We start from the raw sequence: 106,693 nt of genomic DNA, 5'->3' as shown, positions 1-106,693 counted from the left end.
GCGGTATGGTTTTCCTATAAGAAAATACATGGATCAGGAACCCTGCTTTTAAACAAGTTATCAAGTTATAGGATACACTCTAGGACACACAAAAAAGGGGCTGTGAATAAATAAAAAGCAGTAGTGCGGGGGGCCTACATGGGTTATTTATAGGCAAGTGATAACGTAAATGGAGATTTTTTTACCATTCACTACGTGGTATGGTTCACCTTCAGGTTAACTTTTAGTATGTTACAGAATGGCAAATTCTTAGCAACTTTTCAATTGGCCTTCATTTTTTATACAAAAAATTCAAAAACCACGGAAAAAAAAGACCAATTGCAAATTGTTTCAGACTAGCACTCTCTACGTCATACTAAAAGCTAATTTAAAGGTGAACAACCCTCTTTAACTCTACCAACATCAGTGGGAGAGAATAATTAACCATATACGGGATCTGAAGTTGGACCATGGAGCGTAGTATTGATTATATTATATTTTTTGTTATGCTGTACATATAAGAATAATAAGAATAACTTGCATGACTTGTGCTGCCTGTGGTTATAGCATGAAGATCATCCAAGAAAAGAACAACATCTCCCCATAATTACAGTGCTACAAAGCAGCTTGCAATGACAAATGATATGTTTGGAAACATCTGTGTAAATGTTATGATTAAATCAGGGTTTCTAATTTGAACAGGCAGTTCTAACGATGTGATGATGCCCTTCTGTGGGTAGGACCGCCAATGGCAAAAATGCTCGTTTAGACAAAAGCAGCCGATTGGAGTTCTTAGTGAGTGAAATCTCCCCAAAGGGCTATATAGGTAGGTAGCTGAATAACTTTTCATGTACATAAGTCAAGCTGTAGTCAAATATAGGCACTAACACAAATTGCTCCAAACTACCCTCTGCATAGACTAACATGGTAATAGCCCTAACCCTGCAAGTGTGCCTGCCGTTCAGGGGACCACTGCTTGGAAATGCACCCCGTTTTCAAACAGTAATCACCTGACTCAGCGATGCACCCCCATGGGTCAGAGTGATTCCCACATTATTCTAAACTGGGGAATTTTCAAGAAGACATTTTTATTAATGAATACAACTGATTAATAAAAAAATGCTGTTATTAGTTAAACCAAATGGTCACTGTTCCAAACTGCTCCTCCCTAGAGAAAAAATGTATTTGGGGGATAGTGCACCAGTGTAGGTCTATGATATGTTTTTATGCTAAAGTCACGTGTGATGGTTTTTTAAGTGGGGTAAAGTGCAAAAAAAAGGCTGCAATCAACCATATCTTTTGCCCATTTTCTACTGTGGAAGCAAATAGCGGAGGCAAATATCCACAGGCCTCTACATGCTGTTTCTGAGCACAGAGACCTGCGCAATGCACTTTGAATAGAGTGATGCCCGCATTAGGCTGTGCTCTATTTAATAAGGGCAGGTAGTGGGAGGCACCTAGGGGTCCCCCTGCTCACTCCGTACCTCACACTTCAGTCAGAGGTGCAATGTAGGAAGCAAAAGGACAAGCAGCCCACATCAGGCTCTGCCCTTACACTTGCGCCTCTTGGTGCACTTGCGCCCCTTGGGGTCAAGAATGACCCCTATTAACGTTTCATGATTATTGACTTCAATTCTGTTGCAATGGTAATTACTTCATGTGGCTGAAATACACTGATTTTCAAGGTGGTTCCAGCAATTCTCACAAGAACGTGTCACTATGTGGCACATGGTACCTCATCATTAGTGAGGTAATGAAAATGTTTATGTAATTACGCTTACATAATGACACAATGCATCATGGGGAACTAGTGGCTCAGATAGGGCTTAACTCCACGGGAGATTTTCATCAGATTTTGTGGGTCAGATTTTATGAGCACAAGTGTTTGTAGGATCCTACAAAATCTGATCTCTATAGGCTGTAATGTAAGGTCAGATCAGATAAACTCAGATGAGGTGTTTTGTTCCTGCATCTACATCTGATATCAGTGTATTTCAAAAATAAAAAAAGTCCATCAGACACCATCAGATTTGGTCTTGTTGGATGAAGATGCAGCACGTAGCGTTTCCTTCCAACAGGCATGTTGTGTCGGATGGAAAGTCTTTCATGACGTTTACACGTCAGATTTTTCTATCAGTCCCATTATATTTTGACCCATGCGACTACATCCGACTTGTAGGATGCGTATTGTCGATCTGACACCATCCAACAAAATCCATAATCACAATGGCGTTTGAGAGTTATAAGAAAATGCCTAGCCAAAATCAGCTTGAATGTACTTGTGTTTATGCACTGGCATTAATGCAGCATAAAAATGCGACGTGTGGGCGTAATCTGGGTTTTACTGTTGGTGTATGGCTGTTTTGGATGTGGGTCTCTAGAGGGAGTTGCCGACAAAAGAGTTACATTGTATTTTAGTCTTAGCATTCCGTTACATACAGCATGTGTGCAACTACAGCGAAAGAAGACCCCAAATCTGTTGGGTGGGAGCCTAGGAGATATCAGGGGCCCAAAGTTTAGGGGGGCTCTACAATGACTTTGCTGTTGGTAACCAGTAATTTCTAGTTGTGCCACTGAGACAAACTGTAGCCTTATTACTGTTAGCCTGTACTATTAGCATTGTATTTTGAATTCCAAGTAAAGGCACTCTGATGTAGGCACTTACTCCTTAGGTTTGGGAAGCCACCATTTTCTCTCCTATTCAAAGGCATGTCAAAAGCATTACAGGATGCATTACTGGGTAAAACAAATATTTGCATTATTTTAAGCAAATGTTGTGTTACATGTCTGGATACAAATCCAATCTATGCAGGGTAGCACAGGAGTAGGTATGATTAACCCAGACAACATTTACATTTTCAGTTCCAACAGGTTATGGAAACATGTACGTATAGATCTGTGTGACTATTGCTACATTTCATACAGTCATGCTATTTACTTTGCCATAACCATCCATTATAAATAGAAATACAGCTAAAGAGATCACACAGTCCCACTAGGAATAATGGAATGCAGTGTGTCTGCCCTGGGCTTTTAGAAGTGCTTTCCAGGATGTTTCCTCTGCAGGACTATTTCTTCTTAACTGTTTGCAAACAAACTGCAAGAAGCTAATGACTATCTGGTCATCCTTCCTCTAGCCCTAGCCCACTAGCCCTAACCTAGCCCTAGCCCACTAGTCACATACAAATGCCTATATTACATAGTAATAGTGCTTAAGTGCTAGTCCAACAGCTGTAGCCCAGTGGAAGGGGAAAAATCCCCATCCTAAGCTGTCTCCAGCTTACTCAGAGACTGCAATTTGGGGCTGCCTAAATCGGGACATTTGGGGATACCACTTACACAGTATAGTATTAATCTCCATTACTGTTGTGGCACTTACAATTGCCTATTTTACATGGGTTGCTTCCCTTTGAAGGGTGAAAAAAACGCTTCCAAATATAACACAAATGCCAATTTTTCACATTTCTCGCTATGGTGCCACTGTGTCAACATACAAATCCTAGTACATGGTTTCTATAGTTCAGTTCCTTAGTTCCTAGTTACCTCCTCTTTCTAGATCTGGCAATAATGTTTGAGTATTACGCATGGAGCTATAAGACTGTGGCTCTATTTATTATAGAGGTGTAACACCACTAAAGGGACGACTATATTTGTGACACAGCACACCATAGGGCTGATTCACTAAAGTGCATTAATTTTTATCGCACGCTTTTTTGCGTTAAAATAGACGCGAAAATTAACGCGTGATTCACTACAGTATTACTGCGAGCGCTAAGTCGCACATCGCATGCGTTAATTTGCGCGCAACCGCGTGCGTTAATTTTAACGCATGCATTAATTTGCGTGCCGAAATAACATTAACACATGATTCACAAACACTTAGACGCGCTAAATATTGCATTAGTCTATGCGAATATTAACACCAGGCGGTAATTATAGAAAAATACAGTTAATGAGCTTTTGGCAACACAATATGTACTTTGCAGTGGGATTTATTCAAGTCTGTGTTGGCCCTAGAGTGATGCAGCCGCCAGTTTGCAGGGAAATGGGCATTTTCAGTACAGTAATTTTCCGCAAGTATTGGCATGTATGGCTAACATGGCGTGCGATTAGCGCATGTACCGTCAAATACCGCACGAAAATAGTCTTCGCGACTAAAATAACGCATGCAGTATCGCGCGTAAATTAACGCAAGTAGGCTTTTAGTGAATCGTGCGTTAAGTTGCAAAAAATTAGACGCGCTAAAAATTTTACCGCATGTTATAAATAGCGCACGTTTTAACGCACTTTAGTGAATCGCCCCTCATGAGTCTAGCTGTGCATGACAAGCAAGTTGAATAGTTGGTACCTGGAAAATCAGTAATGTAATTTACTCAAGTGCCTTGATTATCTCATTTGTCAAGGCCTAAAGAGTTTATACACTGCCCTATACAATTTAACATACTTTATACATATATACTCACAAACAAAATTGTTGCAGGAAATCTGTCTGTATGGCCACCTTTACATATAGGGGCACATTTACTAATCCACGAACGTCCGAAAAGTGTCCAAATGCGTTTTTTTGTAATGATCGGTATTTTGCGACTTTTTCGAGAATTTTTCGAACGCTCAGTACGAAAAAGTCGCGACAATTTGCGAAAGTCGGAATGGCTATGAAAAAGTTGCGACAATTCACGAAAGTCATAATGGCTATGAAAAAGTTGTGACAATTCACGAAATTTGTAATGGCTATGAAAAAGTCGCGACAATTCACAAAAGTCATAATGGCTATGAAAAAGTCGCGACAATTCACGAAAGTCATAATGGCTATGAAAAAGTTGTGACAATTCACGAAATTTGTAATGGCTATGAAAAAGTCGCGACAATTCGCGCAAGTCGTAACGGTTACGAAAAAGTCGTAACGGCGACTAAAAAATCGCAAAAAATATGAAAAAGTCGCAAAATGTTTGTTTTCCAATCCGAATTTTTCTCATTTGGATTTGGATTCGTGGATTAGTAAATCAGCCCCATAGTGTTGTTACTTTAATTGAGCAGCAGGGAGGTCCCCAACTAAAATAAGTCACAATTATTGTATATTTGAAATGTTTTATTTATTTTTAGTTTTTGAAGTGATATAGTATTTATCTGACTGTCTGTGCTAGCAATATTAATATCTGTTATCTATCTTATAACATTTTTCTCTCCTCAACTCCTGTATTCCTGCTGGGCCAAACCATCATCTGTCTTATTCTCTCTAAAGCAATCTCACTGCTCCCTCTGCTGGCAAGATTTCTTATTTCCTGTTATTTCTATAGTAGAAAAGTCTTGTAATGAAATCAATTTCCAACAAAATGATTTAGATGCTATAAAAATGGTAATTATGAATGTTATCGTCAGCTGGTGTTTCTTAAACTAGTAAAAGCAAAAAGAATACTGTAAAATTATGATCTGGTTCAGACACGAACAACATGGAAGGGTTTCTACCAAAAAAGCCACCTTTGTGTTTCAGTATATTCAGACACTATATGGATGAGTGACCACTGGGGGGCAGCACTTGGGACTGCCTCTAGTTTATGCACAGAAAGAGTAACCAAACTGGTTAAAACTTATTCCACTAGTCTTTAAAATCATTCAATATATTGGGGTTCAGCACTATGGATTTTTATTTGGTGCACCATTGTTTTCCTTATACACTTTCTCTTGAGGAGACCTCATGCATTCATTAATAATGTGTATGCTGATGATATTCATATATTTATCCAAATATATAAATCCAGTCAGATTGCCCACTTTCACTTATTAACCATGCATATGTGCAAAGCCTTTGTTGCACCTAACAGAGCAATATTTTTGAGGTACTGCACCCATATTCCCCCTCCATATTCCCCCACTGTGTGCCGTTAAGCAAATCCAATGGCGTTCTAAATAAAGAATCAAAATACAGCTGTCTATTAATAACATGCTCAGCTGTTAATGTTTAATACTAATAATGCTGAAAGTGTGGTACAGTTGTATTTTTGTTTGCATTCCTCAAGTATTTGTATCTGGAGTTTAGGTTTATAAATATTTTATATACAATATATAACTGTATAACTTCTAAGTGATGTCAAAGCATACACAAGCTTTTACCTTCAGATTATTTCTAATACTGACTCCCTGTTGTCACTTTTGCTGAGCAGTTAGATGCCTAATGGGTAGTAACATAACCCTTTAAAAGAGGTAACACTGGGTACAGACAACAGAGAATTCACCTGAAGAGAGAAAGCTAGCACAGCAGATACATACTATAAATTAAGGTTTCTTTGGGACCCTCTCCCCCCATTAAAAATATAGGCTTTTAAAAAATTTTGACTTGGGAGGGTGAGATTCTGGAGGCAAGATCAGAGAAAACAATTGTCCTGCACAGGGCAGCCATTAGGACTTATGGGGCCCCATACTAGGTTAGCCGAGTGCTTTTTATTTTGCAAAATCCTACCACTTTGGGATTTGACTTCTCTTCATAGAGTCTACTGTTAAGTAGGAGTAACGGTGAATTTGTAAAGAGATTTCAAGCCAACATGTGACTTAAGGCTAATAGGCCAATAGCTGTTGGATCATTGCAATTTTTACACCAACGGGTGGAAACTTTTTTTTTCCAATTATAAAGGTCTTGGTTGCTCATAAGTGGTTATTACTTCAGAGTGGGACAGATTTACTGATATAGGTGCTAAATTGCACCAACAGCAATAATTCAGATTACCAGTTGGGAACTCTGTGTTGTGTCACTGAACTAAACCATAATCCACTTGTTTTCCATTGACAATAATGAGAAGTTTTTGGCAGTTGGCACTTATAGAGTGCCATAATCTAACATCCACGTATGCCACTGGACTGTGCCTAGAGGTTTCCATTGTCACTCAGCGTGTTGCAACAACACAGTGGAAATTCTTGAAGCAGTAAACACTTATTATGGGAGTTAGGCCCTGAGGCGTAATCTGTTTGCTTTCTCTTTGCTAACGAAGCAGACAATGCGCAAACAACGTTACACCTAAGCTAACATAACAACTTGCTTAATTTTATTAAACAGTTGTCTGTGTGTGGAGGTGGCATTTCTTTGGAATGTCTGGGTGTAATTTACTAAAACTGATGAATGAGGACAAGAATAGCCATGAATGAATTAGGTGTTAGTGGATTGTGTGTATGCTGAGAAACTCCATAGTATGTTGAATTACCTTTTTTATAATGCACATATCTCTTTATTAGCACTAAGAGAGCACTTTAGAGAATGTTGTAGATCAAAGCAAAAAAAAAGGTAAAAGCTGCTGTGGCCCTCTCAGACAGATTTATTCCCCTATTATGCCACCTGTATCTTGTCTTAGGGTTCCACTGACTGCTTTGTTCAAAATCATTATAGTATAATCAGGTCCCTCATGTAACATGAGGGACCTTACTAACATTAGTGATAAACTGCATAAATACTGTTAGCCATAGCAGCCAACCATATCTTTTCCTTTTTTTTAACTTGTAATTGCAAATTGCTGATTGGTTGCTAGCTGCAAGTGCAATACTGTAATTTATTAAGCATGTTAGTAAATCAGTCCCATGGTGGAGAGAAAGGAGTTAAAAGACCACTAGGCGGACTACAATACAGTTCACAGTTCATGCCTTTTCCCTACGATCACTGTTCTTTAAGGGAGTTAGTACATGGGCCGATTTTGAGCATTTGGTCCCCCCAGGCTTTTTGTAGATGGACAAGATGCTTCAAATAACCTCACTCAGATCCTGACTGGGATTCATAATAGGTCCTGGCATTTTATGTGCAACAAAGGCCCAAACAGCCCCCACAGGCACAATAAATAGTGACTGTCTATGGCATCTTATAGCAGCCCCTCTGGCATTTGCTGGAATCCAGAGATCGCCAGTCTGGGCCTGCCCCCATTCATTTGAATGCCCTCATTGGTCTACAAACTCCTCCCCTAACCTTAACTCCCACAGCCTTATTGGCCCTTACAAGTCTGTTTTGTGTCCTGCACTCTTAAAAGAGGGTTCTCTATAAAGTTTAGAAAAGCAATAGATCATTTATCAGTCTGTACCCAACAAGGTCTCAGTTTTGCATGTGTTACTACTGTGCTCTTTCCTGTCATGAAGCACATATGATTATACCAGAAAGGTCCAATGATCTCTAAAAGATCTTTTGTATCAAGCTTCAGTGCACAGGATGTTTCCACCCTATAAAATCTGTCAGACACACAAGAATGGAAAGCAACTAGAAAAAAAAACAAAGCCAAAAAATAGCTAATGTCAGGTTTAGGCACATAAATGCTGAAACTGAATAGTAGCAACACTATGGTACCCGACCCCTCTGTCAAGTTCTCTGGATCAAGGAAAAATACTTTCCCCAATCCTTTATATACACGTGCCTTCTGTGAGGTAAATTATCTTTCTTTGTAATTATCAGAAAATATTACATGAAAGGTGTAGTTCATTTTGATGCCACTAACTTTTTAAAATTGCTTTACAATTGCATTAAAAGTGCTTTCCCAAAATATAATTTGACTTCAGCTGAAACTGGAAGTGCCCGGTCATTGTGCAAATTAAATATTTGTGGGCCGTGCTTATAATTTTTTCAGTACTGAGTAAATGTGAACCAACTACCAATAATGTTGGCTTTAATATTTGACAGGATATTTGGTCAAATTCCAGATTCCCTTTTTTACAGGAACTATACTGATCAGCTTGCTGAGGGGGAATAAAGAAAATGTTGTAGATAGCTAGTGGTTACATGCAGAGGCCAGGGCAAATGTTAGTTTAATTGATTTTTAAAGGAGAAGGAAAGTCATTTTGGCATTTTACTGCCAATAGATTCGCCACATAAGTGCCACCTAGAACACTATATTTATTCTTCAGACAGCATTGCCATACCTGGGTAAAGAGCCATAGAAGCTTTCTCTGTTTGCTTAAGAATGCAGCTGCCATTTTAGTTTGGACTTCATAGCTTCCGTCTGTATAGCTCTAGCCATTATAGCTGACATTACACATTCCTAAGGGAGGGGAGAGGTTGTTCTAGCATTCTTGTGGTGGTGCAGAAGTGAGGAGAGAGCTGCACAGATTCTGGCCCCAAGAATGAAGGATTTTCTGAAAGAGGAAATCAGATACAGGAAGAACATGTTTAAAAAAAAAAAAAGGAGACAATAAATCCTGTTTCTTTTAATGGAGGACTCACTGCATCTTTTCTGTGAGTGCTTATGGTTGTATTTACATAGACCTTTCTCATAAAGTTCACTTAGTTTTTTACCTTTCCTTCTCCTTTAACAAAATGTAACCAGATAATCCCATTATCAAAAGGGCTACTTAGTAATGTGCAGGCTGACCAAAAAATTCAAGGTCCAGCTTTGGGTGACTGTGGTCAATTTAAGTTGGGTGTGGGACACACTCAGGAAGTCTATTTAAGGTGGCCATACACGCACCGATAATATCGTACGAAACCTCGTTTCGTACGATATTCGGTGCGTGTATGGTATGTCGGCGAGTCGACCGATATCGCAGGAACCTGCTGATATCGGCCGACTCGCCGATCGCCCAGTTTGAAAATTTTGATCGGGCGCCATAGAAGGTGCCTGACCAAAATCTCCCTTCAGCGCTGAATCGGCAGAAGGAGGTAGAAATCCTATTGTTTCTACCTCCTTACCTGCCGATTCAGCCCTGAATGGTGTGTGGCACATCGTCAGATCGCCACGTGTGTGGCGAGCTTTAGTGTCTCTGCCCTCTGACATCAATGGGCTCCATTTTTGCTTCCAAAGATGCCTTCTCTTGGAGCCAAAGGCGCACACAGAAGCAGCGTATGGAGCGAGTACAAGTCCCAAAATGGCAATATTTGAGTTTTTCCTGACCCACACATCACAACTGCTCATGTCCCCTTCTATAGCCTGAGGGAGAAAATCCAGTCACCCTTAACACTCCAGTTCTTGGACTGGAATGGGAAATTCACTATTGCATAAAGCATTATAGCAATCTGTGCGCTAATAGTTTAATTTACAGTTTAAATAAAATAAAACTATCTCATAAGTTACCACAGCACTCTGCCCCCTTGCCCCATTAGCAAAGTCCCTCAAATACACAAACCGGAAGTTCCCTAAAATGGCTTCGTGAGGGTTGCCCTCCTCCCCCGACCAAACTTTGATCTGTTTTTCAAAGAAATACTAGTTATTTTAACAATGCTGCTTCTTCTTGAGCAGAATTTTTATTTGAAAAAGGGCGTAATTATATCACCAGCGTTTACTGTACTGAAAAAATATAATCGCTGTTTGCAAGGAGAAGCTCCGCCCTAGCAGCGGCCCTAATGGAGACTGCTACTCTCTTCCTAAAGACTGTTCGTCCCGCTTCTCCCTTACGTAACATACATGTTTGTATATGTATTTGGCATACGACGCTTCCAGTAGCGGGATTGGCCAGCCGCAGTCACATGGCCCGGTGACGTCACGCCCGCCGCCCACAGTTCCATTTCAGGCATACAGAAGCCGAGACTTCCGGGGTGGAAGGAAAGTAAAATGGATGCCGTTGTGTGAAGACAAGGCCCGTCAGAGCGACGAATGATATAACGAGCTTGTTAGGTCAAAAGGGCGATTTTCTTTTGTTTGTTATTTTGTTTTTAAGCGATACACAAACGGTAGGTAAGTTTGCGCGTCTCTTTCTGTTGTCTGCGGCCCTATAAATTCCTCATCGTATGTGCCCTAGCTCGGCCTGTATTGGGAGTTGTACTGTAAGGGACGTAATTACATGCAAACGGCTTGATTTAGGTGTGCGCTTACATATATAATGATTATATATATATATATATATATATATACACACGTAATATATATAATTATAACCCAGCACTCACAGGGCTAATTATATATATATATATATATATATATATATATATATATATATATATACACATATACATACACACACAGGGTTAATTAAATATGTGTATATATCTTTTTTTTTTTTTTTTTTTTTTTTACGTGTGTATGTATTTGTGTGTGTATATATATATATATTATATACAAATACATACACACAGGTAATTTTTTATATATATATAATAACCCAGCACTCAAAGGGTTAATTACTACAGCGCATCCAGCAGGCAAATAGCTTGTGTGCCCTCCTATATAAACATATATGTATATATATATATATATATATATATATATATATATATATATATATATATATATATATATACACACACAAGACCAAAAGGAGAACACCCTATAGAAATACAAATGCCCAGGGTGGTGGCAAAAAAATTATTATATAGACAGAGAGCCGCACACACAAGGACTTTGCAAAAAAATCACACTTTTAATGAGAAAAAAAGTTTGTCCCTGAGGAAGAGCACAGTTTGTGCTCAAAACGTTGGACTTGTTTTTTTCTCATTAAAAGTGTGATTTTTTTGCTATATATATATAACAATTTGTTTTTTCTGAACATTTGGTTAGGCCCCACCCACACTAAATTTTTGTTTTTGTTTCAGTCATGTGGCCCTAGTTTCAAAGGCAGGTGAGTCGCACCCCATGTGACTTTTAATTAAAGCTATTTAAAATATCTAGAAGAGCCCTATGGTTGGCCCCCTTAACACTGTACATGCTTTTGCTGATTTTGGTGTATGATGGGGGGATTCCAGTCGATTTCTGTGTACCATTCAGGCGGCTATAGAAATTTTGGTCAGGTTGGCCTAAAGAAACAACAGTGTCGGAATATGTACAATGAAATGTAGAACAGAACTATACCCAAATACCCATCTGTTGAATTTTTTCTGTATGTTGACAGAGCTGTCAATCCCCCCCCCCCATATATTTTGAAGGCTCTCCTCCGACGTCATTTGATGCATTTGCCCAGGTAGAATTTTTTGGCTTCAGCTGCGTGGCGTCATTTCTGGGTATTGGGGGAGATTTTCAGTGATGTGCTGACAAGTGCCACATTTCCCTCTGGTGACAAAGCTGTCAGGTTGATAAAAAGTGGCCACACACACAGCAGCCTGGCTCGGCATCCAACTGATTGGCCAAGAGGACAAGTTCCGTACAGGGCCATGTTTTTGTTGTGCTGTTTTTTGTTCTGGTTGAAGAATTGAAACAGTAGCTGTGGCGTTGCAGCTCCTCTTCACTTTTGGCAGGCCAGCTGAAATTTTCTCTCAGGATTGGGAATCCTTGATCCACCTCAATAGCAGTCAGAATTTCTGCCTGATTGGCTGTATATCTCAAGATAGTCGGGCACCATTAGAATAAGCATCAGTTGGGCATTGCTAATATCTCACAGTGTATAGCTGTTTCATCATAATGCCTGAATTAGCCCACAAAAATGTCAACTAGCAATAGATAATTGGCCTAAAAAAACACTGTGCCATAGCCCTAGTAATAGTCAGTCAGACCACTGACTGCCCAAATCTGGTTATCTGGCACCTAAGGAACAGTAACACCAAAAAATGTTTTAAAGTAATTTTAAAATAGTATCTGCTGTTGTCCTGCCCTGGCAAAAGTTGTTTGCTTCAGAAAGTCTACTATAGTTTATATGAATAAGCTGCTGTGAAGCCATGGGGGCAGCTATTCAAGCTGGAAAAAAGGAGAAAAAGCACAGGGTACATAGCAGATAACAGAGAAGCTCTATAGAATACAATTGGAATGTACTCCGCTTATCTGTTATCTTCTTTGTGACCTGTGCCTTTTTTGTAGCTTGAATGGCTGCCCCCATGGCTACACAGCAGGGTTTATATAAACTACAGTACTGTTTCTGAAATAAAAAAAACACAACTTTAACCAGTGCAGGGCAACGGTAGGTAATATACTAATTATTTTGATACATTTTCATTTTTTGGTGTTACTGTTCCTTTTAATTGTCATAATTATTGTAGTGAATTAACTGAAGGGAATTATGGAATACTGAGATAGTATTACAATGGCCTCTACTTTTAGTAGATTAAAAGATGTGGCAAATGTTTTTTTCTGTGTCCAGTTTTTTAGCACAAACATTTAGAGACTGATTAGTTGTAAGCTGAGCTATTCGTTGTTCTGAAACCAAACCACTCTAGCATCTGTATCTCTCATCAGCTGCTTACTCACATGCAGCATAAAACAGGCCAGGACTGGGAGTCAAAATAAGCCCTGGCATTTCAAGTACCCAGAGACCCAAACAGCCCCCCCAGCCCAATAAATAACTACTGTCTATGGCATCTTACAGCAGCCCCTCTGGAATTTGTTTGTGTGTGTATATAACATATGCATGTTTGTTAGGTTGTATCGGAACAGTCTTTGCTGTAACTTCTACAGAAACAAAATGTATGAGTTATTGGTTATGAGCCCAAGTATTGTATATTGTGAATTTCTATTAAAGTTTTTGATTTGCTGTGCTCTGTCCAGCTAGAGCTCCCTTGAATAGATTTAATTTGTCTTTAGGCAGACATACTTGTCTTTATATGACATGAATGTTTTTTAGAATCTGGAAAGTGAAACACGGATGTTAGTCAGTTCAGCTGACCAAAAAATATATCCAGCAATGTGGCAATGTCTTTTGCATTTGCACTGTTTGGTCAGCATATATTGTAGCTACAGTTGAATATGTAACATGAAGAAAATGATATTATTTTTCATTTTCATAGGAAACATTTTGTCGGCATCTTGAATCCAGAGGAGTTTTAGACGGCTTATCATGGCTACCAACCTAGGGGAGCCATTAAATAACGAGTGGTAAGTTCCAAATTTTTCTTTAAATGTGTAGTATGTAAGAGGGTTTGTAGGTTGGATTAAAATATAATGGTTTAGTAGTAACCAGGGCTGTGGCGTCTGTACATAAATCCTTTGACTCGGACACCTCGGTTTATGGTACCGACTAGGTTTTAAATTTACTAATGCATTTTACATTAGTAAATATAAAAGAACACAATATATACAAGCATTTTTTATCCCTGCCAAAGCTCAGCAGAGTTAAAGCTATATGAAAATGGTGTCTTCTTTTAGGAACTACTGGCAGAAAAACTATATATTGTTTTTATCAGGAGAACCTGAGCTTTATAAATTTGTGGGAGTTTTGTGTATTTCCACTTTTGGATTGAGATTTAGAGCTTTATATACAAAAAAAACCCAAAAACCGAAGAATTTTGATTTTTCATGATATAGAGATTTATACCAGACATATTTTATTTTATGCACAAAAATTCAACTGATTTGGAATTTGGAACTGATTTTTTTTTTTTTTTTTTGTAGGGTTCAGCAGTATAATTCAGGCGTTAACAGAGAAAGTGGGATGGATGTACCAATGCAGGAGAATCCCGAGTGGGAAAAAGCAAGACAAGCATTAGCTAGCATCAGCAAAGCCAATGCTGCTTCAACAAATAAAGGATCTGAGAATGGGCAGGCAAACTCACAGGTAATGCCTACATTGGAGCAGTGCAAATCTTATCTGTATATACAGTGCTTTACAAGAAATTGTTTAATCATAAGTGCGAGTTATGAGTAAATCGTAAGTGCGAGTTATGATGGGGTATATTTATCATGCTGTGTAAAAAGTGGAGTAAAACATTACCGGTGATGTTGATCATAGCAGCCAATCAGATGCTTTGCTTTGGTTTTCTAACTGTTGAAATCTAATTATTACTGATTGTTACCCAGGACAACCAATGTGCTGTATTATTTATCATCTGTGGTTCATGGACCTTACATACATTTTATGTTACATATGAATACATACACTATTGTTCAGTAAGACAGCCTGGCAGAATGTGCAGTGACTGACATATCAACTTTTTTTTTTTTTTGCTAGTTTGCTTCACAACAAGGAGATGCAGCTTTGCAACAGCAACAATATTACCAGTGGTACTCACAGTACAATTACTCCTATCCCTACAACTATTATTATCAAATGGTAAGTACTTTTTCTATTTTCCAGTAGACACTCATAAATGTAAAAAAGAGTCAAAATAGTCCCTTGTTCAGCATGCATTTAATGAAAAGTATATGTGCTAAACATACTTTATGCCTATTTTAAATCACAAAAAATCTGAGCTGAACAGGAACATTAAAGCTACCCCCATGGTTTGTTTTAAATGAGGTAAATGATGAAATTACCAGTACACAGGTAACCCCCCCCCCCCTGTTTAATGGCATTCTGCTTATCTGTGAGACACAACTGTTGCAAAAAGTTTAAAGGGAGGGGGTTGTTTATATAGAGCTTTAACACAAAACTGCATACTTCAGCAGTTTTTGGACAGAAATAATGCTCAGAATGACAGAATAATGAATAGGAGCAAAATTAGCCACATTTATCTAGCATAAAAGGCTGAGGTAAACACCTATACCCATATCTACCCCCTGTTCTTTTATCTGTGGGTATATGTGGAGCTGTATGTGCACAGTTAAGTTATTTCTTTTTTTCTGTTGTTCATTAAGAAAAGATGATGTTGATTATGTCAACTGTTTTACAGAATATGTACAATGGGTATAATGCGCCTGGGCAGTATGGAATGGCTGGAAATTATCAGCAGTCTCAATCAGCTGGACAACACCAAGGAAATCTTACACAGGTACTGGCTGCTCTGTAGCAGATTTTTAAATATGAAGTGTTAATACATTTAATATTTTGCAAAATTTTTATGCTAAAGAGAAAACAGCACTGGATTCTAAAATCTTAAAACAACGACCTACTAGGAAGAACTGTAATATCGCCTCCTATTTCATATCAGTGTCCATATATAACACTAATTTTCCTTTTTGCATCTATAAGGACCCAGTTGCCATTTATAATAAAGTTATGCTGCTGGGAATTTTAATCACACCATAGAGATATGGTAGAAACATTTTAATACCATAGCATTTCCTTGGTTGTAGTAATTGCAATTGTTTGTGCGTGATTACATGGGGTGCTGTTGCAGTGGCTGTCTACTGTGAATGCGTTTGCTGCTGCAAGGAATATGGCAGCTCTTATGTGTTTAAAAGGAACATATGAGGGCTTATTACTAACTGGAAGGGTGCAAACAAAAGGCTGCAGTCTGCTATTTTGTGCTCTTTGCTCCATGCATGCTACCTACATGAATTCTTGCAGGTGTCTGCCTTGTATTTTGTAGCACAGAGTCCTGTTGCTGCACTCCTGAGTATAATAGGGTTTTGTACTTGACCGCTTTTAATTCAGAGTTGCAAGTAAGGGAGCGATGCAATGGCACCCTGTTTTTACTGCCTGATGAACAGCCTGTGCCTATTGATCACTTTGCACAGATCTAGATTTTTTTTTTTTTAATGTATCCAGTGTGAGGTTTATAGTGCAGCCAGAACCTGGGCAGAAGTTCTAAACACTTAAGTGAATCCTAAGGACATTGCCATTGCATTGTACACTTCTTAAAATCATTACCCACTAATAAACGAATTAATGCTCAGCTATCAGAATTGTTTATTTCTAAGCAGACCTTTTTCTGCATAGTTGAACAGTTGGGGAAAAATATATTGGGTTTTTTTCCCCCAGCCTCCTGTTCCTGGACTTGAAGATAGCAACATGTCTTACTCTAATGTCCAGTCACCAATTCCTTCATCTAATAACCAATCAGCATCTCGTCAGCATTTAAACCACACTATGGCAAAGGCATGTATTCAAGGCGGAAATCCAGGCAACCAATCTAATCAACAGCATTCATCCAACCAATCCAATTACTGTCAGCCATCTTTTAACGAAGGACCAAAACCTAAAAAGGGGCAACAGTTGTGGAATCGCATGAAACGTGAGTTTTTTTTTTTGTTCTTGAAGAAATGGTCATACTTTGCAAAAATGTCTTGTTGTGAATCTGCGCGATTCCAACAATGTCTCTTGCATGGCTAAAACAAGTACTAATTTAAAGGTCTACAGACTGCACTTTTAAAGTGTGTTTCAGTGGCTGTTGGCTAGGATATGAGTTAAGTAACTTGGCGTGTATATTTACCCTTTAATCAGAAAAAAAGGTAGCTAATGATTGAGATAAAAAAATATAGCAATTGGCATAATGCAATAAAATTAAACAAGGCAGTTTTTATTCGTTAATAATGCAGGAAGTCATTAAATGCTTTTAATTTGATTTATTTCTTCCTCTATATTTACAGAGGCTCCTGGTTCTGGTGGATTTAAGTTTAACATTCAGAAACGACCACTTGTAATGGCCAACCAGAACTTTGCTCCATCTGACCATCACGGTAACAGTGCAGCACAGCAGCAGGCAGCACACTTGCATCATGCTTTACAGCAACAGCAGCAACCAAAATTAGAGAAAATTGCAGAACATGGGTATGTTACGTGAACCGATTGAAAAGCCTGGACTAATCTTTGGTAGAATGTACAATATCTTTATTGCATATCATGTTTCCAGCCTAGCAATGCGTGCTTTTTATATAAGCCCAACTGAATGAGCTCATGTCAGAAAAGGGGGCCTTTTTCCCTTTGAGCCCAAAAGTCCTTATTTTTTGTAACCGTTATTTTCTATTAATCTAGCAGTAATTCGGCAAAGCCTGAAGATTGGCCACAAGCTATGAAAGAGTATGTGCAACGCTGCTTTACAGCATGTGAATCAGAAGAGGATAAGGACAGAACAGAGAAACTTCTTAAAGAGGTCTTACAAGCCAGATTACAAGATGGATCTGCCTATACCATAGACTGGAGTAGGGAGCCCCTTCCAGGGTAAAGTATTATGGCTTTTCCCTAATATCTTTAATTGCTTTTTTAGAAAAAGAAGTTATTGAAATGTTTATTTTAAAATTTGTGTATCTGAACAATTGGTTTGAGAATATTCCAGAATATGTTTGAGTACAAATACCTTACCTTATAATTTAATGTAAAATTAATCTTTCTGAGCACTTTGACGGGATTACATTTTTTTTATGTGTCACCGGAGTGCCCTCTGCTGTTTGTCAAGGGCTTGGCAGAACCATTTTTTTTAATGCAGGAAGTGTCTCTTGATCCCACTCTCAGGGCCAGAACTAGGGGTAGGCAGAAGAGGCAGCTGCTTAGGGTGCAATGATTGGGGAGGCGCCAGGCAGGAGCCTCTCCCGCCTACCCCTAGTCCGCTCTCCATCGCATAGCGACCCCCCCCCCCGCGTGCGAATGCATGCCAAAACACACGAGAGGGTGGCCAGTCCCTGCCTACCCTGCTTTGTCAGTGTGACAGAAGAGCTTAGAAAGGCACTCTGAACAAAGCTACATTGTTATTATTAAATTATAATCTGTTACAATTTTGAAATGATTATAACTGCTTCTGTCATAACATTTATTTTGACTTTCTTATAAAGGAAAGATAGTGTGAAAGAGAGCCCCAAAAAGAAGCGATGGGAACAAGCGGCTTTACAGTCTTCTCGTGGCAGCAGCATTACCATCACCCAGTCTCCAAGAGGAGGCATTAACAGCACCAGTGCAGGAACACTTAGAGGCCGTGGCAGCTTTATTACTAAGTTTGGAAACAGAAATGTCTTCATGAAAGAGTCCAGCACGTCCTCAAGCGCAGGCTCTAGATCACGATCAAGATCCTCCTCCCATTCTCCCCACAGGCGATACCGGCGCAGGTAAGGAAACCTAAACATCAGCTAGAGCAATGGATCTCAAACCATTATTGAGATCTCACCAATGGTGCAAGTTTCCAGACCTCCTTTTAGCACTGTTGGATTAGTAATTGTGACATTTGTAATACAGGACAACAAGCTTACCAGTAACAAATTAAGTAGACTTAAATATTTAATACAGTATTCCACTCAATGCTGCCTCTGTCTTTTATGCTTTCACAGTGGTTCAGACTCTGATAGCTCATTTTCTGGTAATGAAATTAGAGAAGGAGGTCGCAAAAACTTCCAAAAAGGCCGCGGACGAGGAGGGCACATGGATCGAGGGCGAGGGAGAATGCAAAGAGGCAAAAGGTGTGTAGGAATTTTCAACAAATTAAGCTTTGTCAACCTTTCACCATTTACCAGAATTTCTCCTGTTCTCATTGAGGTTTTACTTGCACACCTATCAGTTACCCTTTTAAGTGGTAACACTAAATAAAAGTATTTACTATATATTTAAAGTGAAAAATACAGCCTTTTTTGTGACTAGCTCATCCATATGGGCTAGAAAAGTTGTCTTTTACAAAGACATTGCTGATTCCACAGATAGAAATAAAATCATGGTCTACCTTTTCCCCTGCCCTACCTCAGGATCAGCTTCATGCAAACCTTTCATGTTTTCCATTGTGAAGTGATGGATTCTGGGGCCTTAAGTGCCTTTCTTTCCAGAGAATCTGTGCCCCACCCACTATGGAAAACAGAGACTTCAAGTCCCATAATCCTTCACTTCATAATGTAACAAGGTGAGGTAGGGGTTGCATGACACTCTGTCCAAAGCAAATAATCTTTTACATGAATACCTTTCCAGTGAAGTATCTTTAGAAAAGAAATACTTCTTCTTTAATCTAGAACATACCACTTCCATTGAAAGAATGTAAGTCTTCTTTAAAGGGGGTCTACACCCAAAAACAGATACATTTTTACATTTATTCAGAGTTGTTCACTAAGCACCTTTGCAATTTACATTGATTTTATATTTTTCTGATATTTGACGTTTAGACTAATATGGGGCTTTTGGCTCAAATTAGATTCAGCAACCTTTAAGAGGGGCCTGGATGAGTTCTTGATCAATCAGAATATCCAAGGCTATTGTGATACTAATATCTACAGTTAGTACTAGTGGTTGTATATATAGTGTATGTATGTGAGTGTATAGATTGGTAGGTGTGGGTTAAGTGTGCTGGGTTTACTTGGATGGGTTGAACTTGATGGACACTGGTCTTTTTTCAACCCTATGTAACTATGTAACTATGTAACCTGATGGTTAACTAAATCTAGGAAGTGCCTAGACCGTTATGGTCACTGACACTCTAGATCTTTAAAGCTGTTAAACTGAAAGCCTGGATAGAATATACAACTGCTGATTTCCCAATCTATTAAAAATCGAAAAATGTCACTTGCAAAATTGTAAGTTTGCATTCATTTTCTATGTTAAAATTCCCTTCAAGTTATGCGTAGCCCTCAAAACTGTTGGATTCATAACCTTTACTACTTTTATTTCTGCTTCCGCTAGAAGTGATCAAGCCTTCAACAAGAAAAACCGAAAGAAAAACACTGTGACCATGGAGCTGGAGGACCCAGAAAAAGAATTTAAGAAGGAAAAGCGTGCAGCTCGTTTCCAGCATGGCCACGGACCCAAGAAGCTGCGGATGGAACCTCTTGTGTTGCAGATCAATAACATGGATCATAGCGCATCTGAAAACTTGGACTGGAATGAGATAAAAATTGTCGGCACCTCCCAAGATATTACTAAAAATTACTTGCGGTTAACTTGTGCTCCTGATCCATCCACTGTGCGACCAGTGCCAGTAAGCCTCAAAGTCTTGCTTGTGTTTATAGGGATCTAAACATGCCTCCTATTATTTCTCTCATGGGAAAACCAAGTCATTTAGCTGTTGGCATTTATTATTTTATTGATTCATCTCATTTTCATTCTGCCTTTGTTCAACCTGTGTTTTATATTTAATTGGTTTGTCAAGGTCCTTGGCTACCAAAAAGTAGATGAGGCTAGATTTGTAATTATTTCAGTAACTTACAGAGCTGTTTTTAGTTCCTGGTTAGGAATCTCAGTGTCATTTGGCAGTGCATCTTTGAAATTTTGATTTCGTTTTCCCTTCTAAAGTATTTTGCTCAGAGTTCCATTTCCTTAAAATATGGCTATGGACCAGTTAAGGATAACTAGGGCAGTTTATGTATTCAGTTAAATCACATCATAACTGGTCTTTGGCTTAAGCTTTTAGTAAAATCCAATAGTAAGCATTCAGCTGAAACCCAACCCTAACTGGCCTGTAGGCTAAGCAGCGTTGTTTGTAGACTCGGGGTATTTTCTGGAGCTTAGTAGCCATAAAAAAAGTAGCAGTCTACTAGTAGCTTTGTGTGTCTTCACTCTTAAGGCACATTCATTACTGAAGACTATTGGTACTATTTTTTGTTGGTACCACTTTAAAGGATATATTGTCTGTTGGTCTCTCAGCTTTACTTCTCCTTTAACATCATGTGCAGGGATGGTTTTGTCACATAGCTATTCAAAAACTGGTGTTCTCTTTACAGTATCACTGCCAAACAATTAAACCGTATTTTGTTCCTTGTGTTTTTTCAGGTATTGAAAAAGTCGCTAGTAATGGTGAAAGCAGACTTTAAGAACAAGCAGGACTATGCATTTGCCTGTGAACAAATGAAATCCATACGGCAGGATTTAACGGTATTGTGTTTTAATCTGGAAGCCCAATAAAGTTTGTCTTTTCTTACCAATATCTTTTCATGACTGTTTACATCTTTTTCCTTAGGTCCAAGGAATTCGTACAGAGTTCACTGTGGAAGTGTATGAAACCCATGCACGGATAGCACTTGAAAAGGTAGGGTAATAGTCCGTTGCAGTAATCATTGTGTTACAAAACACAGTATTAGGCCCAGGGCACACTGTGCTTCTCAGTCTGCGGATAAATGCTGCCCCTTCACTTGAATTGGCTCTCTGTCTGTGTGGAATCACTGTCAGCCCCAGTGGTTCCAGGTGCAGGCACAGAGCTTAGCAGCTGATTCTCCGCCTACATTTATTCATAGGCAGAGAGCCAGTGTGCCCTCATCCTTATAGGTATAGCTCACCTTTAAAATAACATTTAGTGAAACTTTGAAATTGGTGGTTTGTGTTTCTTTTTTTTAATTTATTTATAAAAGTTATAGGAGGAGTGTCTATGTTCTTAATTATTCTTGTTTAGTGTCTGTCCTTCTGTCCAGAGGTGCTTGTGTATGGAACATGAAGTAGGGTTAAATAAATGACAATGATTGGTGATTAATGGGGCTTGCATTTTTTTCCATTCCTTGTGTTTTAGGGAGACCATGAGGAATTTAACCAGTGCCAAGCACAACTGAAAGCTCTATATGCAGAGAATCTTGCCGGGAACGTTGGAGAGTTCACAGCTTACAGAATCTTGTATTATATCTTCACAAAAAACTCTGGAGGTAAGTCTGCTCACTCTGTTGTGCAATGAGATTTATGCACAGCATGGAAGAACCACACTCACGTTTCCCTACTTTGCCTTTAGATCTAACAACAGAGCTGGCACACCTGACAAAAGAACTGAAGGCCGATGCCTGTGTTGCACACGCACTCTCACTTAGAGAAGCATGGGCTCTTTCAAATTACCATCGCTTTTTCAAGCTCTACAGAGAATCTCCACGAATGTCTGGGTATCTCATCGATAAGTTTGCTGAGAGGGAGAGAAAAGCTGCCCTTAAGGCCATGATTAAAACGTATGTGAAGGCAATCCTGTTCGGGAAGCTTATGCAAACATTTTTTAGCAGTTGTTTTTTACTTAGTGTTTCATTGTGTTTTTATTGGATGCAGTATAGTTTTTGCCACTGGTTTTAAGAAGATGGATTATAGATATATAATTTATAGAATATATATAGAACATATAGTTACAGGTAGGAGTTCTCAAGTCTAGGCCTCACTTCAGGGAATTTGGAGCCTGGGTTCATCCCTATATTCCTAAGGGAGTTAATACTTCTAATCTGATAAAAACCTCTAACATTTCTGCCAGAAATGCCCAATAGTATATAGTTAAAAGGGCCATTCCATCGTGCATTTTTTTTCAGACTTAATATTTGCAGGGTTAACACTGTAAATGTAAATTTAAATAACACATTCTGGTGCAATTTTTAATTGTTATATGTTCCCTATAAAAAGAGAGTGCTTTCATAAAATTGTGGGGATGCTCATATAAGGAGGGGGGTCAGATCTTTGCTTAGAACCAGAAGCCTTTCAAATATGTTGACCGTACGCCCATTTGAGCTGGGCAAAGCAGTTATGAACAATCTATCTTACTTGGTTTAATGGCAGCTAGTGCCTTTTGCAAAGTGTGTGTGTGTATCTTTTAAATATTTTGTTTTGGTCTCAAAAGCGATACAAAGACTTTGCTGATTTAAAAACAACTGAAGTACCTTTTATATATAAGAAGCCGGTATTGACATAAAAGAAACTAAAGAACACTAGCTACATTGTTACGATTCTTTCCCTTAATTTATCATTTTATAATTTGTAATAAGTCGTGTCATGGTTCTGCCACTCCTGTCCGGCCGCAGCAGCTACGATAACTTCCTCCAACGTCAGACGCTTTAGATCTGACTGCTGCAGCGACTGAATTAATGGGTGGAGCTTCAGGCAGCATCGTGACATTGCCTTTTTTTTTATGTGACTGATGTTCTTCAGACACATTATGTCTGTACATGTTTCTTACATTTAAGGGAAGAACAAGAACTGTAAGGTAAATAACACTTGTTAAGTTGGAAAGGTTAGCTGGAATCTTGTTTTTCTTACATGTATACACAACCGTTTGTGCTCCCTTGGTAAGTATGCCATGAAATAAGCAGATAGAACATTATTAATGGTACACTTTTAACCCTTTTTCTTTATTCCAGGTACTCAGTATACTTGAGATTTCTACTTTTGAAGTATACTTTTTGAAATATAAGTACACACTTGCTAATCTTCCACACATGCCCTACCCCTCACTGCAATGTGTCAGCTGATTTATATATTATCTGACATAACTCCTTTATTCTTCTATTATCTTCCCTTGGCGTATGGTTATGTATTGGTGACTGTACAAGGCAAGGGGTATAGCATTTAATTCTGTCTGTCATATTAATATGGAAACCCCAAGCCCCCGTTCTATAAATATTAATTGGTGAATGGGGCCATGGAAGAGTGAAAAGTATATAGGGCTTTTTGCTCTGACATTTTATACATGTCATATAATGGTGAAGACACACGGAGCTACTAGTAGCAGCTACTTGTGGCTATTAAAATAGAAAATACTGATCCATTTACTGATAATTGTCTGTGTGTTTTAGCAGAGGCAATTCTCAGTATAGTCTATGGCAGGGGATTTTCTGGTGTTAGCTGTGAAAAAGCAGTTGCTACTAGTAGTGTGTCTTCACCCTAAGAGAACACATACACACAAAATGGTGTTCGTAACCTAAAGCACCAAAGCTATTGAAAGAATGTGTTCAATTCTAAAGTTTTAAATATGTTATAAAGTGAATCTGTATAGTATAATTGGCTGTCTACAAAAGGTGGGTATGGGTTTTGCATAGTGATTGGGTGTTGCTAAATTAACCACTGATTGTATTTGTTTCTCAACAGCTGATTTTTTTACTTAAGACCGTTCTAACATGTTTTTACTCCTTTTCCCCCCCATTACTTCTCTCTGTCCATTCTTTAGTTTTCGGCCGGATCTCCCAGTTTCCTACATTCAGTCAGAACTGGCCTTCGCGAATGAGGAAGAGTGCCAGAGTTTCCTGGCTTCTCTATCTCTGGTGTTTGCAGGGAACGACGCCAGCAAGATCGATTGCAAGCTGAGCTTGGCGGTCTTGCCAAACTTCTAAACCAGTCCCTTTTATAAGTCCTTCCTTTAATGTGGCGTAGAACACGTTTCATGCTCACACCAAGTGTGTAATAGGATTATATGGTCACTGTTTACAAGCGCCTGCCTCTGGATCAGAGGATGGAATGGTGTGGCCAATGCCTGGGAATCCCTTTTGGACGGGCGGATTTGCTTGTCAGAACAGTAGATTTCAAAGTTCCATAAATCTCTGTGATTTCCTTTATCTCGGCAAGAATACTATATTTTACTGTGTATATAATTATATATATATTTAATTGTATATAGAACGTTCGAGAATCGCCCTCAATAAGTCAAAAAATTATCTAGTAAACGACAGTATTAGGTTCCAGTGATTCTAAAGCAGTACAATCTGAAATTTCAAGGGAACTGTAAGGTCTCGGACGCCACTTAGCATTCATCAGACAAAGGCGCCATATCAGCAGGGTTCAGTAGCACACCCTTCAGAATACTTGCGCACAGAGACAGGGCTGTTATGGAAAAGAATAGTTTGGAAGCATTGCAGATGGAAATAAGTCACACTACCTTAATTATAGAGGTCTTGAACACATTGATAATTATTAAGGATTTGTGGATCAACAGCGTTTTCTGTTTTTGTTTTTTTCTTTGATGTTGAATCACTTGTTATTGCCTTTTGACCTGTTCATGTTTGGAAACTAACAATGTCTCAGTTTCTTCTCTTTACCTCACTGGTACAAGCCTCTGTCCTCCTGCCGCTCCGAAGTATCTGAAAGTGGCTCTGGGGAGAAGGCGATCAATTCAGAGATGGGGAGGAGTAAAACGAGCTTCATTTGCTGCACGGCTGAAAGAAAGACTTTTGCTTTAAATGAACTTTCCAGAAAGCCCTGAAAGTCAGCATTTGAAGACAGAAGCTAGATCAACAAATGAGCACAGTACCAGCCATAAGATATCTGGAACCAATTGCTGCTGGAGCCCTCACCGCCTGTGAAATAAGAGCTGTTTTTTTTTTTACCGTTAATTTTGTACCCTTTTTATTTTAGTTCTTTGCTTTTCCTCTTGTCCGCTGCTAAGTGTTACTTTAGTCATTTTCAGCAGGTAACTATTAAGTTTGTCCCCCCCACCTTCACATTCTCTCCTCTTCACCTCTCACTGATGTTTCCGTATTTGTTTTGACTCCATCCCCTCCTCACCACAGTTTTTCTTTTATTCCCTCCCCCCTTTTCCCAGATTTTTTTTTATTATTTTTTTGGACATGTGATGGCCTGGTAATGTGCAATAATAAGCAGATGCTGGTCAAATACTCCTTTCTTTGCAGATATCTGTTTTAATTTTCTCCCTCCCTATAATAACTGAGTTACATATAGGATGTTCTGTTTATTGCAAATAAATAAAAACTAGAGACGTTTGGTAAAACTTTGTTTATTTGAACATTATTGCAGTGCATCAGTATAGGCACGCGTTTCCTTCATCAGCTCTAGGCTTATATCATTAGATCTGTGCTGCAAGTTTGTGTGTGCAGTTCATTGTCTGTGTGCCTGTTGGGATCTACTGTGTGAGCTCAATGTGCATAGATATGTGCGTGGCAATAAAGTTGGCCATATATTATAAGATTTGTTCATTTGGCAAGATTGGCAAACAAGCAGATCTTTCCCCAATATGCCCACCTTATCGATATCAGGCTAATTTGATTGTAGGACCAAATGATTGATGGCAATAAGAGCGAGGACTGCATTAATGAGCCAGTGTGGTTCCGATACAACCAAAAATTCAAACCTGCCCAATCGACACCAGATTTTTTGACCGATAGGGGGGGACCATACACGGGCAGATAAGCTGCAAAATCGGTCTGGAGGGCTCGAATCGGCAGCTTTAATATGGACAGGTTCCTGCTTTAGCGTCTGGGGTGTACTTATTTTTCCTGTTTTTATTTAAAAAATTAATATTTTATAAAGCCATAACAGCATACCGGTACGGACCACCAGATGTCTACTTAAAATCGGTTAAAAATGAAACCCAGTAGGATTGACCTATATAGATCAATGCAGCTTCATTACCATCAAGTACAAGATACTTTTTTTTATTATTACAGGGAAAAAGGAAATCGTTTTTAGAAATTAGAATTATTTTCTTAAAATAGGCTCTGTGGGAGATGGACTACCCATAATTCAGAACTTTCTGGATAAAGCGTTTCCAGATAATGGATCCTGTACATGTATTTTGATTTTTGTAATTAAGAAAATAGGCGAAAAAGATGTTCAGCACAAGCCCTATTTATTGCGCTCATGTTGAACAAGGGCATTACTGCCCCTTTAATAGTTCCTCTGTATCCTTATTGGACGTACAATGAGCTGTCTCACCCCTGATTCTGGTCTATGTGCATCAGTTGGCTTGGTCTCCGGTCACAATGTACAAGACAGGAGATAGTTAATGTATAGTGGTGCGGGGAAATGTTAGGCTGATGTCCCACAGAGCGGTTCAGTCCCCCGCAATAGATCTCTGCCATCGTGGGTGACTAACCGCTCCAATAGGAGTTGCTGGAGGAAAGGCATTTTGGAGCAGTTGGTTGCCTGCCATAGAATCACTCCTCGGGACATCAGCCTAACCTTTCCCTTCTCCATTATAAATTTGGAGCCGTGGTTCAAGCTGAGACTCACCTTAAAGGAAAACTATACCCCTGATCACTGTAGGTCTCTATAAAAATATATTGCATAAACAGCTCATGTAAAGCCCTGCTTCATCTAAATAAACCATTTTCATAAAAATATACTTTTTTAGTAGTATGTGCCATTGGGTAATCCTAAATAGAGAATTGCCATTTTAAAGGGATTGTCAGGATTTTTATGGTGTACTTTTTATTTATAAATTACTGTTTAATTAGCAAATAATTTACCATTTAAACTTTTATTCTTGAACCAAGAAATGTATTTTTAGCTGTAATATTGGTGTGTAGGCGCCATCTCAGTCTGAGCTTTCAGAAGGAGCCAGCGCTACACATTAGAACTGCTTTCAGGTAACCTATTGTTTCTCCTACTGCCATGTAACTGGAGGAGTCCCAAACCGGACTTGGATTTCTTACTATCGAGTGCTATTCTGATATCTACCACTAAAAGCAATACAGGTGCCAGAGGGCTGCTATTTGCTACCTTCCCTTTGTTCTGCTGGAGGGGAAAGGGAAGGGGGGAGGGATCACTCCAACGTGCAGCACAGCAGTAAAGTGTGATCTAGGATCATACAATTCATGCCGCACACGTACATGCTAGGCCACATCAACCAATTAATAGGCAAAGTTCTGTCTTTTACTCCATACTTCTTCCTGTTAGTTGGAGCTGCGTTATTTCCTGTCAGGGAGCACACAGCCCAACACAAAATGGTGGCTCATGGCGAAAGATGTAAAAGGGCAATATTTACTGATATACTGCAGTTTGGTTAGATTCCTTAAAGGAGAAGGAAAGGTAAAAACTAAGTAAGCTTTATCAGAAAGGTCTATGTAAATACAGGCATAAGCACTCACAGAAACACTGCACTGAGTCCTCTATCAAAAGAAACACAGGATTTTTTTTTTTTTTTATAAACAAGATGTCCCAGTGTCTGACTTCCTCTCTCAGAAACATCCTTAATTCCTGGGACCAGAGTCTGCACAGTTCTCTCCTGCTCCCCCCCTCCCACCAGAAGGCTAAGAACTCCCTCCCCCCTCCCTTAGGAATGTGTGATCTCAGCTAGACTGCAGGAAGGAAGCAACTTAAAATGGCAGCTGCTATCTGAAAGCTTCTAAAGCTGTTTACTCAGGTATGGTAATGGTTTCTGCAGAATAAATATAGTGTTCTAGGTGGCACTAATGTGGCAAATCTATTGGCAGTAAAATGCTAAAATGACTTTCCTTCTCCTTTAATCAGCTGCTCATCTGTTGATTATTCTGGGGGGTATAGTTTTCCTTTAAAGTCAATACAGATTTAACTCTAACAGGGTTGTATAGAACCCATCAGTGCGCCTCACACTACCAGCATAACAGAAACTTAGACTATCCACTTGTTGTGCTCCAAAATGCGTGACTGGGGTGTTACTATAGACCTGAGGAACGAAGGCAAGGTTGGGCTGCTTCCTTAGAACTTTCATGGGTATCTTTGCTATAGTTACATGAAAGTGGCTGGAGCGAGGGGGATCTATAACTCTGAGACCCTTGCTCTGAAAACTCTTCTGAAGGCTGTGAGCAAATTTCTCTAAGGCCGGGAGAGCCGAAGGCGCTAAATAAAGCACTCGCGAATGGAAGTCCCGCACTCCTTCAAAACTGAGAATGAGGCTCGGCGGGAGAGTCCGTTGCATTTCATGCTTTAGTTCTTGTAGTGTTAAAAGAGCTCTTTCAATATCTTCTGCACTTTCCAAATACAAGAGGCACAATGTTAGGTGAAGACTTGGCAACGGGACACAAAACTCCGCTAGGTCAGGGTTGTTTCCCAGCAGCACATTTTGTACTTCCTTTACAGCGCTTCTCACTTCCTCACTGCTAATACGCACCGCCACAAAATGGGAAGGCCTCACTTTCCCATCACTTTCGTCAACCTCATTGCTATGTTCACCATATTCGCTTCCCACTTCTACATCTGCATCAGCTAAAGTTGGTTCTTCCAGAGCGGTCGCTACGGGTTCTTTAGGCGCCAACATTTCATATCGCTCAATGATATCCAATATCGTGAGAGCGCTTCCAGTTGAGCCAAAAACATTGTCGGTGCGGGAAGTTTTGTCCCATACCACCAGATCTCGGTATTTGAAGTACTGAATGCGATGCTTGGGTATAGCAAGGACATCGTGCCCTACTGAGGCAAGATCTTCCCAACAGAAAGCAGAATATGGCTTTTCAATAATACCCAGAAACCTATCCAAATATCCTATGAGAAAATCCTCCTTGGGTAACTTTGGGTCCCACTGAATACGTGAGATGACATCTGCTGCCGTCTTCATTGGCGGCTTCTTTCCCTTTGGTTCGGATTCCCCTTTTGGTTTTGGTTTACTTTCTGGTTGGAAGCTCAGCAGTGACCCTGGGTGCACGTTTCTACACCTTTCCCCAAATCGGCAGCGCCCTGTGAGAAAGAACTGGCACGGGACACACTCAGCTGCTGCCCCACAAGAATTTATTAATGTATCCATTTCGTTTCCTGAGGGTCCTGGGTTTACTTCTGTGTTGGTATCACCGGTGGAGACGTCTTGTGATGCACCTGATCCTTTGTTCCTATCACCCTCCATAGTGCTTAGGGTAGGTTGTCCTAAAATCAGAGATATTGTAACAATTTAATCACTGCTAGTGTTCAGTATTGGCACACTTTATGGCCACCATAATGTCCCTTTGGGGAAACAAAACCATAGGGACCCTTCACAGTCCCTACTATCATCTCTCTTACTGCCCCCTGCCCAAGAATGTCATTTATGGCTGCTTAACTTGCTGCCCCAGGCAGGAAACGTTAACTGGAAGCCAATATAATCCTTCTTTGTGTAGGTGAACTGCTTGTCATGGCAGCTTCCAACCCTGCCCACAGCTTGGCTTTTTCAGCCTGTGCACTGAGGAGCATACCATTTGGTCTGGGATGTTTTTGTGGCCACCAGTACTGCCAGTGCAAACATAGACTAAATATTATATTCATAAAATGGCAACATTAATATAAGTCATACTGACCAAAGTCACAGGTAGTACTTATCACCCTAAGTGGCACAGATAAGTGTGACTCTATATACCATGCTATAAACATAGGTGAAGTCTGATTCTAATCTTAATTACGGAACAAGGTACACTTTCTCATTGTTCTGTTGTGTTGGTATGGCACCATACATTACTGCTCACGGGTGCACTTACCCTTTATCATGAGACAGGAGACATTCTTTATCTGCCCACTGTAGGGCTATCTATGTTTTAATGCAGGGATCCCCAACCTTTTTTCCCCCGTGACCCACATTCAGCTGCAAAACTTGTTTGTGAGCAACACAATATGTGAACAGTAGTGCAAACACAATTTCATTTACACTATATTAAGCATAGAAAACCTCTTTACCCAGCTTCTAATTACTGAAGCTTTTATTTATGAGGCAGGCGGGTAGGTAGGTAGGTAGACAGGTAGGTAGGTAAGTAGGCAGGCCGATAGGTAGGTACGTAGGCAGGCAGATAGGTAGGTAAGTAGGCAGGCAGATAGGTAAGTAGGCAGGTAGATAGGTAGGCAGGCAGATAGGTAAGTAGGCAGGTAGATAGGTAGGCAGGCAGATAGGTAAGTAGGCAGGTCGATAGGTAGGTAAGTAGGCAGGCAGATAGGTAAGTAGGCAGGTAGATAGGTAGGCAGGCAGGTAGTAGGTAGGCAAGCAGATAGGTAAGTAGGCAGGTAGGTAGGCAGACAGGTAGGTAGGTAAGTAGGCAGGCAGGTAGAGAGACAGACAACCTTCAAAATAAAGCTGGATATAAATGCTTTTTCAACAGGCATAGTGTATGTCACCCAGCTCAGTAAGGCACTGGTTTATTTTAATATATTGTTTTGTATTTATTTTTTAAAGTAACAGGGGGTTTGGGGAGGCTTAGCCTTATCCCCAGCAGACTGGCACACGGCCTGGCACACTGGGATAGTGGATCACTGGCACAATCAATGCTTCAAATAAAGCCCCTTCCCCACCCAACACAGATCTCCCATCCCTATTACTTTACCTGGTCCGATCGCAGGAACAGCAGGAACAGGCAATGCCCTACCCTACAGGGGGCGTATCGCTATATAACCCACATGACTCATTCAGAGCCCAATGACATCACTGCACTTGGCAACAAACACAAACAGCGAGTGAGGAATAATAACAACTGAGCACAGGAGGCGCGGCGGGGAATTCCACTGTGTCATACGGAGTCACAGAGAGTGACGGGCATTACAGACCGGCTGGGAGCGGGGAATTCTGGGACAGTGACAGTAGGAAAGGGTAACGCCAGGGGGCGCTTGTAGGCAGCGAGTCAGGTATTTTCTGCTACAGCTTCCGTGCCGCTTCTCTGGAATGTATAGTTCCGGTACAGCTGTGGGGAGTTAGATTGGCTGGGCACAAGCAGAATCATGGAGGCTATAGCAAGGAATGGATTGCGTTCAGCAATGTTTGAAGTAGCCAGGGAGGCAGTAACTATCCCCCCTTTGCGTTGAATGCTTCTGACACCTGTAGCAACCTGACTGCCAGAAGCACCCCCCCCTCAGCAATCTTGGAACAGCCTTGGCCCCAGCAAGCCAATAAGGGAGCAGGGATAGTTTTAGTTAGGGGGGGGGGGGGGGACTGGGGGGAAGATACACTGGGGTATACATATAACGAGAGCATGAGATTAAAGGGGAACTCCTGCTTCCAAAACCAACAATTTGTTAAAGAGCCCCACATGTCACAAAAACCCCTAATATCCCTATCACTGTAATCTGTTCCTTCATAAAGTATGAATAAATATAATGTTTATATGCTGAAATCCAGCTGCAAAACAGTTTTCTTTCTGTATCATTTGAAATCCTGGCAGGGGAGGAGGGACTAAAACATTGATTGAACTTCTCCACACCTTACAGACAGCATGCAGGAACTACATAACCCACAATGCATTGCACTGTGATGTTCCTTTCCTTACTGACATCACGTGTGCAGGGAATTGTGGGATTGGGAGGATGCAGGCTGAAGGTAGGCTGAGGACAGTTGACTAATGTTACTTTTTCGGGGGTCTCAAAGCAGCCAGCCAGATCAGCAGGGGAACAGGGGGCGGGGCTTAGGGAACTGTTCCAAACCATATTATTACATTAAAAATCATGAAAAGGCTGCTTATTTTTTTTAATTAATTTATATTAAAAAGTTGTTTGAAATAACGTTTAAATTCATTCATATTTTCCCTTATTTTCTTTGTTAATTATCTTTCTATTCAGGCCCTCTTCCTTTCATCTTTCATTCTCATTCAAACCACTGCCTAGTTGCCAGGGTAAATCAAACCCCAGCTACAAGATGGCTGCTGAAATTCCAAACTGAAGAGCTGCTGAACCCAAAGCTAAATTTGAAAACACAAAATGAAGACCAGTTGCAAATTGTCTGATATCACTGTCTGCACTATGCTAAAAGCTTAAAGGTAAATTACCCCTTTAAATGCACTTGTCATACTAACCATTTCATGGCGGATTATATTAAGAATCCAGAAACTCAAAATGCTGCTGTGTGCTGCTACAGTGGTGTGAAAAACTATTTGCCCCCTTCCTGATTTCTTATTCTTTTGCATGTTTGTCACACAAAATGTTTCTGCTCATCAAACACATTTAACTATTAGTCAAAGATAACACAAGTAAACACAAAATGCAGTTTTTAAATGAAGGTTTACGTTATTAAGGGAGAAAAAAAACTCCAAATCTACATGGCCCTGTGTGAAAAAGTGATTGCCCCCCTGGTTAAAAAATAACTTAACTGTGGTTTATCAATTTCAATTTTCAATTTCAATATCAATTTCTGTAGTCACCCCCAGGCCTGATTACTGCCACACCTGTTTCAATCAAGAAATCACTTAAATAGGAGCTACCTGACACAGAGAAGTAGACCAAAAGCCCCTCAAAAGCTAGACATCATGCCAAGATCCAAAGAAATTCAGGAACAAATGAGAACAAAAGTAATTGAGATCTATCAGTCTGGTAAAGGTTATAAAGCCATTTCTAAAGCTTTGGGACTCCAGCGAACCACAGTGAGAGCCATTATCCACAAATGGCAAAAACATGGAACAGTGGTGAACCTTCCCAGGAGTGGCCGGCCGACCAAAATTACCCCAAGAGCGCAGAGACAACTCATCCGAGAGGCCACAAAAGACCCCAGGACAACATCTAAAGAACTGCAGGCCTCACTTGCCTCAATTAAGGTCAGTGTTCACGACTCCACCATAAGAAAGAGACTGGGCAAAAACGGCCTGCATGGCAGATTTCCAAGGCGCAAACCACTTTTAAGCAAAAAGAACATTATGGCTCGTCTCAATTTTGCTAAAAAACATCTCAATGATTGCCAAGACTTTTGGGAAAATATCTTGTGGACCGACGAGACAAAAGTTGAACTTTTTGGAAGGTGCGTGTCCCGTTACATCTGGCGTAAAAGTAACACAGCATTTCAGAAAAAGAACATCATACCAACAGTAAAATATGGTGGCGGTAGTGTGATGGTCTGGGGTTGTTTTGCTGCTTCAGGACCTGGAAGGCTTGCTGTGATAGATGGAACCATGAATTCTACTGTCTACCAAAAAATCCTGAAGGAGAATGTCCGGCCATCTGTTCGTCAACTCAAGCTGAAGCGATCTTGGGTGCTGCAGCAGGACAGTGACCCAAAACAAACCAGCAAATCCACCTCTGAATGGCTGAAGAAAAACAAAATAAAGACTTTGGAGTGGCCTAGTCAAAGTCCTGACCTGAATCCTATTGAGATGTTGTGGCATGACCTTAAAAAGGCGGTTCATGCTAGAAAACCCTCAAATAAAGCTGAATTACAACAATTCTGCAAAGATGAGTGGGCCAAAATTCCTCCAGAGCGCTGTAAAAGACTCGTTGCAAGTTATCGCAAACGCTTGATTGCAGTTATTGCTGCTAAGGGTGGCCCAACCAGTTATTAGGTTCAGGGGGCAATTACTTTTTCACACAGGGCCATGTAGGTTTGGATTTTTTTTCTCCCTAAATAATAAAAACCCTCTTTTAAAAACTGCATTTTGTGTTTACTTGTGTTATCTTTGACTAATAGTTAAATGTGTTTGATGAGCAGAAACATTTTGTGTGACAAACATGCAAAAGAATAAGAAATCAGGAAGGGGGCAAATAGTTTTTCACACCACTGTATGTATCGTTTGAAATTAATCCAAGTAACCGTGTTTTTACCCTGACAAAAAGGGTTACTTTGCATCAGTTGCCCCACTTGCATACTATTCATATGAACAGACTCATGGGATACATGGGCACTTAGTACCAAAACCTCCAAGTGCAAGGAGCGGCTTTGGATGCAAGTACATTTATTCTTTCTGAGCATCCCTTCTCCAACTATGATGACCTCAAAGAGGTACCTACTGCTCATGCCTGATTGATTTTAGTCGGGGCAGAGGCAGTGAGCATGCCCAGCAGGCACCTCTTTGAGGTCTGCATAGTCAGAGAAGGAATGCTTGAAAGCAAAAGGGGGCGGAGCTCCACACTAGAAAAGGAAGTTAGTAAAAGAGCTTCAGTTGAACTGGCTGTAATAGACCGTGCTAGGTTCACTTCAAACACAAGGATTTGCCCAAATTGCTTTATATTATTGGATAAATCTTAGGGCTTTTGCTCAAGTGAGCAGCTGCCACCTATGATTGAAAGCAAGGAGTGTGGCATTCAAATGAGGCAAAGCAGCAACCAGATTTCACACTTCCTGGGATTGAGCCTCAGTCAGTTTTCCCCCTTTATCGTGATCATTACCATTCACCCTTACAATGCCCTTACAAGTATAATAAATATTAATTCCCACTAGAATCTCGTTCTAATTGCCCTTCATACCTTTACTTCCACCTTCGCCCCCTTTAGAGCCATGCCTATCATTTTTAAACGAACACCCTGCATAGAGAATCTTTAAATTAGGGATGCACCGAACCCAGTTTTTCTTTGCGCAGAGTGAAAAATTTTACACTTCTTGTTTATGTGGCGACATTAACCCTTCCAAATCCTAATGCATATGCTAATTAGGATTCAGTTCGGCCAGGACCGTGGATTCGGCCGAATATGAACACTGCCGAAAAAGGCAGAATCCTGGCCGAATACCGAACCGAATCCTGGATCCCTACTTTCAATAAATGTATAAAGGAACGATGTGCTTTTATGCTGGCCCTCATGTCGGCCCAACATCATTGGCATCAATGTGTTTATATTTATTGTAAAGTCTCTATTTCTGTATGTTGTACAGAAGGGAATTCTATCATCAGGCTGCAGTCAAAAACAAACACATATAAAATAAAGTGTTTTTCCCTTTTATTTCAAGTCATTGTAAAATATGAGTTAGTGTTAACGACGTTCTAATTAAAAATCAATCCAAGTTTGAAGGAGAGCGTTATGCAGCAGCAAAGTCCTTGGTCCTGCGTTCTAGGCTCATTCAGCTTCCTTTTTACTCCCACTTAATGCATTTTTCACATGCCAGCCAGGGGTATTCTGCTGGCAGTTACATCCCGTGTTGGGGGTAATGGGACGTTAGAGAAAGAATATTAGTTTCATGATTTCCTTTTTACTTGTCCATAATTAATGTCCCACGCTTGGCAAAGAACCCCCTCACTTGGCATCCTCCGTATGGCTTTCTAAAGAACTCTTCTGTACAGACGCCCCATGGTGCCCCCCTGGAGGTCACTTGGTAGGTCCAGTGGATGTTATACAAGGAAAACAAAGTGGAAAGAGTCTGATGAGGTAAATAAAACATGAACTAATACAAAAAAATAGAAAAACCGAGAGACCGGTCAATTTGCCTGGCACCACAGAGAAGTAATGGAATTGAATACAAAGGGGACACCGATTGGTTCCAGTGTCCAAATGTTCCTGCCAACGCCATCAAGAGCACAAAAGCTCAGTCTTTATTTTGCTTGTTAGTCAAAAATGAGGAGGGAAGGTGTCTTCAGCAAAAAGGATTTGTACTAGAATGCCACGTCTGTTCTGCAGGGTGTATCAGTCTCTTCCTGGGTTGCACTTATAAAAGATGTTCGCATGCTGGGAGAATACTGGGTGACCCGGAGTACGAGGAGCAGCCAGCCGGCACATAAGGGGAGAAAAAAAGAACAAATAATTAGAGAAGTAGTTGGTAACCCTACATAACATAAAGGGGAACTCTACCTAAACACAACTTGAGCTTATTGAATAGTAAACATAATTTCAAGGAACTTTGCAATATACATCAATTAAAAAATATTCAGCCTTTTCATGATTTTTAATGTAATAATATGGTTTGGAACAGTTCCCTAAGCCCCGCCTCCTGTACTACTGCCGATTTGGCTGACCACATTTTAAAGTGACTCAAAAATATGTAACAGTTGTCGACTGTCTTCAGCTGCATTCTCCCAATCCCACAATTCCCTTCAAATGTGATGTCAATAAGGAAAGGAACATCTTATTGCAATGCATTGTGGGTTGTGTAGTTCCTGCATGCTATCTGTAAGCTGTGGAGAAGTTGTCACAATTTGTAACATTATTGTTTTAGTCCCTCCTCCCCTGCCAGGATTTAAAATGATGCAGAAAGAGAAGAACTGTTTTGTACGGTAAAACCATTATATATTTGGTCTAATCTGCACACCGTATGGCTTTATCCTACGTATAGCAGTCTTTACCCTACACGTAGCAATGACAATCCAGGAAGTGTTTATGTCTAGAACATAAGTATGGAGAAAGCTAGGAAGGGAACAAAGTATTAGAGTAGGGCAAGAAACAACCCTCAGCTGGCTAAATTGGACCTTTATTCACAGTCCCTTTTTAGCAATATGATTGGATTTGGGAGTTTTTTTGATGATTCTGCTGCCTTGTCTGTCCTACAAAAGTCCATTTTCATAACAAGGAAGAGACCAGTTGGTGCTTACTAGGAGAAAGTGAACGGTGCATTAGTACCTTCCATTGTCATGTAATGCTAGGGGTTCTACTTCAACCTTTTTTTACCATGAAGAACATTTAAATATAAAGAAGTTAGGGAGAAACTTTTCCATGAAAAATCTTCCTAGAGGCTGACCAATATAGGCTGTGACTGGCTATTTGGTAGCCCCATGTGGCCTGACAGACTACAGAGCCTCTGTTTGGCAGTATACATGGTCTTTATGCCTCTAAGTCAGAAATTCAAAAATTAAAACCTGCTTTGAGACCACTGGGAGCAATATCCAAGGGGGTGGTGAGCAGCATGTTGGGGGACAATTGTTGGGGATTTTTTTTACTTATGGGCCCGATTAATCTCGAATTGGCTAGGGGGCCCTTTCCTCTGCTTCTTACCCTGCTACAGAAGACATTTACTACACACCTGTACTTATACAATCCAGTCTCATGCATTCTGCTTCATTTTATGAACTTCCGAATCATGGATGAGACTTTTTCACCATCTGCACGTCTCTCTAGGCAATTCATTGGCTCTGCCTCTGTTCCTTATTTGACCTTGGCGCTTTATCCTCAGAACTCCCATCTGTCACATTCCGGTGAGTGTCATTTATAGTTCAGATATAACCCTTACTGCCTGCTGCTGGGTTGTGCTTTAAGCTGGTAAATGTTTGAATGTGCAATTAGTTATTTTCTTGTTTTTTATTTTGTAAGCTAGTTCTTTGTTTGGTGCACTCTTTTTAATGTAGTAGCCCCATAACTCAACACAAAGTAATGGTTATTCCCAAGAATCCCCCAAAATAGTGGGAAACACTGTACTGTATCATATATTTTGGGATTGGGGTGGGAGGTATGTTTAGCAGACACCCTTTCTGGTTAATTGGAAACACCTTCCCTATAGTACATTTTTGTCTTTATGTGAGTGTTGAACATATAGGGAAATACACTACATCGGTGATTGCCAGTGGCTCATCAGCAACATATTGCTCCCCAGTGTCCCCACCCCCTTTGATGTTGCTCCCAATGTCCTCAGAGTAGGTGCCTATTTTTAAATATTTAGCTTGGAGACACAGTTTTACTCCAAGCAGAGTCTTCTTCAGGCCAGCAGTCCACATGGGGCTACCAAATAGCCAATCACAGCCCTTATTTGGCATTTCCAAAGAAGTTTTTCATGCTTATGTGGCTCACCAACACTTTTTAAATCTGAGTGTGGCTCCCAAGTAAAAAAGCTTGGGGATCCCTGCACTTCATGATATCCAACCAGTCTAGATACCATATGAGGGACCAAAATGGTATGGCCATATTTATAATATTCTGGCTGACCATCAGAGATATAGCAGATAAAGTGTCTCCAGTGCTCAAACGGGACATTATTGAGCTAGAGAGGGTCCAGAGAAGGGCAACTAAGCTGGTAAAGGGTATGGAAAGTCTCGGTTATGAAGAAAGACTGGCCAAGTTGGGTCTGTTTACACTGGAGAAGAGGCGCTTAAGAGGTGACATGATAACTATGTATAAATATATAAGGGGATCATATAATAACCTCTCTAATGTTTTATTTACCAGTAGGTCCTTCCAACGGACACGAGGGCACCCACTCCGTTTAGAAGAAGGGAGGTTCCATTTAAATATTCGGAAAGGATTTGTTACTGTGAGAGCTGTGAAGTTGTGGAATTCCCTCCCCGAATCAGTCGTACTGGCTGATACATTATATAACTTTAAGAAGGGGCTGGATGGATTCTTAGCAAGTGAGGGAATACACGGTTATGGGAGATAGCTCTTAGTACAAGTTGATACAGGGACTGGTCCGATTGCCATCTTGGAGTCAGGAAGGAATTTTTTCCCCTCTGAGGCAAATTAGAGAGGCTTCAGATGGGGTTTTTTGCCTTCCTCTGGATCAACTTGTAGTTAGGCAGGTTAGGTATAGGCATTATGGTTGAACTTGATGGACGTATGTCTTTTTTCAACCCAACTTACTATGTTACTATGTTACTATGTAATACATTTTCAAACCTGCACTAGTTTTTCAGACATCGGCTAGTTTTAGTCCAATGGGAGAGTGTCACCACTGACACAAATAAACTGTCAGAAAATGTTGCACAGAATATTTTATATGAGGATCCACAAAATAGCTTATTGGTATCTGACTATTGACATTTGAGTCAGGTCAATCTAAACCATATTTTATTAGGAGCATGTTATTGACTGTGACTAAAAGCTCTCTGACCTTGGATGTCCCACAGGCATTAAAATCGATTTAAAAATAAGGCAAATGATTCTTGCAAAAGGTCCTGTGAGTTTATCCAAATCCCCCAAAACATGATGGATTAGGTGCATTCCATACACAGTCACATGCAGTGTTACAGGCAACAAATCTCTAAAATTGTTTAATACAAGGTACATTAATTTACAGTGCATTGTACATTCCCTGTTAAAGGAGAACTAAACCCTAAAAAAAGTATGGGTAGAAATGTTGTATTTTATATGCTGAACTTACTGCACCGGCCTAATGTTTCAGCAGCCCTATAGCAGTAATAGTTCAGGCCTTTAAGATTGTACACAGGGAGTTACCATCTTGGATCTTGTTAGGAGGCAGGGCCGCCATCAGGGGGGCACAGGGGGTACGATTGTCCCGGGCCCGGACGTTTTTAGCTTTAAAGGGGGCCCGGCCGCGCTAAAGTTTTCTTAGCTCGGGCCCCCTTTAATCAAGTCCGGGCCCTCACTTGCTCCGGCTCCGGCGGCGTCCTCTGGTATGTGCCGCCACTTCTCCTCTTTTATAAGGTTGCGCCCGTGCGTGCTGACGTCACACGCACGGGGCGCAAACTTATAAAAGCGCAGAAGTAGCGCAGAGCCGCGCCACATAGCGGAGGACACCACGGCAGCAGGCCGGCCGGCCTTGTGGGGGGCCCTGGGGGAACCTGAATAAAGCTTTGTGGGGGGGCCTGGGGGAACCTGGATAAAGCTTTGTGGGGGGCCCTGGGGGAACCTGGATAAAGCTTTGTGGGGGGGCCTGGGGGAACCTGGATAAAGCTTTGTGGGGGGGCCTGGGGGAACCTGGATAAAGCTTTGTGGGGGGCCTGGGGGAACCTGGATAAAGCTTTGTGGGGGGCCTGGGGGAACCTGGATAAAGCTTTGTGGGGGGGCCTGGGGGAACCTGAATAAAGCTTTGTGGGGGGGCCCTGGGGGAACCTGGAGAATGCTTTGTGGGGGGGCCCTGGGGGAAGCTGGAGAATGCTTTGTGGGGGGGCCTGGGGGAAGCTGGAGGATGCTTTGGGAGGGGCCTGGGGGAAGCTGGAGAATGCTTTGGGGGGGCTGTTTAGGGGGGCACTGGCTACCAAACTTTTAGGGAGCCCTGGGCTGGCTAGCAATGATTTAGGGGGTACCTGCCCTGGCACCAATGCAAAATGTAACTCCTGGACACCAATGTTTTAGGGGGCCCTGGCTACCAATGTTTTATGTTCTTTGTATTGATGGGAGGGGTCACTGGGGGAGGGGCCATTGGGGGTGTGGGAGGAGGGGGGGGGCCCAGAAAACTTTTTTGTGAGGGGCCCCGTGATTTCTGATGGCGGCCCTGTTAGGAGGTGTCAGTGATACTGCACATGCTCAGTGTGGTCTGGGCAGCTGTTGAGTTGTTGGAAATCATTAAGCAAAAAATGAGGTTAATACTACATAGAAGCTGATGCTACAGGGCTGATTATTCAATTCTGATGCCAGTGTTGGTTTCTGAGCTGCCATTTAATAAGAATTGGAATTAATTACTAATCAGCCTTAATTTTGACTTTTATATTCCAAATATGCAGTATATTGTGCTTGGGTCCCTATATTCAGGTAATGGACAACTGCCTAGAGCATCAGCAGAAAAGAAGATAGGGGGCTACTGGGGCATCTTTGGGGGGGGCACAGACATTCCCTGCTAATGGGCTGTGGGTGCCTTGGGCTGGTACAGAAACCCAAAACATTATGTACATCATTTTTAGCATATTTTTTTAAGCTTTAGTGCTTCCATAAAGGAGAATCTGGCATATTATATCTGCAGGAGATTTCTTACTAGGATCAACTTGCAGGTAAATTGACCTCTCGGCCAGTGTAACAACTGAATGAGTCTACCAATTCTATATGGCCAAAAGTATCCAGACACCAGTCTTTCCAATATCTTATTGGACATGAGGTTTTATGGATAACGGATCTCTCTGTAACTTGGGTCTCCATACCTACTAAAAAATAATTGAAACATTCATAAAACCCCAAAAGGATTGTTTTGCCTCCAATAAGGATTGATTATATGTTAGTTGGGACCAAGTAGAAAGTACTGGTTTATTATTATTGAGAAAATAATTTTAAAAAATCTGAATTATTTGATTAAAATGAAGTCTATGAAAGATGGACATTCTGTAAATTGGAGCTTTCTGGATAATGGGTTTCCCTAGATTTAGTGCATGGGGGGCCTTCCCAAACTATTGCCACAAAGTAGAAAGCCCAGAGGTGTTGGCAATGGTGTCTGTTTTTGAAGGGGTTTCTATACACTTCTAGCCATATAGCATATTACTTTAATTTCTAACATTATGTTGCAGATTTATATATATAAAAAAATCTTACCGAAGGGGGTGGTGACTGTCTGTCAATCAAAGGAATATTCTCAAATCGAGGATTGCCACTGGACAAAGCGCTTTGATTCCTGAAAGCAACACAAAGCACACAAAAAAAACACTCATAACAACAACCAAGAAAAAGCCGTTGTATTTATTTCCCTAAATGAAAGCTAAGATAAATAAGCCATGGCTTATTGTGTACCCAGAAACCCCCCCCCCCCGTGTCTGCAGAATTTTTCATACTCTCATTTTCCCAGAGGAAATTTCAGTACTTTGAAACCATACAAGCCTTAGATGCAGGGCTCTATCATTGCTCTGATCAGCGCCTGTATATTGCAGCTCCCATACACATATATACTGTATTTGCTCCTACAGGGAAGGAATATTCTGTGCACAGTGAGCAACACTAAATGTATTACTTTCTATTTAAGGGGAAAATTAATGTCAGGTATTACTTATTGATACATTCGGTTAAAATCAACAATTAATTGGCCAGTAAGACAAGAAACTATATTTGTTACAAAAGCATTTACACATATGGACTCATATGCTCATATATAATGTCATGCAGAAGGAGAGGTATCAGTGGCACAAACAGTTGCATAAATCAGAAATGAGCCCTACTTACTCCAAAAAGCAATCAGGTGGGACATAGGTATGCACATACCTACCATTCAGCTGGTGCAGCATTGAGCACCTATAGGTGCAACACACATAGGGGTGCCCTGTATTCACTGGCTGCTTAAGGCAGGTAATAGGTACAGGGCTCCCTGGCAAATGGGACCATGGTACTAGTATAGATAAGTTCAACTAGGTGCAAATGCATTGAGCAAGAAGCACAGCTGTTTTGTAGGACACTCATCTCCCCATCTATCCTTGCCTTATTGCCTAAGCACTTGCCTTTTCCTATTTAAGTGAATGGTGAAGTGGTTGCAGTTATCCCTAAAAATGTCAAATCCCTAAGTACCTTTATAGTATCATGGGAGGGGGGAGGGAATATAATAAACAGTGGAGCAAAAAATATTCTCAGAGTTTTGCCCAATTCTTGTTCACATCGCCCTGCTTTTCTCAGATAATGGCATATGTTACATTTTCCCCTGGCTGCAGCATCACAACAGTGGGTAATAATTCCCCACTCTCCAATGAAATTGGTTTAAAGAACTATCAACTATATACAATTAAGCTCCAAACACCAATTTATACAACACACTGACTGTTCTTTATGTATTTATTATTGTTATTGTTAAGTCCTGCTATTTAGAGGTTAAATAATCCCAGATCTATTTTCAAAAGGGATATTGTAGAGATTTTAAATTCAGTGCCCATAGTCCTAGCATATTTATATGGGAATAATCAAGATGGAGGCCAGGCCCCACCAACCCGTGCACACTGACAGGCTGTGTGGTGGAGCGATAGGGGTCTGGAATTGCGTGACTGCCGGTATTTATGTGGATCAGTGGGCCCTTAGGTGGGGGGCAGGATGAGTCTAGAGTGATAGGCCCTTTGGTCAGGTTTTACGGTGGGCCCCCAGTCCAACATTGGTTAATGCAAAAGAAGGGCACTGGCACAATGTCGTTTTGATTGGAGACACAGATGATGCTCCTTCCCATAAGTTCAGTGTAATTGTTGGACTGTTTCACCTTATACTTTGGTCCCCAGATGTTGCCATCTACAAGTTCCACCATTATTCAAGCAAGGTTGCTGGGGCTAAGGTTCAGAAACATCTGGGGATCTAAAGTTAAGAAATAGGGCCCTCAAACTATAACATTATGTAGTAACCCATAGCAACAAATTAGTTGTTGGCCTTCAATCAACAGACCTGTAAATGCAACCAGCTTTTTGGTTGCTATGGATCTAGGCCTGGAACAGCACCATGCTTTAAGAAACCAAATAGAAAGAAACAGTCTTTCCAAAAAAGAAAAAAAGCCCCCATGTGGCTGCCGGCCTGTGCTTTGCAGCTACTCACATGTACTGTGAGACGGGGGCGTTGGAAATAGGCGGGGCCGAGACCCGCAGGCTGCTGTGACTGTCGCAGCTACTGCTGTAGCTATAGAAACTGGGCAGGTGAGGCCTGCCTGTCACGTGGAGCATCTCTCTACGTGCCTGAGGGTTAAAAGGGTCATCCTCGTCCATGTCATCATAATCCAGGTCCCTGCAACAAAAGAGAGATATAGTATCAAGCTTGAGAACAGGTTGTACCATTATTAAGTGAAGAAGAGGGGAAATCAAAATTTTAGGTTTCTGTAGTTCATGACCTAAATCTCTGCCCATCTAGGGATACACTGGAGCAGTCAGTCACTGTGTAATGGCTATATATTCCCAGCAAGAATCTCCATTCACTGAGATATTATTGCCAGGTCTATCTACTTGGATGCTATGAGCCCAAATGACAGATAATCCCAAAATGAACAACAGTTTGAGATAAGTAAACAATAAGTGAATATAAAACTGATGGGAATGCTATTCTAAGCACTTTTGCAATCTGTATTCATTATTTTTTAATATTCCAGTATATTAAGGGAAATATGTGCTGTTAATATGAATCAATTTTGTCACAATAGCGCCACCTGCTGGTCAGTTTTTGACCATGATTCAGTAGAGGAAGTTGTCAGGCGAAAGAAAGAGGGCTGGTCTGATGTTCTTCTGGTTAGGGAAAACATTGGAAGGCTTCTAATATCTTTCCTAACCAGAAGAACATCAGACCAGCCCTCTTCTTTCTCTTGACAACTTCCTTGATGACATCATGGTTAGAAACTGACCAGCAGGAGGCGCTGTTGTCACAAAAATTTATTCGTTAATATCTTGGATTTAAAAAAATATATGAATGTAAATTGCAAAAGTTCTTAGAATAGCTCTCTCATTCATTTTACGTTAACTTTTTTTCTTTTAATTGCACCTTGAATTGAGCTAAACACCTTTCCCTGGATCAAATAACAGCACGTAACCCTATGGTGCATGTGCTGCAAATCTTAAGATGACCACACAGCAAATAATCTGAACAGATATTATCGTGCCCGGAATACTGGTTATTTCTGTGATCTGCCAGGTTTAAAAATGTTGGTTGTATCCGATTGTTTGTGTGCCAGTATCTGTATGTGGGTCTACTGATGATGTCAATAGTACAATGTGGCACTTAGCTAGCTTGTGGTCACTATAATAAATAAATATAGATATAATTTAACAAAGATGAAAAGACCCGAGTCTCTTACCTGTTCTGAAAGCGTTTCCATGCCCGGGGCAAACTGCAGATGGCAGCAGTAAAGGAGAGAGCGGAAAGGAAAGAAAAGAGTAAAAGGAAGAGTATGCCTTCCATGCCATCATAGCAAAGTCCCTTCAGAGCATCCACATAGTCCTGAAATAATAATGCAAAGACAGGGTGTCATTATAAAGCATACGGCCCCAATCAGAGATAACATGGATACATCAATCTGACATTAGAGCGCATCAGAAGTACCAGTATCTGTATATACCCATATACCCAGGTCTCAATGTCTGATTAAAAAAGGTATTTGTTTCAAACCACCCTATAGGCCAGTGATCCCCAGCCAGAGGCTCAGGAGTAACATGTCGCTCACTACCCTTTGATGTTGCTCCCAGTGGCCCCAAAAGTAGGTTCCCAGTTTAAATTTCTGGCTTGGAGACAAGTTTTGGAAGCACAGAGACTCAGTTTTACCCCAAGCAGAACCTTCTGCAGGCCAGCAGGCCACATGGGGCTACCAAACAGCCAATCACAGCCCTTATTTGGCATGCCCAAGGAACTTTTTTCATGCTTGTGTGGCTCCCCAACACTTTCTATATGTGGGTGTGGCTCATGAGTAAAAAAGTTGGGGGGCCGTGCTATAGGCTATTCTGATAATCTACACAGGTCATATCTGGCTACAACCAGACCAACCTCAATCTCTTCCAAACACTGCATATGTCACAAAAGTCTTTACACATATTGCGTCCATGAGTCCTTACTATTATGCCTAAAGAACAGCATGCTCTATCCATGTTAGGAGCTGATCCACTTCTTCCTTTTGTAAGTTATAATGTAGAGGGCACTCCTTATTGGGGGGCAAAGATAAAAAAAGCTCCAAATGCCATTGAATTTACCCCTCCTCGCTTCATCAGATTTCTGCAGGGGTGGAGCAATGGGTGGCAGAGGTTGCAATAGCTTCTGGGCACTTGGGACTAGGGGTGCAATAATTCTTTTTTTCGATACAAAAGAAACAATTATAGAAATAATTAATAGTGCAATTTCACAGTTCTGCAAGCTGGATATGAGGTTTAAGGGTGTACACTGGCCATTGGGCAAATAAGTTTTGTGGCCAGAAAGGAAGAAAAAAAATCCTTGCTCAAGATTTTTGCCCAAACCTCTGCAGATATCTACATGGCAAAATCCTGCCAAATTCTAATAACAGCCACAGTGGCATCTGATAATCTAAAATGAAATGTTGTCCAGCAAATAAAATGCTTCAGATCACCCTTTCAGGAGAATTCTGCATTGCACTGACCTACTGGCCAATAATAATCTTCAATAGGACACAAAGCCAAATAAATTATGCAGCCACCAGTTACCCCAAACCCCAGTGGGTGCACTCACTCTCACCTTATGAAGCCCCCTGCAGTTCAGAAGTGCCACAAGATGATGGAAATTGCCTTCAGTCGTATTCAGCATCCCTTGGACCACCAATAAGTTTTTCTGTTTCAAGGAAAAGAACAGGTGGAAGCTAAAAACATTCTTGTACCTTGCAATAGAGACAGACCGATGCTGAGCAATTAAACCATTCCATTTATTTAGCCTGGTTACCTTTGGCCTCAGAAGGGAACACATATGTTAGTGACCAGGATAATCCTGAGGATTTCAGACTCATTCAATCATGTTTAGGATTAGCATCCAGAGGTCCATTTATATATTACCCATAATAAAATAAAAGCCTGGCCAGAAAATGAATTTCATTATGTAAATACACTGGGGACAAATCGTTACCTCAGCAGTTGGAAACTGAGGCACAGCTTCTCTCTCCAGGCCATGGAGCTGGGAATGGATGTTGGACAGGGCCCGCTGGGACATAGTTAGCCTCTGCAAAGTGAAAACAGGGTGCAAGGAAAGATCTGTTAATGTAGCATAGTACAGTGAATGCCGGTAGGGCTGGGGCACACAAGGTAGTCTCATTGCTCCACTATTGTGCTCTAATCATAATGCCAAATATTTCTAGCCATGTGCCTCATATGCGACCCAATTGCTGGCCAACAGCTGCCATAGCCCTTAATATATTATCAATATTCCTAAATAAACCTCAGTCATAAATCTCATCTGCCCCAGCTCAGTGTCACATCTGGAAACTACCAGGTGACAGACACCAAGTCTGCAATCAGGTTGTACTCAAATGGAGGCCCATGGTCCATATATTCCATTAGATTTGTTTTGGACCTCAACCGACTGAAAAGCCCAACTGAACTCTTTCTATGACATTATCTTATTAATATAATTCAGCCCTTGAATATGTAGTATATTGTGTCTGACCCACTGAAAAACTGAAAAAGGCAGAGAGCATTGCAACTCAAGTCACCATTACTTGTTTGTGTTAGACACAACTGCTTTATACACAAATACTGCATTATTTTTCACACCAGAACAGACCGGCAGTTTATAGACCCATGTATGGGGCCCTTAGGTAAGTCTACACAACTGATATCTGACCTAAAATTAGCCTGGTGTGAATCATGCAGGTTTAAAAGTGCCATCGGGACAAGGAGCACATTGGCTTGTTGCAAGATTTTATTGACCCCTGTTTGTTCTGTTAATGTAGTTTTCTGCTGTAGAGCACTGCATGCACAAGTCCAGCTATATATATACAAATATACATTGGTACATAATTATATTAACCTTACAGTTATATGAAGACATGGGTGGGGGGGTTGTGCATTTGTGGTACAAGCACAAAAATGATCAATGTTGACCCTTACAGTACATTGCAGTAAACCAATGGGATTTCAGGAATGACCATAGAGCCACAGATAAACCATCATTGCCCAAATAATTGTAGAAATAAGTCAATGTGCCCAAGGCAGTAACTATGAATCCTCTCAGTTTCCTTTTAAGTGCATCTTTCATTGTTATTTTTCCCCTTTTTTGTCTTCCAAGCAAATTCAAGATGTCTGCATGAGCACTGTAATACCTGCCGGAAGGGATTGGTCACATCCTGGTTACAGGAGATATAGTACTGCAGGATATCTGAAAGAAACAAACACATCAAGGCACTGATTGAAGACATCGTTGGTCACTTCTGCTGTAAAATACTCAATAAGGAAAAAGCAGACCCAAGCAAGTCCAATAAGGCCCAATATGGAACAAGCAGACATTTATGGTTCAGGCCCCACAAAAGTGTGTCAGCTGGGAAGCCAAGCATTTGCTATGAATTCATTACCACCTCTCCCTCTGCCTTGCAGTAATGGAACCAGAAGGAAATGTTATTTTGTAAATTACCCGAATGGTGGTTCTCGTGCAATAAGCATCACTGACATCCATGACTAGGTCTAGAGATTCAGCCCCTCCTCAGCCTTTACTATTTCATACTCTCAAAGAACGATACATATATAATTCATCATTTCCTCATTTTCATCAACCTCAGGCTGATGGTACAGGATCTTAATCTCCCACTTCCACTTGCCATTTATATAAAGAGGAAATGCCTGGCAGGAAATGGCTGTTTGGGGACTGAGAAGCCTGTGAGCTCCCCCTCTGGAGGAAAGTCTTGATGCTGATCGACAGGGGTTCCCCCAACTCCAGTGCCACATGTAGCTAAGCTGGCTAATTTAAACATCTGGAAGGCCACTAGCTTCATCTGCCTGGTATAAACAATGGGCGTACATCTAACAATATATATACGTGGTGGTTTATATGTGTCCTATTGTAGGTACTCACCGGGGTTAATGTTTGTAATCGCTTGGGTCTGATTCATCACATATGCATCTGGATCAGAGCAAAAATCACTCAGTCCCTGGAAAAAAAAACACAACCCACCCCCCAAAGAGGTTCAATGAGAAAAGTGGAAGTAACCAACAACAGAAATATTCACCAAGATGGTGGTTTTGTGCTTCAGGGCACAAGTTGCCATGAAATGAAGGTGATAAAAAAACCCTCAACTTATTAACTTATAGGACCTTATTAGCTCACCATTTAGTGTCTCCCCTGCATAGCTTTGCTTAATAGAGAGATACTGACACCAAATAACACCAATGTATATGTATTAGACCAGTGCCATGCTTAAAGAATAAAATAAGTGCCTACTTGTGTCTGTAAGTTACCCTCCCATATAGATTGTAAGCTCTACAGGGCAGGGACCTCCATCCTCTTGTGTCTTTGACTCTTAACTTATTGCAACGATATATTTTATTTATTTGTATTTATTAATATACTTTGTATTTATCTATTATTATCTTAATAACCCCCTGTGTGTATTAATCTATTCTACTGTACAGCGCTGCGTACATAAGTAGGGCTTTATAAATATATACATACATACAATAAGAGAAAAGGTAAAATTGATGAGAGAGCTATTCTGAGCACTTTTGAAATGTACAATCATTATTTATTTAATTTCATGATATTAAGGGATAAAGTTCTGTGAATATGATTTTGTTACAACAGCACCACCTGCTGGTCAGTTTCAGACCATGATGTTGAGGGAGTTGTCAGGAGAAAGAAACAAGGCTGGTCTATGTTATTCTGGTTAGGAAAAACATTAGAAACCTCAGAGAACTTTTCTCACATCTTTTCCAACCAGAAGAACATCAGAGCAGTTCAGCTGTTGTACCAGCAGGTTGCGCTGTTGTAACAAAATTAATTCATATTAGCAGTACATGTATCCCTTAATATCTTGGAATTAAGAAAAAGAAATAATGTAAAGTGCTTATAGCACAGAGCACTCACATCAATGTTACATTCACTTACTTTAATTGTTTACTTATCCTTTAAAGGCCACTTTAATAAATCACAGATTATTATGCCAATCAATTATTCTGCAATCTGCAGTATCTCTGTGCATGTCTGTGGAAGCCCATCTATTGCCCATTAATAGAGTTTGCATTTTAGATACCACCGACTCTGAAGCCCTTTCATATTCCTATTTCCAATCCTCCTGATAGATTTGGAATCCCAACTGGCAGAGAGTTAAACATGCAACGAGGGAGGAGGAAAGCGTCTGGGAAGTGGGCAGTGCAGCTCAGGTTCAGCAGAATTGCATTAATATCTCATTTTGGATGCTTATTAAAGCTGACAGATGCGACAGAGGGTGAGGGGTTGGGGGAAACCACTGACCCAGCACATGAAACAGACCAATTAAATTATCTCGCTTCACAGGGTTTGATGGGCAGGCAGAGCGGGACAGAGGAACCCTGGAATGGGGAGATCCCTGCAGCGGAATGAGAATAAAAGGCACGGCGCAGTCGCTGGGAATCGATTTAGGCAAACCGAGGATTATACTGAGGGTGAGAATCTTCTGTGGGACATGGGCTACAGGGCAAAGAGCTTCCACACTGACATTCATCTGATAAATGTAATATTTATGTCATGTTTAAGTCCTGCTTTACAGTAGGCTTGGATCTCCAAGAATTTTATAGCTTCTAACTTGAATTATACAGACCCTTTTGCCTCATTTCCTATGGCTGTCAGTGACAAGGTACAGTCTTTATTTCCCTGCAAAGTGAGAGCTGAAGTCATCACTGTTCAGGGTGAGACTGGCCTGCTGCTGGGATATAATGGAATCTACTGGTGGGCCCCATGGTCGGATGGTCTTAGCGCATTGGTTCTCAACCTTCCTAATGCCGTGACCCTTTAATACAGTTCCTCATGTTGGTGTGACCCCCAACCATAAAATGATTCCTAAGACCATCGGAAATATGTGTTTTCCGATGGTCTTAGGTGACCCCTGTGAAAGGGTCTTCGACCCCCAAAGGGGCCCCGACCCACAGGTTGAGAACTGCTGTCTTAGGGCCAAGCAATAATAGTACAGTTTGGCACAATTTATGACTAATGGTGCTTAGGGTGGGCCCTAGATCTCAGGTTATCCAGGGGGGACATACAAGGCCCAGTCCAGCCTAGAATTGCCACCCGTCCAGTATTTTGACACCTTGTTTTCTAGGCTCCTGAAAAATGTAAAATAGGGGGGTTCTACTGTAATCAGCACAGCGCTCCTATTGACTTACCACAGCCGTGGCCATTTCTAGTCCCATGGATCCCCAGCTCAGTAAGAGCACAAAGAAGCTCACCACTGTCATCCTGCAGATGGAACACAAAACATATTTAATATATACCAAGTAAATTGCCAGAAATCCCAACATTACATTCCAGACATTTTATTCCTCTTCTGATTTGCAGTTGGTCATTTTACAAACCTGAAACCTTTTTACGAAGAAATAGTTCCAGGGAAGGGGAGTCAAAAGCATGGAAAGTAGAGACACTTAGCAGCTATGATGATGTTAGCGTGATGGGGGTTCTTGACATGGCAGAACCACTAAGCTGGCAGGGGGGTGTCAGAAGTTGCAGTTTTGCAAAATGCTTATGGGGTTATGTAATAGAAAGCACTAAGTTTGTTCAGGTGCAGTAACCAAAAGCAACCAATCAGCAGGCAGAATTTAGTGGTTACCTGTTTGAAAGCAAACATCTTATTGGTTCCTATAGGTTACTGTACATGAGCAAACTTGGTCCTCAGATATATCATTCCACTAAATGGGGGGGAAAAGCATAACTGCAATTTCAGAATCTGACTCTCGCTGCCTGTCTGTGATATTCAACACTAAAGCTCCCCATACACGGGCAGATCCGCTCGCTTGGCCCTGGGGCCAAACGATCGAATTATAATGGCGGGCATAGGCAAAGTCGGTCCGGAGGCCGCATCAACGAGCCGATGCAGTCCCCGATCCAACTAGATTCTCTAACCTGCCCGATTGAGATCTGCCCGATTTCAGCCCAGTCCCGTCGGTAGTCCCCATACATGGGCCGATTAGCTGCCGAATCAGTCTAAGGGACCGATATCAGCAGCTACTATTGGCCCGTGTATGGGCACCTTAATGCAAGCAGCAGAATGCGTTGATATCAAGCCGTGCAACGCAGCAAGGAGATTTCATACATGTCACAGATGTCACAGGGCCTAGGGCCTATTCCTTAACTTTGGGTTCCCAGATGTTGTTGGACTGCAAGTTCCAGCATTCAGCATAGAGTCACAGGCTTAAGTGACAGTCTGGCAGTCTAACCACTTCTGGGGACTCAGAACCCTAATGGATGCTGGAAGATATCATTTAGCAATACAGGAATGAGATCCATTATCCGGAAACCTGTCATTCCAAAACCCGTTATCCAGAAAGTTTCAAATTACGGGAAGGCCATCTCCCATAGACTTTATTTTAATTAAATAATTAGAATTTTATAAAATGATTTCCTTTTTCTTTGTAGTAACAAAACAGTACCTTGTACTTGATCCCAATATAATTAGTACTTTCTGGAGGCAAATCAATTCTGTTGGGTTTTTTTAATGTTTCAAAGATTATTTAGACTTAAAGGACAAGTCAACCCAAAATATAAATTTTTACCTAATAAAACTTAATTCTAAGCAACTTTGCAATATACATTCATTACATATTTGCAATAGTTTTTTGTTTTTTTTTACTTCTTTGTATATATAATTGCTATTAGAAGCAGTGTCTGCCGGTGCTTTTCTATTCTCTGGGGGCTCCGGCATTTGAAACAATCCAACACAGACTGACATACCTGACTCGCAGGGGGAGACTGACCTTTGCAACATTGTTTAAAAAGTAACAACCAGGAGTTCAGCAAATGCTGTTTTCAATAGCTATTACATTTACATTAACTTTTAAAGTCCTAAAAAAATGTAATAAATTCACACTGGAAAGTTTTCTTTTATTAGGCAAAAAATGATTTTTGGGGTTGACATGTCCTTTAAGGTATGGACATCCAAATTAGGGAAAGATCCCTTATTCAGAAGATCCCATACCTGTGCCAATAGTGAGGCCTTAATCTCACACATTGTACCCATCATGCAATAGTCTGTTTCTGAATAATTGGGGTTCACAATCAGGGTCCCCAGCTCAGGCCGGGAAGCGATGGGTTAAACAGGTTCCTGCTGTGTTTTCCCCCACTCTGTGGACATATATACTGCACAATTTACCTCTCTCATGGCACCCTACATACAAATGGATTCACAGGGCCCCCTTCCCCCACTTTCCAATTAGCCAGTATCCATGCTGATTAAATGACCGTGTCATTGATTTCCTTGATGAGTGAGCCCATTTTTTCCATGTCCTCAACTACCTTCCCAGCTTTTTATGAGGGGAAACAAATAAGACTTTAACTAGATATTTTACTGCCGCTTGATGCATGGTCTTCTCAGCACGTGCCAGTGGGTCAATAGGACTGGAAAAATACACAGTATATGTCCCAATAGACTGAATGACAAACCCCTATGAGTTATAAAAATCTCAGCCATAAAGCATGACAGAATTGCTGCTGTGCAAGAGAAGGGAAGTACACAGTTATGGTTTTATTTTATTCCTTTCTGCAAGCAAAATCTGACAATACATCATACCCTATCCAATGTCAGACTGGGAGCCCAGGGGCCCACCATAAAACCTTAGACCCTAGGCCACCCTCCAAACTATTTTTCCTCCTTTCCTTGCCCAACCTCTTTATTCTCCTAGTCTCTTTTATTTACATGCTAGCATCTATTCTTCCATCTATTTCTCCTCTTTGTTCCCATTCAGAAATAGGGAATGACCATGAAACAGGCCAAATGGCCAGGAGCAGGAGGGCCCACTGACACCTGGGCCCACCGGGCGTTTCCTGGTATCCTGGTGGGCCAGTCTGACACTGAAACTATCATTTAGTGGGAACAGTCCTGGACTGCAGATAGGGATTCCACTGTGCAAGTATTTGACTGGCCGGGCAGATAAATCTCCAGCTAGGGCTAGGGCCAGAATTACAAATTTACCGCCAATGCTTATAAGGATTGTCCCGCCTATGCCTCGCCCATTTCCCACTCATTCTGCCCATTTCCCTGCCCACTTCACCCCCCCATGTTCCCTCGGATTGTTTCTTGGCCATGTGTGTCTGAGCCAGCGTATGGACACAGTTTAGAGGAAACATTCATTTCAACCAGCTGGCCAGTAATTGCTAACTGCTGATTGGCTGCTATGGGTCTATCAACCTATAGCAAACTTTACACTTGTTATTTCATTACCCATATCTGTAAATCCGAGACTGATTCGGCATCCCATAATGTCAGCTGACACATCTGCTTTTGATCTTTAACACATTCCTTCCCTGTTCTAATTCATTAGCCGCTTATGTACGTACTGAACACTAGGTGGTGCACTTACACAATTACCAGCCACTTGATTTGCTTGGCAAGGCCGAGTAAGGTGAACAGACAAATAATCAGATCCAGGAGGAGGAGGAGAATATAAGCCAGCCACCTGCAGAAAAACACAGAAATGACATCAATTTGGGCATGATACAATCAGGGATGGAGTTAGAGAAGAAGGGGCCCTGGTAATGCAGGAAATGGGGGGCAAGTAACTTATATCTATCTCTCTTGTAGTTGCACTACAACTACCAGCATCCATCACAGCTTTAACTAACAGCACACGGGCCATTTACTCCGCAGGCACAGACACAAACAATCCACTCTATCTGTGTGTGCTGCACTGATATAATAGACAGGGGATCTGCTGGTTAGTACAGATTTCAGAGCGAAATCTATACTTTAACATTTTCTGAGCCAAAAAGCCAGTATTACAAACTTACCGGCAATGTATTTGCTTGTGAATTTGTAACCACCTGTTGTTCCACCCCACCATGTCCCCAATTCCTGCTCTGAGGGCATCCCCTCCCTCTCTTGTACCCTCTCTCCCCCGCTCAACTCGCCAAATATTCTGTACTATTAGCTGGATCCATCCCGTGCCTCCCCATCACATCATTGCTCTGCAACCTCTTGCTTACACAACGCTGCCCATTTTACATTACAACCCTGCCCCCTCCCCTGTCCCCTGGCTGTTATTTTTACTTAAGAAAGTTGGTAAACCTAGAAATTACCCCCGGCACAATGCAGGGCAAAAAGTCAATTGGCAGAATTCAATGCTATAAGTTTTATTCGATTTCACCTAGTATTTGAATAACATTATGGATAAGTAAACCTTTAAAATGTAAAATTAATGAGAGTGCTAGTCTAAGCACTTTTGCAATTTATTTTTTTTAAGATTCAAAGATATAAAGGGAAATATGTACTGTCTCCTTGTAGATTGTAAGCTCTTTTGGGCAGGGCTCTCTTCACCTCTTGTATCGGTTATTGATTGCTTTATATGTTACTCTGTATGTCCAATGTATGTAACCCACTTATTGTACAGCGCTGCGGAATATGTTGGCGCTTTATAAATAAATGTTAATGTAATGTTAATGTAAAATGTAATGTTAATATGAATGAATTGAGTTCCAACAGCGCCACCTACTGGTCAGTTTACAGCTGTGATTCAGTCAAGGAAGTTGTCAGGAGAAAGAAAGAGGGCTGCTCTGATGTTCTTCTGGTTAGGAAAGATGCAAGAACATTTCTAGAAGGTTTCTAATGTTTCCTCTAACCAGAAGAACATCAGAGCAGCCCTCTTTCTTTCTCCTGACAACTTACTCGACTTGATCACAGTTTGAAACTGACCAGTAGGTGGCGCTGTTGTAGCAAAAGTCATTCATATTAACAGTACACGTCTTGGCATTAAAAAAACATATAACAATGTAAATTGTAAAAGCGTTTAGAATAGCACTCTCATCAATTTTACATTCATTTATAAAGGTTTTTTCTTACTTTTTAGCTTAAATATAGGCCTAAATAAAGCATACATTAAAGCTGTACACGTGAACATTTTGTTATATATTCTATTATTTGACATTGAATAGGCACATATATTTGACAACTTCCTGATAAGGTTGACAGAGAAGCAAAAAAACAAAAATGAGGGCCTTGGGCAGCAAAACCAACACATGGCACTTGAAGAGGTTAAAAGGAGCTCATTCAGATGCCATTATGTATTAAGTAACTCTGAGACACTGTTATCTATAATCAAAATATAGTTTTCATCGCTTGTTTTCTATTGGGTTTCCATTAGGCTGAAAAATGTGCCCAATATTCTGTTTGCCCAGCAGGAATCAAACTGTCCTTCCATACAAGGGCTCCGAGTCGCTCACCTATAATCCTCAATGAAATTAACTTGCTCTGCTAAGGCGTTTGGATTTGGTTCAGGTCCTTTCCAGAAAGAAATCTCTGCCAGCTGCTGGGCCACAGACTCCACTTGCCGCCTGGTATTACGGATCATCACCAAAAACTCGGTGCGCTTAGAGAAGATCTCCTCCAGCTGGGTCAGGTCACTCCTCACAACGGAACTGAGAAGCTCCACTGTGTCTGAAATCTGGGAGAGCAAGAAATCACATCAATACAGGGGCATTAGTGATTAGTGTAGAAGATACAGGCTAATGCAATGCAAACAGGTCATTTATTGGTCAGAAATAGACTGTTGAGCCTGCTCTTAAACCCTATATTTTCCTACCAAATATATATGTTGGGCACATCTCCCCCACACAAACACCTTTTGCATTGCATATATCCCCTCTGTTCGCCAGCACCATTACATTTTCCTAAACGAACAGCAGCTTTCACCTGGTGCCCATTTTCCCTTTCACACATCTTCAGTGATATTTACATCTGCAAACAGCAAATGTGCACTGTAAAGTTCATGCAGTGAAGAATGCAGGCTTACACAGGCAGAACTGACTTTGATAAAAAGTCTTGCTTGGATTGTGCCTGTGGTTGAGCTGAGTTCAGGGCAGGAGGTTAGGAGAAAAACATGTTTCTCCAGCAGAGTGCAGAGCTAGAGCAGGGTTCCTATGGAAACCAGCAGTGCTATCTCTTCATTGGCTGGTAGACTGGAAGGTGTGTTTGGTAACCTAAGAACAACTGAGCATGCTCAGTAAGCCAAGAGCCAAAGCAAATTCCTAAAGGAGGGGGGCGAGTGGATTAGAGGAGCAGAAGGAACCCTAAAAGTGCCCATACACACTACAATTATGATCAATTGTAGGAATTCTTTACCCCTATCTGAAGATTCAGCATTAACGCTACAATATTTGGGCACCTCCGATTGATGAAGTGACCAATATCCAAGACTTTTACCGATATCGGTCGCCTCGTCTCCCACCATACACTCACTGATTATCGCTTTGTTCGATTATATCGGGGCCTGTATGGCCTCCTTTAGTGATTATGGGGATGCTGCAGCCTTAGGCTGATGCCACACGAGGCGTATGGCTGAAATTTTCAGCAAGCGGAGAAACGCTTGCCGAAAATTCAGCCCTACGCCCCCTACTTGTGCCTGCACCCAAATGAATGGAATACGCTCGGGTGCAGGCACATGTAGCCGATATACGCATGAAAACACAAGACTTTGCATTCTCTCGCGTTTTCATGCTTATATCGGCTACATGTGCCTGCACCCGAGCGTATTCCATTCATTCGGGTGCAGTTGTAGGGCTGAAAGCGTTTTTCCGCTTGCCGAAAATTTCAGCCCTATGCCTCGTGTGGCATCAGCCTTACTATTAACCTTTTAACAACCAGAGCGGCAGGTATATAAAGATTTCAAAGAAGCTGTTCACTTCCATTTCTGAAAGCGACATTGCTAGACCCCCTCGTGTGTTATTACTACTCAGCTTTCTACACGGGTCACTTTCTGTAACCTAGATGGCTGAACCTCTGCTGTAATTTAACCATTCACCTTTTAAAGATTATTCCAGGTTACAGCTGACAGGCTGCTTTACAGTAGTAGAGCCATGGGTCCAGTTCCAACGCTCCCTTGTTCCACTGGATAGAGTAGCTAATGATATTTTAATATTTAATAATGTGGTATCAGCTACACACAATGGGTGCCCGTATAATATACCCAGAGTACATTCTACAACAGCCTATAAAGCCCCATTATAAGGTTTATTTTCCCAAGCACAATACTACTCACAGAAACTTTATAATTTACAGTTTTTCATAATGGGATAAGAGTGTGTTTATATTCCCATTCTGTGCAGTTGGGATTTCAGTGTGTTCGATACATACGATCAATACACTGTATTTTAATTAGACCAATAGTATGAGATAAGCGATGTGCGCATCCATAGACGTCGCAACAGTCGATAATATATTTGATAATCGGAACTCTCCAAATACATTGGAACTGGAGGTGGCAGACAGAAAAGCTCTGATTCCAGCAACAACCCATGTGGCCAATAATAGCAGAGCCACTTTTTGCCGGGGGCCCCTGGTACACAATGAACCAACAGTCTTCTGCCTGAATAATCTGCAGTTTTAATGTTGAGTGACAAGCGACTCCCTTAGGATAAGGAAAGAAGCAGGAGTTTAGTATTAAAACATGCTTTTTTTAACCCCTTGGGTGGCAGCATCGGCCTATTGTGTCGCACACAAGTGTCATGGACGCAGTTGTTATTTGGTTTAAGGGCTGAGAGCTTCATTATCTGATCTGAACATTCCCTTGCATCAAAGTGATAATGTATCCTCGAAACGCAAGGGGGGGGGGGACTCTAAAAGTCATCAGTGGATTAAAGAGCTATATATAGCACACATCTGGGGGAGCATATTGGGATTACAAATACACCACTGGCCTGGCAGATGCTTCCTTTTGAAGCTGAGCAGCACAGACACCCAGGGGCTCCTGACTCCTTTTACTGGAACAGGAGCACTAAGTAAAGCTCAATCATGCCCCTTAATGCCCATACACCAAGGAACTCAAATGTAGAGCCCATATACCATGCACTTGCTGTACCCATACAGGTGCATTCTGTGCTATGTGCTGTAGATGTTGTTGGAATATAATAGGCATGGATTTACTACAGCAGTCATATGGAGACTACAGTAGGCAGTGGGGGACTACAGCAGCAATCGGAGACTGCAATAAAGTGAATTAGACTGGCAGAAGAAGACTACATTATACACAGGAAGATGGAAGAACAGGACAACAGCAGTCAGTGAGAGATTATAGTCAGCAGGGAGATACTTCAGTAGGCTGCGGGTGACAGCAGTAGGCATAGGGACACTACATTTGGCAATAGGAGATTACTATAGGCAGTGGGAGACTACAGTAGGCAGTGGGAAACTACAGTAGGCAGTGGGAGACTACAGTAAGCAGAAGGAGGCCACAGTAGGCAGGAGAGACTACAGTGGGCAGTGGGAGACTACAGTGGGCAGAAGGAGGCCACAGCAGGCAGTGGGAGGCCACACTCAGAAGGGGGAAACTGCAGTAGGCAGCATTAGACTATCCTAGGCATAAGACTCCTGCTGTCGACAGAGGAAGGCTAAAGTAGGCAGTAAGACACTATAGTAGACAATAGGAGACTGCAGTTACTAGAGGGAGACAACAGTAGTGGAGGAAGACTGCAGTGGGCAATTACAATAGGCAGAGGACAGGAAGACTACAGAAGGCAGTAAAGCTGGCCATACACGCACCTATAATATTGTACAAAACCTTGTTTTGTGCGATATTCAGTGCGTGTATGGCAAGTCGGCGAGGTGATATCGAAGAAGGCTGCTGATATTGGTCGACCATTGAAGGCACCTGAGCAAAATCTATGCTTAGAGCTGTATCGGCAGAAGGAGGTAGAAATCATATTGTTTCTACTTCCATATCTGACAATTCAGCCCTGAATGTCAGTGGAGGGTTGGAACGGTCTTTCGTGCAACCAAAGTGGTGGCACGCAAAAAGTGGAGTAAAACATTACTGGTGATGTTGCTCATAGCAGCAGCTTTGCTTTGATTTTCTAACTGTTGAAATCTAATTGCTGTGAATGGCAATGGGCCCACCCAGAGACTCTACAATAAGGACTTATGTAATGATTATTGCAAAGCTGATACAATTTGTGAGCCGCCATACAGTTCTTTATAAGCAAGAATAGCTGAATATCAGTAGGATAGAGGGGAACTGGGCCAGAGCAGTGTCCTGGATAGCCAACAATGGTTAGTACAGATATTTATAACATACTTTATTCATCTAAGTTTGAAGGAATAAAATAACTATGCATAGTTGATAAAGCAATTAGCCCATTATTCTGAGAGTGCAAATATGTCAGTGTCCTCAGAGAGCTCTGATAATTCGCATTGTCCACCCCGGCACAGCTGGCTGCAATGTACTAGTGGGATTAGTTTAAACCCAGTGGATAAAAAAATCAGTTTATAAAACATTTATATACAGTATATGAGGGATTCTGACCCAGAAATGTCAGATCTGAGGCCCTTGTCATGTTGTTGTTTACAAGAGCTTACGGCCGCTGTTTCTCAAGGAGGGGCCAATGAAAAGCAATGGAGTGGCGCACCCAGCACTACTCACCAGCAGGTTGATGGAGGTCAGTGTATGGTTGGCATTCATGAGAGAATAGGTCACTTGGTATACTCCGTCGTTTGTTTCGCTGTTTCCATAGAAACCAATGCCAATTCCAGCACTAAAACGGTTGTGAAAAAGAAATGGGGAAAGTTGTCAGTTATGTGATTCCCACAACAGAGACAAATTCATTTGCAATCATTAATATCACTAATTAATTAGTGGTGCTGCCTGGTATCTCCTCTGGCAATTGTATCTAGGCCTACTGTGCCTCAATAAGAATTCCTAACCTCAATACAGTGTTTTTCCTTTTGCCCTGCTTCACTGGCTTTTAATAGTATCATGAATATTAAGGGAAAAAACACAAGAACACACTGACACATATATATGGGAAGCAACCTATGAAATATACAAGGTATTCTATCTTATTTCTGATGTCAGAGAGTAACACGCTACTTCTTTTAACCCCTCGTATAACAAACCCCTCCTTATCTGTCATTTCTATATAGATACGAGGGAATGTAACCTATATATAGTATTTTAAAATGAGTAGATTCCACCCTCCCGTGGCTACTGGACAATGGGGTGATCCCTTTCCCAGGCAATCATGTATTCATAAGGACTGGGTGATTGGGTAGGGGAGGTGGGCGACTTGCCTAGGGCACCCCCAGGTGGGAATTCGGCGCTGGATGCAGGCAGGAGATGGGGGAGAATAGTGGGACAGGCCAATGGTAAAAACAAAAAATTGTGATCGTCCATGAAAAAATGAAGCAGGCATGAATTGTGCCCAAAAGGCAGTAAAAAAGGCCCTAAAATATTCACTGAGACTGAGGACATTCTCTACTGCAGGGATCCCCAACTTTTTTACCCATGAGCCACATTCAAATGTAAAAAGACTTGGGGAGCAACAGTAGCATAAAACATGTTCCTGGGGTGCCAAATAAGGGCTGTTATTGGCTATTTGGTAGCCCCTATATGGACTGCCAGCCTATACACCTAGTTTTTGCCTCCAAGCCAAAAATAAAAAAATAAGCACCTGAGGCCACTGAGAGCAACATCCAAGGGGTTGGAGAAAAACATGTTTCTCATGAGCCACTGGTTGGGGGTCACTGCTCTACTGAAATGGCAAAGTGCATGCCGTGGTCTCTAACACCTACAGCCGTTGCCACAATATTATGCAGGATCCATGAATATCACGCCGCATTTATACGTGCAAGTTGCATCCTTGCAATTAAGAGCATTGCCTTATGGCATCTCAGCATAAGCAACTTGTGCCCAGCACCCTGTGAGGAGCCCATCTATTCCTGCTTTGAATTGTTAGCACCCTTTCCATTTCCTAAAGCAGTTTTTCTTATGTTTGGTGTGTTCTGTCATTTTCAGCGCTCATCCCTTTGACAGCTTAAAGGATTTTGCCAATGATGTGTCTGCAGCATGGACACCAACTGTTCTGTTTCATTCAAAATCTGTCACCTAAATGTTGATTTCCAGAAGCCATTAGTAGCTTCATATTGAAATATAACTGCAATTTCCTCTTGTCAGACTTCTAATTATTTGTCATTTACTTGGCTTTTTTAACCCTCCTATAGATGAGTATCACATGCCCTCGCTGTAACATAAAAGGATAGTGTCAGTCAGGGCTGTTATAAATGGGCAAAAGGGGCATTTGCCCAGGGCCCACCAGGATAGGGGACCAGGGGGTGCCTGAGGGTTATTCTATTACAAAGTTCTTTGAACAGTGGGGGCCCACCAATCAAATTTTCCCCAGTCCCCACTGGTACCTTAAAGCGTCCCTTGTGGCAGTTAGTAAAACATGTTGTTACCACATAAAGGCAGTAGAGAGGGTGTTGAATGGTTATGTACAGGGCATGGAATCAGGGTGGGCCTTTGGTGACATTGAGGGCCTGTGTTTCAAGCAGTTATTGGATCAAGAGGATACTTGACTTTTGATTCGTTTTATATTAGTGAAAGTTGCTATTTACACAAAACAATATATACCCAAAGGCCAACCCTGTATGGATCTTGGAGGTGACTGGTAGAGGGACTGGTAGAGGGACTGGTAGAGGGACTGGTAGAGTGACTGGTAGAGGGACAGGTAGAGGGACTTGCCCAAGAAGTTTTTGAAGCAAGGGTTTATAGACTCCTGGGAATTACCCCCTGAGACAGTTGAGCGTTTAAACAATACTTTATTTTCCTAGTTTCAAGCTCACAGAGCAAAGTCGAATTATACACAAGTTTTTTCACACATCAATGATGTAAGGCTGAAAGACATTTACATCTGTTATTAGGTGGGCGGAACAGATGGCACAGAGGCCTGCTTTGGAGTGATGTCCTATCAAACTTAGGCTCTAATTGTTCACTTATGATAGTGCAAGTGGGATATTGGCCTACACTGCATGCTATGCCCTGTGCCTCAGTGCCAAAGAAAGGATGACCCCAGAGCTGACAATCTATATGATACACATACACACATAGGATGGCATTAATGTATGTAGATACAAAGCAAGGCTTCTAAATAATGCTTCCTTTTTTCCCCCTAAATTACACAAAAAAAATATGGTCCCAATTACTGTAGATAGGGACCCTGGCATTGCAGGAAGTCTGGAGCCCCTACTTGTGTATGGTGGTGGCTATGTCCAACCTGCGGCTCTCCAGCTGTTGTTGAACCTACATTTTTTTTCCTTTAAGTGCACACTCTAATGCTGGAAACCTGAGGAAGATGCTGGTTTTGGGGGGGACTAGGGTAGTGTGGCAACCACCACAGGTTTCCCCCTATAACCCAAGGTTAACTGTACCAACCATATGCCCAGGCCAGAGAGGCCCAACAAATCTAAGGCCCACTGGATTTTCTCCAGGTGAGGCAGTAGGCCAGTCTGACCCTTTGTGCCCTCTGTGTCCTGCCCTAAAACTTTCTCTGTTTATCCCACACTGCAGGAGCACTAGTATGGAGACCAGTTTAACTGTACCCTGTGACTGTAGGGTTAATCATAGAAAGAACTGCCTTGCATCCAGGTAAGTCTGAGTTAATGGCATGTTGTGAATTGGCTGCTGGGGGTGCCTCACAAAATGATGTCGTGATAGAAGCACAATAGGTACAGTGTTATATCCGGGCGTTTATCTTCCCTCTCCTACCCACAGCTCTTTAAGAAACCATTTAATTTCTACAGTTCTTTAAGAGAGACAACAGATGGAATAATAAGCGCTTCTCTTAGCATTAATTATCCAGTAGCCCGCTCACCCGTGTGATGCATCTATTTTGTCTTTTTCATGTCACACTTTCTCTATCATTACCCAAGGCTGAACAAGATAATTGCAGAGCCTTGTCTGACAACACTGGTGAGATCTTCATACACTCAGCATCTGATATTTCTCACCAAACTCAAATGACCTAAAGACTGCAGCTGGTACACAAGGAGATGCCCAAGTCATCTGCTATTTGGGATCTTGGGTCACCTTGGGCTCTGAAGTTCAAGGGCCACAAATGTAACTTCCCTGTAGACAACACTTTATTGATTTAATGGTAGGTTACTCTGCTAAACTGCAAGTTGTTCAGGCATATTGGGCATTCAGAAAGTGGGGCTTCTCTTCCTTGTCCTCCCCTGAACCTATCAAAGCACTCAGCTAATTCACTGAACGATGTTCTACTGTATTCACTTAATTGGACCTTCTACATATTTGTCAACGGATAGCCAGCAGAAGGGCTTCAATGAACTTGGATGACAAGAGAGGAACCAGGGCTCAGATTATAAGTAAGTAGCTGCAACAATTAGCATTGGACTGGGAAGTCCAGGGGCCCACCAGGGCTGCCACCTCAGGGCCCCCCCACATATTCTCAGGGACCCACCCCAGTTGTGAGGTCCTCCACACGGAATACCCAATGCCGCAATTCCCCACGCAAAAATTGTACTTCTCACTTGCAATGCTGATTGGGTGGAGGTTGGGGGCGGGTGGAAGCAGGTCCAGATTTGTTAACAGGCCCGGATTTGTGGCGACGCCACATAGTCTTTGCCTTTATTTGTCGAATATAACTGCCTTGCAGTTGGAATAGTAGGTAAAGGTGGCTATCCACGGGTAGATTTAAGATGGCAATTTGAGTGCCAGTGTATGGGGTCGATTGGTCTCCTAATTAATATCTGCCTGAATATTGTGTCGATTGGCCAGGCTTGTCTTTCCTGATGGATCGGGGACTGCATCGGCTCATTGATGTGCTCCTCAGTCCAATGGCTTTTATACCTGTTGTTGTAATTAGATCGTTTGGCCCTAAGACCAAATGTTCAAATAAGCCCGATATTACCCATAGTGATGAGTGAATTTTTTCGCCAGGCATGGATTCGCAGTGAAATTCCGCATTTCGCAAATGGCAAATTGTTTTGTGAAACTTCATCAAAATGCATTTCTTGCTGCAAGAAATTCACAGTCACATCAAAAAAGTTGTTTGGTTCTCACATTTTACACATTTTTTGTCATTTTGCGAAAGGGTGTTACCTTTAATGACATTCAAACAGTAATATAATATATACACAGTATTTAAGTTAAATAACAACTGTTACCCAAATACCGCTGGGAAATGTTGTAGTCACTTAGATGGTGCCATAGCTTTCATTGGAATGATGCTGTATTTCTAATTTATAACAATTACCCCAAAATATACTGGCCAGGTGGCAATGTCTTTGGGAAATGTATGGACGTCCAGACTTTCTATTAAGAAGGTTAAAAAAAGACTTAAAACCATTTCAGTCGCCTGATTTCTTTGCACAAGAGAAAGTGGCAAGGCCCAACCAGACTGGTGCCAAAGGCACAGTCACACATTGGCATTCAAGAAGCAGAGTTTTTTTATGACATTATTGTCCTGTCCCGGGCAGCCTCATGCTGATAAATTTATATGCATTTCTTATAACTGAATTCATGAGTTAAAGAATGGCGTTAGAATAAAGCCTTCACTGTGCACTAATCCCCAGCCTTGGAAACCCCCCAAAACCCTTTTCTTATTCGCCTCCTTCTTACTAATGTGTTATACAAAACAGGTTTCTCATTGGTTGTTTCTATGCACCGCTGTGCTACAGTGTCCGACCCACAGAATACACCCTGTACATAAAATAATAGACATTATGCACCATACATTTACTTGCAGCTCTACGAATTTCAAGGTTTTTTATTTGTAGTCTAATAAGGGTCTGGGGCACATTCATGTAAAAGATATTTATAAATATATGTGAAAATGTTATATCTGCCTTTTGTGTTAGCTCTGGTTATGTTTTATGGATTGCTTTCTATATAATGATCAAATGGGGCCTTCAGAGAATATATTGATATTCTAATTATCATATAGGCCTATGCTGGAAGGATTGATGGGAATTGTCCTGGGCTGGGTCCCACCCGGCGATGCTTAGATTGGTTCATTCCATGCATTCAATAAGCTCCACTACTAATTGGTGTGTATTTATTACATTGGAGACACATATCACTAGTGATGCTGACCACAGCAACCAGACAACAATGTGAATGGTCACCAACAAGGTAGAAAAGAAAAGCAACAATCTGATTGGTTGCCATGATCAACATGTTAATGTTAATAAATACACCCCATTATATACTAAATTCAATGCAAGCGCACATATGTGACCTATGATAACTTATGGTCCCACCACGACCTGTCCTTACCAGGTCCCTTGTCCTCCTGGGCCCCTCATTTGGGCCCCTGGTTTTTACCCTCAACAATAACCATTCCAAGTCTAAAGTAATAAAACATTTACATTTTTTTTTTTTAATTTACTGCACTTCCCGTTGCGCTTTTAAGGTAAAAGCACAAAAATATCATACGCAAATATCATTTTTAAAGCCAAGCACTGCCTTTTTGGGGTGGAAATGCTTGATTTTAAAAGTGACTGCAGTGAAAAAAGAAATTTTTATAATTTGCCATTTTCAGTACCACTTGTCGCCATACAACACAGCCCCCAGATCTAACTTGTACTGCGTATAAAAAACATCATGTCAAATGCCTGAAGTTTGTACCTGACCCTGTTTATAATACCAACCTGAATGTAATGCAAAACAGGGATTGGTTGTCCATATATTGCAATATATTCAAGCTTAAGGCCCCCATACATGGGCCGATAGAAGCTGCCGATATCAGTCCCTTGGACTGACTCGGCAGCTTATCTGCCCGTGTAGGGGCAGAAACGAGCGGGCTGGCCGACCGATATCTGGCCTGAAATTGGCCAGATATCGATCGGCCAGGTTAAAAGATTCAGTCGGATCGGGGGGCGCATCAGCTCGTTGATGCGGTCCCCGAACCGACTGCCCCATTGCCGCCTACATAATCCCGTCGTTTGGCCCCAGGGCCAAACGATCGGATTATTATTTTTTTTAACTTCAAGCTCCCCGATATCGCCCACCCGTGTATGGGGACCTTTAGTGGCACAACTTTCTCTTGTTTTCTATAGTTTAATGCCAGCTCTGGCCTGGGTTCAAGCAGACTGGAAAGTGTATTAACAAATACTGCAACCACTTTCCACTTTTCCCAAAAGATAAGACTCTTACTGCATTTTACTCTCAACTTGATTATCCCTTAGGGTTAACTGTGGGAACTGACCTATGACCTTTTGTGCAACATTCACCCTGCTCTATCCCAACGTTCCTTTCTATCAGACTCTCTCCCCGTCTCCATGGCGATGCGCTCCTATACAAGGGGAGAGGAGGCATTATCATGTTAATGAGAGTCCTTTTATTTTAGTGGAGAAATTCTTGGTGGGAAAATTATAGTCCTTAAAAGATGGGAGGAGCTGGGGAAAAAAAGCCTTTGGCTTTCCCTGCAGAGACAGGATAATGTTAACCCTTTCTATGGAAGCACTGGCTTCTATACCTAATGCATTCGGGTGGGCTGACTGGCTGCCCTTCTGTGTGGTGGCGGGGGCTTCATGCTGTGGGGCTGCTGTTCATTACCAGGAATGGGATGGGGCAAAATACATAGAAATACTACTGTAGCCCCCTTCTCACATAATGAAGAAGTTCATCGTACAACAGGACAATAGCCCCAAAGTAACAATGGAGTGGCTCATCAACAAAAAGGCGAAGGTGCTACAGTCAAGCACAAAGTTGTAAGTTTAAAATAAAAAGGAAATAAAAACAAAGTAAAAGAAGTAACAGCTCATTTATCAATGCAACTGTAAGTAGTTCATGCTAAAATGACTGCAAAATTGCACTCGCAATAATATGCCCCGTTGACTCGTGTTGCAAGAAAATGCCATCAGAAATATAATGTAGGAAAATGGCTACATAAGCCCCTGGGCATTAGTTTAAGCGATCATGGCAAAGACATTGTTTGTAATTAAATGCATACAGTTCATACATATATGGGTCCAGCTATTACTTCATTTGCCCACGGGTCTCTACATAAGAAATATCTTATTATGGATTTGATGGGGTATTTTCATGTTGGGTAAATCATTAACTAATAACCTCTTTACTTTGTGTTGCTTATTATCAATACAAGGAGGTAACTCAATGGGTCCCACGAGGCTTGGACTTTTAAGCTCATTCCCTGGATAAATTAACCTGTTCTGTTCTGTAAGCATTCATACACCTTCTAGTAGGGAACAACAGTGCGGAATGACCAAACTAGCTATACATGGGGTAATGACCCATTTTACACGTATACTATAAGCAGCCACACACAAGTGCCTTTATATGGGTCACAGTCAAATGAGGTGACCTACTATCTTTATATAGTACTTGCATTCTTCTCTTCTAATTCATGTCTTATTGAACCACGTGACATGTCACTAGTCACTGATAATAATATATTTTGCAGGATAATTATGGCTTTTGTGTATTAAAAGGTCCTAGAGTTTACAAACATTGCCTCTTGTAGACTGTGAGGATATAATGGCTTCCTTGGATGTGGCGGACCCAAGCAGGACTCTACTTGGATGTATAAAGCAGGTATAAGGAATGATTAGTTGTTTAAAAAGGAAAGTACACCCCAACGCAACTTAAGCTTTTTGAAAAGAAAACATTTCAAGCAACTTTGCAATATACATCAATTAAAACCATGCAGCCTTTTCATGATTTTGTAATAATGATTCATGATATTTAATGTATTAATATGGGTTGGAACAGTTCCCTAAGCCCCGCCCCCTGTTCCCCTGCTGATCTGGCTGACTACTTTGTGACTCAAATAAAATGTAACAGTAGTCGCCTGCCTTCAGTCTGCATCACAGTGCAATGCATTGTGGGTTATGTAGTTCCTGCATGCTGTCTGTAAGCTGTGGAGAAGTTGTTACAATTTGTAACATCAATGTTTTATTCCCTCCTCCCCTACACTAGTAGGGGATTTTAAATGAGGCAGAAAGAGAAGAGCTGTTTTGCAGCTGGATTTCAGCATATAAAAATGGTATTTATTTGTACTTTTTGAAGGAACAGATTACAGTGATATGTTTATTAGGGGTTTCTGAGTTTGTGGGCTCTTTAACAAACTTAGCTTTAGAAGCCGGAGTTTTCCTTTAATAAAGTTTATGGAATTCCAAGATGATATTTAATACAAGTATGAGACCTGTTATCCAGAATGCTTAGAACCTGGGGTTTTCAGAATAACATAAAGAGTATTTATAACATAAAGGGGAATGGGTTTGGCCCCAGTGTTGGTCCCTAACATGTTTAATGATGCTATGCTGAAAACAGAGGTCAATGGCAACTTGACTTTTGACCAGAATGACCAGAAAAGATGTCAACTCTGCTCTTCCAAGCACAACCCTGGGCACATTAGGAGCTGCAGTTGCAGGAAGGCAGACTGCATCATTTGTTTAATGTAGTCACCATGGTTACTGGTAGGTTAGTTTTTGGTACTATTTTTAGGTAAACATCAAGGCAGCTGCTGTAATACCTGCTCCTCATTGCGTTCTCACCTTTTCTCTGTCAGAGCACAATGTACGGGGAAAGGTTGGGCTGCTCTATTCCCACTGGGGCACAGGGAGCTCAGCTGTACCATAAAGGTGTGGATGCAAAACACCAGAGAGATGCTCAGCTCACGGTTCCTTTCAACTGAAACAAGTGAGTAGAACCAATCTTTATGATCATTAGGCCTCTGGGTGTCCCTAGTCCTTAGAGGACTCCACACACATGTATGGAAACTGTATTTCAGTCAGGGCACCCATTGGGCCATATTGGCCATATATGCTATTGGCATCATATCTAACAGTTTATGGGGTTGCTGCCCCTATTGCTATGCCCCTGAACTAGGTACTTTGAAATCCATGGCACTGAGAACCTATGGTCAACATAATTATATCTACTACTATCTAGCTATCTATTTATCTATCTATCATTTATCTATCTATCTGCATATCTTTCTATCTATCTATCTATTTATCTATCTATCTGCCTATCTATCTATCTATGAACCTATGGTCAACATAATTATATCTACTACTATCTAGCTATCTAGTTATCTATCTATCATTTATCTATCTATCTGCCTATCTATCTATCTATCTATCTATCATCTATCTATCTATCTATCTATCTATTTATCTATCTATCTATCTGCCTATCTATCTATCTATGAACCTATGGTCAACATAATTATATCTACTGCTATCTAGCTATCTATATATCTATCTATCATCTATCCGTCTGGTCTGTCTGTCTGTCTATCTATCTATCATTTATCTGCCTATCTATCTATCTATCATCATCCTCATCTATCTATCTATTATTACCTATTTATCCAGATATTATAATACTTATCGCTCCAGATATTATAATACTTATTGCTTGGGGATTATCGTTGCTGGATCTCATGTGAGAGGTGCCAGAGGACTATGGTAAGTTTCTCAGCACTAGGTTTGATGATATTAAGTGTCACTTTTGTCACAGCGGGAAGGAAAGTGTCAGTGCTATGAGCAGCTGTGAGCTGAATAAAAGCAAGCCCATATAAAGTGGCAGTTGCATTGTTATCTCTTTCACTGTCAAACTGAACAAACAAGATACAACAAAACAATGCATATAATATAAATCCATTTATAAGACAGGTGATATATATATATATGTTAGACATTTTGATGTTGATCAGCAAAGCTCATAGGTTGCCATGATGTCAGTTCAAACAACAGCGGAGAGACTGATACACGGCACGGCTCTAGGTCCTGTCAGACTTTGCTGTGGCTAAAGCCCAGTGGGCCAGTGAATGGGAGTCCGTCTCAGCCATGCGCTGCTGCTTTCATCTATAATATAATGAGTTACTTTTGACATTTCAGCCTTTATATGTTTTATAATTCTGCTCATGATGTCCCCATTCAATAATCATTCATTCTCTTCAGGAATCACTTTACCTTCATTTTTTACCTTTGTATTTGTCTTTAGAAATAATAAAAGCTGATTGTATAATTAATGTTGCCTTTCAATGACTGTGTTACTAACGTGTTTGTTGATTTGCAATGGTGGAGATACCCATAGCAACCAATTGCTAATTAGTTTTGCTCCTGGGAGTTAGACAACGAGTGCTATGGGTAACTACAGGGCACGTGTATGTTTGTAAACTGACCCTACTTTCTCTGATTTCAGTTTTGTTTTTACCTAGAGTGTCCCAGATGGACTGATGCTGAGAGAATTTTCAGTGGGTCCAGCACCAAGTGGGCCCCACTGCTCTGGGTCAGCATGGCAGATAAGTACACGGTGGGTGAGGGTTTGCTGTGGTGGGGTGGAAGTGGGGAGAAGTGGCTGCTGGCAGGGAGGGGTGGTTGGTGGGGCCCTGGAGGTCAGGTCATCTGAAGGGCTATTGGGTCTCCAATCCTACACTGCTAGAGGGTTACTGCCTATGGCTGTTTGGCCACAGCCTTTTCTAATAATTCTCATTGTCCACTTATAGTAACATTATGGTATGGCCAATGGTCAAGGTGTTGTTGGGGCCTGACATCATCTTTAAAGGGCCTTCCAAATCACACTGATCTATTTGGACTACGATATCCAACAGAGAGTGTTGGTTGGAATTGCAGCACAGGCCCAGACTGACAATTTGTGGGTTCTGGCAAATGCCAGAGGGGCTGCTGTAAGGTGCCATAGACAGTCACTATTTATTGGGCTGGTAGGGGGGCTGTTTGGGCCTCTGTGTACTTGAAATGCCAGGGCCTATTTTGTATCCCAGTCTGGGACTAAGGAGACAAAACATTACCTGCTTTTCTCAGTACTTCTCTCAGTACGACCAATCCCTGTCTATTCACACGCCCAGGGACAGTAAGAGTAAGGTAGAGTAGTACTATATGACGTTATCTCTACAGACTTGATTAATATTTGAAATTCAGAGTTAAATAGATTACAGTACAATATGCTGGAAATGTTGGTCCAGCAACAATGTATTTAGGCCACGGTTTTTATTTCTAATTTAAAATGTAAGTGCTCAGGAGGTCAGAAAGGTGGAGCTGACCTTTCAAAACCAAAGCAAAGAGGGAAACACTTTGGATTCCCCCATGTACCCTATAGTACTGTGGATACAGTGTACTACCTACATTTGCCAGAAGGCTGCAGCTGGTATCCAAATAATATATTTTAGGTACCTATCTCAACTATTATCTTTGTAGGACTAGGACCTTGACTAGGATCTTGTATCTGTCAATACATTAACTGATGCATCTCATGGTCATCAGCACAATCTGCAAGGAGTTTGTATGTTCTCCCTGTGTCTGGGCAGGTTCCCTCTGGGCACTATAGTTTCCCCAACACTCTATAAACATACAGGCAGGTTAACTGGCTCCTGATACAACTGACCGTACTGTGTGTGAAAGTCATAGGGACCTTAGATTGTTAGCTCTAATGGCTCTGATGGATATCAGTGATTAACATGTCAGCACTATATACAGTAATAATCTCCAGATGTACCTATAGCAGGAGGCCTCCCAGGCTGGAATACACAGGCACCATTCCATGCTTATAGAGGAACCACACAGAGGACGGTGGAGAAAAGGAGCTGTCCTTTCAGAACCACAGCCAAGGGAACAGCAGGCAGGTGATATCTGATATAAAGAAAACTTACCATAATGACCTTTTCATTATTAATTATGGCATTAAAGTCATATTCTAAATGCCAATGTGTCTTGTAGCTCTATATATAATCTGTCCAGGGTTTTACCATACTTAAAGTCAAAGCAGGATAACAGTTGGTTGTGGATTCAAGATAGTGTTGGCCCCTTTTTCAGCAAAGTATACCACAAGGGGAGGATCGGGATATAGGCAGGTGTTGGCATGGCATTACTGGGGCAGAGTCTACGACTGAAGGGGATTTAGAGAGTATAAAGGGAGGAAAAGGGGTGGGTTGGATCAGAACCTGGCTGGGGTCAATTTGACTAGCTATTACAAATATACCAGCAGGTACATAGATGATAAATTTGTAATACCAGCCCTAGCCTTGGCTGTTTTACCACCTAGGCCAGTAAAATACCAGTCAGGTGGCGACCCTAATTCATGAACATCCTTGACTGGGAATGTTTCTAGCTATACAATTCATATGAAGGTTTCTGAAACATTGTGACCCCAACACAACAAATATCTCTTTCATATTCTCAGACAGCAACTACATCACTAGTGGGGCTATCCTAAGCTATCCTAAGCACCCCCGCTACTTCCACCCAATGCCTAGCTAAGCAAGAAGATATTAAATCAATAAGTGGGCAGTGGATGAGATGAGTAGGTAGTTAAACAAATACAAAGATGTTCCATCAAACAAGCAAGCAACCCCCAGTGGGGTTTGATTACCCAGCTAAAAGGATCACTCAACAGCTGAGGAGGAAGCCCCCCAGCTAAGAAGAACATGAATCGACCAACCAGGTAGCCACCCAGGCAAGCAGGCAGGATGTTATCTGACCAGATTAACAGAACTAGTCTCGTTGATAAACAGGCAATTTCTCAACAGATTAGGCAATTAAACGGCAGCAATTTTCCTAGCAGGCAGCCGATCAAATAAGTGGGGAGTCCCTTGGCTTAGGCAAGATGTCTCTCAACCAAACAGTCTGTCTTTCTTTTAAATAGTCACTGTCTAAGTGGGCAGTTTCCCAACTTAGCCAGCAGCCCCCTTACTGATTGTTCCCCCCCCCACACTTTTTCATAGAATAGTTACAGTTGTATGGGGCGACATGTGCAGAATATAAAGCCTCATTTCTGTTGCTAAAAATGCAAAGGGGGACGAGCTCCCCTCACCTTTATTTTAATGAGTTTTATTGATATTCAGCCTCAGTCTGCGCTGCATCTCTGGTTCTTTTTGACGGGTTACACAGAGAAGCCATTGTCTGGGGCCGTGAATATTTTGCACTTGTTTGAATGAGATCCCTTGTTCATGCAGAAGGCTCAGCATTCTCTCGCTGTCATTCTTTCTGAGAACATAGTTTGCACATACAGCTCAGAGCAGCCCTGTTCTTGACCCCGGCCAGCCCCTTATAACCTCAGCTGCTTCAAATGTGGCTCTAATAATAGAAAGGGGGACTCGCTCACACCCCAACTCCTCTCTCTGGCTAGCCCTAATCTGAAATGGAGCGCTACACAATGTAGTCATGCAAATTCAGAAAGCTTTAGATACAGTTAAGTGAATAAGACCATGGAAATGGGTTGTTGGTACAGTGGCTGAATTAACTGAAACATGAATTTGCCTCAATTTGTGCCGTGCTCCACCTGGAACACTGACTGCACTACAGAAGGCCACACTGGCATTCTCACATGGTCTCAGCATAGAACATAGACATCAATGAGCCAACGCACTCTTTAGTTCAACAGGAATTTTAAAACTGCCCAATTAACAAGTGTCTGATTTTGGAATGATTAGGCCCTTCTGGGGCCCCAGACATGGGCCAATAAACTGCTAATTCCGTCCATCTGCAGCTTTTGTCGGCCTGTGTGTAAGTCCTAACGAAGGACTGGGATTCAAATACGCATAGGCCCTGGCATTTCAAATACGCATAGGCCCTGGCCATTTCAGGTATCGGCCAGGCATGGCCACCAGGAAAATGCACCATAAGAATTTTTAAACCTGCCTGAATCTATAGATTACCAATGAAACCTGAAGACTAATGTGCCCCCTGTAGGCATTAGAGATTGCAAGGGTGGGGATAGAGTTTATGCCTTACTGGCCATGGATAGAGAGAGGCTCTAACTCTTTTCACTCTAGATAATGAATGTATAATGCCTTAAAAAAGCCAATTTCCATTAATAAACTTACAAATCAAATCCTGTGCATTTTTTCAAACACTATTATCATGTACTGTATTATTTAGAAATCGGAATGGCTGTTATCAGTACAGTAGGCTGTAGTGTTGAAATACAAATTCCGGAAATCAATCCATCATTTGCCCTCTGATTTACTGCTCTGAACTGATTTATGACATGCAGATTAAAGGCCTTTTTGATTTGACAAAATGATTGTTATAGTGTTCATCAATGCACATAATTCTGGGCTAGTCTGTGGGCATGCCTGCCAGGCATCTTGCCTTGAAAAGAAAGATCAATGAATATGAACATTAGATAGATCTGTTATAAAGGAGGGAGTTGGAATAAACTATCCGACAGGCCATGAGAAAGGGTGGATGATTAAAGGGGGAAAGGAAACCGTTTCCTTCTCTGATCTGGAAAGAAAAGGGATGGGAACAAGGCACCTATTGTTAATGCAGCTGGGAAGGGAGACACAAGACTGTCCCAGTGCCACCCAGACCCAGCAAGACAAATGATGCCTTGTGGAACATGTTGTTGTTGTTGTTCTTCCTGCAATGGATGATAGTTGGAGAGGGAGATGTAAAGAAGAACTTGACCATCTAACGGATCTCTCTCCTCCTCCCTTTAGCTGGTGTAAACACTGGGGCTTCCTGAGCACCACCATGTGACTTGACCCCATTACTCAAGTATGCAGAGTGGTGGAAGAAAGTGGCACCAGTACCCAGGGTGCCCTGTACTTCTGACACATTACTTTTACAGATATGGCAGGCAATCTGGGCCCTCCTTTCCAAAAGTGCAAGTAGAGTTGACAGTATTGTGCCAAGCACTGGGGTGCAGTGGGGACATGGGGTGCATTGGTATAGCGCCATTCAGCAACAGCCAGCATCAAATAGTTAAAGAGTTGGCACTACAATGTAGTCTCATTAAACATACATTGGTGAAAACGGAGACAAGCCTGGTGCGTTTCATGCCTGCGATAGGTAAATAGTTACTTGTTTTCTGGCTGAAATCCCCCTGTAATTGCTGGTGTCAGGTAGGTTCCATTCAAGTAAATGACAGGTTGTGTTGGGCACTTTGTATGTGTGTGCCAAGTGCCTTAATACAAATATCTGGTTTCTCTTTAATATAATAAACATACAGTTTCTGAAATTTATATAATTAGCAAATGAACTGTTTGGGTCACTGACCTCACCCTTTGAAGACTTAATTTCTCAGCGCGTTAAACCTAAGTTCTATGCAAAGGGATTTATTCCCCAGAGCAAATATATTTTAATCTCCCCAGTGCTGCATGGGATTGTGATAGGTTATTTCTGAAAGTGTTTCAAGCTAAGAGCAAATATCCTGTAATAAAGTAATCCCTGTCACGGCAAGGCAGAAGTCCGACTGAACCATTAAGGAGATGACAAATCAGCACTTTCTTTTCAATCCAGTTTTAATGCACATTTATACTCATAGCTTTAGCTGTACTGATGGTGAGACCAGTGGTGTATTGCCCCCACCTCCCCTCCCACTGCACCAAAACCTCAGGGGGGACCCAGCATACATCCACAAGCCCTTGATGCCCATGCCTATCCTGCTGGGAAGTTCCCGCCCCCAGGCTTGTATTGGGGAAAGGTAACAAAGCAGCAGCAATGTCACGCTTTATGGCTCAGATTCTACTTATCTTTTCATCCAAGCACTCACACTACAGTGGTCCATGTTTAACAGCCAATGTTTGCATTAGTGGAGGGTTCTGAGCCCTTAACAGGACACATGAGCAGAGTGGCTGGGGTTAAAGGAGAACTATACCCCCAGAATGAATACTTAACCAACAGATAGTTTATATTATGTTAAGTGGCCTATTAAAGAATCTTACCAAACTGGAATATATATCAGTAAATATTGCACTTTTACATCCTTTCCCTTGAGCCGCCATTTTGTGATGGGCTGTGTGCTCCCTCAGAGATCAGCTGACAGGAAATAATACAGCTCTAACTGTAACAGGAAGTAATGTGGGAGTAAAAGGCAGAACTCTGCCCATTAATTGGCTGATGGGGCCTAGCATGTATGTGTGCCTTGGCTTGTTTGTGTGCACTGTGACTCCTATGATCCCAGGAGGCGGCCTTTAATTCTTAAAATGGCAGTTTTCTATTTTTCTATTTTTTTTTCTATTTATATTTATTTACCCAATAGCACATACTACTAAGAAAGTATATTTTTATGAAAATAGTTTATTTAGATGAAGCAGGGTTTTACATTTGAGCTTGTTTATGCAGTATATTTTTATAGAGACCTATATTGTTAGGGGGGTATAGTTTCCCTATAAAAGGCTTAGCAAGATGAGTGCAACAATTCCATTGCAGCTGAAAAAAATATAATTCAAAACTGCCTAACACTAAGTAGAAGCGCTATCGTATTTGTTTTGTATTGTTTGTTTTGATTTTTAATTCAATCCTGGGGCCCATTTTTGTTTTCATTCACCATTATCGGTCATGGAAGCCCCAACCAATCACAGTAGGAGTGTCTTAGCCTGACTGCTGGGTAGAGGCGCAGCCCATGCCTCCCGGAAGTGCTATCATTCCTACAGTGTAAAACACTAACATAATTACAGATAAAGGCTTATTTCTCAAAATTTGAATTGGTGAAATATTCATATTATTTTCTAATTTTTCTAATTTATTAAAAAATCCAAATACATAAAGGCAAATAAATCTGTGAAAAACAAAACTGAATACCTTGGATCCATATTTTTCTCATCATTTTTAATGGGTCTACATTTAGAAAAAATTGAAAAACTCGAATGAAATAAATAGTTTAATGTTGCTCCTATTAACTTCTATGCGACCTTGTAACTTTCAGATGTCAGTGTTTTATATTCAAGTTTTTCATGTTTTTTTTGCAAAATAAATATCAAAAATTTGATTTTTTTAAAACCATAATTCAAATTTGGTTTGTAGTGCAAAAAGTCAAATTGTGGTAAAAATGACAATGTTGATAAATCAGCCCTATTGATTAGAAACAAGAGTTCCAGGCCCACCGGGCAGCAGCCAAAGGGGCAGCCGCTCACATAGCAATCAGGTTGCTTCCTGGATCAACTACTACTGGTCAATAAGCTTAATTATATATGTAGTTTTCCCCAAAAATGGAAATTTATAAAAAAAAGTTCAGAAAGTTCAGATAACTTTCATGGGACTTGGCTTGATCATTTATAAACCTCCAGAACGTCTTAAGGCGGCCATACACGTAACAATTACGATCTTTCCTGTGACCATTGGATCATTTGTACCCTCCACTAACGTTCAGGGCTGAATCGTCAGATAGATTGTAAGCTCTTTTGGGCAGGGCTCTCTTCACCTCTTGTATCTGTTATTGATTGCTTTATATGTTACGCTGTATGTCCAATGTATGAAACCCACTTATTGTACAGCGCTGCGGAATATGTTGGCGCTTTATAAATAAATGTTAATAATAATCATATGGAGGTAGAAGCAATAGGAATTCTACCCCTATCTAACGATTCAGCCCTAAACGCTTGCCTTCAACGGTGCCCAATCAAAATCTTCTGTCCTGCCCGATCGATGAGATGACCGATATCCAAGGCTTTTCCGATATTGGTCACCTCGTCAATCCACTATGCACGTGCCGAATATCGTATGAAACCTCGTTTTGTATGTTAATAAAAGTGCGTGTATGGGCAGCTTTAGAATTGGCCGCTTAGTCGGGCAGCAAGCTACGTAGCTGAAGGCTCACTCACCAGCAGATAATGACAGCAGCGACACAGCTCCAGGTGACACAGCAGACACGATGGCTCTTCGAGTCGTCATCTTCCTGAGAGGAGCAGCAGCAGAATCGGATTAAATACACGCAGATCAAGATGAGGCTGATGGCCAGGCAAAGTCCAGCAATGCTGGCTAAAAACAGAAGGGCCTGAGGAAAACACAACAAGAAAGCCATCAGGACAAACTGTGAGTAAAAATGAAATTACCTTTTAAAGCCGGGGCATCAGACATGCAGCCCTCCAGCTGTTGTACATATCCATAGCAACATCATCAGTCAGCCAGCAGCTGCATTTATTTTATTTATCTATTGGCTTATTTAACGGCATCTTCCATTGTTGCACTGATTGTGTTTGTCCCCCAGGATTCATGTTTATTTTACTTTAGGTTGCTGGTAAAACATTAGGACAGAATTTGAATATGAAGTAACCATATTCACAGATGTATGGAAGCCACTGAATTGTAAGCGTCACATTTATTTGGTATACTTTGGAATTGTGGGAAAACTGTAGATGAGATCAACCATCACAAGGGTTCCCAAAGGGTAATGGCAGAGTGATTTCCAGCCAAGAAAAAAGCTGGAGCTCACCCCCATTAAAAGTGAAGCCAAGTGATACCCAGACCTGCATAGGGCCAGTCCCGAATAGGGTTGATTTTGATTGGGTGGCCGTTCCATGCCCCCAGTGATGGGCAGCGCAATAGATTGGGAACCACTGCTTTAGACTCTTCTTTAATCATTAAATAGTGTATGAACCCTAACCATACACAATGTTTCCAATGACAGGCCCTGCATTTCTGTCTCTTGGGATTTTTGTCCCTTGAAGCTGTTGAAGGAAAACGACACCTACAGAATGAATACTTAACCAACCAACAGAATCTCACCAAACTGGAAACTACATATCTGTATATATTGCCCTTTTACATCCTTTCCCTTGAGCCACCATTTTGTGATGGTCTTTGTGCTCCCTCAGCCCACACCATCCCCATTCCCCCAGCATTGACCCAGCCCAGGATATATATCAGGATTCCCAGCTCTGGTCTGTAGCCTATATCTATTAACATAAATATTATAAATAGCAGGTGTAGACTATTGGAGGGGTCATTCATAAACATGGTCACGCTGAAACGAACATAATGTTTGTGCGTTTTGATGCCATTCATTAAAGGTACTTGGCCCAAACGTGTTTCTTGCAATTCTATATAGCTGCACCAAGGGCAATTACATCCATCTTGCCTTTTCTTCTGAATTGCACACAAGTGCACCCACTGATTTAGGGGAACCCTGTATGGCGGTAATTCCACAGTTCCCACATTGGGCTGCAAATGTTGTCCCAAATGAGTCCCAAATCTGAAAATGTCAGAAATGTCAGCAGCAACTTGGCATCACACACAGGCCCGGATTTGTGGAGAGGCCACAAAGGCCCGGGCCTAGGGCGGCACAAATTTGGGGGTGGCATGCCATCCCGCCGCACCAATATCTTGAATGTTGATCCCATACGGAGCAATGGGGACCACTCCCCACTGAGTGAAACCCTGCCAGCAGAGCTTGCAATCTAATTCCAGAGACCTAGTTGAGTGCGCACTGCATAAAGTACCAAGGAGACAAAGCAATTTCAGAGCTTGTGCCCTGTTGGTTAATGTATAATTCTAGCCCTTGTGCCTTTTGTATTGACCCACATTAACGTAATTGCTTTGTGGTATTAAACCAGAAGAATATAGTCCCCATGCATTTTGTCTTTATTTAGCACCTAGTGATGTGGGTGGAGCCTGAGGAAGGATCATTATACATGTACACTAATGAAATGGCACTGCATGAGGCAACAAGGACACATTCACTTCCGTTAAGATTAATTACAGTGATTCTTAGCACAATACTCTCACTCACGGTTATTAAAAAGAAAGGCGGGAGGGTCTATTCTTATACTGGAAGGGGTCGTAGAAAGTCTCACTAAGTATAGGCAATTAGTATTCTTGTCTTTATCATCTTGAATCTATAAAAAATAATTGGCACCTTTAAAAAAAAAAAAAAAAAACATGTATTATGTGTATAAAATTAGAATAGAGTAGAATACAAAGTTTCTTGTACCTGAAAACAATGTGAAATAAGGTATAAAATTTTAGGCCAGATGTGTTGAAGGGCTCCATACATGGGACAATAAGCTGCTGACTTGGTATGGAAGGACTAAATTGGCACTTTATCATCAGCCCGTGTATGGCCACCTTTTCTGTTGTGCCAAGGGAGACTCCCATCCATGTACAGTATAAATACCACCGGCGCAGGGTGATTTTTTTGTTTGGAGAGGCTAAAGATGGCCATACACCAGCTACTGTCAGATGTAGTGGATTCTTTGCTTGTATAAAAATTACTTTCTCCAACAAGTTCACATTTACTTCAGTGGGAACCACACAAGGTGCGGTGGCATGGTGCTTTTTTCCCAACATAAAAATAAGGGTGGAAAACGGCTCACACCTTTATATGAAATGATAGACAGTGGGTACAGGCACCCCAGGCATATTATATACAGTGGGTACTGACAATCCAGACACAATAATGAGAATTATATGGCAATGGAAAATTAGGGTTAGAATGCATCCAGAGGAAATTAATTTCCAATTTCAATTCAAAAATTCAAAAATCGGGGGACCCGGAGCAGACGGAAGGGGGGGTTTGGGTTTCTGAAGATTTGTTTCAGGGGTGGGGCAGCACCGCGTATATTTGCCACTGATGGGAAAAACATATTTTGTATTACACAGATCAGGGACAGAGCAATCAGGTAAACAGCTTGGTAACCTGCAAGGATTTCCTATGTGTGGGTTAAGCCAATGAACCACAAGCCACCGTCTACACCACAGGTCCCTAGCTATGGCTCTCCCATTCTATGAACCACTGGGGATGATGGGAGTTGTATTTCAGTAACAGCTACACATGTTCCATCTTTTAACTTTATGTATATATATATATATGTGGGAAATGGCAATCATTGCTCACTCATACCAGAGCATTGCACAACAGCACCGCTGTCACACGGATGAATGGTTCACCTTATTGAAAGGGAAACTGCCTTTTCCATCTTAAAGGGTGACCTTTTGTTCTTGGCACATTATTGTCAATAGAATGGTCCCCTGAGCATTTACTGTCTTGACCCCTGATGTATGTCACAACCCACTAGCTTCTCTTCTCCAGAGAGAACACAACACTTTGTTCCCTGTCAGACATCAAACAGTCCCGCAAGATATAAACTGGCGATTAGGAACGTGAGGGTATGAAGCTAAATACTATCTGGACCTTTAGTTGCCTTTATGGTCAAGACACACAGAGCTACTAGTAGCAGCTACTTGTCATGGCTACTAAAATAGACAATGCTGATCATTTACTGATAAATGTCTTTACTTGTGTTTTAGCAGGGGCAATTCTCAGTATTTTCAATGGCAGGGTATTTTCTGGCGTTTAATAGCCATGAAAAAGTAGCTGCTACTAAGTAGCTCTGTGTGTCTTCACCCTTAGCTCATGGCAAACATGGACTATTTTCACTAGTAGGGAACTGTCAAAACTCAATCCTGTAGCCTGTAATTTACTTTAATTCTGTTGTGTACTCATAGGAACTTCTTCCTGAGGGAGCTGCTCATTTTTTATTACTTGGTGAGGACTAAGGTTGCTCATTTACTTACTCAAGTGCAATATCTGACTCAAATCGTCATGTTTTTTTCCCCATAATGCAGTATTTTGCCCCACAAGCCCTATTAATGCCACATGCTGAGGGAATCATGGAATTGCTGGCAAGATCAGTAACTCCAAGGTTCCCCGGCTTCAGTAAGCGCACTTGTGCGCTAGTCTTTAGAAGCCGCAGGATGGACGCAATGGTGTTTAGTGCAACTATATGGAAGTGCAAGGAACCTTAGAGTTTGGCAGGGATGGCCTGTCTGCAGGAATTGGTTTGGGACAGAGCTGAATCATGCCAACAAGTTCATAGATAGCCCCAGTACAATAGCATCGGACAACAAATGTTTGGGTCCTACTTTTGTTAATGAGCCAAGAATAAGAGGAGAGCTGTTTTGGGGAACATCATTACTGACAGGTATGAGATAAAAGGCCGGCATGCAATACAATAAGGACGTAATCGGCAATTAGAAACTAAAGGTATGAATTTCATCCTGAACATTCATTATCTCAGCACCAAAGCAGGTTTAGTAAAGACCTATTATTTGATATAAATCTAGCCTTTCCAGTTATCTTAGTCAGGCAACACATGTCACACTTGTTTTGTTAATGTATTTCCCTGACAAGAAGAAGTGAGTTAAACCATAATGACAACTGGACAATTTCCTGCCTGAAGCCATTGCCCTTGACAGATCTGTTTCCTGGTAAATTGATGCTATGGCAAAATCCGTTTCTCTTCATCAGTCATAACACATAAAAATCAGTGGACGACCCAGCTTGTTTATGCTACATGTGCTTTCTTTATTGCTGGCTGGGGAATAGCAATTGTAATGGCACTGCTGAATAGGAGACGAGAAGTACAAATGTATGAGGATGCCTGCCAGTCCAACATCTCATTCCAAAACTGAATATAAAGTTGGCCTGCACATTGCCGCTAGGACAATCTTTACTCGTTTTCTACTTTGTTGGTGGTATTTGCTTCTATTTATACATAAGCAGTTGGGAACAGGGGTTGGGTCTGACCTGGGTCACAATCAGAGCTCTAACTTATCCCACAGGGGTTTAGTTGGGTTGAGATCACAGCAAACCCAGTCTGTATGGACCTTAATTTGTGAATGGGCACATTATTGCGCTGAAGCAGAAAAGGGCATTGCCAAAAGTAGTTATCACTGAATTGTTAAGAAACTTCTTGAATTCTGCAGTGGGTCGCCAATGATGACTGTGGCTTAAGTAGCCAATTTCAATAATTAGGGATGTTCATATAATTTAGGACTTGTAATGTACCTGCATTGCATTTAGCAAAAAAAATTGCATACTTGGGAAATGCCAGTTATGGGTGGCTGTCAAGGCAAGGACTATTGGCCAATGGTCAGATCTTACTGCCAACTTCAAGTTTAGAAAACACTAAAAAGGTAAAACCCTATTACTGTTGAATGGAAATGTGGAGATGTTTTATTTACCAGTAGGTCCTTCCAACGGACACGAGGGCACCCACTCCGTTTAGAAGAAGGGAGGTTCCATTTAAATATTCGGAAAGGATTTTTTACAGTGAGAGCTGTGAAGTTGTGGAATTCCCTCCCCGAATCAGTCGTGCTGGCTGATACATTATATAGCTTTAAGAAGGGGCTGGATGGATTCTTAGCAAGTGAGGGAATACACGGTTATGGGAGATAGCTCTTAGTACAAGTTGATCCAGGGACTGGTCCGATTGCCATCTTGGAGTCAGGAAGGAATTTTTTCCCCTCTGAGGCAAATTAGAGAGGCTTCAGATGGGGTTTTTTGCCTTCCTCTGGATCAACTAGTAGTTAGGCAGGTTATATATAGGCATTATGGTTGAACTTGATGGACGTATGTCTTTTTTCAACCCAACTTACTATGTTACTATGTTACTATGTTACTATTACAGTCTTACAGAGCTGGAGTCCTGAGTTTGATTCCAAGCAGGCACTATCTGCATGGAGTGTGTATGTTCTCCCCAGCCACACAGGCACCTTAGAATGGAATGTCTGCTTGTGAAAAAGAATTTCAGTAACAAAGAGATGAGGAACAAAGTGACTGCAAGTGAGAATGTGAGCTATCAAGGATGGCTAATGCCTGCTCCGAGTTAGCCTTGGCATGTTAGTTAATGGCATTCCTAGAAGTAAGAAAAGACAGAAAGGTCACTGCCTGAATCAGCAGGAATAGCCAGATAAATGCAGAATGTAAATAATGCTGCCCTACTAATATACAAATCTGTCCTTGGGGCTAAGAGTAATTCTTTGTGAAACTGAATGGGAATAGTAAGAAAATGCATCATGTACAGTATGTCAGAGCCAAACAACTCTTTATTTCATGTCAGTTTCTGTCAGTAAGAATCTCCTTTGCCTTTCTGATTCCAACTGTTTTTGTCAGTTTCTCAGTCAGGCCTATGATCCTTTCCGACCCAATCCAAACCCTGTCACCAGGCCTTTCCCCTTTCTCTCCATCTACTGTGCCACTGTTCTACTGGGTCACTTCTCAATGTACTTCATCATTTCTCACTGTATTCTTTGATGTTCTCAACAGCTTGGCTTCCTCCAACATTCTTGCCCTCACTACAAATACACCATTTTATGCACCCTATGTCCTACGAGTGACTGATTGCACATTGAACTCCGTCTGTTCTTACATTACAATACCTCCATTTTCCGGTTTACAGCCTTACTGACTGTGCAGTTTATGTCTAGAATTATCATTCTAATTCCATCTGTTTGGGATTTCTGATCTATAGACCAGCTCACAAATCTTAAGAGGCTAAGGGCCTGATTCACTAAAGGGCGATAAAAATTATCGCACGCTTTTTCGCGTTAAAAAACGCAAAATAACTTGCGCGCAATTCACCATAGTATTATCGCGTGCGAAAAATCGCCATTTTCGCAACTATTTTGCGCAACTATTTCTATTTGGCTACAAGTGATGAAATGTTTCGCCAGGCATGGATTCGCAGCAAATTTTTGGACGTGCGTTGAATTTTTTCGCGGCGGATTTTTTCATGCGTTTCGCAAAACAATCCGCCAATGGCAAAACACATGAAAAAATTTGCCACGCAAAAATTCACCGCACATCCACAAATTGATACAAGTGTCAAAAAATAATAGTCACGGGCAACAATTTTTTTGCCCGCACAACATTTTTGCCGTTTCGGGGATCTTTCGAAAGATTTGCTAATTTTTCACTAAAGAAACCAGAACACATTTGCTCATCACTAGTGGCTACTATTTATAAGCATCTACTATTTATATGTGGCTAATATTTATATACACCATTTATATGCTTCGACAATTTTTATACACTATTTCTATGCTACCATTCATATTCGGCGATTATTCGCGTAATTTAGCGCATGTACAGGCAAATACCGCATTGAAATAGTCTTTCTCGAGTTAAATCATGCTTGCAATATCGCGCGTAAAAAAGCGCGAGTATGCTTATAGTGAATCGTGCGAAAAATCGCCAAAATTAAGCGGCGGTAAAAATTTTAGCGCACAATAAGAATAGCGCACGTTTTATCGCCCTTTAGTGAATCAGGCCCTAAGTATCATCTATATAAAGTAACTGTATATGGTCACCCATAAGCTCCTTGCCCTTCTGTATAATGATACCATGCTCCACTGCATTCATTGTGGCCACCCACAGTGGTTATTTAGAGGACATGATCCTCAGAAAGTCAAGAGGATAAGAGTATGAGCATGTGGTTCCCTGGGGAGGGAGGTTGAGGTGGTAAGAGGCGTTTAACCCCCTTTTGACAATGAGGAACCCAGGAGATATCTCCACCCCGGACGTGCCAGTAATTCTAGGGTTCCAACAGAGGGGTTAAGTTGCGTCAGTAGGTACAACAGATTTGTTATACACCCCAAAAGAACCACTCAATTATATCATTTTAACATTGAGTACCGGAAATGGCCAATCATGACCACCAAAGGCAATTTTGTAACTGTTTTAGTATATGTGTCCCCTCCAATCATTGGCTGCAACTGTAATAACTAATATATGTATATATAAAATACAAAGAAATATTTTTTTTTGTCTTAAAATTAGCTGCCTTAATATAGGCAAGTTTGACAAGACGAAGCGTCCTATTAATTTGCATCGTTCAGTCCTTTAGAGCAGGTGGAAGAGCTCTCATCCAATTTAAATTGTTCCTTCGAACTCAAACTAGATCTTCCACTGCCCCTGTGTTTCTGGGGGAAAGCCTCAACTTAATGACCTCCCTGGTTCCTGTTTTAGTGATTACTTTCCCCAATAATCCAAGATTAGCAGAGGTAACTACACCAAGTGAAAAATATCTCCTCCCTTCTGCCTACAACGTGGGCATTTTATGGATACATTTTGCCTGGATGCCAATTTCCTCCAATCCAGACTATGTAAAGCATGTTCCAGCCCCACCCCCTTGCATACTGAACCACATACTAGAACTAATAGTAGAAACATAGCAACACATTTGAGAAATGTTGTATGTATCTATCTGCAGTTCAAGGTCTGAGGAGCAACCAGGAGAGTTAGTTAGACCCAGACTTCAGCAGACTGACCCATCATACCCCAAAGATACCCACGGCAAGTAAGAGAAGAAGGGGCCACCGGCAATGCAGGAAGGTTAGAGAAGCAAACCATATGCTTTTCCAGTAATTGTACTGCAAAGTATGACACTACATATTGAGTTTATATTCACAGTCAACAAATAGTTTTATAATACAAAGTATTATTCCCATTTCTTCTGCTGCTGAATATTTACATGGTATGAGCTGCTACAGCACGCTGATTTCAAACATTTTTGTATTCATGAATTCTTTATAGCTTGGGAAACATATCTTGCTTGCCCTTAGTGGGGAGGCAATTCTACTGCAGTGCAAGATGCCCACTATGGCTTGTACAAGACTGGTACTTACCCCGCCTCCCCACTCGATGTGTGGGGAAATGATTTACACAAGCAAAGAATAGAACATTTACTAGTCTAAAACTGACAACTGATTGAAATGTTGCCTCTCCCATGAATTCAGTCAGTAGAAAAGGTCAGATTGGTGCTTGAGCGCAATGTGGTTGTTATGGTGCCACATATATGTGCTTTGGGGAGGAGGGATACAGTGGTGTCCCCAAATAAGTCCTATCAGCTTAAAGAAAGTGCCAATGGGCTAATGGGTAAAAAGTGGTGTCAGAGGTGGTGGTCTTTTATTAAAAAAGCTTGAGGGACCTTGAAGAGATTTTTCTACAGTCGTAAGTAAATTGTAAAAGATAAAACACAAAACATATCACATTTATGTAACATTCACTTCAGCTTGAGTAATGATTCCACTGTCTATAACAAAATCGACTATACCATCATTCCAGAGAACATCATCCCAAAATGTAAGCACCCTCTATTGATATCTAGCCTATGTGGCCACACGCAAGCTGGATATCTAGGATATTTGGCCAATCATCCTTCCAGGCATATCCTTAAGATGTTTACCCAGTTTGTGTGGCTGTTCAGACTATACTGATCCAACTGATCAGTTATAATAATAATAATAATTTAATAAAAATCTTCCCAAAAACCTTTCAATAGGACCCACAAATAGGGACCAGAAAAAAACTCCTAAAAATGTGTAATTTTGGCTAGACTTCTTCAGTTTAAGTTCCCTTTGGAGATCCAGCCTTTGGTCAGGGCCCCATGTATCTCATAAGGATACAAATATAAGAAAACATTGGGGTTTCAGCGCTTTGGTTATAGTTTCAAGAATTTCTAGGACAGTGAATATGTTTTCACTCCAGATCTCAACCTCTGTGATTTCCAAGCTAAATTTTCATGTATATCTAGGAAAGCAAGTAGACATTCTCTCTAAAATGGTTTTAGTTGTCCATAACATTCTTGTTATGATGAACTAGGACAAGATGTTGTCAATCAGTGACGTCTTGAAACCTAGGGCCCTCTGCTCTAGGCCTATTCCCAACATCTCCCAGTAGTACATTTATCACCATATCTTTAGTAATAAATCAAATCAGCTGAACTTGCTGTGTTTTTCTTAAAGACGGTTTACCAGTCATCGAACTGGCTTTCTCAATTCAGAAATTGATGAATTGAGAATGCCTGTTGGGTGACTGGTGAAATGTCTTCAAGAAAAACACATAAAATCCAGCTGATTTGATGTATTACTGTAGATATACCATGACCTGGATGAATGAGAACCTTCCTAGACATACTTTTACCACCTACTGCGTTTAGCCTGAACTTGGTCTTCTCAGAACCATAGCCTCTTCTTCAACTCTATTTAATAATTAGGTTACAAATATATAACTATTACTTGTTGTACAGCGCTGGGGAATATTTTGGCGCTTTATAAATAAATGTTAATAATAATAATTGCTGCAACACCTATACTTTGGCTTTACTAGGGTGACCAATGTCACTTAGGGTCTACAAGCTTTCAAGCTCTGTCTAGTTGTTCACCAGGGATAGCCCCATTATTATGCTGAACAATGCATATAGCAGGTACATCTGTAAACCTTGTGTTGCTCAGGGTAAAGCATTGTCTTGCTGTTTAAAGGTGATTTATTTTCTGTTTGTCAGGCTGGGGGAGCTATTCTTCTGTTAAACATTTTGATTTGTAGCCCCATCACACAGCTTGATTTCTAGCAGAGCTTTACCCTTAGGATTTAACTTGGCTCAGACTGAGACAGAAGAACAGATCTCTCTAGGGGAGATGTAGGGATACAGTATTGTTTACATTAGAGCTGTAAGTTAAGGCATTTAGTTGGGTTGTTAAACAAAATGAAAATCGATAAGAACAGCGAGACAAAGAAAATTAATTTGAAACAATCGTGAAAAAAAAGAAAGAAAGAAAGATGGCAATTTAGCATTTGGTCGAACTGGCAGAACCATCAGACTGACTGCAAGGATGTCATTCAGTCCTGTCACATGAAAATAGCAGAGGGGTGAGACAGTCAGTATAAATCACTGCCAGTACATGACTACAGTGTAAAGACTTTGCAGGGGTCTAGCCTTTGTGAACAAATGATATATAACCCCTTCCTTAAATGAATTGCCTGTCAGTATTCTCCTGTGAGTCTAGAACAAAGAACTGTACCCTCTGCAATTACATCAGGGCTAGTTTGAGGGCAGGGAACCAATAGCCAGTTGGAGGGTGAAATTCAACAACAGCTACAGGTTGGACATCCCTGATTTATGTCGGGTTTTCTTCAGAAGCTGGAACCCAGGGCTTCTTCTCTAGTTGTGTCCCTAAATGACATATCTCTGGCAAAAGTCCCTCACCATGGGACTCCTGTTTACTGCCCCCGAGATGAAAACACGAGTAGTGCTAGGGGCAGACTAACAACAATCCATCTCGTCCCTGTCTTTGTACCAAGACGGCTTATCAAAACTGGTTAGTAACTAGTTAAAGCAGGTGAACATGATAGTTTGTAAGCACCTGGGGAAGGGTGGAGTCCAACCATGAAGGATCCACTATGCTGTAGATAGGCATTCACAGAATAGGCTCAACACAATATCTATTTGGCACCTTGGGAAGTACATTAATACAAACAAGCCCCAAGGGGTTCTATTGTATGTTAAGGTCACTTTAACACCTTCAGGCACTGATCTGCATAATATGTGCCCCTTCTGCTATTGTGTGTATAATAGCAGAGAATAGACAGAGCTATAACACAACCAGTCATGCCTGTAACATTATGTAGAGCTGTACAACATTGCAACCATCATCACCATTTATTTATATAGCACTGGGAAGTTAAGCCTTTATGGTATATAAGTCAGGTTTATCATCTTATGAAGAATAATGATCTCTTTTATTATAGCTAAATAACATATATAGGATCTCTAATTCTCTGCATTCAGATTATTTTGATAAAAGTAATTTTTCCAATATGGCAAATGCTTTGGGTTTACAGGAACTACCCAGCAGTAACTGGATAGTGCCAGATCTCACTGCTGTAAAACATTCAGAGGCACCATGTTGCTTAATGGCAATAGTAATCTTTTCATCACAGTGGTGCTTGGAGAGCTGAATACAGAACACAACGAGACAGACAATTGGCATGGGAAGAGAGAAAGAGGCTCTGGGACAGCAGGGATCTGACATGAGGTGAAGGCAGAAGAATAGGAGAGCGAGAGAGACGCAGACTGTAATGTGTGGGAAACTGGGGGGTGTGAGAGAATAGAAGCGCCCTAAACAAACAGCGCTCGGAAGAGAAAATTAGAGTCAGTAAGGGGGCGGGGAGCAGGAAGGACTATCAGAAAGCGAGATGCAGACTGGAGCTGGGGCAAAGGGTGGGAACACTTCACTGATACAAGGGATAAAATCAGGGCCAGATGTGCTAAACCCTGTTCCCAAGGATCCTACTAATCACATTACATGTAGGTTCCCAATGAATGTCACATAATATAAACATTGTTTAAAAAACATGGTACTTTTGTTCATAGCACTGCAATCGAGATGGGCAATTATTCAGCCCAGCAGTAAGATAAAGATCCCTCTCTGGGCTTTTCCCAAAGGTAGTGTTCCCAATAGTAATGGGAGAGAACACTAGCTGAGCAAGGAATTTAACAAAAAATAAAATAGACTTGGATATATATGGGCCAAGCCATTGTCTGACTATGGTATGACAAAAAAGAATGATACCAAAGCAGTTTATGAAATGTCAGATATTGTGTTCTCTCCACCAGCACAGAAAATGCAGATACCACCAGTTCCAATGCCATTAGCTTCAATGGCATCCTCAAATTACTGGGTACATGGCATACACATGGATTATATTATACACTTTACAGTAGGCTCGAATTTAAGAACATCAGGTAAATATTTTCATAATTAAGTAGAACTTAATCCCATTTGCTGCGGATTGACGGAAGCCATATTGTTGGACACCTCACTACCTTTCAGACCTGACTTTTCAGCCCATAGTGCTCAGTGACGAATGCATATGGAAAATGGTCGATACTGGGGCAAATATAGATAAATATAAAGTGAGTTTTTCCAATATTAAGTTGTAAAATAATGCATAATGGCCCATTTTTGAAGAGCTAAGCACAACAGCAAAAATCAGAAACTGATTGGGTCATGCAAAAAGATATATTCCCCTAAGGGTCACCTATGGATGAACAGTTTTAAACAAGATACGAACTCTGGGCTGAATTTCAAAATCGACCCTGGCATTTCGATTACAAAGTTACAATAAATAGTAACTGTCTATGGCATCTTACAGAAGTCCCTCTGGCATCTGCCACATTCTACAGAAGCTTCTCCTGATTCCTTGTTATTTTTATAAGAAACGTGGAATTAAAAATAAAAAGATAAGTAAAAATTGGCCCATTATCTCCATAGCAACCACCATGCCTGGAAGCATTAGGATTTATTCAGTATATGGTATAGAGCACTAGTAGCGCTGCCCTAGTTTCCCTGTCTTATAGACTTTGCTAATCGGCTGCATCTTCGCACTGTATTTCTGCTTCACAGATGGCGGAAGCATTTTAGCACAGATACCATAAATAGCAGTTCTTTTCTAACTTTAAGCCCCCATCTTAAAACCATAATCTTAAAGTCAAATAATCATAATCATTTTATTACTGCTGCCAGGCAGATCTACTGCGAGGGAGGTCCCTCTTGATTGTTTATGTAGGGAGAGTAAACACATCATGTGACCAATACTAGACACTGTATTCGTTGACAGCAATGAGGTCAGTTTAGCAAAGATCTAGCTGGTATTTAATGTTCAGCTTCAGTGGGCTACAGAAATGATATACAACCTGATGGTCTACAGCTGTTTTTGAAATACATGTAGCAGAATTCCAGTGCTTCAGTCATTTGTTTTCATTGGATTTTTTCATTGCTGTAGTTGAGCAAGTTCTCAGTGGGGGGGGGGGGACTATACACCAAAACAATTTGGATCTCTATAAAAATAAATTGCGCAATACAGGTTGTATGTAAAACCCTGCTTCATATAAATAACCCATTTTCATAAAAAGTTACTTTTTAAGCAGTAAGTGCTATTGGGTAATCCTAAATGGAAAATTACCATATTAAGTACTAAGGGCCGCCCCCCGGGTTCATATGATTCACTGGGTCCACAAACAAATCAAACCACATGTTAGGGCACATCAGCCAATGAATGGCCAAAGTTCTGCCTTTTACTCCCACATTTCCTGTCAGCTGATCTCTGAGGGAGCACACAGCCCATCACTAAATGGCGGCTCAAGGGATGTAACAAGGCAATATTTACTAATATATATATATTCCAGTTTGGCAAGATACATTAATAGGCCACTTAATATGATATAAACGGTGTTGTGTAAGTATTCATTCTGGGGGTATAGTTTTCCTTTAGAGTCCCTTGGCTGCAAACTTATATTTCTATATTCATTGTGAAAGTGATCGACCAGGTCCATTGCTTTCATATCTTTACAACATAATTCCATTAGGTAATGAGAATCAGCCACACAGATAAATCAGTTGATAGATATGCATTTCACATACATCCTGAATAGTCATTGATGAGGATACAATACTGAATTATATATACTGTACATACGCAACTGTGACTAGACAATATGGATTAGATGAAAGTTTTTGACCCTGGTTCATACCAATAATAATTCTCAGGTTTATTACTCAGGAGGTTGTTAAATCAAAGTCACTGGGCATGGCACCTTAGATCAGAACTTTGTGCATACAATTTGGAAACCATTAAGCCCGAGTAGCCTACAGCATTCCATAAAACCTGTGATTCCATCCAGAAATGGCCTGAACAACATGGCATGTTATATGTGCTTCCACTCCCACTCCCAAACTCTGCCACCAGCATGTTGGGTAAACTGCATTGCACCCTGGGTAACAATTGTGATGTAATGTTGGAAAGCTTTGTTCTATAATTTCTTCCCTCAGACAGAAGTTTAAAAAGATGTATGAAGTCAGCTGCAAATCTCTAAAGGTTCTTCGGTAAATGAAATCTTTCAGGTGTAGAAGTCTATTAGGTGACAGAATATCCATATATTGCAATTGACTAACTAGATCAATACTCTTTGCCCCACTGGTTGCCTGATGCATCTCTTGAATCCCCTTCCCCCTACTATATTCCATATTCTGCACACAGCAGTTTACCTCTATCACATTCAGTTCAGCCATATTTTATTTACCCCTGACTACAACATAATATGCCCATTAGATCCATTGATGTGAGGCTGAGGAAGAACTAACCCAAGTAAAATCCCCCGTCCTTATGTTTATTTCCCAACTAAGCACTAAATATCAAACAAACAATGTATAACATATACAGAGGATGAAAGTAATGAACCTCGTGCCATTTGAAAAACCAATGAGAAAAACAAATCCATTTACTTACTATTAAAGCATCTCAAATGTGTATTAATAAAACCCAATATCAATGGCAATCTCACTGAGTAACATTACGCAAGTTTATAAATGTAATCATTTTAGACAATTGCGTAGTCAAGAGTAAAATTCTATTGTTAGCTTGGGAAAAAGCTGTGTGTATCCCGCCACTGACTACTATTGCCATTTACACAGCATTTTACATCACTTTTCATGGCAGGTATTCTTTTCTGCTTGAATTTGTATATTGGCTTTAATAACTTTCGCCAGATCTAATTTGGTGCAAGAATTGGATTATGCCCAAAGAGCTCAAAGGATAAGGTTAATTTCCACTACAGCACCGTTTTATATACAGGACAACTATTTTATTTCAATATATGGGCCTTAATGCAAACCAAAATGTAATAGAAGAACACAAAAAGATCAGGCGTTGGTTAGGGTATTGGTCTTGGGACAGAATAATGCTCTTCCAGGAACAGTAATGGAAAACATCTATAATATATGGTTTTATATACCTGAAAGAGTGAAATACTTTATATCCTCTACTGTTAGAGAGACAGTCCTTCCTCAGGTACCTAACTGATATCTAAATTATCAACATGTGGCCCCTGTGAAATATTTTGCATTGTTTTATTTTGTGGAAAACACCTGCAATTTAGCCTGTCTTCTTTTCATTGGTGCACAGTGCTTTAAGCGTGTCCATTTGCCAATGGTACAGCCAATGGCTAATCTCAATAATATGTACATTAACACCTTGCATGCTTCCCTGTATGGGAAGGGATGTCCCGTAATACTACCATACTTCTCATCCTCCTTCTTACACAACTTCTAAAAGCACATCCCTACACCAACAAAAATGTAAGTATTTATATGGATAATGCACCTGACTGTAAAGAGGAACATATGAGACGTCTCCATGAATGAATGTGATCTTAACAAGGAACTTTGCCAAGGCAATGGATGCAGTGTTGGACTGAGCCTCCCAGGGTACGCCAGAGAACCTGATGTTGAGGGCCCACTCCCACAACAGACGGACGTAGATGGGGACGAATATAAAAGGTGTCCTATAAACCTATGGTAAAAAAAATAAAGGGGTGATGGGAATTGTCCTTGGCTGAGAGATATTCGGGGAATCCCAACTCTGATTTGACATTTATAGGGTTATAGCAGGGATCCCCAACCTTTAATACCCGTGAGCCACATTCAAATGGAAAAAGTGTTGGGGAGCAACACAAGCATGAAAAATATTCCTGGGGTTACAAGTAGGGGCTCTGATTGGCCATTTGGTAGCCCCTATGTGAACTGGCAGCCTAAAGAAAGCTCTGTTTGGCATTATGTCAGGTTTTTATGCAACCAAAACTTGCCTCCAAGCCAGGAAATAAAAAATAAGAACCTGCTTTGAGGCCACTGGGAGCAACATCCAAGGGGTTGGGGAGCAACATGTTCTCTGTGACTTCTAATTTTCTCACATGTTCCTCACTAGTTGTACTTATCCAAAATATACATAGCACTTGCATGGGATACTCTAGTCTACAACACACAAGCCAAACCAGTTGCTTAGATGAGTTGCCTTTCATGTCCATGAGTTTTGCCTTCACTGACAATTGCAGCCTTCAATTATAAACTGTGTCGTGTGAAGCAGGCAATGTCACTAAGCAACACATAAAACGATATACAATATTTAATAAGAATTCCATAACCATTAATAAGTAAGTGTATCTGCACACAAGATAACATAGCAAGGGTAGGGGCAGCACGGCCATGTTATATTCCTCTACTGTATTCTCAGGAAAAATGTTCAAAGATTAAGGAAAATCCTACGATTTGGCAAGAGCTTAACATACTAAATCCAAAGCCATGATCCTCTGAACTCCCTGAGCCAGAGAGACGGCATGATTGCTCAGGAGGGTGTCCATCTTGTATCCTGTTCACTGTGGGAAGGGTGAGGAAACATATTTATTCGTGATTTTGAATGAAAAAGTGGATCTTATTTATTAGTTTTCAACTTGCTTCATAGCCAAAGAAAAGTGTCTGACAAAATAAGGAATCCTACTCGCCCAAGAAAACGCAGAATACACTATACAGAAACAAAGTGAAAATAAAGGGCTAAAGGGTTGGGGTTCCCTTTTATAAGCCACAAAAAAACTTAAATCAATGTATACAACTATGTTTGTGCATGTTGGTAATCAAATCCAATGGCTTCTCTTCTGGGTCTATTTGGTACCCAGCAATTCCTTAGTTTTCAGATAAAGGGATGCTAATTGTATCTGTAATCCCTGGGCATAAAGCAATGTGTATTGGTAAATTCATTTGTTTAGTTTTTTTGCCTGAAATAAAGACAGTTAAACATCTGGAAATTCACTTCTCCATGCAAGGGCAAAAAGTCACCATTACATTGTTCCAGAAGTAAGTACTAATAAATGCAACTTTGAATAACCGATGCTTTAACTGGCATAATGCTAGAGCAGAAACCATTAACTTAGTAAAACCATACCCAGCTATAACCGTCCCCTTATGCTCCATACTTGTAATAAGAAATGCAGTTAATGAAGTCAAACTAATAAACTCTAGCTATAAATAAGCCGTTAAGGACCAATGATGTAGAATTGCTCTGGTAAGTATAGCATAATAGAGGCTGTTAAGAAATGGCTGACAATGTTGATTTGCACAATATAATGTTGTGTGGGTACTAGTTTGGTTGCCATAAGTCTTCCACCCTACGATGCTGGTTTAGTGCTGCTTTACTCCTATTCTACACAAGATTGCTGAAGTGGTGGGCAAAATAGCACTTATCTGATTGCAAATAATAGGACCACATATATGACCTTGGTGTTCCGCCAGACTGTATTTTTTGTCTTGTTGATTGATATCTTACCAAGACCCAATCTAAAGACCATTGTTTTTGCCCAATATAGAAGCCAATAGGCTTGTTACTTGTTTAGGAGTAGCCATGTTGGTAGCCAATATTAGACTCCTTATGGCCACTTTAAGGTGATTTGACCATGCAGTTTGGTGTCCAGTCGATTTTATCACAGGATTTAGCAAATGTAAAAGGACAAACTGTACCATTCAAATTGTTCTGCCCCATAGCCAAGCAATCCTATTGGATGGGAAGCAGGGGGGAGATGTGAAGTGGGGTCTGTCTGAATTGACAAACATGCTGAAGAAAGGCAACAGACCTGTTTTTCTGACTTTAAAGCAGTGGTGTAACTACTCTGATACAGGCCCCCTGCAAAAAAAATCTTCAAAAGGCCTGGCCAGATAGCAAACTTACCAGGGCCCCTGCCCTGATATGTCCTCCCTCCACCCTCACTTGTCCCCCCCACCCACTTGCGTAAAAATCCCCACTCCCTACCTGCTCTCCTACCCCAGAACCGGCATGGAGCAGGGATTTATATGAAAAATGGAGGAAGCAGTTCCAGGCCCCCCGTGTCGGCTTCCTGTACTGTCACTTCACTGCTTCAAAGACCCCCATTGATGCTACATAAATAATACAATAGTCGGGCAACTTTGTTTAAAATTGTCTGATTGTCCACCTTAAAGGAATACTTCTAAGATCCAACCAAGCCAGGTATATTTAGACTTGGGTAATGCTAAGAATCTTTCTTAGACATAGCCATCAGCCTTAGAAAGAAAGTTGGAGGAATGTAAACAAACATGAAGAGATGAAAGCAAATGCTGAAGAACAAAAATAGCACCCATACTGTTTGTGCTGGAATTACAGCCTTGAGGCACCCTTGGGATGTGCATGCAATTTACATGAAGCCACACTGAGAAACACCCACTCGCTCTTTCTGTAGATTTTAGTTGCGTTACCCCACGAGCTAAGAATGAGCTCAGATTCTCCTTTAAGTTCCACAAGGTCATTGCCCTCTGTCTCCTACAGACACAGTTCCGCATTAGAAAGTACGAAGGGACTTGTATATATGAGTCATATTCTCAGCGCTCGTTGTACAGTGTGGGATTTACAGCGAACAAAAGAAAATTAAGCGGAGTCATATTCAGTTAACCATAGTAAATTAGCCAAAGATGAGAGCAAGAGCAAAGAGACCGCATTTTACTGACAGTATCCAAGGGAGCACAAAGGGAGCATTATACTCTCTGCTAGTAACACAAATATATGGCATTATTTATAGGAAAGAGCAAATGGCTTGCTGTTGGAATACACACACAATCTATAATTGATTTGAATAAATATAATTCTTTTTGAAGTTTGAAACCAATGTGCAGAGCCTTATACAGAGGTTCCCACTCTGGAGCAGTGACGGGGGGAGGCTCAGCCTTAAGGTCCCTTAAAGTGAGGTTTGGGAATAATGCCTATTAGCTTTTGTAGAAAGCCCAACAGGAGGGTAAATTAGGATGAGATTTTTTAACATTGCTCTCCAATATATTCTAGGAACAGTTGATGAATGTCTGATACAGCAGTATCCTTAAGGGCTGTGACACACGGGGAGACTAGTCGCCCGCAAAATTCCCGAATGTAAATCGCCGGTGGGATGGCATACGCGGTGCCGCGATTTCACGAAAGCGTGGAAGTTTCCTCTCAAGCCCGCGTATACCATCCCACCGGCGATTTACATTCTAGCCGGTACGATGGCATTTCAGGGAGATTAGTCGCCTGCGACAAGGGAGATTTGTTGCGCGGTGACTAATCTCCCCATGTGCCACATCCCTAATAGTGATGAACTGAATCCACTATTTTGGAATTCACCCAAATCCTTTTTGAAATATTCTGCCGAATCCCAAACCAAATTTGACCCCTAATTTTCATATGCAACTGCGCACAGCAAAAACAATTTCTACTCCCTTGTTTGTGGGACGAAAAGTCACATGATATTAAGGATTTGGATTCAAATCGGCCAGGCATATGGATCCAGCTAAATCCAAATGCTGCTGAAAAAGGCCTGGATTTGGTGCATCCCATAACCGTGTTATGAACCAAATAGGAAATAGGGTTCTGAATAAAGGCTGGCCCTCCAGTGGGGGCTTGCACCAAAAAAAGCCAGCCAACCGCTGCCCTAGTAGATCTCAATAACTCCCTTCTGCCTGGGTACAAAGAATGGTAGGGAGAATGACGTTACCAATTCACAATCAGATATTTCAAGCTATAAATGGCCCTATGTGTTGTCCTGAGAATTTTTTTTACATAGCCAGAAATGACTATATTAAGTAAACAAATGCAACAACCAGGCTTGAAGTAGAAATGAAGAATTTATAGGCTAAATAATGTTGTGGGCCTTGATATCAACAATCTATGGAGCCAACTGGATAAACATTGTCCTATTTCTAGAATGCCTGTTCCTTTTTCCAGGCTTAGCCTTATAATGTATTATTTTCAATTCCTTAGTGTTCAGCAATTTGCTAACAGATGCTATCCCAAATAAAAAGTATTAAGCATTCATCCCCTTCTAACACCCCCTTTCTTGTCTCGCCCCAAAACTAACCTCATTTTTTTCTGCCCCACGATTATCTAAAGAAAAATGGAACTGTAGAAAGTGTCTTAATTGTTATTTATGTTCTATGGGACCTGCTATCAGCAACATGGTCATGAACATTTTTAAGCAGTTTTTAAATAGAACCCCTATTCTGTAAGCACAGCTGTGCCTGCAGCTGGGCACTTGCTAACCCCTCAGACGTGGGGGAACGGTCATGCCATGTTATCTCATAGCTCTCATTCGCCCGTCACTTGGGTTCCCCGCTAGTTACTCTGAATAAATATCTTGTTGATGAAGACAGCTGCGGCTGCCAGTGGCCCAATAACGCCGCCGTAAAAATATGTCGATTCCCCGAAGAACACGAGGAAACCTGATTGCAGCAGAGAAATTGGAAACACTTTTCTTCAAACTCTTCTTGCTAAGCCAACCTTGAAATTAAACTCTGAAATTTCTCTCTCCCATCTCACCCTCCCACAATGATTTCTCACTCACCCACTTAATTTGCTTAACTCTTTCCGCAATTTTCTTCTTCCCCTTTAGGCAAATGATCAATGGTACAAATGATTCTCCTTATCACTGAGCACTGCCACTTGTTACAATTCCTCAACACCAGAAATTCTTCTCTGCCTCAACTTGTCCCTTTGACTTCAATGGGTTGGTCCAGATCAGAGGTGGTGAAGGTAATGGAATCATTTTGGCGCTAGGCAGGCATTAAAAGAAATACAGTATTTGGGGGTTCTTTACTTATGCAAGCGAGGTGTGCAAAGTCAGTTTCAGACACAATTCATCATGTTTTTTTTACCCAGAATGCAGCATTCCCCTCACATTTTCATTGTAACTGCAGCTCCCAGGGGCAGGTACAGCCAATGCCAAAATGCATGCAATTGCACTTGCTCTACAGAATTCAACTTTTGCATAAGGAGGATTAGTAATAGGGCTTTTTCCATGCCCTGGACACCTGATGGACCAAGATTTTGCTTAAATGGTCAAGTGGCAGAAAACAGGTAGAGGTTAGCGTCAACAAGCAGGCTTTCCTAGTTCCAGCTAACGTCTATCCTTATGTCAGAAAGTATACTGCTGCTTTGGTCTGTTCCACAATTCTATTAATTATGGTAAGAGTAACTCCAACTAAGGTAGGGTGGAGAGGCAAAAGATCAGGTTAAGCAGGCAGTTTAGTATTTGGCTTGATACTCAAAAGGCAGATTTGTCCATGAGAAGCTCAAGCCTGCTGTAACCTGACCATACCTGTCGGAAATACCCATTAGCGATCAATTCTATGGCCTTTCTTAACCTGTGAAACAGGATCGTTATTATGGTTGCTGGTTCTATTATACTAACTGCAGCTCTATTACAAAGAGATATCTATCTTTTATATTGTCAGCTATAAGTTTTCACTGCAAAGGGTACAGAGTCATGGAGACCCACCCTAAACAGCAGGAGAACCATTCTTGGTGTGGAACTTTAGTTTCAAATCCTTTATTTACTCTCTTCCACGAATTCCTTCCTTTTATCTATGTACTAACCCGTCTCTTTCTGTCTCTGGATTTATCTGGGGTAATGTGCACTCTGCAGGGAAAAATAACAAAACTGGAGGTCACTCATGAATGCAGTGAGTAATAGTGCAGCAATGCTGGAGCACCATCGTTTGCTGCCCCCCACTCTAGTGCTTTGGTTGAGGTTTGACCCAGCTGACACCATCTCTATTGACATCACTCAGGGGCTACTGAGGCTGCATTCCTTCAGTGTTGGCATGGTGCATGAGTCAGAACACTATGGTGACACTCACTAACTATCATTCTTTCATATGTAAAGTTAGTTTGGTGTTTTTATAGCATAGGTGCGTAAGTTCTAACCAGCACAGGTGACTTTCCTTTGACTTTCAAGCTGCACAAAACACAAGCAATAAGATGCAGTGTTGATGGATGAGAAGTCAGAACAGATATGCAAAATCACAACAGTCCATCTAATTCTGCCTCTTTGGGTGAATTTGCAACTTGCAACTCGTGTTGGCTCGTGACAATAATGGTGCACCGCACGTGACTGTGTACTTACTGAACAAAGATCTTTGATCCTTGGCATTTAAATATGCATTTAATGTGGTTGCTAGCAAAATATAAGTTGGACAACAGTATGGCTGGAACCATATAAACCTTGCAGCCCTTTGCATTTATTTTATGCACAGTATGCCTTGTTCTGGAAAGATGCAATAGCCCCCTACATTACTCTAATAATGCTAGATGCAGCCTGCACCAGATTTGAAAAACAAAGTGCATTTGTGCCCATTTTTGTGCATGGGGCACAGTTGTGGCAGGCACAATGCAGAACATGGCTACAATTATCCTGGAATTATGGGAACAAATACTGCATTATGGGGATGTGAGTTTGGCCAAGACTGCTGGGGAAATTCTTAAGCAATAGGGATGGGGGAGAGTGCAGGGGCGAGGTGGCCGACTGAGTTGCATAGGGCACCTGGTTGGCACAGTCACTATTTATTGGACCTGTGGGGGCTGTTTGGGCCTCTATGTAGGTAACAGGGAGAGGTGGCCTCCAGTATTCAACTCATAAGGCACCAAACGGCGTCATATGGCAATATAAATGAATTAATCTTTATAAAACATTGCCCAATATCAAAACATTATGTATAATTAACTCACATTTAATATAATGGGTGTGTTTTGATCATTTTCACTACACAATTGGGGAGGTTGCCACTGGCTTTGGTGGATCAAGGAGAAGCACAGTCCTTCTGACAGATCCACCTGTTCCTAAGGCAAAGCCACCTGTGCTCAGCGCCACTCAATCGTATTATACCCCCCAGCAAAGCCCTTATGGCTGCTTTACATACGCTCAATCCTACAGATGCAGCCCTCAGCAGGAACGTCTCAGATCTGACACTTCTGTTAGGCCCTTGAGGCTTTCAGTTAAGCAGAAGATTTACAAAGAGACAAATCTCCAGCATTCAGTTATACAGCATTTCGCTCTCACATCATGTGGCCTGTTATGGGCTTTATGATGTAAAACAAACAAAATGCAGAATGTACCACTAAACTATTTTGCTGGTAAGCAAACTCCACCCAAACACAACTAAAGCTTTTTAAAAAGATAACATAATTTCATTCAGTGGCTACTAAAGCAAATAAAGTGCTGTCTTGCATAAAAAGGGCATTGACTCAAGGGATGAGAACATAATTGTGCCTCTCTCGTAAAGGAATTAAAGGTAACCAATTAAATATTGGTCCCTTAGACCGATTCGGCAGCTAATCGGCCCGTGTATGGTCACTACCGACGGGCCTGCCCGACCGATGTCTGGCCTGACATTGGCCAGATCTCGATCGGGCAGGTTAGAAAATCTAGCCGGATCGGGGACCGCATCGGCTTGTTGATGCGGTCCCGGACCGACTTTTCCTAACGATCGAATTAGCCTGGATTCTCCCGATATCGCCAACCTGTAGCGAACAGATCTTAAGGTGTATGGGGACCTTAAGGAAAGAAACATCACAGTGCAATGCATTGTGGGTTATGTAGTTCCTGCATGCTGTCTGTAAGCTGTGGATACATTGTTACAGTTTGTAACGTCAGTGTTTTAGTCCCTCCTCCCCTGCCAGGATTTCAAATGATACAGAAAGAGAAGAGCTGTTTTGCAGCTGGATTTCAGCATATAAAAATGGTATTTATTCATACTTTTTGAAGAAAAAGATTACAAAGATAGGTATATTTGGGGTTTCTGTGTTGTGTGGGGCTCTTTAACAAATTTGGGTTTAGAAGCCGGAGTTCCCCTTTAAATACATCCCTGTTTTCAAAGGGGATCAGAGGCTAGGAAATGCATTCATATGTACAGTAATTGGATTTATTCAGTGCTTACAGTGCTCTCAGTGTCCTACACACTGATGTTTGTGTGTGTTTATTTGTATATACTTGGAGTATATGTGCAGTGATCTTTTTGTACTCCCTGTGCTCCAGGGTGACCTGTGACTAACCAAACCTGTTACTCTTAGACTAGTGCTTCCCAAACTAAATGGTTGCCCCTTTTGAGGGGTTTTGGAGCTGTGTAAATGGAGATACTTTCCAAGATACACCTAAAGCTCAGTTTGAAGGCTCACTAGGGTGGGATTTAGACCTCATTAGAGCAAAAACTCAGCTCAAAGTTTAATTTTCTGTGCCTGAAATATTGCACCACACAAAGTAAATGACATGAAATTATATTTAGAATAAGGTACAAAGGCAATTTATCAGGCCAGAAGTCATTGGGGCCACAGTCCTTCAATATGAAGCTCAATATACCAGGATCTGTGAAGTGTAAATCAAGATGGAATCCTACTGTGGACAAACAGCATGTAATAAGAATATGGCTAAGTGCATGTGTCTGTTACCATAAGCTGCTTGGTGTTCATAATCCATATTTTTTCCTAGTAGGGCAACCATAAAAATAAAATCAGATATCCATTAGCAAAAGTAGAGCAGACGCTGCCTCTAGGCTTGGGTAGGACTCACAGGACCAACTAGAATCTGCTTAGCGTTCTGCCTGCGCACACCATACATACAGTACAACTGGATCCCCTCCATCAGGTTTCCAGGGAAAGAAGAACAAAAACCACCAGCAATGGTTCATAATATATTTGCAGACATCCAGTTGAAGATACTCCATATTTCCATAAAAGTCACATGGTAAACAGTAAGTTCTGCTAATGGTTCTGCTGTGACTCCTGAAAATCTCGTGTCTGTAGTACCAGTACCAGTACCAGAAATGTCTTCTCTGACTTGGTCACAGTCAGAGAGTTCCCACTTTTGTTGTAGAAGCTGCTCTCCAGCTCTACGTACAGATTGGGCCTAATATCCCGCAAACCTTTTATTGATCAGTGACCAAATTCTGCCAGACTGATGATGTCACACAAATCAAGTCAGACGCGCCATGGAATTTCAGATGTATAGGAGCCCCCTATCGATGCCACATTAACCCTCAGCCATGTTGGCTTCCAGAGCATTGCTAGCCCCAAACGGATTTTAGGAAGCTCGTCCCAAGCAGATTTTATGGGGCCTCTTATCCAGAAACCTGTTATCCAGAAAGCTCCAGATTAAGGGAAGGCCAGTACCTTGTACTTGATGGCAAACTAAGCTGCATGAATCCGTAATGGTGGATTGATTTTTTAGTGGATGAATTTTTTAGCTGACAAGAAATAATGATCCAAATAACAGAAAGATCCTTAGAGTCCCATGAACTGTATAAATGCATTCGGCCTTTAGCCTCGTGTTATGGAATGCTTTGGTGACTTATAATAGCCTTATATCTTACAAAAGGGGGTACATTATGCCCATATACCAACGAGACACAGATAATATGGATGAACACAAATAAGAGCTTGTCTAAACACTTCTTACTATCAAACCTTCCATTCCCTTGTGTATATGTTTCACTGATAACCAAAGCTAGGATAGGCAAGTTGCTGGCAGAACTACAACTACTAGCAGCTTGAGCTGCAGGGGTTACTGGGAGTTGTAGTACAGAAGCAGCTCCGAGTGCCGAAGGCAGTTTTTCTTTCATTGAGCAAAAGTTTATTGCCCTGTTGCTTTTATTCTGATTAAGACACCTACACAATAGCATATAACAATAACTCAAAATGCAGCAATAAGTCTATTGCCATTTTCTGCCTGTCGTTCACAAATCCCTGTTGTTTCCGAATCAATTACATGTCATTGTGCAATAATAGTGAGTGTAAAAGCGCTGTATCTGCAATATGCACATCTTGCCCATCTCCTACCCCTGTATCAGCTGCAATTCTGCTTCCCCCCCCAATCCACCTGCTGTGTTGATCATTCCGCTGCTCTGCAACCCAATTCTCTCATTCCCCAGCATGCACCTTACCTGCTGATAGGGCCATTCCTGGGGGGCAAACTGGTTGTCCACCACTTCAAACTGGAAATTAGTGTGCGGGACCTGGTGCAGTATATAGGTCCACCACGATGCCCGGTACCCATGACTACTGCTCATGGCTCCTTCACGGCCACAAATAAATATATGAGAAAAAGAAAACAAAATATATCTATATATGTATAAAAAGGCAAAACTAAGAGAGCAGCCCTCTGGTTCCTGGACCTCCTCGCCTGTGGCTTCTTTATTTTTGCCTTTCTCAGTGTTGTCAATTCATCCTGTTAGTAGAGACTCCGTGCAGCAGGCATGGTGGGAACTGAGGGGTCTGGAGTGGAATTGCTCATAGCAAACAGAGAAAAGAAGGAGAGGGGAGGAGGGAAACAAGCAGAGCTATCTCTCTCCATTCAGCTGAGCCTCTGTGAGAAATCACACACAGAGAGGGACAGATGGAAGGGAGGACAGGAGCACCCCCTGGTGGTTTATGTAAGTAAATGTGCTCTTAATTAATTTGTCTCTAGGGTCCATTTAAAGGAACAGTAACACCAAAAAATGAAAGTGTATAAAAGTAACTAAAATATAATGTGCTGCTGCCCTGCACTGGTAAAAGTTGTGTGTTTACTTCAGAAACCGTACTATAATTTATATAAATAAGCTGCTATGTAGCCATGGAGGCAGCCATTCAAAGGAGAAAAGGCACAGGCACATAATAGATAACAGATAAAACACTATTGTATTCTACAGAACTTGTCTGTTATCTGCTATGTAACCTGTGCCTTTTCTCCTTTTTTCCAGCTTGAATGGCTGCCCCCGTGGCTACAGAGCAGCTTATTATATAAATTATAGTAGTGTTACTGTAGCAAACACACCAGTTTTACCAGTGCAGGGCAACAGTGCATTATATTTTTATTAATTTAAAGCTCTTTCATTTTTTGGTGTTACTGTTCCTTTAAGCTTTTACTCAGTGTCTTGTAAAATATGTCTGACAAAGGCCAGTAGAGAGCGGGAACTTGGCACGCACTCAGCAGGCGGTTCCTCCGGAAGATTCGCACCAATACAGGCAGCAGCATGTGAGATACACGTGGCACAAATACATGGGATAACTATGGGGCAAAATATGCTTTTCTTGCTGAGAAAATATGGAAATACAAGGACAAGACAAGCGTTTTATTGCATGATAAAAGGGGCAAGCAAAGGTCTATAGGGGTCATTTTTTGACCACAACCAGAGTTGCAGTCGCGCTAAAATGGACGTGGTTGTTGAGCAAATTGACCTCATTCACTAAAGGTATTTGTGTCCAAAGTTGTGTGTTTTGGCACCAAGCGCCATTGTGGTCCACAAGTCTGTTAATGGATGGACCAAGGGAACCCTGGAACTACCAAAGGTGGAATCGCAGCTAAAGAATTAGGCGCAGATATCAGTTTGATGCCCAGTGCTGGAAATTACACCATGTGGGCACAGAAAACAGCACAGTGCGACCCTGGGTCAGTGAGTCAAAATGCAATTAAATAATGCTGCTGAAAATTTGCTGTCAAGTCTTTGCACCCAAGTCTTTAGGTGGGCTGGGCTACACGCAGATACAAATGGCCTATACTACAATTTTAGTGCAGCCACAACAGTTGCAAATGGCCACTTATAAATCAGATTGCCTTATCAGAGTCATCATGTATGTATGTATGTATGTATGTATATCTCTATTTATAAAGCACTACTTATGTACGCAGCGCTGTACAGTAGAATACATTAATACAAACAGGGGGTTAATGAGATAATAGATAAATACAAAGTATAACAATAAATACAAATAAATACAAGGTACAGTTGCAATAAGTCAAACACACAAAAGGATAGAGGTCCCTGCCCCGTAGAGCTTACAATCTATATGGGAGGGTAACTTACAGACACAAATAATTTAATAACTGTAAGATATGAGGGGCAAATCAAGTTCAGCAATGTGCGTAGGTACACAGTTGCCCTTGGTATGTGTATAGATGGAATTAGGGTTGCCATCTTATTGCCATGGCTAACCCCGGGCAGTGGGCAGGACGTGACATCATTGAGCAGGGCAGTGACATCACATGGGCGGGGCAGTACCATCATGGGGGGGGCTATGACATGGGGATCAGCCATTGCCCGATTGCCACGTCAATCTGAAAGAGTCCGGCCGGTTTTCTAAATTGGGGCAGGCGGGCTTGACCCATACAGCCCTTACGAACACCAGCTTGTCTGGGTCAAAACCGGACAGGTGGCAACCTTAGCTGGAAGGGAATATTTATTCATACGATTCTTATTTTAGAATCATAAAACACCATAAGCTTCATTTATGAGCATAGAGAGGAGCAATGTGGGAGGCAAATGACATGCTTTTGCACACAATACAGTGTTTTTCCCAAGAATTCCACTTAATCCAGCCAACCAGGGACCGGTCCAATCTTGGAGTCAGGAAGGAATTTTTTCCCCCTCTGAGGCAAATTAGGAAGGCTTCAGGTGGGCAGTTAGGCAGGTTATATG

The 106,693-nt window shown here is 41.2% G+C and overlaps 3 protein-coding genes across 6 annotated transcripts; 1 reads left to right on the top strand and 2 right to left on the bottom strand.

The window, feature by feature from the left end:
* Positions 1 to 10,407: 10,407 nt before the first annotated feature.
* On the top strand, positions 10,408 to 25,804 carry LOC100495696 (leukocyte receptor cluster member 8). Of its 3 annotated transcripts, none has more exons than XM_031906763.1 (16): positions 10,408 to 10,610; positions 13,583 to 13,670; positions 14,187 to 14,349; positions 14,743 to 14,844; positions 15,404 to 15,502; positions 16,435 to 16,687; positions 17,043 to 17,223; positions 17,431 to 17,613; positions 18,222 to 18,491; positions 18,711 to 18,839; positions 20,041 to 20,335; positions 21,127 to 21,228; positions 21,314 to 21,382; positions 21,857 to 21,986; positions 22,070 to 22,277; positions 24,251 to 25,804. In XM_031906763.1, the coding sequence occupies exons 2-16, from the start codon at positions 13,633 to 13,635 to the stop codon at positions 24,411 to 24,413; spliced, it is 2,385 nt and encodes a 794-aa protein (XP_031762623.1). In that variant the 5' UTR covers positions 10,408 to 10,610; positions 13,583 to 13,632; the 3' UTR covers positions 24,414 to 25,804. The 3 variants fall into 3 exon arrangements, with proteins under 3 accessions (XP_031762623.1, XP_031762622.1, XP_002938562.3); XM_031906762.1 differs by having other exon boundaries at positions 10,409 to 10,606; positions 17,428 to 17,613; XM_002938516.5 differs by having other exon boundaries at positions 10,409 to 10,610; positions 17,428 to 17,613.
* Positions 25,805 to 28,264: 2,460 nt separating this feature from the next.
* Positions 28,265 to 31,589, bottom strand: leng9 (leukocyte receptor cluster (LRC) member 9). The gene is made up of 2 exons (XM_002938517.5): positions 31,068 to 31,589; positions 28,265 to 29,649 (listed from the first exon to the last, which is right to left on the bottom strand). Exon 2 carries the CDS (start codon positions 29,627 to 29,629, stop codon positions 28,331 to 28,333), a length of 1,299 nt encoding a protein of 432 aa, XP_002938563.2. The 5' UTR covers positions 29,630 to 29,649; positions 31,068 to 31,589; the 3' UTR covers positions 28,265 to 28,330.
* Positions 31,590 to 35,345: 3,756 nt separating this feature from the next.
* On the bottom strand, positions 35,346 to 104,578 carry ttyh1 (tweety family member 1). 2 transcript variants are annotated; one of them, XM_012966766.3, is made up of 14 exons: positions 104,180 to 104,578; positions 77,869 to 78,041; positions 59,961 to 60,072; positions 55,771 to 55,991; positions 53,916 to 54,011; positions 50,730 to 50,802; positions 48,448 to 48,523; positions 47,702 to 47,757; positions 46,510 to 46,602; positions 46,129 to 46,221; positions 44,747 to 44,889; positions 43,641 to 43,689; positions 41,545 to 41,623; positions 35,346 to 36,101 (listed from the first exon to the last, which is right to left on the bottom strand). In XM_012966766.3, the coding sequence occupies exons 1-13, from the start codon at positions 104,303 to 104,305 to the stop codon at positions 41,585 to 41,587; spliced, it is 1,350 nt and encodes a 449-aa protein (XP_012822220.1). In that variant the 5' UTR covers positions 104,306 to 104,578; the 3' UTR covers positions 35,346 to 36,101; positions 41,545 to 41,584. The 2 variants fall into 2 exon arrangements, with proteins under 2 accessions (XP_012822220.1, NP_001072899.1); NM_001079431.1 differs by having other exon boundaries at positions 35,351 to 36,101; positions 43,504 to 43,689; positions 104,180 to 104,496.
* Positions 104,579 to 106,693: the final 2,115 nt, after the last annotated feature.

Source organism: Xenopus tropicalis, chromosome 7, assembly GCF_000004195.4.
Source record: "Xenopus tropicalis strain Nigerian chromosome 7, UCB_Xtro_10.0, whole genome shotgun sequence".
In the NCBI taxonomy this organism is placed as follows: Eukaryota; Metazoa; Chordata; class Amphibia; order Anura; family Pipidae; genus Xenopus; species Xenopus tropicalis.
Note: the sequence above shows the minus strand (reverse complement) of the source record. Positions and strands in the feature narration are given on the sequence as shown.

Bases quoted from the DNA above. Each gene is read 5' to 3' on its own strand.
- LOC100495696 (XM_031906762.1), top strand. From the start codon at position 13,633: ATGGCTACCAACCTAGGGGAGCCATTAAATAACGAGTG. The intron at 14,350-14,742 runs GTAATGCCTACA...TTTTTTTGCTAG, and splicing joins ATGGGCAGGCAAACTCACAG to TTTGCTTCACAACAAGGAGA. The intron at 17,224-17,427 runs GTATGTTACGTG...CTATTAATCTAG, and splicing joins GAGAAAATTGCAGAACATGG to CAGTAATTCGGCAAAGCCTG.
- ttyh1 (NM_001079431.1), bottom strand. From the start codon at position 104,305: ATGAGCAGTAGTCATGGGTACCGGGCATCGTGGTGGACCTATATACTG. The intron at 50,803-53,915 runs GTAAGTGCACCA...TTCCATCTGCAG, and splicing joins ATCAAGTGGCTGGTAATTGT to GATGACAGTGGTGAGCTTCT. The intron at 46,603-47,701 runs GTATTACAGTGC...TTCACTTTGCAG, and splicing joins TGACCAATCCCTTCCGGCAG to AGGCTAACTATGTCCCAGCG.
- leng9 (XM_002938517.5), bottom strand. From the start codon at position 29,629: ATGGAGGGTGATAGGAACAAAGGATCAGGTGCATCACAAGACGTCTCC.